The 120787-nt window shown below is 41.9% G+C and overlaps 2 protein-coding genes and 1 long non-coding RNA gene across 6 annotated transcripts; 1 reads left to right on the plus strand and 2 right to left on the minus strand.

The window, feature by feature from the left end:
• Positions 1-1983: 1983 nt before the first annotated feature.
• On the plus strand, positions 1984-116607 carry LOC105466915 (dihydropyrimidinase like 3). Of its 4 annotated transcripts, XM_071098251.1 has the most exons (15): positions 52308-52325; positions 52851-52950; positions 81438-81526; positions 87704-87888; positions 90445-90609; positions 92972-93033; positions 93932-94012; positions 97850-97918; positions 100916-101036; positions 104749-104905; positions 105632-105773; positions 107208-107378; positions 109603-109782; positions 111700-111862; positions 113289-116607. In XM_071098251.1, the coding sequence occupies exons 2-15, from the start codon at positions 52912-52914 to the stop codon at positions 113375-113377; spliced, it is 1713 nt and encodes a 570-aa protein (XP_070954352.1). In that variant the 5' UTR covers positions 52308-52325; positions 52851-52911; the 3' UTR covers positions 113378-116607. The 4 variants fall into 4 exon arrangements, with proteins under 4 accessions (XP_011714412.1, XP_070954353.1, XP_070954352.1 ...); XM_011716110.2 differs by lacking the exons at positions 52308-52325; positions 52851-52950 and adding an exon at positions 1984-2597; XM_071098252.1 differs by lacking the exon at positions 52851-52950 and having other exon boundaries at positions 52229-52325.
• On the minus strand, positions 61395-66687 carry LOC105466914 (uncharacterized). The gene is made up of 3 exons (XR_978514.3): positions 66576-66687; positions 62571-62608; positions 61395-61489 (listed from the first exon to the last, which is right to left on the minus strand). It is a non-coding gene; the product is annotated as an uncharacterized lncRNA (long non-coding RNA).
• Positions 107657-108030, minus strand: LOC112424089 (large ribosomal subunit protein eL42-like). Its single transcript, XM_024788231.2, has one exon. The coding sequence runs from the start codon at positions 107990-107992 to the stop codon at positions 107672-107674; it is 321 nt and encodes a 106-aa protein (XP_024643999.2). The 5' UTR covers positions 107993-108030; the 3' UTR covers positions 107657-107671.
• Positions 116608-120787: the final 4180 nt, after the last annotated feature.

Consider the following 120787-nt stretch of genomic DNA (forward strand, 5'->3'; position numbering starts at 1 on the left):
CTGCTCACTGCAACCTCTACCTCCTGGGTTCAAGCAATTCTCCTGCCTCAGTCTCCTCCCAAGTAGGTGGGACTACAGGTGGGTGCCACCATGCCCGGCTATTTTTTACATTTTTAGTAGAGATTGGGTTTCACCATGTTGGCCAGGCTGATCTTGAACTCCTGACCTGAGGTGATCCACCTGTCTCGGCCTCCCAAAGTGTTGGGATTACAGGTGTGAGCCACCGCACCTGCCCAGGGGATAGGTTTAACTTGCGTCAAGATATCTGTCTTTGATCTAAGTTCAGGCCAATTTCCATTCCCCAAATTTTTGTGGCCGTCACAGACCTAAGACTGACATTCCAGTTTCCAGAGCCTTTGTTCTACTCCAAAATCAGAGTTCAGAGGTTCAATTCATCAAATTCTATGCAGATGCCTTCAAAGACTATGCCTATGTGCACAAAGAAGCCTGCCATATGCTTATAAGCATTAAATGCGTTAATATATGTGAAACAATCATAATAATGACTGGCACATAGCAATAAGTCCATAAATGTTCCTTGGTGTTGCTGTTGTTATTGTTATCCTCCATTTATTCAAAAAGAATGTATCAAGTGCCTGTAGATGTTCTGGGCACAAGATATACAAAGGTGAGCTGAACAGACCAGATCTCTGCCTTCATGGAGCTTAGCGTGTGTGTGTCTGTGCTTGGGAGGGGGAGTGTTTGGTTCACAAAATAAACAAAGTTCAGTATGTTGAGCAGAACAGTGAACGACTGTGCTACCTAGATGGGGGGTAAGAGACTACATTCTTGGTGAGGACAGGCCCATCTCCCTTGTTCGACACTGTCGCTCCAGTATCTTGTGAAAGCCATAATGGGTATCTGATTTATGTTGGTTGACTAAATAAACAAATAGGTGACTTTCTGAGAGGGAGCCCAGTTAAATCTGGCACCACAGGTTTTGGGTTTAGGTAGTGTGTGCAGACATGATGTAAGGCATGTAGTTTGTGGATTCTGTTTATGTGGCAAAATCTGCATCAGAGTATACCTGGGTGGATGTGGGGAAGAGAATGAGGTTATGAAAGCATAGACGTACGTAAGTAAAGTCTGCATATATGTGAGGTAACATGAAAAGTGAAGTGTTTGGTTGTGTGATTTTGAAGTAAATCTGGGCTTGGGTGTGAATCTAAGTGTCGGTTCTGACTGAGGTAAACCTGGACTTGTGTTAGTATGTGAGATTAAAATCTGGGGTTTGTTGTATGAGGGACAGGGCATTAATGAAGAGTGCTTTGCAAGGCAAAATCTAAGAGTGTGTGTGTGTGTGTGTGTGTGTGCGCGCGCGCGATCTGAAATGTAATTGTGTGTGAGGCAAATTAGGGGTGGTAAAAAGCAAATTCTAGAATATTATATAGAAACCAGGAAAGGGCTTACGTGAGTCAAAGGGCTTTTGTGACTCTCAATGAAGTAAGACGACTTCTCTTTCAGTGTGTGTGTGTTGTGTTGTGTGTGTAAGCCAATTCAGGACTTTATGTGAGAGTGTGGGTTTGCAAGGCAGATTCTAGAACTGGGTGTAATTGTGAGGGTCATCCTAAAGATCAGGATGAGGCAAGTCCGGGGTTCTGGGTAGGATTGTGAGTTTGTAGTAAATTTGAGTTTGTATGTGTTATTGTAAATCAGGACTTGGCTTTGAGATGAATCCACCTGGGTCAGCTGGGTTTTTGTGCATGAGGGACGTCAGAAAGCTTTGTATTTGTGAGGCAAACTAGGGAGTTAGTGTGGGTGAAGCAGTCAAGTGCTTGAGTGTGAACATTTCTAAGACGTCTGAATTGCATGAAAGTGTGTGAAGCAAGGCTGTTGCGCGAGCGGGCAGTGTGCGCCTGTGTGTGCGTGTGCGCGCGCGCCAAGTTTGGTTTGTGATTGTGATGGGCACCGACGCTGCGTCAGCCCGGGAGGCCACGTTAGGGTTGGGGGTGCGTGAGGAGGTGCGGCCGGGCGAGAGGTCCAGCGAGCGAGCCAAGCGCGCCGCTACTCCGGGCCCCTGCGCCGCGCGCTAGCTGGCTGTGTGGCTCTCTGGCTCGCTAGGGACAGGCAGGAATCGGAGCAGCACTGCCGCCTCTGGCGCGAAGGCTCAGGCGCCTCCTCCCGCCCCAGTCACTGTGGCTCGGCGCACGCTGCCGGCGGCTGCCCTTTCCGCCTCTGGGGAAGAAAAACCCGCGGGCCGTTTTCGCGCTTGAACCATGGCCTCGGGCCGGAGAGGCTGGGACAGCTCCCATGAAGACGATCTGCCCGTGTACCTGGCCAGGCCGGGCACCACGGACCAGGTCCCGCGGCAGAAATACGGCGGCATGTTCTGCAACGTGGAGGGCGCCTTCGAGAGCAAGACGCTGGATTTCGATGCCCTCAGCGTGGGGCAGCGGGGCGCGAAGACTCCTCGGAGCGGCCAGGGCAGCGACCGAGGCTCAGGGAGCCGGCCCGGGACCGAGGGGGACACCCCGCGCAGGGGCCAAGGCCGGGAAGAGAGCAGGGAGCCCGCGCCCGCGTCCCCCGCGCCCTCCGGGGTGGAGATTCGGAGCGCCACCGGCAAAGAGGTGTTGCAGAACCTCGGCCCCAAGGACAAGGTAAGGGGGCCCCGTCACTTCCCTGCTTGCCTTCGTTCCTTTCTCCAGCCCTGGCCGCCATGGCCCGGGCACAACTTTCTCCAGCTCACTTTGCACGGGGTTGGGGGACCAGGAGGAGGAAAGGGGCATCCTCCACTGAGCTCTGCGCGACTTCCTAGCCCAGACCCTGGATTCGCGCGTGTCGCCACTTGCAGCATCTTCGTGCAAGCGCGGAAAGAATGCCCAGGTTCCCCTGCCTGGAGCCGCGTCCTTTACCCCTGCCTCCTCGCCGCTCTCCTGGGCCATCCGTTCTGGGTGGGTGTGTCAGCCCGGGAAGGCTTAGTGATTTCCAGCTCTTCTCTCTGTATGAGTAGCCAACAGCACAATTGTCTAGCCCCTCTCTGGCCCTAGATTAAATCTCAACCCAGGTCACCAGGGCAGAGGGCAAAGTGATGCTGGGAATATGGGGGTCATCTCCATAGTGCCCGGATGAAAGTACAGGAGGGGCGGTCTCCCCTCTGAGTCTTCAAACATCAGCTGTCCCTGAAACTTTTGGGTGTGGAGCCTCTAGACTAAACACGCGAATCTCTCTCTATGCCTCGCTTCTGTCTTAGCACGCATTTCACATCTGTGTTTGTCAAGAGTGTATTTGTGTACACAGCTTGGCACAAGACCGGGTATCAAGGGGTCCAGCTGCCTCTGCAAGAATAGCATTATATTTTAGAAAATAGACGAGAGTATTAAGAGTGCACATTAAACTAGCATGAGATGCAAATTCCCTGCTGCTCTTAAATGTGCCAAAGCCAATTTCTTCTGTATGTGTATTTTTGAGAAACTTATGTCACACTGAACTGACTGAAGGGATGGCATTGAAATCTAGCTTGCCCTGATTTATGTGTCTATTTCATAGAGAATCAGAGATGTAGTTCAGAAATTGCAGGGCCTGGCAGGGCTGGAGCCTTCAGAGTTCAAACTGAAGCTTTCAGCTGGGGAATAATAGTAATCAGATGCCCTCACCCTTGTCTAGGTAATGGCCGCAAAATCCATCCGCATGTATTATTCTGCACTAATATGGTTAGGAATAATAACCTGAAATGGAAATGTCTGCCTCAGAGCAATTACAGTTAATGCTTATCTAGGTTTTAGTTGTTTTTCCATTAAAATGCAATAAGCTAGTGAAAGAACAGCATCTCTCTCCACTGTTTGATTTTTGAAAGTTTAGACAAACCAACCAACCAGCCTTTAACTACTAAGACCAGCAGGGAAAGTAAGTGCTGAAGTTAGTGCTGTTCGAGGATACCACTTGGAAAACAATGTCGGTTTCCTCTGGAATCATTCATTTAGTTTGTGATTTTCACATCATCCTTTTAGTGTGTGTTTCCCCTAAGCCTTTGCTTAGGGGAACAACGCTTTAGGGAAAACTTGTGATATTTTGCAAATGTTTTGGTTGGTACTTAAACTGAAGAAGAGCCCTATAGAAAGGTTATTCCTTTCTTCATGTCTGAGTTGATCCGTATTGAAATGTTCCCTTCCTGACTGGAAGGGGCGGGAGTAGTGATGGAAAAGGTCGGTAACAATTGGTGTGAGTCAGTGCTATTCCCTTTGCTGAAACACCCCTGATGTAAGCCAGATAATATGCTGGGTTTGCAAGATTTAAGAATGGTAACTAGAGAAAGGGAAAATATTCCTCCTTTAAACCTAGCAATTCTCCCATTTTCCTCCCTTTTGCAAACCCTATACTTTTGGCTACTAATTGAGAAATAATAATACAACCTAGGCATCGGCAGCATTTCTAGTGCTACATAGTTATTTGTAAGTTTGGGTTTGCCATCTGCTTCATCCAGGCCATGTTATTATCTCTAATTTGGTTGAATCACACTGTTAGAAGAGACCACAGAGGTTATCAAGTTCTGAACTTGTTGTTTATTCCCTTGAGGGTAGAGATTGTGTATTTGAATTTATCTGTGTGGCTACAATGCTTGGCACATTGGAGGTGCTCAATAAATGTTTGATACACTAAACTTCCTTAATTAAACCATCTGTTTTGCCACATAGCTGGCAAAATGATCATCTGGCCTCTGCTTAAATACAACCATTGTCAGGGAGCTCACTACCTCATGAAGCAACTTTTTGGACAACTTCACTTAAAAAAAAAATTAAGCCCAAATCTGCCTACCTGTAGTTTCTACAAATTATTCTTAGTTCTGACCTCTGGAAATGTAAAGGTAAATATGTTTCCTTATTCTGAGACATTTTAATGATTTTTAGGTATGTGCACTCTTGTATCTGTCAGAAAAGGCTGGGTGATGCCACAGTAACAACCCCCAACTCTCAGCAGCTTAATAAAAAACATAACAGCATATTTCTTGCTCCTGTTTGTCCAGTGTGAGTCAACAGGAAAGCTCCATTCATTATTGTGCCTAACTTGATGGAGGCTCCATCTCTACATGTCTGTGAATAGTATGTGGCAAATTGTATACACACTTAATTCCTTGCTGAAGTAATGAACATGATGTATGCTCACATTTCATTGGCCCAAAACCATGTCTATACTCAGCTTGAAAGGAATTGGTGGAATACAATCTTGCCATGATCCTGTAAGACCAGAAAGTTTTGGCAAATAGCTCTAATATCTCTCCCAGATCTGGAGATGAACTAATGGAGTGAAACCTGTCCCATCCTTTACTAGTTATATGACTGTAAGCATGTATCTTAGCCTCTGGGTACTTCAGTTTTCTCCTGTACAAAATAAGGATAATGGTGACTACTTTGCACATAAGTATTCAGTACATATTAGTTATTACTATTACTCTTCAATTTTTACTGCCCGTTACATATATGAGGGCAATTATCTCCTTCTCCCTAAATTTCTTTCTTACCCTTATTATTCCTAGCTTCTTCAGTTTTCTCTTGTATGAGCATTTTGCCATTCTGATTTCCTTTTCAAGTTATATTATATTACATATTTTGTAAATATTTTTCTCAAAATACAGTGCCCAGAACTGAATACGTTGCTTCAGATGGGATATGGTCATGGCGAAGTGCATTATGCTACTTAATTTTTTGGACTTTTATGGAACATATGCATCTGTGACTTACTATTGTCTCCATGACAAACACCCTGTCATTCAAGCTTTCAGAAACTTTTTTCCATGTAAGCTGCTGTTAGGCCAGGATGTTCCCCTTCTATGCTGGTACAATTTAATTTAAAACAAACCACCCCCCAAAAAAATCTTAACTGTAGAATTTAATTTTTCTTCCTTCTATAATATTTATCACTATCTTAGCTTATTTTTCTATTATATCATAATAATCTTAAACCTTAATTCTATAATACAGCACTTCTACTGCCAGCTTTGTACCATTTGTTGATTTGCCAGTAAGTACCACCTTTTGAACACTTTATGTGTGCCTATCCTAAATAGTGCTCAAAAGGTCGTTTCCTCACACAAAATGATGATACAGATAAGGAAATTGAAACACAGAGACTAATTGTTTAGTCCCAAATCACATAAATAATAAGTGGGGGGAGCCAGAATTCACAATCTGATTTTTCTGATTCCGGAGTCTGTGTATTCACAATCTGATTTTTCTGATTCCGGAGTCTGTGTATTCACAATCTGATTTTTCTGATTCCGGAGTCTGTGTTCTTTCCAGGTGGGGAGGCTGCTTCTTTATGTTAGTATGACCAGCCTGACCATTGTGTCAGCTCTTGACATGTCAATATTATTCAGAGCAAGGACAGATGTTCCTGCCACACTTCTAGAACCCTTCTTCAATTTTCCCACCAGCCCATTACACAGGATACTTTTTGAGACCAGTGGTTCAACGTTGGAGACCAGTTGCTGCAAAATCCTTATTCTTTCAAGTTGATTGCAGAGCTATCAAAAGATATTTTTAATGTCTTGGTAAAATCAAAATATGCTTTGTATCTAGCATACCTAATTGTTAACTTCTATCTTAATAAAATGAGTTTATTTAACAAATTATAATGAGGTTAAATAACAAAAGTGTTTAGCAGAATAAATATATAAAAATGTAGGCCAGGAGCAGTGGCTCATGCCTGTAATCTCAGCACTTTGAGAAACCGAGATGGGCAGATCAGTTGAGGTCAGGAGTTTGAGACCAGCCTAGCCAACATGGTGAAACCCCCGTCTCTACTAAAAATACAGGAATTAGCTGGGTGTGGTAGTGGGCACCTGTAATCCCAGCTACTCAGGAGGCTGAGGCAGGAGAATCGCTTGAACCAGGAGGCAGAGGTTGTAGTCACCCAACATCATGCGACTGCACTCTAGCCTGGGCGACACAGTGAGAGTCTGTCTCAAAAAAAAAAAAAGAGAAAAAAGAAAAAAAAAAGTCTCTGAGCGCAAAATTCCAGGTTTGAGATACCATAGATGCTAATATAGTGGTTCTAAACTTATCTATAAACACCTTCTTAAATTGTGTATTTAGAGTTTTCTCATAATAGGCATTTGTGTTACTAAAATCCTCAGCATTCATGTTACTAAAATCCTCTGTGGTTGGCTTACACAACTTTTCATTTATAATTTTTGATACTAAGTGCATAGAAAAGCAATTCTAAGTGAAAAGTATGTATTTTTCATCATTTCTCAAGATGCTTTTCCATGCACACAGAATTTTCCTAGCAGTAAAAAAGTTACTAAGAGGAAGACAATTATGATATGGTCTGCCAAAAGCAAATTATATCATAAGGACTTTGTCATCCAGCAAAAACAGAGTAATGACATTATGATTACAGGGGTTTTTATTGATAACTTTCTATCAGGAGTCTTGGGTCATTTCTAGTTTCCTGCTTCCCATGTGGGCCTCTTTTGTGCAAGATGTTTCCTTCATGAAGTTGGCAGGGGCTCTGGGTGCAGAGGGAACAATCTAGAAACAAATGAGATGTGGCTGTTACCTTTTTACCATTTGTCATTTGTCTTGTTTTTCCTGGGCTAAAAGTTTTCAAAATGACTCAGAGAGATTGATGTTCTCCTCCTTACCCTGCACAATGGGAGACAACTGGAAATAGAATTCTAGGCTTATATAAAGGCCTTGCTAGCTATCAGAATCCAAACTCTGGCATGTAAATGAATTTTATAAGGCTTCTCTGACAAACGAAAGTTTGTACCAAAGCTAGGAAAAAAGGCCTCCCGCTTACCTGGCTTTCAGACCACACTTGAACGTGGGGAGTAGGTTTCCTTCCCCAAACTTGGAAGTGTTTGTGACCTTGCAGAACTTTGGTTTAGTTTGACAGTAGGCATTTGAGGAACATAAAAAAGAATGCCTTCTCAGTAATGCTGCGATTGGCAGAGTTCCCTCAAAGTAATGGTCCCTGGAGACAGGGTTTTGCTGACAGCTCTTGTAAGTAATGTTTAAGACAGCCAGAACACTGTCTCTGATGACTTCAGTCAGTGACTCTTACAGCTGATTCTCCTGGTGATTTATTTCCACTGGGCGTTATCCCGACAAGTAATGTTTCTACGAGACAGGGAGTAAAGCTTACAAGGAAGAGGAAGTCTGTCTGAGGAGGATGCAATCTGTGACTGCAAATGGAGGCAGAAGGTTCGTTTAGGTGTGTGAGCACTTTTAAAATTAAGCTTCTAGGAGAATGTAACATTAAAATATGTTTGTGACAAAGAATAATACTGTATTCAAAAAACAGTTCTACTCCATCAAAGAACATATTAGGCAAAAACAAATAAACAGAAAGTCAAAGTGGATAAAGTATTAGCAGTCTCAGTTTCCAGACCTAACCTTTAACCTGCTGTACAACTTGGGCAAGTTACCTCCCTTCCTTTCGAGCTATAGTTTCCTTCTTTCTAAAACAAAGGGGCTAGAACAAATGGTCCCTATAGTAATGGTCTTCTTGTAAACTTTCTTAATTGTGCATCTTTAAACAAAAATTTTTTGAGCGTGCTCCATATTCCTTGTGTGTGTGTGTATATATGTATACACATATGTACATATACATAAATTACATATGGAAATATCACACTAATATCTTTTGACTGGTTGGGCATTGTGGCTCATGCCTGTAATCCCAGCACTTTGGGAGCCAAGGCAGAAGGATTGCTTCAGCCCAGGAGTTTGAGACCAGACTGGGCAACATAGCGACACTCGGTCTCTAAAAATAATTTAAAAATTAACTAGGCATGGTGGTGCATGACTGTGGTCCCAGCTACCCAGGAGGCTGAGGTAAGAGGTTTGCTTGAGCCTGAAAAGTCGAGACTGCAGCCAGCCGTGACTGGAAGAGGTGACAGTGAGACCCTGTCTTTAAAAAGAAAACATCTTATGATCATCATAAAATGTAAATAAAAAATCTAAACTAAAAAAGAAGAGATACAAAAAACCCAAATATAAATTATGGTTGTTTTCCTTTATCCCAGTGGCTTGTCTTGTCCAACCAATTGGGTGAGTGCTTGGGAGTCTATGATCTCTAGCCTCATAGATAATAGTCAGTGGTTCTAACAACTTAGTCATTAATGAGTCCATTGTCAAGAGTTCTTCAGTGATAGATGCCCTTTTATTGAACAATTTTTGGGAGACAGTTCAAAACTGTTGAAGGCTTGTGATGAGGTTACAGACCAAGTGCTGGTTAGTGCTCAGCATTCTTTACAAATATGCATGTGGAGGTGGACCGATAGCTTGTGGCTAGCAAGGGAGTCCCCATGTCTCCCTTTACCTGCTGATTTTTGTCTTTACTCATCTTTGCAAAAAGCATTATTAAGCTCCAGCTATGTAGGTGCACAATGAAAAATAAATGTTGGAAAAATGAAGATATACCAAAGAGATCAGCAGTAAGAAAACCTAAACATCATTTTCTCATGATCTTCTGGAGAAAACTGCCATTAACCTAGGAGTGTATTTTCTTCCCATCTGTGTGTGTATATGTATATGTGTATGTGTGTGTGTGCGTATCTGTGACATGCATTTTTTTTTTCCAAAAGTGAGGACATGCAGTATTTCTGTGTTTAATTTTTTTTATCATTTAGTATGGTCTGAAGGTTTGTGTACCCCCAAATTCGTAGGTTGAAATCCTAAGCCCCAAGGTGATGATACTGATTTGGTCATGAGCATGGAGCCCTCATGAATGGGGTTGGTGCCCTTATGAAAGTGGCCCTAGAGAGCTGCTTTGCTCCTTGCACCAGGTGAAAGCGGGCCTCCACCAGACACTGAATCTGCCTTATCTTGGGCTTCCCAGTGTCCAGAATTGTAAGAAATACATTTATTATTTATAAGCCACACAGTTTATGGTATTTTGTTATAGCAGCCTGAGCAGACAGATATCACCTTTTTAAAAAAACAAATAAGTTTGAATTTTTAGAGCAGTTTTGGATTCACAGTGAAGTTAAGAGAGTACTTCCCATATACCCCTGTCTCCATAAACACACAAGCTCCTTCACTGGCAACATTCCCCACAAGAGTGGAAGATTTTTACAACTGATGAACCTACATCGACACCTCATTGGCCAGATGCGGTGGCTCACGCCTGAATCCCAGCACTTTGGGAAACTAAGGCGGGTAGGTCACCTGAGGCCAGGAGTTCGAGACCAGGCTGTCCAACATGGCAAAACCTCGTCTCTACTAAAAATACAAATATTAGCTAAGTGTGATGGCGGGTTCCTGTAATTCCAGTTACTCAGGAGGTGAGAGAATCGCTTGAACCTGGGAGGCGGAGGTTGCAGTGAGTCCAGATCTCAACATTATACTCTAGCCTGGGCAACAGAGCAAGACTCTGCTGGGGAAAAAAAAAAAAAAAGAGAGAGACACATCATTATCACCACAAATCCATAGTTTACATTAGGTGTTGCACATTTTATGGGTTTGGACAAACATACAATGACAGGTATCTACCATTGTAATATCTGATAGGAATTAGTTTTACTGCCCTAAAAATCCTCTGTGCTGTCTCTATTCATCATTCTCTTCTGCCCCCAACTCCTGGCAACCACTGATCTTTTTACTGCCTCCATAGTTTTGTCTTTTCCAGAGTGTCGTATAGTGGGAATCATACAGGTTGGCTTCTTTCGCTTAGTAATATGCACATACATTTTCCCCACATCCTCACATGGTTTGATAGCTCATTTCTTTTTCTTGCTGAGTATTTGGATGCACAGCAGTTTATTTATTCACTGACCTGCTGAAGGATATCGTGGTTGCTTCCAGGTTTTGTTGGTTATGAATAAAGCTGCTATAAACATTCATGTGCACATACGTTTTGTGTGAACATAAGTCTTCAATTCATTTAGGTAAATACCAAGGAGCACTGTTGCTAGATCACATGGTGAGAGTACATTTAGTTTTCTAAGAAACTATGGAGCTTCACTCTTGTCACCCAGGCTGGAGTGCAGTGGGGCCATCTTGGCTAACTGCAACCTCCGCCTCCTGGGTTCAAGCAATTCTCCTTTCTCAGCCTCCCGAGTAGCTGGGATTACAGGCACCTGCCACCAAGCTTGGCTACTTTTTGTATTTTTACTAGAGATGGGGTTTCACCATGTCGGCCAGGCTGGTCTTGAACTCCTGAGCTCAAGTGATCCACCCGCCTCGACCTCCCATAGTGTTGGGATTACAGGCATGAGCCACTGCACCCGGCCAATTATGTTGTTTAATATCCACGTATTTGGGGATTTTCCAGCATTCTCTCTGTTATTTATTTCTAGTTTAATTCCATTGTGGTCCAAGAGCAGCTTGCATGATTTTATTCTTTTAAATATGTTAAGATGTATTTTATAGCCCGGTATGTCACTTCTCTTGTTGAACAGTTTATCTGTGCCTCGGAAAAATGTGTAATCTACTTTTGTTGGATGAAGTAGTCTATAGATGTCCATTTTATCCACTTGATTGATAGTATTGTTTAGCCCAACTATGTCTTCATTAATCTTATTAATTTTCTGCCTGCTGGATCTGTCCATTTTCCTTCCTTTCTTTTTCCCTCCCTCCCTCCTTTCTTTCTTTCTTTTTCTTTCTTTCTCTCTTTCTCTCCCTCTCTCCCTCTCTCCCTCTCTCCTTCTCTCTTTCTCTCTCTCTCTCTCTTTCTCTCTGTCTTTCTCTCTTTCTTTCTTTCTCTTTCTTTCTTTCAGCTTGACAGGGTCTTGCTCTGTCACCCAGGCTGGAGTACGGTAGCATGATCATGGCTTGCAGCTGTGACTTCCTAGGCCCAGGTGATCATCCCTCCCAACACAGCCTCCTGAGTAGCTGGGACCACAGGTGTGCACCACCACATCTAGCTAATTTTTAAATTTTTTTGTAGAGATGCTGTCTCCCTATGTTTCCCAGGCTGGTCTCAAACTCTCAAACTCAAGTGATTCTCCTGCCTCCACCTCCCAAATTGCTGGAATTACATACATGAGCCACCATGTCCTGCCCATGATCTGTCCATTTCTGATAGAAAAGCATTCAAGTTTCCAACTATCATAATGGATTCATCTCTTCCCCCTTGAAGTTCTTTTAGGTGTTTGCCTCATGTATTTTGATCCTCTGTTGTTTGACACATACCCTTGAGGGTTTTTATGCCTTCTCGGAGAATTGATTACCCCTTTACCATTATGTAATGTCCCTCTTTATTTCTGATAACTTTGCTTGCTCTGAGGTCTATTCTGGATGAAATTAATACAGTTATTTGCACTTTCTTTTGATTAGTGTTAGCATGGTATTTCTTTCTCCATCCCTTTTCTTTTAATCTCTCTGTGTCTTTATATTTGAAGTGGGGTTTTTGTAGTTAACATAAAGTTGAGACTTGTTTCTTGATCCATTCTGACAATCTCTGTCTTTTAACTGGTATATTTGGATCATTGATATGCAAGGTGATTATTGTTATAAATGGATTATATATGGATATCTACCATATTTGTTAATGTATTCTATTTGTTGTCTTTGTTCTTGGTTCCTATTTTTGTCTTCTATAATTTTTTTGTTTTTTGTGGTTTTAACTGAGAATTTTATATGATTCAATTTTCTCTTCTTTCTTAGCATATCAATTATACTTCTTTTTTTCAACTTTTTAAATGGTTAACCTACAGCTTGCAACATATATTTACAAATAATCCAAGTCTACTTTCAAATACTGCTGTATTATTTTATGAGTAGTGCAAGTACTTTATAATGATAAAATATTCCTAATTATTTTCTCCCATCTCTTGTATCATCACTTTCTTTTATTTCAACTATACAGAAGCAGATATAGGTACATAAGCATATATAGTAGAATATATTATTGCTATTATTATTTTGAATAAACTGTTATCTGTTAGATACATTAAGAATAGGAAAAACAAAGTTTTTATATTACCTTTACTTATTTATTCTCCGGTGGTCTTCTTTTCTTTATGTAGATTCAAGTTTCTGACCTATATCATTTTCCTTCTCTCTGAAGAACTTCTTTTGATGATTCTTGCAAGGCCACTTTACTGGGAACAAATTCCCTCAATTTCTGTTTGTGTAAGAATGTCTTTATATCTTCTTCACTTTTGAAGGATGATCTCACAAAATTCTAGGTTGACATTTTTTATTTCTCTCAATATTTAAAATATTTGTATCCACTCTTTTCTGGTTTCTGAGGACAAGTTGGATGAAATTTTCATGTTTGCTTTGCTATAGGGAAGGTATTTCTCCCCTGTGGCTCCTTTTAGATTTTTAAAAAATGTTTGATTTTCTGAAATTTGAGTATATGTCTAGGTGTAAGGTTTTTGTTTTTGTTTTTGTTTTAACATTTATCTTGCTTGCTATTCTCTGAGTTTCCTGGATCTGTGGTTTAGTGCCTGATGTTAATTTGGGGAAAATTGTTAGTCATTATTGCTTCAAATATTGCTTTTGTTCCTTTCTCTCTGTCTTTTCCTTTTGGTATTTTCATTATTCATTTTACACCTTTGGTAATTGTCCCACAGTTCTTGGATATTCTGTTTTGGTCTTTTTTTAGTCTTTTTTTTTCTCCCTGTATTTCAGTTTTGGAAGTTTTTATTGTCATATCCTCAAACTTGGACATTCTTTTCTCAGCTCTGTCTAATCTACTAAATGAGCCTACCAAAAGCATTCTTCATTAATGTTGCAGTGTTTTTTTTTTTTTTTATCTCTAGCATTAGAATTTCTGTCTTCTTACCTTATTTATCTGTTCTTCCATGTTGTCTACTTTTTCTACTAAAGCCCTTAGCATCTTAATCATAGTGTATCTAAATGCCTTCTTTTGATCATTCCAACCTTGCTGCCATAGCTGACTCTTGTTTTGATGCTTGTTTTAGTCTCTTTACCCTGGGTTTTCTGCCTTTTAGTATACCCTTCAATTTTTTGTTGAGAGGTGGGTCCATGTACTGAGTAAAAGGAACTCTAGTAAACAGGCCATTAGTAATGTAGTGGCAAGATGTAGGGGAAGAGAAAGGGTTTTACAGTCCTATGATTAGTTCTAAGTTTTTTGGTGTGCCTGTGCCCCTGGACTGTGAACATTTCAAGTGCTTCTCAGTATTGCGCTGGCACCTTATATGAGAAAGGACAGGGGGAGGGTGCTGGAGTTGCATATTTTCCTTCACCTGCTGAAGGCTGAGCTCGCCAGAGTTGGGTATTATTTTGTTCTCCAAGTAGGTTAGGCTCTGACAAAAGTCCAGCAGCTTAGGCTCTAATAAAGTAGTTTCTCCGGAGAGTATATCTTGTTCCTATGAACAGCATGCTTTAATGTATTTCAAAGTGGTTCCTCTCTCCTCTCCCTGACAGAAGCAGGAGAGAATTTTTCTCCAGTATTGACTATGAGGTCCTGGCAGAGTTCTTGAAGGTAAAATTCACATGCTTCCGCCACACCGCCCTGCTGCCGCCATGACTGCATCTGAATTTTTTAACTCTCTGAGTTATCCGTATCTAGCATCCAGCAATTAACCAATTGCAGTTCAAGTTTTCCTATCCCAGGCTATTTCCTATGGAAGTTTCTGCTTATGGGTCTCTGTGTAGGTATATGTGATTCTCTGTATCTGTCTGTCTGTCTACCCAGTTTTGGGGGAAATGGTTTGTTCTGTGACCTCACTTCTCTGCCAGGTCTAAGAAGAACTGTTGATTTTTTTGTTTGTTTAGCATTTTAGTTGTTAGGATGGATGATGACTTCTAAGCTTCTTAACATGCTAAACCTGAAACCTTAAACTACTTCGTAGATTTCAATCATCCTGGCATCTTCACAGAGCATCAGAGATGTTCTAAAGCATAACTAACAATGGCTCTCTGTTACTCTATTTTGATGTGTCATATATTTAATTACAAATTTCCTTTAATAGGACACATATGTTTGTATTTTCAGTTGTGGTTTTATATGTACTTTCTCTTCTTTTGTTGTTATAAGCAAGAAGGTGGTAAACCTTCTTCTAGATAATCTTTGTGCACATTCATTTCATTATCAATGGAAAATTCCTGTAAAAGGCTGCATGTGATCATTTTTGTGCTGCAGGAATACTGAGCATGGGATAGATGCTTTGTACTTGAAACTTTAGGGGCAGGACTCTGGGGTGTGCAAAATCAGGGGAGCCTTTCACGTAAATTCTCTAAGAAAGAGGAGTGCAACCTGGGATGGAGGCAGTTGAGGCATCAGAAGTAACATTACTTGGGCCACATTATTCAGTAGATGAGGTGCAGGGGCCATAAGAGCCATATAAGTGGGATATTGTAAAAGACATGGGAAAAGGAAGAATTTTATTTTACTTTATTTTTTCATATTAGAACATTTTTTATTTTCTTAAATTTTATTTTAAATTCAAGAGGTACATGTGCAGTCCTACTATGTTGTGCAGTGATATTATGTGTAAAGGTAAGGTTTGCCCATTACCCAAATAGTGAAAATTGTACCCATCGGTAATTTTTCAGCCCTCACTCCCCTCTCACCCTTTCCACTTTTGGAGTCTCCAGTGTCTTTTTTTTTTTTGAGACGGAGTCTTGCTGTGCCCCAGGCTGGAGTGCAGTGGCGCGCGATCTCGGCTCACTGCAAGCTCCGCCCCGCCGGTTTCACGCCATTCTCCTGCCTCAGCCTCCCAAGTAGCTGGGACTACAGGCGCCCGCCACCTCACCCGGCTAATTTTCTTGTATTTTTAGTAGAGACGGGGTTTCACCGGGTTAGCCAGGATGGTCTCGATCTCCTGACCTCGTGATCCGCCCATCTCGGCCTCCCAAAGTGCTGGGATTACAGGCTTGAGCCACCGCGCCCGGCCGTGTCTATTATTTAAGAGAAAGAATTTTAAATCTTAGTTGGAGAGAAAAAAAAAAAAAAAACATAAAAGGAAAGAACGCTGAATTTGTAAAACGAGAGCTAACAAACAGGACAGAATTGTTCTATACCTAATAGCTCCCTCAATAATCTCTTGGAATTTTACATTTCCCTGAGTTTGAGGCACAAATGTGAGGTTCAAGGGGTGTGCTCTCATGAAATATTACATTTATGGAGTACTTATTTTTTCGAGAAAATAATGTCTCTTATCCTCATGACAACTCTACAAAATAGGCATTAATATCCACATAATCCAGAAAAGAAACAGAGTCGTGGAAAGATTACTCGGTTTCCTATAATCATACAACTAGAAATGGACAAAGTCAGGATTAAGCCCAAGGACTCTCTGATTGCTTTCCATATGCCACTGTGCTGTTCTCTTCTGGTATGGTGGCAGCTAAGCATCAGTGCTGAATGGGATCCCACACCTAGAGCTGGCTTGGATACTAAGAGGAGTCCAAAATAAAATGTCTAACAGAGGAAATTTCTGAACACTGAGAACATGCGGCTCACAGAATCAAAATAGGAAAGCAGAATCCGGTCAAGTCCAAAAGGTGAGCACAGTATCTAAAGCAGAAAACATCAGAAGCCAGGAGGCCCTAGAAAGAAACCAGGAGATAGAGCATGGGAAGGAAGAAGTGGAGAGGGACTCTGACAGTTACCATGATGTGCCCCAAGTGCCTAATGATATATTTTTTTCCTTTTTTTCCTTTTCTTTATTTTTTTAGATGAAGTCTCAGTCTTGTTGCCCAGGCTGGAGTACAGTGGTGCGTTCTCAGCTCACTGCAACTTCCGCCTCCTAGGTTCAAGTGATTCTCCTGCCTCAGCCTCCCCAGTAGCTGGGATTACAGGTGCCCACCACCACGCTTGGCTAATTCTTGTATTTTTAGTAGAGACAGGGTTTTGCCATGTTGGCCAGACTGGTCTCGAACTCCTGACCTCAGGTGATCCACCCACCTTGGCCTTCCAAAGGGGTGGGATTACAGGAATGAGCCACCACTCCTGGCCAATATATTTTTTTCTTTTGAGAAGGGCCTCACTCTGTCACCCAGGCTGGAGTACAGTGGCACAATCATGACTTGCAGTTTCAACTTCCTGGGCTCAAGTGATCCTCTCACTTCCGCCTCCCAAATAACCAGGACCACAGGCACATACCACCATGCAGGCTAATTTTTAAAATTTTTGTAGAGATGGGGTTTCCCTATGTTGCCCAGGCTGGTAATGATAATTTTTAATTGACTGCTGTGGCTTGCTGGTGGGCCAGCCTGATTTTAAGGCACTTGCCAAAATCAGGGTAGATAATATTCAAAGGATGGCGGCGGAGATAGGACTCACATCCAGGTCCACATGACCCTGTAGCCCACTCATTGCTCTTTTAGAGGGTCTCCTTTGAGGGCAGAATTACTTGACAGCAATGCGTGCTGTCAGCATGCTGTGCGAGTTCCTCTTCACTTCTTCCTTCCCTTGATCTACCTCCTGGTTTCTTTCTAGGGCCTCCTAGGTTCTGATCTTTTCTGCTTTAGCTACTGTGTTCACCTTCTGGACTAAAGAGGAAAGATGTAATGCTTATGTTGGGTTTGAAGTGGGCTAGGGAGGGGCCTTTTTCCCTTTGGATAATATTCCCTCATCCTGCCACTTAGACAGAAATAAATAAAACCAATGAAATGGAAAGTTGTATGATAAATGGATATTAAGTGAGAAGGGAAAAAACAGTTAATGAATAATGATTTTTCACAAAATTGATAGGGAGACAAGACTATATCCAGAGACACAATTTTATCCTATATACCACCCAGGGAGTGTCAGGAAGCCAGACCGTCGTAGTGCACTAAGGGAACTTTTTAGTGAGATTCCAGGGTGGGATGTGAGGAGTTCAAAATGGGCATGAGGGATTTGAAATGAAGGCAGTGTATCTGGCAATGCATGTTGTCAGCTAAGAGTTTTCAAATGAAGGATGAGATAGCTCTCAATGATCTGGAATAGGAGTCTGTAAACTTTTTCTGTATAGAACGAGATAGGAAATATTTTAGGTTTGTACACAATAAGGTACCTGTTCAAATTATTCAACTCCGTAGTGTAAAAGCAGCCATAGACAACATGTGAATGAATGGTTGTGGCTGTGTGCCAGTAAAACTTTATTTAAAAACAAACAAACAAAAAACAGGTAATGGGTTGAATTTGACCCATGGACAATAGTTTGTCAACTCCTGGTCTTGAATAAAAGAAAAGTGGCACAGGTGTATGTGTGTTTGTATGTGTGCAAGAGTGAGTAGCAAAGTCATAGCAACTTTTCAATATGAAAAGATTCCAAAATTTGAGGTAAATATGATAACTAAGCAAGACAATCTGAAAGGCTCAGAAACACTTGTTCCCCTTTCAGGATGCCTGAAATTGGAGGAGGAAATTAAAATGAAACACATATCTGACATTGAAGGGAGAACAATGCAAAATATTTAGAGAAGGCAAATTTATGAAATGGAGGCAAGGCTTGTTAAAAACAAAGACAGGAGAAAGGGGGAGGTTGAAGAGGATAACCTGGAAATGACAGTGGGAAAGAAACAAATACAGGAAATCCGAGTGATTAGGAAGAAGGAGGTCAAGCTTAAAATAAAGCTTTACTGGAGTGCTAGAAAAAAGGAACGGGGGCAAGGTAGCAAACAGCCTGAAGCTGCGAAAAGAGAGGTAATGGTGGAAAAGAAGGCCTCTGGGAAGTTAATAGCATGTGGCATTGTTAAGCAAAGAGGGAGAATGCTAAGCTCACTTACCCTTAAAACATGTCAACAGATTCAATAGAGTTTGGGGGTTGAGATAATGACTAGCCCAATAAAAATGTGATCAAGAATATGCAGTGAAAGGATATAATTGGAAGAATGAATTGATTACCTCTTGGAAGATGTGTGCTCACCATTCAGGAAATCTGACTTAGAGGTCAGTAATTCAGCCAGGGCTAGGTCCACTTGAAGTATTCAGTGAGAGTCAGTGGCTCTCCATTCACTCTTTCACTCGTGTATTCTTTATCCATTTACCATTTACGGACCCAACAGATGTTTACTCAGTGTCCACCATGAGTCTCTTCAGGGTTAATAGCAGTCAGAAATCTATCAGGTACTTGAAGGGATCATGTTGAAGAAGTGATGGCAGCTACAGAAATGAGTGCTCAGAAGGGCACTGGCTGGCCCCTTTCAGGCCAGAGGAGGGAGAAGGCAGGGAATCGATATTCATGAAAAGATTTCTTCATCGCAAGGCATTCATCCAACTAGACTATAGATAGAAACTCTGAGCTAGAAGCAATTTCAAGATTATTTTGTCCTACCCTTTTTACTTTACAAATAGGAAAACTGAGGACTTGAGAGGTGATAAGGATGAAAAATAAAAATTATTGAGCACTTACTATATGCCAGACATTGTTTTTTAAAAATTGTAGTAAAATATTCATAGCATAAACTTACCTTTTTAACCATTTTAAGTACAATTCAGAAGTATAAAGTACCTTTACAATATTTTACTATCATCACAACAATGTAGTTAAAGAACTTTCTCATCACGCTATAACCTCCAACCTTTGGCATTTACTAATCTGCTTTCTCTCTCTATGTGTTTACCTATTCTGGCTATTTTATATAAATGAAATTATACTATATGTAGCCTTGTGTGTTTGTCTTCTTTCACTTAGCATAGTTTTCAAGGTTCATCCATGTTGTGGCGTGTGTCAGTACTTCTTTCCTTTTTATGGCTGCATAATATTCCATTGTATGTATATATCAGATTGTGTTTATCTTCTCATCAGCTGATAGACCTTGGGTTGTTTCCATTTTTGGTTATTGTGAATAGTGCAGTGCCAGGCACTTTTTAAAGCACTTTACATTAATTAGTTCTGTTCACAAAAATCCTTGGAGGAAGGTACTATAATTACACCATTTTTACAGATGAGAAAGGAAAAATTAGATCTTTTGCCCAAGTTACAGTTAATAGAAGGGGATTGGGGAGGTGGAGCTGAGACTCAAATTTCTTATTTCCCAGATCAGTGTTGTTTCCACCCGACCCTCCTGCTCGGCTCTGTAAGGGCAGGGCCTGCTGCTTACTCCTCACCACAAACACTTGTGCTCAGCATATTTGATGCAAATTAGTTGAATTAAATTTCTCTGATGAATAATACATAGGAAACAAAGGCAGAGACTCGAGATTATTTATAAGAAGTCACTCTATGCGTTTTAATAGTAAAAAATACATAAAATGACTGAAATATTTAGTAATGGAATATTGTAAATAAATAATGTCATATTCATATGATGGAAAGTACTCTAGAACCATTAAAAATGATACTATGGGAGAGTATTGCTGTGAGGAAGTGCTCCTGGTTTATTTAGTCGCTTGGCCCTTTGAAGGAAGGCATGATTAGCTCTTTGGCTTAAAAATCTGAGGTTTGGAGAGATTAAGTAAACTGCATCAACTCAGACAACTCACAAAGCAAGAATTTTGTCTAAATCTCCAAACTCGCTCTCTCAGCCACAATCAAAAAATTAAATGGAAATTTTACAAAATCTTAGCAGTGGTAAGAGGAATAAATAACGTGTGACTTGTGTTTTCTTCTGTTCCTTCAGTTCCATTTTCTATGATGCTGTGGGTTGCTTTTGCAATGAATAAAAGCAGTACAATTTCTCTTACAAAAAAGAGATCCTGCCTAAATCAACCTCAAAACATAGTTGAAAAGAGAGACTAAACCTCTCATGGGCTGTAGGAAAATATACAAATATAAAAAGTATGGCCCACAGCAAAAGTAAGGAACGATGCTGGTGAGAAACTCTAAATCGAGGTGTTTTGTGGTTACTTCTTTACCATCTCAACCTTTAGAAACTATTAATGGATGCTGACCACTCCTTGTCTCTAAATAAGCATTTCTGTTTCTCAATTCCTTGCTGAGTTCTTCTGTTGATGTTAGGGAGCAGTTAACAAACCACACCAAATCATATGCAGTTGTAGCCTGGTCTTGTGTGACATGGTGGAGATTTGAAGCATTTGGTTATCTGAGTTATATGCCTCGATTTTTTAACCCCTATCCAAAATTCTACTTTGCTCTGATGTCTGAATATTACCAGTGAACACTTGCTTAGGGGCTAATTCTCTCTACACTGTATAGCTTGCACAAAGAATTTAAGAAATAACCTTTCTTTATATTGCTAATACAAGAACAATATTGGTTTGTTATTGTTTGTTACTGTTGATAGGAAAAACTCCATGAAAACCAGTCATTGTCTCTAAGGACGTAGGTTGTTGATATTTAATTCCAAATTTCCCGTTTCAAGTCCTGTCTCCTCATTCAGTTAGCAGTGATGTGGCTCCACAATAGCTGTAATATTGTCATAATTTCCATAGAAACCATCTGTAAAGCTGCAAACACAGGATTACACCCTCCCTGCAGGCTGAGGCAGGAAGGCCAGATGGGCTATGAAGGGGAAAAGCCCTCAGTGAGACATAAATCATTTGGTGAAAGGGAGGAGGATGGGGGAGGAAACCACTTTAGGAGAAAAATTGTGTTTGGTGCAATCATTGCAACAGGATGAAATTCCCAAATGAAGTGGCCAGCAGCACGGGCTCCCTTCCAAGGCCAGTGTCTGGAACTGGTTACTTGCCGGGAACCTGGTGCTAATGAGGCCGGAGACAAAGATTTCTTCGTATGTGGGCTGCTGATTTCACAGTTCATTAGCCACAGACAGACAGACAAAGATCCTGGTCATCTCTTGTGCGTTCAAAGACAGAGATGGAAAGTAACGTGTAATGCTCACTCCTCAGTGCCAGGCTGGACTTTTCACACATGTAGCTCATTGGGCCTTCACGGTATCCCTGGGGGCAAGATATTATCCCCATTTTACAGATGAGATAATTGAGTTATTCTCATTTTACAGATGAGATAACTGAGCTATTCTAACTCCCGCTTGTTCAGATCTCATCTTCATCTTAAGTTTTCTGAGACCTTTCTCCGGGTGAGGTCCACCTATATGCTTCAGAATGCACCTCTATTTAATACTCATTATTCTGTATAATAAATGCTTGTTAACCTCTTTCCCACTCACTTGGGATTCCTTTGAAAGCAATGTCCTTACCGCTAGCACAAGGTTGACTCATAGTAAATGCTCAATACCTATTTTTGAATAAATAAATGAGAAAGTCTGAGTAACTCATTCAAAATCTATCTTTTCCACAGTTGTACAGCTGGGAGTTAGAACAGTGCCTGGCATATATAGAACCTTTATAAACATTGGAATGAAATAGTGAATGATTGGACATCAATCAGCTGATTACACAGTTTATCAGGAAGTCACAGCAAGCTTTTCTGATTTCAAACACAGTGTTACATTAGCCGGAGTCATCATGTCTGGCCAGGCAATTCAAAGCACCTGGCTTCCTGTTAGTGTCTTGTTACTGTTTGTTTTTAAAAGTACCTCTTATTATATAACAGCTCTTACTAAAAAGCATTCTCTGAAAGCTCAGGAAGTGAGGGTGAGACTTGGATCTGTTACTTACTATGTAGAGTTGATCAAATCCCTTTACCTTTCGGGGCCTTAATTTCTCCATTGTTGAAATAATTATAGTTGAGTTAAATGTGAGGTTTTCTAGGAGCAACTCCATATGGTTTTGCCTTGTGTCCCCACCCAGATCTCATCTTGAATTGTAATCCCAACGTGTCAAGGGAGAGACCTGGTGAGAGGTGATTGGATCATGGGAGCAGTTTCCCCATGCTGCTCTCACGATAGTGAGTTCTCACGAGATCTGATGGTTTTATAAGAGTTTGACAGTTCCTCCTTCTCACATTCTCTTTTTCTTGCCTCCTTGTGAAGAAGGTAATTGCTTCCTCTTCAACTTCTACCACAATTGTAAGTTTCCTTTGGCTTCCCCAGCCATGCGGAACTGTGAGTCAATTAAACCTTTTCCTTTATAAATTACCCAGTCTAAGGCAGTATCTTTATAGCAATGTGAAAACAGACTAATACAACCCCCTTCCTTTAAAAAAAAAATCAGAAGTAATCTTATGCGTAAGCTAAATACAAGTGAAACTGCTTGGATAGAGCCTTTCTCAACCTTCCTTTTATGTGCCCAGCCTCCATCCCTTGGTGGCCTCTGAGGAAGCTCAGTGGGAACAAAGATCTCTGGTGAACACAGTTTGGAAATCATTAGAATAGATCATAAGTAGGACCATTCTGGCTCTAAAGTTCAAGAGTTCTAGAAATTTTGGCACTGAACTCCACACATTATGTGGCCAATCTGAGCTGATGGTATGTGCCACTTATCCTTACAAATATACATCTAGATGGAGAAGAATGACCACGGGATTTGGTGTCATAATTTATGATTATTGAACACTCAGATCCACCACTTCCCCAAAGGGTATTACCCCTGAGTAAGTCATTTTACTTCCCTGAGCCAATTTCCTCATATCTGTAAATTGTGAAAAGGGTTCTTTCATGATTAGGTTTAATGAGATCCAAACTGATAGCTATTGTTTATCGTGTAGTCCTTGGTAAATTACATTGGGAGAGGCAGTGAACCATGGGTTTTGGGTATCCTTGCATGTTGTTGCTGGTTATAACAAAAATATGAGGCCCTGACTGCTCTTTATCTGGATCATTTCTCATGGTTATGTTTTTAGTGAGCAATCTTGAGTGATGAGGTAATGCTTCCCCTAGACCAAGAGTAGTTTTGCTTCCTCTTACTATAAAAGTGGCAAATTCTCCTACATCAGTATTATTCTCCTGTAACACAACCCACTGTGTGTGCGGGTATCTGGCATCTATGTTGAACCATGTCTTAGTCCATTTTGCGCTGCTATAACAGAATACCTGAGACTGGGTAATTTATAATGAACATAAATTTATTTAGCTCATGGTTCTGGAGCCTGGAATGTCTAAGAGCATGGTGCTGGCATCTAGCAAGGCCCTTTGTGCCGTGTCATACCGTGGCAGAAGGCAGATGAAGGCAGAAGGGCAAGAGAGGCAAAAATGAGCAAGAGTTCAAACTCACAGCCTCAAGCTCTTTTATAATTGCCATTAATCCATGCATAAGGGTGGAGCCCGCATGACCTAAACATCTCCCATGAGGCCCCACCTTCAGGCACTGTTGCATTAGGGATTACGTTTGCAATATATACTTTCTGGTGAACATATTCAAACCACAGCAAGGCTTTCGCATCATCCCTGTGAGACTTGGGAGGTATGGGCAACCAAAGAAAGCCAACATAAAACTCTGGCTAATGCTTTTTCATGAGTAATAAAGTCATTTGTCTCTGACCCAGGAACCTCCTGTCTTCTGCCAGCATCCATGAAATAGTAACAGGCCAATTTGTTAAATTGTAAGTAATATAAAACTTCAGACCCTACATAGTTCTTGATATATTATGTATAATATATTATATTGTAGTGTATTATATCATATGATTTTAAATTATTATAGCAGCTCTATGAAGTAGGTAAATTCTAGTAACCGTATTTCATAGATAACAAAACTTAGTTTCAACAAGGTTCAGTAACTTGTCAACTGTCACACAGCTGTTATGTGGCAGAACTGAGATTAAACCAAGGACTATCTAATCCCAAAAGTTACACCCTTAACTACATTTCCTCTCTGAATTTTATGAAATAATGAGTATGAAATTTTTTCTAAACTTTAAAGTGTTATATACATAAGTTTTATTTTTAATAAAAATATATTTATGGGTGGGCGTGGTGGCTCACACATGTAATTCTAGCACTTTGGGAGGCCAAGGTGGGTGGATCACCTGAGGCCGGGAATTCGAGACCAACCTGACCAACATGGCGAAACCCTGTCTCCACTAAAAATACAAAATGAGCTGGGCATGGTGGCACATGCCTGTAGTCCCAGCTACTCAGGAGGCTGAGGCAGGAGAATCACTTGAACCCGGGAGGCGGAGGTTGCAGTGAACCAAGATTGTGCCATTGCACTCCAGTGTGGCTAACAAGAGAGAGACTCCGTCTCAAAATAATAATAATTATTTATATATATATATATGTATATATATTCATGATGTGTGCACTAAGAAATTGGTTCAACAAATGTGTATTGATTGTGGTCCTAGCTCCCCACAGCAGATAAAGCTGCCCATTTAAACTTCTGTGGAAAACTTGGGTTTACTAATGGTTTTGCTGCTTACCAGCTGTGCAACATTGGACAAGATAATTAACATATCCATATCAGTCTAGATTCAGCCACCATAGCAGAGACTCTAGTAGGTGCTTCAGACAGAGGGGATTTAATACAGAGAGTCAATTATACACATGTTGGAAGTTGAAAGAGCAAAAAGAAACATAGAGGTTAATCCAGAGAAAATAACTAGAGGAAGTGGCAACCACCCAAGACTGACTGAACAAGGAGGGGTGGTGCCCTACAGGTTCATTGCCCAGATTTTGGAGAAGGGATCTCTACCTGACTGCTCCTAAGAGGGTGTGGCAAAACTGGGAGTGACAGTGCCAAAAGAAGCTGGACGCTGGAGATGACTGCCACTACCGGAGTGATGCTGGCAGGAACAGGGAAACGGGAAAAAGATTCTGATTTCCTTTCTTTGGCCTTCTATTCTCTATGTGCTGCCTTCTGTTTGCAGAACTTAATAGGAAGCTAGCTGGTTAAGAATTCTGGGTCATGTAGTTTGCCAAGTATAAAGTGTATATATATAAAGTATAAAGAGTATAAAGTGATGAAGGTTGGGCTTAGAGCTGACAAACAGGAGGCAAATAACAGGAATAATTGCTGTGCCTTAGTCTCATCACTGTACAATGGGGATAATACCTATCTCATTAGATTCTTTTGGAGGATTAAATGAAACACCACTCAGTTGCTTGCTGATTGCAAGTGCCCAATAAATGCAAGCCTTTTTATTATTCTTATTATGCTAAGCCCGATTTCTGTGTAGTCTGCTGCCTGTGCCTGTTTTCCAGTGGGACTTGGGTGTTATGCTTGCTTCAGGGATTATCAGGCCATCTGGGAAGCTGGCCTTACTGAGCCCCATGTGGAGAACAGGCTTCAAGTCTCAGCATTGGCCCTTGTGAGTCAAGATGGGAACTTTCTCCCCAGAGATATTTAATTAGCTGGTTGTCAGAATGGTGTTGATAGATAAAATGCCTGTCTCAGATTGGGTCTGTGGTTGCTCTGATGTGGGATTGTCCGTTTATTTCATTTGTCATCCTGCTTCCTCTTTTTCCCAAAATAAAGCCCCTATTGTGTTTTACCTCCTTTTTAAATTCTCTCTTCAGACAAGATAAAATGTCCTTCACTAAGTTAACAAGATTTGTGCTCCTAAATAGTTGTCCTGTGATCCAGGGATTTATGTTGCAACATCTCTTAGAATATACAGCTAAAGGGGCTGAGACCTGAATTTCAGCAGCATAGCCTGGCAATTAAGGATTTTGATTGTGGTGTAGACACAACCAGGGTTTAAATCCCCACTCAGTGTTTTATTAGCTCTATGACCTAGGGCAAATAACATCTCTGAGCCTCACTTTCCTCATTTCAGTAATTGTATGTATATCATATGTTGGAAAAGTAAGATAATCCCTGTAATACTCTAAATCCAGAATGCTTCACAGTTTGCAAACCCTCAATAAGTAGTAGCTACTATTACTGCCTGTCTACATGTTTTTACCTTTAATGAACTCATGATGTATTCAGAGTAGAATTTATTAATTTATACATTCCACAAAAATATATTGCTCACCTATTAGATGCCAGACACTGTGCAAATACTTGGTGAAGAAAAATGAGCAAAAGGCAAATCTTATCTGGTGGAAATGGAATAAAGTTTTTGTCTTCAGGATGCTGACAGTTTGGGGAGAAACTGTCGCGAGGCTGAACGAGGCCGGCTGCATTCCCTGATACACTTACAGTACAGTGTGATAGGCAGTACAGTAGGGCTCTCAGAGAAACAAAGGGCCCCACGGTCCCAGAGACAGATAGAGAACCAACCCTGAGGGATAAGAAAGGTTCCCTCAATGTACGTTTGAGATAGCCTGGCAAAATATATGTGTATGATATGGTAGTGGAAATGCATGCTGGTGTGTATGGGGGCCAGAGGATTTCCACGCAGAGAATCTATAAAGGAGAAAGCATGGCATGCTCAGGAACCCGAAACACTGTAGACAGTGGCATAAGTTGAGCAAAAGTCAAAGGCAGAGAGGACAGTCAAAGCCAAATTACATGGGGTCATACAGAGTGCATGTAGGGCCACAAATCTTAACAGGCATCTTGGATTCTCTTGGCTGCTTTCTTCTTTCCAAAGATACCATCTTCTTCTTACACCATACTTCTTAGATGTTATGATGTTTGTCTAACCAATAATCAGTTGTCTTCTTTCTTACTAAGGCAACCCTGATTTTTTGTTGACAGAGGCAATGTGCCCAGCTTAAAAAACTACGTGTTGCAGCCTCCCTTACAGATGTAGTTATGCAGAGCTGAATGCAAGTCCTAGCTAATATTAATGTGCATAAGCTGGAGACAGAGTAAAAATTAAAATGTCAGAGTGTGTATTAAGAAGACCTATGAACTCCCTCTAACAGACCAATGAAAACAAGGGGAATGTGTGAAGTTCTGTGAGACTGAGAGATATCTTATGCAATGCAGAACTTAGGATAAATATTTTACTGAAAAACATTTTTATGAGAGCAATAATGAAAAGGAGAGCTCAAAATATGGGATACAAGAGACATGGATTCTGGTCCTGGCTTTAAAAAGTAAAATTGTGATTCTGGACAAGCTTCAAGGAAGGCAATCTTCCTTTTCTCTCTGCTTGCCTTCAACATCTTTTCTTTATCTTCACAGTTTTGCAATTTTACTAAAGATTTAGGTGTTTTTATTTTTCCTTCTCTGCACTCAATGTACTTTCTGAATCTCAGGATTCACATCTTTCAACAATTCCGGAAATATCACAGCCATAAATTATCTCTGTGAGTATTGCCTCTCTTCATTTTCTTTCCTTTCCTGTCTGGAGCTCCTCTTAACTTTTTTGTGGATCATCTTTCTAATGCCCTGGTCTCTTAATGTCTTTGTTGTGCTTTCCACTTCTTTTCATTCAGCCAGGGTTATCTGGTCATAGTTCTATTCCAGCTTACAAATTCTCCCTTTGTATGTAAATACTCTGCTGTTAAACCACTCATTGAATGTTTTATTTCACTGGCTATTTTTTTCTCACTTCCAGACAATGTATTCCCTACCCTGTTTTAAATCTGCATTTTCTGTTTTGATCATGTCTTGTTCTTTTCCTGTGCTTAAATATTACTTGAATTGGGAATTCTGTCATTAAACATACTGATTTTATTTTATCTATGTAATTGTTTTATTTCATGAAGTTTTGAGGGAACTGGGTGTACTTATTGTGTCTTAAATCTTGCTCAGAGTAGATTTTTAAAATGTGTCTTGTAATTTTTAATTGTGAATGCATGTGAGGTGGTGCTTTTTCTGAAAGAATCTAATGAACCTGATTCTAAAGCATCTAACGGGTGTCTCTTTCTAATGCTTTTGTTTTTTGCCAGATACCCCAGTGGTATCCTTGCAATGACCGTCGTTAATGTTAATATTTCACTTTAGGAATGAATTCCTAAAATAAAATAAAATAAATGCCTAAAAGAAAATCCAAAGTTACACGAGGGTCTTCTATTGTTACAAATTCTGAGGAGACTCCTCCCACAATACTCCATCAAGAATGTTGGCCAAGAAAAATAAGCTCCATGTCATCACTCTACATACATGAGAAGATTTCACTAGTTTGCATTTTTCACTGAGAGACCAACATTTACATGGAAGTCTCTGTCCAAATTCCTCGCCCTTTGATATGGACCAAAGGGGTTCATCTCTTTTCCTCTTTGAAGCATTAAAACTCCAACTCATGTTTACCAAGATGAGTAAATCCCCATAAGAAAGCCAAAGTGTCAGCTCTCTTGCTTATTTTTGTCTTAATTTCCCTTGTTTTTACTCCTGAATATGCATGTGCATATTTTGCATTGGAAGGACTAAATGATCTAATCTACCATATTTCTCTACTCATCATCATGAATATCAATTATTTTAGAGTCATAAAAATTACCCTCTGATTAGACCCTGGATAACTGAAATTTTATGTTAATTCAAACAAAATTAGTTTATTTCTTCTTTTAACTAGATGATCATGGAACTAATTAGTATTGGCGCTTGATTTTTTGTTTTAAAATTATAAGTTAATTCACATTTTTAAATTTAATTTGGAATTTCATAATTGGGTTTGTGACCATTTGTATCTGTATCAATTCCAGCTCTAGCTCTACCACTTACTTGCTATATGAGTTTGATCAAGTTACATAATTGTTGTGCCTCAGTTTTCTCATTTGTGAAAATGGCCATAATGATAGTATCAACCTCAGCAGGTTATTATGAGAATTAAATATGTTTGTACAAGTAAAATATTTAGAAAACTTCCTGGGCACCTAGCAATTAATAATTTTACTTCCTATCATTATTACTATTGTTACCTGCAGAAACAGAATCATAATAATACATTCATTTTTGAGGATATGTTAATTGATGCTACTTTGTGATCATGCTCCCAATCCAAATAAATTAACTTTAGGTGTTTTTCAGGACAATTGTCCGCTCAAAAACCTTTACAAATATTTTCAAGAGTTTGAGTCATCTTCTTCATTATAACATGTTAAGACAACCCTTTAAATGAGATTACTTCTACAGTTTATAATTACTTTGATCTTTGCACTTTCCTAGGGCATCTTTTATTTATTCCGTAATTTAGTTTATATTTATACATTAACTTTGAGGTTCTGCTTTCATCTGTTCTTTCAAGGTATTCTTTCTATTCCTTTGAATAATTTTCCATTTTGAGCAATTTGTTTTAGGATTTTAATCTTTGTATCAGATCTTTTGCTATGATGAAGTTGTTTCAATTCTAAGAACCGTCTCAAAAACCATATAGATGCCAGCATTCAGTTCTGGGTATATTCTTCAAAACTTGGCTTAGCTCTGCTTTTGAAGTGCTATTATTTTAATGTTTTATTTTGAAATGATTATAGACTCACAAGAAATAACAAAAGTAGTTCAGAGATCCCTTGAACACTTCACTCACCTTTTGCCAATAGTCACATCTCACATAACAGCAGTACAATATTAAAACCAGGAAACTAACATCTGTACAATACTGTTAGGTAGGTGGCAAGGCCTTATTCAGATATCACCAATTTTTGAAGGATATTTGGGGTGTTTCCAGGTTTTAGCTATTATGAATAGACCTGCTATGAACATTCCCCTAGAGGTTTTTGTGGGAATGTAAGTTTTCATTTCTCTGGAATAAATGCCCAGGAGTGCAACTGGTAGGTTGCATGGTTAGTGCACGTTTAGTCTTTTGGGAAACTGCCAAACTATTTTCTTGAGTGGTTGTACCATGTTTCATTCCAACCAGTAATATGTGAGAAAAGTGCCATTTTTCATACATACCCTCCTTTAAGAAAACCTAATCTATGAAAATCCAGATTTCAAAAAATAAAGGATACTTTAAGTGATGAAAATGTTCTACACTTAGATTGTGGTGATAGTTACACAGCTTTAAATATACCTAAAAAAATCACTGAATTGGATACTTTAAATTGGTGAATTGTATGGTATTGTTATATCTCAACAAAGGTATTTAAAAAAAGGCTATTATATGAGATGATCTAATTATATTACAAAAAATCTCATTTCTTCACCAAATTTCTAATTTATTAAGGACCTACCATGTGGCAGGCATTATGTACAGTGCTTTATATGCATTACCCTATGTAATCTCCATATAATCATTACCTCCAATTCGTAATAAACACTGTTGTAAAAGAGGATAGTATAGAGTGGCTAACAAGGGTGAAGTTCTGGCACAAGACTGCTTGAGCTCAAATCCTGACCCATTCACTAATTAGCTTGTCATTTAACCATTGTCAACTTTCAAATCCTTTTCTGTAAATGGGAGTGGTAAAAGTACTTCCCTTTGTGAGGAATAAATGAAAAAATGCAGATAAAAGCACTTAGGATGCTGCCTGCATAGTATCATTATCATTATTATTAAATTCATGAAAAGACATTTTCCTGTTAGTTCATAATTGCTTGATAATAGTGTTATGAGAAAGTGAACCGTGTGTATTAATAAAAGATGACAGATTTTGTCATTATGTGTATGGGAGGACAAAGGAAGCAGATGACATTTACTGATCCCCTATGATGCACCAGACACTGTACTTACTAGCCACCATTGTTTACATGAAATCTGAACAACATTGTGTGATGAGAGTATTATTTATCCCCATTTTATAGAAAAGGAAACAAACTTAAAAAGATTAAGACAGTATTTCCATTTCACAAAGCAAGTATTTTATGTAGCCAGGATAGAAAACCAGGTGTTTCTGTGTCCAGAATTCATAATTCTTTTTCACCTATGAAAATAATTGATAAAAATGAGACTTTGCTTCAAACACTGCATTTACATTACAGTATTAAGATACTTGCAGCTTTTCTTTCCTCTTTATTCAGGAACTAAAATTTAGCATTTCTAAGGTTGTCACATTTAAAATATATTTATTAAAGAAAATTGGAAGTCCATGTAGTAATTCAGAAAGATCCCCAAGTTTAATTCCACCTAAATTTCCAACTGCTTAGAGGTTGAATCACCATTTAACTGCAAAGGGCAAACCCATTGGTGGAAAAGTCCATTGCCAGAAAAGCTCAGCAAGAAGTGAAGAAATCCATTCTAGAGTTTAGAACAAGACAAGGCATCCTGTGCTGAGCTCAATCAGAAACAAAACAAAACAGAACAGAACCCCCAAACGAATTCCAAACTAAGGAGAAGAAAAGAAAATTGTTTGTGATAACATGTCATTCACCATTTCTCAAGTTTATTCACCTGTGGATTAGTCTTTATATTCTTTGTCTTTCTTCTTCAAGCTCCCTTCTCTTTAGAAACTGCTAAGTGTTGTGATGGAAGCAAAGATGGGACTTTAATGTCAGCTTATTGAGAAAACCAACAAAGTTTTTTTTCCTTTGTAGTGAGCCTCAAAGATTACGCATCTCATTCTTCAGGTTTATTACTGAGGAACTTGGCTGTAGGTCTCCACTGGAAAGAAACACAAGGATATGGAATTCTGCTTGGAAAACTCAGGTCTTCCTGTTTTCTGGATAAATACAGAGACAGTATCACAATAAGCACTCTCACATTGATGTGAAAAAAAAAATCTTTGGATAGAAACCTACTCATTTATTCTCAGGGCTTTAAGTGCCCTGCTTCATGTTTTGGCATGTTGTAACTGACTTTATTTTATTTACTTTATTAAAAGCAAGAGAAACAAAGTCTGGTTCCCATATGACTTAAAAAAGGAAACAAAAGAAAAAGTCTTTGGTTGAGTTAGGAGGTTCTCTGAACCATGAAAATGACCTCAATTTTGGCTGAAAAATTCGACAAGAATGAAAAATGGCATGGTACAAGCTCCAGGAAGATGTTGCAGAGACGAGCTTCAGATGCATTTCATTTTGCGTTGTTATTAATGGCTTGGAAAGAGGCCACAAACCTATTATGGTAATTATATCTGCAGATGAGGGTAAATAGGATGGTGTTATAGACACCAGTAAGCAAGAGACATAGTACAGAGCAACCTAGAGAGATTAGAAATATGGACAGGAAATGAACAAATGAGATCAGCCTGGAAAAGTGAAAACATGCATCTGGAGAAATACATAATTTGAAAAACAGAGAGGTACTTAAAGGCAGGATCATACTTGGAAAGCAGCAATGGTAAACAGGCCTTTGAGTAGGCCTGCATAAATTTGTAACATGATGGAAAAATAATACTCAGACCTGGTGTTCATATAGCCTTTCAAAATGAAGAGAGGTTAAGTGAATTGCTTAGGGTCAAACAATTTGTTAATAAAATAGACATGGCTAAAACTTGGGTGCCTTGACTTTTTATTCTTTTTCTTCTTTCACTATAACACCTCATCATTATGTCTTGGATCTCAGAATAGTAATTATTTCTGGTTCAACATTTAGCCATCTCTTTCTGATGTTATGCACAACTTTATTTCATTTGAGACTGAGCATAGCATTACTGAAACTTTGAACAGGGCATAACCTCTGCCCCAAGCCTATTTTCTAGGATGAAGTGAGGCAGTGTGTAATGGATGGTGGATCTCTGGATTAGAAGTCGGAGCCCTATATTAATAGTATCACTAACTGTGGTGTTGGCCGTGGGCAAGCCATCTCTAGTCTCATGTGCTTCAGCTGTAGGATGGAGGAGGTTGATTGCTATGGTCTCACAGAATTGCTCTCTTTGAAGAGCTAAAAGAAGAATGAAGCTAGTATAAACAGACAACCCGAGACAGAAACCTTGAAGCCTGAGAGGAGTGGGAGAAGAAAGAGAGAGGGAGAGATGTAAACGCCTGGACTAAAAACATGTATTGGCATATGGCAGGCAAGCATATTTAGGCTTTTGAGGATAACTTTTGCAAAATTTATCTCAATCTATTCTCTCATGCTCTTGTTATAGAGTTTCTATCCTAAAGTTGACACTGTCAGATGTACGACTTTCTATGTACCCTTATCTGCTTTTGTAAGAACGAATGCACTAGATGTCTTTTTGGATTCTGCCAACATCATAATGGCTCCTTTTTCTCTAAGAAGTGCCTTTATGTCCAAATGAGTGGATACCTTGCACCATGTTTAGGTTATGTGATTCCTCCATCCCTTCATGAGTGATTAGATTGTAATCACTGACCCAAGCAGAACCAATCGGATTCTTTCCAATTGGAAATTGGGACCAAGAGATATTTATTTTATTCTCTTACTGAGATTAGAATGAAGAAGCATGGAGTGGACAAATGTGGAGAGAAAACTAATGTAAATAGAGGATTAGAGAGAATCACAGGATAGCCTCAGAGAGTCAAAGACTATAACTGACATCTTGATTCTAGCCTAGCTGGAGGCTTACATCTGAATCATTGTTCTTTTTTTCTTAATAGTTTTACTGAGATTATTTTTCACTTTTTAATAAGTTGTTTTTACTAATACAGTGGTCAATCTAGATGATATCCTGTTAATATGCCAGTGAGTCTATCCACAACTTTCCTCCACCCCATTAGTACTTTAGGATTCTGCCTTCAACAATGTTTGCATTTGGTTTGAGTTTCTTTATGTATGCGTGTATGCATGCATGCTTGTATGTAGTATATATGTACATTTACATGTATTTATTCAAGGCAGTCGCTCAGCGTGTATCCCATGAGTGTCTTTGTCTATATTCCACGTGTATCCCATAAGTATCTTTGTCTATATTCCAGGCACTATGTTGGGCTCTGGGGGTACAGTGATGAGTAAACAGAGCCCTATCCTCAAGGAGTCCAAGGGAGGCGGTCAGCAAAACAGATCATTATAACATACTTTATAGGTATGTTAAAGGGGCTCTGAGAAGCCCCAGGGGAAACTGCATAGATGTCAGAAAAAGCTTCCTGGAAGAGAAAATGCCTGAGCTGAGTGTTAAAGGATTGTTTGGAGTTTCCCAAGTCAAAAGGATTACAGTCATTTCAGGCAGAGGGTATGATTTGGGCAAGTGCTTGAGGTAGGAAACAGCAGGATGTGAGAAAGGAACGCCTAGTTCCTAGGGTTACTGGAACATAAAATGCAAGTTAGGAGTGAAGAGAGATGAAGCCACAGAGATGAGCAGAGGTCAAGCGTGGAGCGTGTCAAACATCGTATTAAGAATCTTGGGTTTAACCTGAGAGTACTGAGGAATGATTGGACATACACTTACAGGTAAGTGGGAAAGGGACAATTTAAGATGAGACCTGAAAGACAAGGAGATAAACTGGTTGAGGTTGGTCCAGACAGGGAGCAGACAGTGGAAAAGGACCAAGCACTGAGACCCAGGTTTCCAGTGAAGATGACCAGATAAAGGGAAGTGTAACCAGCTGAGCTACAGAGCACTGGAAAAGGTAAAGAGAAGTTTCTGGAATCTATTTTAGACTTGTTTAGTGTTCTAGGTGCCCTAGAAAGTAGATTATAATACCAAGTTAGTATGCAGAAGGCTTATTAGGGAGTGCTCTGGAGGTCAACACCAGGGAAGGGAAGAAGGAAGGAGGTGGAGGCAGAATTGGGTAGAGGGAGAAGTCCGCCTCAATGGACACCTCAGCAGACCCTGAAGGGAGTTGTGAAGAGAGGATGAACCTTCAGTTTGCTCCTGAGTTGGGATAAGAGAGTCAGGCCTTTACAACTCCTCATCGGTATCATTGCATGTGGGTCACCCCTCAAGGCAGTGATGTCTCAGACAAAATAAATGTCTTTAGCTGAAGCAGTGTCCAAAGGTGGCTGACAACTGAGAACCTTCTGCCAGTAGCTCTTGCAGAAGCTGGAGTCATAAGCCCTTTTTTCCTGAAGGATCAAGATGGTGCACCACAGGGGCCACTGTATTGTAACTGACGTGCTTGTGGATCACCTAGGTGGAAACATCCGGTATGCAGTTTGATGTATGATATTGAGTCTAAGAGGAGAGGGCTGGCTAGAGCTAAGGATTGAGAAGCAATATTATACCAGTGAGAATGGGTGACCTCTTTGGGGTCATGCACCCTTTGAGAATCTGAAGAAAACTAGAGATTCTTCTTCCCAGAAAAAGGTGCAAAGAATATATATAGCCATGGAATTTTTGGAGGTTCACCCTTTGGCTCTCTTTTGATTGGCTTCACTCAATACCATTCTGTGCCTTGGGCAACATCATGCAATATTTTAATTAATCTGATTAATTAGTCCAGTTCATTGGACCTTTCCCAGAATATCAGGACCTCTCCAACATTTTACCTCATCTTCATGCTATCTAACTTAACCATATTATCCATATTTTATAGAGGAGAAAAGAGTTCAGAGGAACTTGTGTGGAGCACCACAGCTACTACAGCCGAGATAGAATTTAAACACTGGCTTGTGTGACTAGCAGAGTTGGATTCCATTTCTGAGCTCCATGATATATCTTCTCACCTGGGCCCTATCAGGGCAACAAGTGACCTCTTGCCAAGTAGGGAGGAAAGCAAGGGGACCTAAAGAGCAGTCAAGGAGGTGTATTGATACCGCCCTACAGCTGCCATCAGTGGTGCAGAGTATTACTGGAGAAGGAGAAAATTACTGACATCAGGCAAACAGTTCCAGAGCCAGGAACTAGCCAAGGCTACCAATGTGTGGTGTTCGCTTGAGGGTGCCCCAGTGGTCATAAGAATTTTGGCAGAGGAATCTGCCATTCTGTCCCTGTTGGTGGGTGATTGGCTGCCTCGGATATTCTTCGGTTTTACTGGTGTTGCTGTGGAAAATAGTGTACATTGTATTCTCAACTTAATTGGTTAGTTTTTTTCTATTTTACTTGAAAGAAATGTAATATCATTATTGCTGTCCATTGGCTCTTATCATCTTTTTATCCTAGTTAAAGAAAACTCCCTCAACTTGCAAGGTCATAATAAAACAATCATTATTAAGTTAATGAGTCAAATCAACTTTCTATGGCAAACATAGTTTCTACCTTTACAGAGTAGGTTCTTTTACAACAAACTTTCTGATAATCTGATTTCTTGTGATCGTCTTTTATAGTCACAGAAAGTTAAGTGGGGAGACCTTGGACCTATTAAAATAGGCTTTCAATATTACAAGAAGTTGTCTGCAGGTTTTTAGTCAGGGGACATAAAGAGAAGCTTAATTTTGTGGTGACAAAATAAAGAATAACTCTAGATTTAACTTAAATTCTGTAGAAAATGTATAAATGTCCATTGAACTTTCCTCTTTTCTAAACAAAGGCAAATTGTAAATCCAGTGCATTGTAGTTGTGAAATCGTGTGTAATAGTGGTTTCTTAAAGCTAACTCTACAGTGATTTCCAGGACTCCTGCTTGAAAAAAGAAAGTAGTGCCTGCTTTTAACTTTAATTTTAATTAAGGCTGAGTCAAAGATATGTGGGTGTTAAAAATAATTTTCCATAGTGGCATTAGCTTTAAAACCCTCATTACAATAGAGCCGTTGTTCTATTAACTAGCACCTTTTTATGCATTATATACGATCACTGCTATGGTCCAAATGTTGGTGTCGGAAATTTATATGTTGGAACCTAATTTTTTTTGAAACCTAAAATCCAGCATGACATTTTTAAGAGGTGGGCTTTCTGGGAAGTGATCAATAAGGCTCTTCCCTCACGAATGCAATTAGTGCCCTTATCAAAGAAGTTCAAGTGAGCTGCCTTGCCTATTCAGCCAGGTGAGGATCTAGAAGGCACCATCCATGAGGAATAGGCCCCTCACTAGACACGGAACCTGCTGATGCCTTAATCTCAGACCTTTCAGCCTCCCGAACTGTAGGAAATAAATTTCTGTTGTTTACACATTACCCAGTCTAAGGTATTTTGTTATAGCAGCAGGAATGGACTAAGACAATCCCCATGAAGGGTATAAACTAATTAAGTGTCAATAACACAAAATGATTCATCTCTTTTGCTAGCAATACTATGTCTGGAATTGGTGGGTTCTTGGTCTCACTGACTTCAAGAATGAAGCCACAGACCCTGGCAGTGAGTGTTACAGTTCTTAAAGATGGTGTGTCTGGAGTTTGTTCCTTCAGACGTTCAGATGTGTCTGGAACTTCTTCCTTCTGGTAGGTTCGTGGTTTTGCTGTCAGAAGTAAAGCTGCAGACCTTCACGATGAGTGTGACAGCGCTTAAAGGCAGCGTGGACCCAAAGAGTGAGCAGCAGCAAGATTTACTGTAAAGAGTGAAAGAATAAAGCTTCCACACTGGAAGGCCACTGGAGTGCGTTGCCACTGTTGGCGCAGGCAGTCTGCTTTTATTCCCTTATCTGACCCCACCCACATCCTGCTGATTGGTCCATTTTACAGAGAGTTGATTGCTCTGTTTTACAGAGAGCTGATTGGTCCATTTTGACAGAGTGCTGATTGGTGCGTTTACAATCCTTGAGCTAGACACAGAGTGCTAGACAGAAAAGTTCTCCAAGTCCCCACTAGGTTAGCTAGATACAGAGTTAGCTAGATACAGAGTACCAATCGGTGTATTTACAAACCTTGAGCTAGACACAGAGTACTGATTGGTGTATTTACAAACCCTGAACTAGACACAGTGCTGATTGGTGTATTTATGATCCTCTAGCTAGACATAAAAGTTCTGCAAGTCCCCATCTGGCTCAGGAGCCCAGCTGGTTTCACCTAGTGGATCCTGCAATGGGGCTGCAGGCGGAGCTGCCTGCCAGTCCCGATGGGACCAGGCACAACTGAGCAGCGGGCGGCGTCCCTGGTGGAGGCTCAGGCCAGGCAGGAGCCCACCACAGGGGGCGGAGCTCAGACATGGCGGGCTGCAGATCCCAAGCCCTGACCCGCAGGGAGACAGCTAAGGCCCGTGGAGAATTTGTGCGGCACTGCAGGGCCGGCACTGCTGGGGACCCAGCACAACCTCCTCAGCTGCTGACCCAGGTGCTAAGCCCCTCACTGCTCTGGGCCTGTGGCACCCGCTGGCTGGCCACTCCCAGTGTGGGGCCCGCCGAGCCGTGCCCACACCTGCCGGAACTCACACTGGCCCACGAGCGCCGCATGCAGCCCGGGTTCCCACCCACGCCTCTCCCTCCACACTTCCCCAAAAGTAGAGGGAGGAGGCTCCGGCCTTAGCCAGCCCAGAGAGGGGCTCCCACGGTGCCGTGGTGGGCTGAAGGGCTCCTCAAGCGCCACCAGAGTGGACACCGAGGCTGAGGAGGCACTGAGAGTGAGGGCTGCTAGCACATTGTCACCTCTCAATACCCTGGGGATTTTGGAGGTCCGTGTAAATTGTTTGTGGTTACGAGGTACTGAAAACAAGACTTGGTTACTTGTTAAAATATGCATTAATTATGTATACCTTTTTGGAAGGTGTTCTGTATATGTACTCTATTAATAAGTCCAGTCCAGAACGTCCTTATCTAATTTGGTATATGATTACAGCAGGGAGGCAAGATTAGTATTTGACTAGGGGTCACGTTGGGCAGAGTTCCTTCATTTTCCATCAACTTCCTGCTATAGGGACATCAAAATCTATTCTTTTAATTAGCCTATACTATAATGATATACACCAGCAACTCCTTTTAAATGAATCAACCCATCTTTCTGTTTCACAAGACCTGTTTCCCTTTTTTGTGTCAGCATATCCACTCAGCTATTCTACCAACTACTTTCATAGGTGAGGCAAGTAAGGCTAAGGTTTTTCAGGTTGTTAATTCCAAAGTCAAATAATTTGAAACAAATTTGGAAAATCTAACAGCTTTCTCTATTTCAGTTTTTTGCCTCTTATGTTTATGTCTCCAGTGAAAAATTAGTGCCTGGCCCTTTACCTAAGTACTCTGCTTGAGGCCAGGTGAGCATTTAATATTGGACCCTCTGAGCTCAGAAATCTAGGGTCTCATTTGGGATCAGTGTGTACAGGTGGCCGAGTCAACAAAAAGTACTCATTGGTTGACACTCCAGTTGCTTAGAGGTGCCTGTTTCTCATCCCAGGACTCCTTCGGTAAGTTGCTCAGTGCAATCTGTGTCTAGACCCTCAGGCATATGTCTCTGCCATCCCTGCTTTCCCCCCAAAAACAGGGAGCCAGAACTAATGAGGCCAATGGCCCTGGCGCATTTGCTATAGCTGAGTACAGGAAACAGGAGGGAAAAACACAGACAACACAGCCAAATTTCCTTCCTGTAGATGGAGGGGAAGCCTGCAAAATACAAAGTGGGATTACAGCCTCGCACTTAGGGGTTGGCTTGCTGTTCTGAGCCCCCATCCAGGAGTGAGTTTCACATCCTTCAGGGAGTAAACTGTTGTGCTATTCAGGAAAGGATCTGAACTCAATCACATGTGCTTCCATTCACCCAAGGGTGAAATTGACTGCACTTAGCTGAAGATTCAGCAGCTCCCGCACATGTTCTCAGACAGGCTTTTAACAGAGAGAGTGCAGTAGTTCCGGGATTCAGTCTTGTGGTTTAGGGCTCAGTGCAGGTGGAGTGAGGGTGGGCTGGAAAGGAGGTAGTTCCCTGGAAATAACTGCCATCTTAATTCTGAGCAGATATCAAAGACTCCTTCAGAATACAACAACCTTCACATTTGAGATACAGACTCCCTATTCTCCAATTCCTAAATAACTCAACAGTCTCCAAATTTCTGATGTCAGAAATTCAGATTACCATAAACCAGGCAGGGGCATAAATAAATGGCAGCAAACTCCACGTAAAGGAAGAGGAAGCAATAGACATTATGGCTAATTGGAGAATACATATTCTGTCAACAGGCAGCCAATATTTTACTGTAGTTAATGGGCACTGATGTGTGTCTGTGAGCCTAGAATTGCCAGGTCTCTTAATTTTCAAAGAAATATAAATGTGAGTGTGAAATCTATAACATTTAAAACACTGGCTAGATAAAATATGTCTGTCCATGTACATATTTATTTAATATCAGTCTCACTGTTGCTGGCTGAATATCCTGGGAAGCAGGTTCTGAGAAGAGGAATAGGATGAAGAAAGTTTATTTGGGCGTGTTCCTGGATCAACAGTGTAGAAGGGAAGAGAAAAAGAAGGATCAGGAAGAGGGACGCGTTAAGCCGTGTTGCGGTCTTAACAAAGGCTTCAGCAGGCATGAAACTGGGATAACCCTTTAGAATTGTTCCCCTTTTTTGACTAGGAGGCCAGGCCTCTGTGTGCTCACATTAACCAACTATCGGGTCATATACCCGGGGTTGGTGGTATACTTTAGATGGGGGCAATTTTCAGAAAAGGCTGACAGCTGAGGGTTGAGAGCACCCGGGGTAATAAATCCCTTAGTCTTAAAGAGGGACCGGGGGCCGCAAGTGGTGGCTCACCCCTGTAATCCCAGCACTTTGCGAGGCCAAGGCGGGTAGATCACCTGAGGTCAGGAGCTTGAGACCATCCTGGCCAACATGGTGAAACCCAGTCTCTACTAAAAATACAAAAATTAGCCAGGCGTGGTGGCAGGCATCTGTATTCCCAGCTACTTGGGAGGCTGAGGCAGGAGAATCGCTTGTAACCAGGAGATGGAGGTTGCAGTGAGCCAAGATTGTGCCATTGCACTCCAGCCTGGGCAACAGTGCGAGGCGCCGTCAAAAAAAAAAAAAAAAAAGAGGGATCTGGGTAGAACACCAAGTGTCTACTACAGATCACTCTTCACACAACTCAGATTCACTTCCTGATTGTTGTTGTTTTGTTGTTTATTTATTTCTTTTGAGAGACAGGATCTCACTCTCGTGTCCAGGCTGGAGTGCAGTAGTGTGATCGCAGCTCACTGCAGCCTTGACCTCCTGGGCTCAAGTAACCCTCCTATTTTAGCCTCCCAAGTAGCTGGAATTACAGGCATGTGCCACCACATTCAGCTAATTTTTAAAACTTTCTGTAGCGAAAGGGTCTTGCTATGTTGGCTAGGCTGGTCCTGAACTCCTGGGCTCAAGCAATTCTCTCCCCTTGCCCTCCCAAAGAGCTAGGATTACAAATATAATCCACCACAGCTGGCCTCAGATTTACTTCTTTGTATAGGTTCAGGGAGCAAAAACTTCTCTTGGGAGGTTTCAGGGCCTCTTTTTCCACAGGTGGTCTTAATTTTCTTTTACTGACCATTCTAGATGCTCCTCACTCTTAGCTAGTACATTCACTGGTCCAGATGGTTTGCCTGGTGTTGGGACATGGAAGGGGCAGAGCCCCTGGTCACCATGCCTTTCTCAGGCTCAAGTACCTTATGGCTGATGTACCTGTCTATACCATTAACAAGCTGGGCAAGGTAGTACCTATAAGAACCCACGTGGCTCACAAAGGTGCTATACATACTCTTCCTTTCTTCTATTTTGTAACAGCAGCCTTACCTTCTCTTGATAATCAGGGTCCTACAAGGATGCTGACTCTCCTTGCTTGTTTACAGACTCTGGGCCCATGAGCCCAAAGTACACAGGTAGCAGCTGCAACTTAGAGTTCAGTAGGATTCTTGCTATGCCCCCTGGTGGAAACATTTCTCCTTTGGTGAAAGGGCACCAAATAACCCAGAACTGCAGAGGTGGAAAGCATATATTTCCCAGTTGGGTCCCTGGGAGTGAAGGTAAAAGGGATCACTCCTGCTTCTTCCCCTTGGTTCTTACATTCATGTATTCTTCCTTTTGTGACACAGCACCATATAAAGGGCATTGATGTAAAATGTCCAGTGCACCCTGGAGGATGGTGCCCTATCCTTGCACAGACTCTTCTCTGAACTGGCACTTCAGTTGTCCCTTCAGTAGGCCATTCCTTCATACTCAGGATGGTAGCTTCTGGTTAAAATGGTATTTGATATAACTGTGGATCCTGTGGTCATGTGGCCTTTCTCGTATCTCATTTGTTATTGAATGGGCCCGTTGGTCTGATGTGATGTTTTGCGGGATCCCATGCCAGTTAATCAGACATTCCTTAAGCCTAAAATAGTGGTGTTGACTGAGGCCCTAGCAGCAGCAAAGGCAAATCCATGCCTAGAATGTGTTCATTTCTGTAAAAATGAATCCCTGTGCCTTTTAGTATGAAAGGGGCCCCATATATTCAACTTGTCTCCAAGGGGCTGCATGTATCTTTACAGGATGGTGCCAGATTAGGAAGTGGGGTTGCCATCTCTTGCTGGCATGACAGACATTTGACAGCACCAGTAGCTGAATCAGCATTGGTTGGTTCCCTGCATTGCCTCTAGCCCTGTCACTGTGCCTACTGTAATCATGTGCCCATTGTGCCACACTGGGGCTGCTGATGGCAGAGGCTGGCCGATGTCAACTAACAGGGTCACTTTATGTACCTCACGATTTAGTGCCTCTTCTGTGATGGATGCCCTCTGAGGGCATTAACAATGCAATACATGTATCTTCACTCTTCATGCCTATTCCCGTAGGTCCACCCATCTGCCTCTACCCACGACCTTCTTTTCCTTGATCTTTTAATCTTTCCCCTTCCAGGCCCCAGTCAATGCTGCCTAGGAGTCTATATATAATCTTAAGCAATATTTTTTTTCTTTTCATATAAAGTAGATGGCTAGGCACACTGTCTGAAGCCATAGGAAAGTATCTCCTCATTGTTGTCTTTCGGCACCACTCCTGAATGGGGGCTGTCATGTGGCCATGGTCTATATTCAGCTTGCTGTACTCACCAAGATGGCCTACCTGTAAACCAGGCTCAGATTTTTTTCTCCTCTATCAGCTGATCATAAGGGCCACGGGTGTGTGCTAACAGAAAGGTACTGGAGCAAAAAGTAATGGATGACATGGGAGACTAGACCACCTGCTCAGGTAGCCTACCTATGCCCTCAGCATTTCTCATGGCCAATCCTGGACACATCACTTCCATCTGCAATGAATTGCTGCTAGGCCCACCTGCTCTTATAACATGTTGAACCTGACAGAACCTCATGCTGGGTATTTGTGGCTGCATGGTCACTTGACCCTGGTAAAGGCTTCTATCTTTACCAGGGTCCAGAGGACCTATTTTTCAGATAGTGTGTAATTTTTCTGGTTCCAGAGTCCTAGGAGTCTAGATATGATTCTCCTATTGGCACCTCCACATGGCATCTCTTCCCACGAATACCTCCAATACCACAGGAGTCATTGAATCATAGGGCCAAAGTGGTTGGGCTATTTACACTGCAGCCAGATCCGTTACAGAACAATTTCCTACTCCAGGTGCCACTCAAAACTGACAGCCTTCTGTGTATGTGGGCTGTAACACATTTTGGAATATGGAATATGTTGTCTCTAAAACCTGAAGAGACCTACTAGGCTTTGTGCTTCCTTCATTGCAGGAGGAGTTCCCTAATGCAATAATTTGTCCTTTACTCTGAAAGAAGTTGTGGCATGCCCAATCTGAGATAGCAGGCCCCTGAATCTTTGTAGATTTATCTTTATCTTCCATTCTCTAGATAGAGTTCATGTGCGTTACCAAAGCCTTCAATGAACTTGTCATTTCTTGCTCATCTAGTGAATTTTCATGATGTTATCAATAAAGTATACTACTGGGATCTTCTTTAAGATGTCCAGACAATCTAGATCTTTCAGATTATATTATGGTGGAGGAAAGGATAATTAACATAGCCTTAAGTCAAGATTGTTCATGTGTACTGCTTTTCTGTTCCAAGTTTGCAATCTGCTTTTGATCTTCTTTTCTGATGAAACAGCACTCATTTGCAATGTCAGTGGTTATGTACAATGTACTTGAAGCCATTTGCTCTAGAAAAATACACCAGCTTAGGTCTAGGCTCTTGATTGAGTCATGCTCTGGTATTTGTCAGGCTTTTGTGGCATCCAGACTAGTGAATTAAATGGTGATATGATGGAGACTAGCAGCCCTGCTTCCTTCGGGTCTTTAACTGTGCTGCTAACCTCTGTCATTCCCTTAGGATAAAACAAAGTTTTTGATTTACTCTCATATCTTTGGTGGGGTGGGGGTTCAGTTTTGGAGCTTTCTGCTTGGTCTTCCCTACTTGATGGCTCTTACCCCAGAGACTAAGAAACCAAAGTGGAAGTTGTGCTAATATTGTCTATTCCAATTAATCAGTGGTGGTCTGTGAAAATGACCGCTAGGTGGATCAGTGAACCCAAAAGGCCAAACATAAGCCAAACGTAGACCAAGAGTCCACTCAGTACCTGGCCTTTACATGTCTCTACTCTAACAGAGGAACTATGTTGATACTTCGGCTCTGGGTATCAGTGTCAATTGGGAACCTGTATCTGCCAGTCTCCCTTCCCACTTTACAGCGGCATTAGTAGGTGGCCATAGTGAAGCAGCATCATTATCTGGGGTGATACCTGAGATTCGTTGTCTCACGGCCACGGAAAACTAAGACATGGACACACCAAGAGTAAGGTTGAGAGTGGAAGTTTAACAGGCAAAAGAAAGAGAATAGCTTTCTCTGCTGCAGAGAGAGGGGTCGCAAATGGGTTTTCTGGGTCTATGGTGAAATGAAGGGGTTTTATAGGTGAGCCTGCGGAGGCAGTGTCTGATTTACATAGGGCACAAAAGATTGGTTGGACCAGGTGTTCCATTTGCATAAGGCATGAAAACCTGGTTAGGACTAGGTATGCCATTGCAGAGGGCACGGGAAACTGGCCTCCCCGACCCTAACCATTTTTTATGCGGATGGTTCTCTGCCTTGCTAGCGCCATGTGCCATGTTGCTTATTCCTTTACACATGGTAACAAAAGGGAAAATGGTGCCTCCATGTTGACTATGCCCAGCCCCCAGGTAGCCCTTTTCCATTGGCACAGCTCCCAGCATTCACCCGTGCAAGCTTCCAGGCTGCTTATCTATGTTTGCAACTTGATTTTCCAGACTGCTTTTGGTCGAAAAAAATAATTTCTTGGGCAACTTTTTGTTGGAAGGGAAGCCTTGATGAGGACTCTTTTACTCTACCTGCCTAAGTAATTTCTTTCTTTCTCCTGTATCAATAGGACCTCTTGTAAGAGGACTAGGCATCTAAATTATGATTCTCCTATTGGTACTTGTGTGGGAGTCAAGATTACCTTAAACTTTAGGCATGGCGTTGCAGCCTCCTTCCTGCTGATGAACTGGCTTTTCCTTCAATTAATGGATTGCAAGCCTGAAAACTAGCTCAGATCCAGAATTTGGGCAAGGGATTATTACTTTTTAGTGAAGTGATTCCCCTCAGTCTCCTGATCATTTGTCTTTATTTTGATTACTATCTATATTAGTTTCCTATTTTTGCTGTAACAAATTACCACATACTTAGAGGTTTAGGACAGTACAGAGTTATTTTCTTACTGTTCTGGAAGTCAAAAATTTAAGTTGTGTCTATGGGGCTAAATTCAAAGTGTTAGCAGGGCTGCCTACATTCCTTGGCTCATGACTGCATCTAATACCCTGGGTTGTCTAAACACAGACAGATACTGGTGTCTAGACACAGTGACTCTTGCTTTCTTTAACACAACTCCCTCTCTTTCTGAGTCTCCTGCCTCCCTCCTCCCTTTATCAGGACGCTTGTGATTACACTGGGACTGCCTGGATAATCTAGGATAATCTCCCCATGTCAAGATCTTTAACTTAATCACAAAATCCCTTTGTCATGTAAGGTGACATCTTCATAGTTCTGGGATTAAGACATGGACCTTTTGGGGGAATGGTACACATTAGACTTTCTTCTTTCCCAAACCCATGCACATATATAGTTGAAAAACCTGGGATTCCTTGCTGAAAGGTAATTCACAGCAGCAACTTTGGAGAAAAAACTATTTTCTAAAATTTCTGAAGTTCAGATAAGTTCATCAGACCATAGTATCTCTCCCCATGATGCCTAAGGCAGAGCTGCCAAGATTTTTTTCCCCCCAATATGAATGTAACTTCACTTGTGTGTCTAACATGCAGGGCCAGAGATGAAGATCAGTATACAATAGCTTATCCTTTTCTCGCAACCTCATCTTTTTTGTTTTTTTTTTTTTGAAACAGAGTCTCACTGTGTCACCCACGATCTCGGCTCACTGCAAGCTCTGTCTCCTGGGTTCATGCCATTCTCCTGCCTCAGCTTCCCAAGTAGCTGGGACCACAGGCGCCCACCGCCATGCCTGGCTAATTTTTTGTGTTTCTAGGAGAGACTGGGTTTCACCGTGTTAGCCAGGATGGTCTTGATCTCCTGACCTCGTGATCCACCCGCCTTGGCCTCCCAACGTCCTGGGATTACAGGCGTGAGCCACCACGCCCGGCCTCTCGCAACCTTGTCTTGTAACTCTACCCTGTGGCTTTGATATGAGTGGACATCAGAGCTGATGGAGCAGGTCAGAATCCTTTAAACTCAATGACTACTGAAGAAAAGAATGAGAAATTCTATCTAGGGAGACGTAGGATTGCATACCTTTGCTTAAGCTAGTGTAAGCTTGATTTTAGAATCAGCCAATGGGAATACTTTTCTGTGGCTGTAATTTTTTTTTTTTTTTTGGCTTATGTGTATCCAAGGTTAGTTTGTTTACCAGTTTATTTCTGTATTCAATATGTAGACATCTAATAATAGCAGGTGAATCACCTCTTTGGTTTTCATTCTGTAACACTGGAATTACATGACTGAGATTTCCTTTGTTTAGATTGTAGGTAAAATTAATGGACCCAAATGCTTAACTGGCAGCTCTAAGATTAAATGTTTATTTATGTAATATAAGAATAGCCTATATATTTTACATAGGCTTAGTATATACATTTTCCCCTTCAAAACTCTTCTATATTTATTTTAGAACTTTTTTTTTTTGAATTTTTCAAATCAGGACCAAGGGGGAAATGTTTTCTCATATTAAGATAGCAACACATAAATGTATTTTTAGAAATTAAAAAATATTTTTAATGGTCAAAACTATGTAAATGTCTAGGTCCTTATTTTAAATGTTTTGGAGATTAAAGGACAGAATATTCTGGACTTTCTCCCCTGCCTGCTCAGTCAATCTCCCCCTTTTCCAATTGATTCTACTCTACTCCAAGCACTGTAAAAGAGCTGGGGGTACAAAGATAAATAAGACATAGTTCCTGGTATAAACAAGTTTAGCTCAAAAAAATATATACATTAAAAATAGTAGTGGGGTAGCTGCCATTTAATTAACTTGACTTACTTTGTGCAAAGAGCTTTATGAGAATAATCTTACTTAGTCTTCAGTGTGTTCACTGTCCTTTATTCCCCTGTACGCTATGTTCTCCCTGCTCTCTTAAGCAGCTTAGATCCCTTGCTTCATCCTCAATTCCTTTGAGTTTTTCTCTCCCTTCTTAGCACTCATCTAAAAGAGCCCACATTCAATTCCACACCCTACCTGCTCCTTGCCTGCACATATGCTACTGTAAGTGGCTGGGGGAACATCCACAACCAGGCTTACTGGTCTCTCTTTAAATTTATGGCCACCATTTGAAGGGAATCCTTACAGCTGCTATTACAGGAAAGGGGTCTCAATCCAGACCCTAAGAGGTCTGGAGAGGGTTCTTGGATCTCATACAAGAAGGAATTCAGGGTGAGTCCATAGAGTAATGAAAGCAAATGTATTAAGAAAGCAAAGGAACAAAAGAATGGCTACTCCATAGACAGAGCAGCCCTGAGGGCTGCTGGTTGCCTGTTTCCATGATTCTTTCGTGATGATATGCTAAACAAGGGGTGGATTATTCATGCCTCCCCTTTTTAGACCATATAGGGTAACTTCCAACGTTGCCATGGCATTTGTAAACTGTCATGGTGCTGGTGGGAGTGTAGCAGTGAGGACGACCATAGGTCACTCTCGTCGCCATCTTGGTTTTGGTGGGATTTAGCAAGCATCTTTACTGCAACCTGTTCTGTCAGGAAGGTCTTTATGACCTGTATCTTGTGCCGGCCTTCTGTCTCATCCTGTGACTTAGAATGCCTTAACCATCTGGGAATGCAGCCCAGTAGGTCTCAGGTCTCGGCCTCATTTTACACAGCTCCTTTTCAAGATGGAGTTGCTCTGGTTAACACGCCTCTGACACTGCCAGATAATCATACCATATTTTCCTAGTTCTTTTACTGTCCTGGAAAATGATTTTCATATGAACTCCTCCTCCCTCTCCCAATACCTTCTTTCCTAGATGGTCTTAGCTGATGGCAGAAAAAGTAGATGGAGTCAGAAGACAAATTCTGTGAAGTCCTTCCAGGAAATATACCCAGCTACTGGACTCTGTGAGAAGATATTCTCCTCTTCAGTGACTGTGGAAGAACCAGTCTTGTTTCTAGCTAAGGGCAAGACCTCCACTCAAACAATAAATGTCACCTGAGTTGCCTATTCTAGAATTTTCATAGAGTCATTGACCTACTTCTCTCCTGCCTCATAAAGTTTCCTCTCCTGACTGAATCAGCCTCATTGGCATAAAACTAATCAGTGCCCACGTACCAATTCTACTCTATTGAGCCTTTCTTTGGCCCATATGTTGCCTTGAAATTTTTGGACTGTATCATATTAGCAAAGTGATTCTTCGCCATCTTAATTCATCTGCTCTGAAATCCAGAATCAGGAAACTCTAAAAATGCATAGAGAAGCAAAAATAGACACTGTAAAATCTACATTCTAACTGCATGCCCTTTAGTTCCAGAAAAGTTCTTCTTCACCTATTCAGTCTTTCTCCAGATGCAATTTTTAAAAATTCTTACATTCACTCACCTAATAATTATTGAGCAATTTCTATGGACAGGGCTCTATTTCAGGCACTCAGTGAATAAACAGACACATCCCAATGGCCTCGAATAGCTTACATTCTGGTGATGGGGAGAGTACCCAATAATAAAATTAATATGTCGTGGTAAAAAGTATTATGAAGATAAAGCAGGAAAGGGGGCTAGCAAGTGACAGGTGGTGTAATAAGGATATGTGTTATTATATGATAATAAGAATATAAAGTAAACTCCATGATATTTGGGACTTACTATTCACCTCTGTTGCACTAACACCTAGAAAAATAATGGCACATAGTAAGCACAAGATAAGTATTGTGTGAATATTTTGAGAATTAATGAATGAATGAATGACGGTGAAGAAGAGAACCCAGTTAGGAGGTTATAATAATTCAGGTGATAGCTAATGGTGGCTAAACACAGGAAGAAACTTTGCAAATCATAAGAGGAGACCATAGTGTGGATACATTTAAAAGATAGAACCGGCTGGGTGTGGTGGTTCATGCCTGTAATCCCAGCACTTTGGGAGGCTGAGGCTAGCAGATCACCTGAGGTCAGGAGTTCGAGACCAGCATGGCCAACATGGCGAAACCCTTGTCTCTACTAAAAGTAAAAAAATTAGCTGGGCATGGTTGTGGGCACCTGTAATCCCAGCTACTCAGGAGGTTGAGGCAGGAGAATTGCTTGAACCTGGGAGGCAGAGGTTGCAGTGAGCCGAGATCACCCCATTGCACTCCAGCCTGGGCGACAAGAGCGAGACTCTGTCTCAAAAAAAAAAAAAAAAAAAAAAAAAAGTAGAATCAATAGCATTTGCCGAAAGATTTTATATGGAGAGTAGGGGCGTGACTGAAGGAGAGAAATCAAGGATGGTGCCAAACCTTTGGCCTGAGCAACTGGAATGGAGTACGCATTGATTTAGGTGTGGAAATCTGGGGTGTGGCAGGTGTGGTAGCCAAAGTTAAGTTTCTTTGGGACTGTAAATCAAGTCTCTATTTCTATGTCTTCACCTCCCTCTTTCACAGTTTCCTGAGATACCTAAAGCCAAGCACTGCTTTGTATCCAAGGAAAACCATTCAGAGTCATTCTACTGTGGAAAACATCCATACTGGTTCCATTCTTCTCTCTCTTGGCCAGACACAGAGGCATCCTGTGTTGATGGCTGCCTTTCTTATAGCCAAGGAAGGCTTTTTCCTTCAAATTCATCTTAGAGGCTTTATTTTGGTTCAAGAAAGTGAAAGATAATTGAAGGGGATGAAACAAGGAAAATAGTGTTTGTTGTACATTTCTGATGATGGCAACAGCTTGAATCAATTTGCTGTGTTCCTGTGTCTGGCTGGTCACAGCAGTCAGATCCAGAAGAACATACTGCAATTGCCATTCAACATGGCCTCTTGCATGCAAACCTGACCTCAAAAAAACTTAACCAAGTCTTGTTATTTGAAACACACACACACACACACACACGCACACACACACACACACAATCAAGTGATCAAAAATAAGGTATAAATGTAGTTAGTAAAGAGTGTTCTGGATTATAATGATGGTAACAGAGGAGATAACTCAGATGTAAGAAAGGCAAAGAAACTTGTAAAATTTAAAAAAAAGCAGGAGTGGTTTTTTTTGTTTGTTTGTTTGTTTTAAGGATTGTAAATGTCCCCTACATATTTTTGCTTTTCTTGAGAAAAATGTGCATGATCCTTTCCAGTAAGTTTGGGACAGTAAAATCTATGGGAAAGATGCAGAGAGAGAGCTCTGCTGGTTTCCATAGTATGTAGTTAATTCTCCTTTTACTCTGTTCTAAATATAATCCTGCTCATTTGCATGCCAATCCCCAGAATGCTTTGTAATTTCACAACTCTTGGCTAGTGGTCTCAGCACTTATGCTTTAAGAACAAAACAAAATGTTTAGGGCGTGCCTTTGGCCCAGTCTTTTTTTTTTCCCCCTTGTGTTTTGCAAGAGTATAGGGAGGTGTTCTTTGCTTGGCATTCATCCTCCTTTCCAGAGTATCACAGAAATAAAGTGGAGACTGCTGTGGACTTTTCTTGTGAAGACTGCATTCAGTCCAATTAACCATAAATAACCAGAAGCTTGGATTAACTCACTTGAGAGAGAATGTTTAAGGGGGGTTTTGTGTGTCCTTGGATTATGTGACCAGTCTGGTTCGTTTCGGGTTTATGGAAAGCCCAAGCTGGAGTATTCTGTGTCCTCTTTCTGTGGATGCCTTGTGTAGTTTCTTTATTGCAAGCACGCCTTCACTTTAATGACAAGATGTCTAGAATTGTCATCAGTCGGCTGCCTTATGGAAACGTGAATTCAAGATCCTCAACACAGCTTTAGTCATGCTTAGTGACATACAGGATTTCTATTTAATAGGACATTAAGATTGACAATTGGGGAGTGGTGGAAACTTGTCTTAAAAGGGTTTTATAATTTTTTTTTTTTTTTTTTGCATAGCAAGTCTTGTTTTTGTTCCTTAAATTTTATGTTTGGAGTTATTTTTCTTGGAGTTAAGGAGCTCCCTCACCCCCAGCCACCACTCAGACCCCACCCACAGTGGCCTCTCCAAATATGTCTCCCTTTGACCGTTTGATTTTAGCAGGTAGCTAAAGGACAATATATTCCATCGCCGAAGGGCCATGGTTTTGCTTGTAATAACATATAAAAAACCTTAGCTAAAGGACAACATATTCCATCGCCGAAGGGCCATGGTTTTGCTTGTAACATATAAAAAACCTTCGTCTATCAGCCCTGTCTAAAGTAAACTCTGGATTGTGAGTAGTGCACGTGGTTCATTACTGACGGGGAGCAATAGAGTTCTACTCCAAATCCATGGCTGCACACAAGGAACGTGTCTGGGCTTCTGCCTTCCCACTCCACAGGTGTTTTCTACTTTTTACTCACAGAGCAGCATTCATGTTCTTTCTTTGATTCTGAGACTCAGGCAGTGGAGTTTCTTTAACAAGATGCTACTTGGATATTTTTTAAATATAGGGAATGGTTGAGTCCACTGCTACCGTGCCTCTTGCAGCCTCTGAGAGCGAGTCACGGCTTTCCATTTTCTAATGTGTGTGTGTGTTCCGGGCCTGGGGAACCCAGCAGGCCCGCCAGGTTGCAGAGTCGGACCAGTCCCCGGCGTCTGAAGGGGCTGCGCCGCTGTTTACCACCCGGGGAACAGCAGAGGCGGCGCCCAGCCCTCCTCTCGAACAAAGGCGCGGTCGCCGCATTCGACCCGCGCGATGGCGGAGGAGAGCGAGTGCCGGGAGGGAAGCCAGGAACCGTCTCCATTCTGAAACCAGGGCAGGGAAGGTGGGAGATCCGACAAGGGGCTGGCTGGGGGCGGCGGTGCCCGGGGCTCGGCTCCGCGGCCGGGAGGGCGTAGCTGATGCTCCCACCCCCGGGCCTCAGCCTCCGCTCCCGAAAAGCCCCTCGCGCCCCCTGGTGGCTGTGGAGCAGCCTGGCTCCGCCGCACTCGCAAATCAGGGGAAAAAAAAAGGAAGAAAAAGAAAAAGTGGGTGAGGCAGATGCAAAGAGGAAAATCAATAGGGATAAGAGAGAAGAGGGAGGAGTCGCAGATCAGCCATTCTTGTCTTACGGGGTCCCAGCTGGCACAGCAAAAGAAAAAAAAAAAAAACACAAAACCCGGGCGTGAACGCGGGTGGAGGAGGGTGTGCGTGGGGGGGGCGGGGGTGAAAGGGGGACCGGGGAGATTTACTATTGTCTCTGGCAGCCGCCGCGGGAGCCCGGGAGGGGGGCGGAGGCGGGCGGAGGCGGCGGCGCGGCCAGCGCACCATTCACTCCACCTGATCTCGGGGCGCTGTGCGCTGAGGATAGGCGCGGGCGAGCCGGAGCAGAAGGAGGGAGGGAGCCAGCCGCTGCAGCCACTGCCGCCACCATGTCCTACCAAGGCAAGAAGAACATCCCGCGGATCACGGTGAGTCCGGGCGGCCGCCGCTCCCTCCCTCCTCGCTCGCTCCCCTTGCCGGCTGCTCTGCGGGCGGGGTCGGCTCGGATCCCGCCGGCTTCACTGGCCCGGTCCCCGGGGAGGGACGGAGACCCGGGGTCCGGGTGGTGGAGCGCGGCGGTCAGTCCAGCCGGCGCCACACAGACTGAGCGACCCTGGGGTTGGGGAAAACAAAACAAAGAGGAAACCCAAACAGTGGCGCGGAGAAGTTTGGATTATTTATTCTCCCTTCCCATCGCAGGCAGGAGCGCGGGGCTCGCGGCTCTCCCAGGACCCCTGCTCCGCCTGGGGTGTCGGTTTGTGCCACCCCAGGTTGAGGTGTGCTTTTTGTCTAAGGATCCTTTCGGCCGGACTGGGTTTGGAGAGATGACACCTTTCCCCAGGGGTACTTCGTAGCCCGACCGCGCCCCTCTCCCAGCTCCAGCCCCACGGCTCTGACCCCTGCGCCGCGAGGGTGGCAGGGTGTCTGGACCACCTGTCCTCGCCGTGTCCCCTTCATGCCTGCGTTCACTCCGATTCATATTTCAATGTATCATTTATGGGACTGGACAGCTAACGTGGCTGCAGTGGGAATGATCAACTTTGTGTGTGTGTGTGTGTGTGTGTGTGTGTGTGTGTGCGCCTTCGATGCACTTTACATTTTTCCTTTCTTTTCTCCCTCACATCAAAGAAAAGGCCGAGTTTTTAGAGCAGATTTTAGTTTGCTGTCGCGGGCGCACGCTGTGTGCATGCAGTGTTCAACCCATTGTGTGCAAGACCGAGACGCCGCGACCGGCGGGTGTCAAATGCGCTAGGGTGCGCCTAGGGCGGGGTGGAGACGGGACGTGCCATTATCAGGTACAGAAACCGCGTCTTCACCGGCGTCCAGCAAGGCTGGGATTCCGTGGTGATGCGCTGCAACGATGCCCCCAAATAGTAGGCACATATGGCAGGCTGGGATGGGCATTTACAAAAATAGAATAAATAAAAACTAACGTTTTTTAGTTTAGCACAGAGCAGTGCGGTTGTGCTTTGTCTATAGTGAATTAGATGGGGTGTGTGTGTGTGTGTGTGTGTGTGTGTTAGTGGGGGAATGGGTGGCTACTCCATCTTTGCAAGCTGAACAAAGGAAGTGATCAGCTGGCCCCTGGAAGGCTCTGCTGCCGCCCTAGGGCAGAGCTTTACCTGCCACAGTAGTTGATTTGCAGGGTCCGCCAGGTTTTGTTGCGGGCACGAGTCTGTTTGCACTTGTTCCCTTAGGCTTGGAACATCCTGTGCGTTTGCTATTGAGATGCAGAATCTTCCCCTCTGCAGGCAGGAAGAAGCCTCCGTTGCCCCTAGTACATTTTATTGTCAAATCGTTTAATTATTTATTTATTTTTTTTGCCTCACCATACCTTTTTCATGCAACTGAGCTTCACTTCACACAAATGCACCCCACCCCTACCAGCTTCCCAGCTGGTGTTAGGGAAGAAACACTCCCCAGGGAGAAGAGTTGAGGCCCGCAGGGATCCTTTTGCCTGGTAGAGGCTTTGGGTTTTAACGGATCCTTACCACTACCTGATGGCATTCACTTTCCATTATTGAAGAGATACCATGGATCTTTTACAATGCACAGTATTACCTAGTGCCGACTGTCTTGTCTTTCCAAAGAACTGTGGAAGTTATCATCTAAAAAAAGAAAGAAAGAAAGAAGGAAAGAAAGAAAAAAGACAGAAAGAAAAAACTGATTGGGACAAAAGCTCAATTTTTACTTATTTCCCCAACTCAGGAGATTGAACCACAGCTCTCATGCTGTTCTATGCTGGAGGTATGCCACATGTTTCTGCCACTTGCTTTAACATCCAGTGTATATTTGCTAGTTTTCCTGTTAGGGATGGGCAGAGAACCTTTTTTTTTTTTTCCCCTAGACTGCAGTGGTTCTTCTTCTGGACTCAGCCTGTGACATGACATTGAGAGCCACACCCATTCTTCTAGGTATCATTTAAGCCACCTTTAAGGAAAGATAAAGAAATTCAGCCTTGATAACTTGCCTTAGGAGCTCCAGTAAATGTGGTTGCGCCCTAATCCCAGGGTCAGATTTGCAGTGGATTCCCTTTTGTTTCTGTTTGAATGATCATCCCTGGGGTACATCCTTCATTTTCAGTGCGGCTTCCATCCTTTCTCTCTGTGTGTGGGGCGTGGTGCTGCATAGCAGCCTCTGCCTTGAAGCTGGGGCTGTATCTCCAGCAGCTGTAATAGGAGTAGACAGTGGTTGTGAATTTCTTCAAACCAGACTGCCTTGAATTCATTGTTAAAACCAAGGGGATGAAAAGGAAGGGCATGGCAGGAGGCGGATGTTGGTCTTTGGGGATAAGGAATCCATTTGTAAATTTTCTCATGCTTCGTGTTTGCATTTCCGTGAACAAGGACTCTATTTTAGAATAAAATATTTATGTATGTTTGTGTGTCTATAGAAGATTATAGTTGTCTATATACTATGAAGGTTGAGGTACCTTTTCTAGATATAGTTATAAATATAACAATGTAGACATACATATTCATGTGCAGAAAATATGATTAAAGATCTAAGTATAACGTATACTCCCTACCATCAATTCTAGTATATTTGAGAAATGGTAATGTTATGGAGTTTGAATTGAATTTTCTATGCCCTCTCTATTCCTTTCTGTGAAGGCAGCCCCACCCAGTAGCTGAGGTGTCACTGCAATCTGAGGACTGGCGGGGGCAGTCTTTCTTGGCCTGGTACCCTTTGCCTTCCTAGGAACTACTTTCTACCAGTGTTTTGGGTCCAGAATAGGATTGGTTGTTTTTATTTTGTTTTGTTTTCTCCTCCTTCTACCTATTTTTATTGCCTTCCTGAGATTAAGGCATTCTTACTATCCTTGTTTTATTGGTTTCCTGTGGGAGGGCTGGATATGAGGGGGAGATTTCTGTGTCCCTGTTGGAGTTGGCTGGGAGTAGCTACCTTTCTCCCGAGTAGCTCCCGGGACTTCAGATCTTCATTGTCCCTTCTCAGGTCAGCTATGTGGATTATCTGTTCTACCTCAACACAAGCCTTGCTTCTAATGATCAGAGACTGGCAGTTTTGGGGATTCGACAGATCACAGCAAGGGACCTTATATCTTCACTGTCTCGCGATGGACCTGGTATACGGATACATAATGATTAGGCTTGGAACATCCTGTGCATTTGCTATTGAGATGCAGAATCTTCCCCTCTGCAGGCAGGAAGAAGCCTCTGTTGCCTCTAGTACATTTTATTGTCAAATCATTTATTTGACACTTAAATGGATGAATTGATTAAAAATTATTCCTAATAATAGCCCACACATGTTGAGTGTTTATTTTGTGTCAGGTATTATGTTTTTTTATGCCTTGCATGCCTTGTTTCGTTGAATCCTGGACTCAATCAATACTGTCTGAGAGGGACTATAGTTACCCCTATTTTATAAGTTAAGCAAAATCTTAGAAAATAAAAAAATAATTTGCTCATGGTCAGAGATTTAGTAAGGGTTAGAGGCCGGACTTAAACCTACACACCCGACTGAAATAAAAATGCATGTCCTTCACCATCACACTCTTTTTGGTGTCTCTGCCTCTGCCTCTACCATCACTGTTACTCAGCATTGGTAGGGCAAATGGTTTCCAGACCATCTCCACTGCTGGGAGGCATATTTTTCTTGTCACTGTCCACAAATCCCATAACACGGTCTTTCTTACCTTTTATATTAAGTACATATAAGAACACATTTTTGAAATAGTAGTCACCATCAATTCTACAGGTAGAAACTTTTGATAAGTTACAGTTATTGTTTTCCTCTGACATACGTTACAACTTGAAGCTGACCACAGGACTGGGCCAGGCCCTAATACTTAGGCACTTAGGTTCCAGTATTTTATATGTATTTTCGTATTAGAACCTCCACAGATAATCATTTCCCAGTTAAGGAAGGAAACTGAAATATGGTTAGGTGAAGTCAGTTATTTAGAGTTGCCTGGTGAGAATATTGGGGCAAAGCTGGCAATCAAACCTAGGCCTTGTCTGGCTTCAAAGCTGAGGCTGCTGTGGTGCAGCAGCTGCCTCCTGGAGGCATGTGCAGCTGAGATGTTGAAAGTTGTGGAAACAGCTCCAGAATTCCCTCTAGGAGACAAATGACAGAGAACTGGTCTTTTGCAACTCTACTTGGATTTCTGTAAACATTGTCTTGCAGATAATGCATTTCTGTTGCATTGAAAGTTTGGTTGTGTGTGTGATATTTGGGAATTGCTGGAAGACAAATCCCCAGTTAGGAATACAACTTGCAAAGTTCAGTCTAAGGTATGTAGTCAGAGCTCTGTGATCTCCCTTGAAAGGGGTAATTGTGAATGTCATAGGTGCCACTGGAATTTATTTTCTTTTTTGGAGAAGTGAAGAGACCTTATGAACTGGAGTAACACCCAGATCTCTGCAGCAGTTAAGCTGGGAGCCTAGAACTAGAGGAAGGGACATATGCAATCCCACCTTTGGATCTACGCATTCCTCTTGCTTCAATGGTTGTCATTTAAGAATGAGAGGAAAATATTAGGAGATGGAGAACTAGAGTTGAGGAAACCAAAAGAAGAGGAGTCACGGAAAACCAGCTCTCTCCGTGTAAGGCATCTTGAAAGGGAAATTCCAGGGTAAAAGACAGAAGAAAAATAGCGAATGCTTAGGAATGGAAAGCATCTTAGATATCTGATCATGGAAGTCTTAGCCCAGGCCCTGCCTAAAGTGTTCATTTGTTACTTTAAATTTTGAGCAGGTATGTGCTGATTCTTAGCCAGGTTATTCCTTTTCCTCAAATACTAGGAGAAGGCCTCAGGTATACAAAGAGCCTCGAACATTACTAGCTGTGACCAGGCCAGCTGGGCCCTGGGAGGAATTCTGAAGAAATAGATTTCCTGAGAGAATTCAAGTCTATGTGGCAAGACCCTCAGTTTATAAATAAAAAGCGTTTCTGCTTATTGCACTGAACTACTAAGAGGCTCAAACAGTGGCCATGAAAGTGGTCTGTGAACTCTGGATGTGTTCAAGAGAGCAGACGCTGATTTATATTTATAAAAATCTCAACTACTTTGGAATGTGGAAATTAATAAAAGAAGATTTGACAATGGTCTGGTTAGAAAGAGACTACTTAGGAAATGATTTTTTTAAAATAAGAGTTTTCGAAAACAAAAATAAACAGTGTTATATAAAAACTTTTTTTGTTGTTGTTTAGTTACGTTACAGTGTTCCTAAGAATTTTATGCTCGTCATCTCTGACAGTCCGATACAGGCCATTAGGCTGCCTTTGAACTTTTGATACAGAGACTCTCCCTTACCCTGAATAGAGGGAATTTTCCTAAATTAGTTGAACTCTGTGTCATTTTTTAGTGCTGATCAGCTTCTAGCCTAGAGTGACACAGGTTATGAAGATCCTTTCGGCTGTTTCTTCATCACTCGTGTTTTAGTGGCTTGTCTGCTCTTTTTTCTTCAGTTGGGGGAAAAAAAAACCTAAATTTGAAAAGAACAACAACCAAAAGAAGAAAAAAAAAACCTTCTGTCCTAATTGGTCCTCTGTTCTTTACCTATTGACGTATTTTATAGGGCCATTTGTTTTTGCTTATTACATTTGAAAAACTGCAAAATGTTTACAATAGTAGGAATGGGTCTCTGGGGTGTAAATGTTTTCATCCTTTGATGAAATCAGTGCATCTAATCAGAACAAGACAGGAGATTTGAATATGTCATTACCTCTTGTGATGGATGGTTTTTTTGTTTGTTTGTTTGTTGTTTTTTGAGACACAGGTTTGCTCTTGTTGCCCAGGCTGGAGTGCAGTGGCTCGATCTCAGCTCACGGCAACCTCCGCCTCCCAGGTTCAAGCAATTCTCCTGCCTCAGCCTCCTGAGTAGCTGGGATTGGATCACCATGCCTAGCTAATTTTGTATTTTTAGTAGAGATGGGCTTTCTCCATGTTGGTCAGGCTGATCTTGTCTCCATGTTGGTCAGGCTGGTCTCGAACTCCCGACCTCAGGTGATCCACCCTCCTCGGCCTCCCAAAGTGCTGGGATTACAGGCGTGAGCCACCGCGCCCGGCCCGTGATGGATGTTAATCGGAGAGGTGAACTGTTCCCTGGTTTCTCCCTCCTCAAATCAATGCTCAACTTTGCCTTTTCTCCCACTTTCTCTAGGCAAATGAGAAACAAATAAGAAAGACCTTGGAAAACCCAGAGAAATAGACTCCTGTATTTTCAGACTCCTTTTGCTATGAAGTCCCTCTTTCATCAACATATGCTTATTTCAATATATGAAACACAGGTATCCTCCCACCCCTCAAAAAAGGCCAAAGCTAGTTTGGTGGAATAGAATGAGCCTCTCAACTTGGCCTCTTCTTTTGGTTCCAGTCCCTACGTGAAGCCCAGTATAAAAACTACTTTTCTTGAGGAACTTTCTTCTGTTAATTAGATTGTAGGGAACTCAGTGGTAAGAAATATGGGACTAAGCATGGTGGAGTTATTATTGTTAACTGTCTTAGTGAAAGCTACATGGATTATCTCATTTAACTCACAGCAACTCTTATAGCTACAGTTATTAACCATCATTTTGCGTTCTGGAGGGAGGCTCAGAGAAACTAAGTAATTTGGCTAAAGTCACACAGCTGAAAAAGTAAGATCCTGGGATTGATCCCTGCAGAGGTAAATTAGTTTCATAGGCAAGAAAGCAGTAGTTCCATAGGCACAGGTGACTACCTCCTCCCGCCATTATCTCCAGCTGTCCACACCTGTTAGCTCCTAAATGTGGGTTCACAGAGTGGAAGAAGGATTGGAGATGGTCTGGCCAACCCTATCACATCACTATTGGAACAACAAGTGAGTTGTGTGTCCTCTTGACAGTGGTTCATGCGTTGCTTCTGCCAGCTGTCTGAGTGAGCTTCTGGCTTTTGCCCAGGAGCATGTATGAGTACAGGGTGGAAAAGCAGATGCTATTTTTCTGCCTTGCTTCAGAGCAGAGCTGGGTCTAAGGCCCTTTCTCACTCTCTATCCCTGTCTTCTTCCCAGACATAGCCAGGCTGTCTGTTTCCTTTCAGTCACGCGGAGAAACATTTGCAGGACACACCCAGCACTTTAAGCTAGATGGGGAAGCTCCACAGTAGAATGGTCCAGGAACCTATTTGGAACATCTGGAATTCAAGGACAACATTTCTCATGGCCTAATTACTACTTCTTTTCTCTGGAAGTGCTGGACAATGAGATTTTAAGGGTAAAATGAGATTTTATTTTTTAAGAGAAGAGTTCCTTGGACTAGTGGAGCAAAGGAACCCTCTTGTTCTTGGATGCGGAATAAGGAAGCGAACGCTGGAGGGAATATCAGCACACTGTGGTTCAGGCCTGCCTTTGCCTTTAATTTACTTGTCACTTTGGGCAAACCCTTATTATCCTTCTCAGATTCTGTATCAGTAAAATGAGGGCATTGAACCAGATGCTCCTTGAGGTCCCTGCCAGTGCAAATGACCCTGTGAGCCAGCCCCTCCTCACTTTGTTCCAAATTCACAGAGAGGAGTTCTAAGCCCTTCCTGTGAGGGAATATAGAGTAGGGAGAAAGTGGATGAGAGCAGCCATTGTTGGCTGAAACTCAGAGGGACCAGCCAACATCTGTATTGTATATAAGGGGCTTTGGTTGCTTTTTACACTTAAAGTCCCAGCCTTTTTCTCATTCAGGGAGTATACTTAATTAATAGATTTTGTGCAGAGGAGAGATGGACTAATAATGACTGATAGATCTTCTGCCTGGCAGAGCGTTAGTATTAATTCAGATGAGCATTATTAAAGTGGTATCATGATTCATTTGCTGTCACATACAGTCTTTCTTTAGGATAAGGCTACTATTGATAAGGGCATGAAAGCGATAAGTGCCCAAAATCTAGACTGGCCAAACAAACAAGAAAACAAATCGAAAACAACTCGGCGTCTGTATCTGCTCACCAAGCTCTTTTTTCAGCTGCTCTTGCTAATATTTTAAATATGATGACTGCCATCCAATGGAAATAATCTACCCTCAAAGGCCCAATCATGCCATGTACATGCCATGAGGATAGGGATGGTTTTTGTTTTGTTACCACTGAATCTCCAGCACTTAATCTTTGGTTGTCACATATTAGGCCCTCTGTATTTGCTGAATGACTGGGTGTATTTAACACTTACCTGCAGGAATGATTTCAAGAGAGAAGATCACCTGAAAGTATACCAATTTGTTCTTGTACATAATCTTCCGTTTGACAATTTTCTAGAATATTAACTTCTAAATAAGGCCACACTCTAAGGCATAGGATCACTGGGCCAAGAGAAACATGATAGCTCTTTAGCAGAACAAGCAAGTCATTGTAATCCAGGGCCTGACCTGGGCACATGTGCCAGAAAGTCCATCCATCACTTCGACTTCTTTCTTGTCTGGCCTCCAATCCTCTCTTCCAGATTCTGCATCTGGGCTCATTCTGAGCTTGTTTCAGGAGCCTACCTGGATACTTGTTGCCTGCAACAAAGACACCATTTCTCTTACTGCAAATGATTTAAAAGAATTAATACAGACCTTTATGTCCTCTTTCATGTAGAGGAAACTGTCACCATGACTCTTCGAACCAGGATACAATATAGATCTTAATTGAGGTCTCTTTGTGCCTTTGCACATAAACTATAAAGTCATTAGAGTTATTAGCAGCAACTAGATAGACCAATCTGCATTTGTAAAGCAAACTTGGTATTTTAGAAGCACTGGTTAAGGAGCAGCTCATAGTTCTTTTTGTTTCCCTGTTAGGGCTGGACATTTACATGGAATGGTTTTGTTTCTGTGTGTTCTTTCAAAAGATTTTTAGTCTCTTACCCCACTGCACCTGTCAGCTTTCTCTGAGCTACGTTTGGAGCTATTCTTATTACTAGTTTTTATTCTAAATGTAATTCTTTAGTTTGAGGGGTAGGGCCAGTTAACACAGATTTTACTAAGCTTATCTCTGGGTACAAATCAGAGAGTTCATGATTTCAATAGGTTTATGTGTAATGGTAATCAATAAAGCCTTTTAAAGGGAGTACAAAATGGGAGAATCAAAGTATATTCATGGAACCAAAAACCTTTGATTAGAAAGTGTTTGAAGAACTCTGTGTTATAAGAGTGTCATATATAATATAATCAGGTATGATAAAAGCATTTTGCTATTTTTTATTGCATAAAAGATATTTATTGACCGTACATTCTGGGAAAAGTTAGTTTAATAATAAGAATAATTCACATTTATTGTACCCTTGTAAAGTGCTTTTTATTCATCATCTCACTTAATTCTCAAAACAACTTAATTAGGTAGATAGATTTTTAACCAGGTCTTTCTTTCCATTTTATTGATGAGGAAATTTAGAGAGATTAAGTAATTTGCCTAATATCACACAAGGCTTAAATGATGGAACCAAAGTTCAAACTTAAGTTTATGTGACTTAGAGCCCCCATTCTTAACCCCACAGTATGGTGCTACCTTAAGTTAACCCCACAGTATGGTGCTACCTTAAGTTATCCCTCTCCCACCTCTGGAGTCACAAGACATTGATTCCAACTGGAGTTCACTTACTTCAAGTCCAGGGGTAAGTCCTTCTCTGCGCCTGTTTCCTGTAAGGTATAAGTGATGTAGGTTATGGGGGACATGGAGAACAGTTGGTGCCCCCTCCTCTGCAAAGGGGATGGACTCCTTAGCACTGCTTGGCATCAGGAAGCCTTCCAGCCTTCCTGTTAAGAGCAGTTTTGTTTCTGGCAGGTCCAAAGCTACTCCACACTGTTGTACTTACACAAACAACTTGCCAGGGAGATTCCCACCACTTTCAGCATCTTTACATTGAATTAGCGAAACTACCAATTAGGGATTCTTCCTAACGTGAATTTAAATGCCACCTTCTCATTTCATACTCCACACTGCATGCCCCATTCTCTTAAATCTTAGGTAAGATTCTTTTGAGGTTTAACTTACTATGACTCTGTAAAATTCGTACTTTCAGAGTCTCCATGGAGATTACTTTTTTCTTTATCTCTCCTTTAAAAAAACGGTATACATGTGCAGAACATGCAGGTTTGTTACATAGGTATATATGTGCCATGGTGGTTGGCTGCACCTATTGACCCATCCTCTAACTTCCCTCCATCACTCCCCAACCTCCCAACAGGCCCTGGTGTGCGTTGTTCCCCTCTCTGTGTCCATGTGTTCTCAGTGTTCACCTCTCACTTATAAGTGAGAACATGTGATATTTGGTTTTCTGTTGCTGTGTTTGTTTGCTGAGAATGATGCCTTCTAGCTTCATCCATGTCCCTGCAAAGGACATGATCTCATTCCTTTTTATGGCTGCATGGTATTCCATGGTGTATATGTACCACATTTTCTTTATCCAGTCTATCATTGGTGGTCGTTTGGGTTGGTTCTATGTCTTTGCTATTGTAAATAGTGCTGCAATAAACATACATGTGCATGTGTCTTTATAGTAGGATGATTTATATTTCTTTGGGTATTTACCCAGTAATGGGATTGTTGGGTCAAGATTTTTTTTTTAAGTCTAATGCCCCATCTTATGGATAATAAAACCAAGACCAAGTGGTACCCACCTAATATGCATTTTTGCTACTATCTGTTTTACTGTGGGGCACAAGGATTTTAAAATTAACTAAGGCTTTTTTTTTTATTACAAAATAAGGATGTTGGTTGTAGAAAAATTTACCAAAAGCACAAACAGTAAGGACAATAAAAATAAGCTACAATGAAATTACTCAGAGAGAACCACTGTAAACTTTCAGTATACCCATCTAGATTTTTTCTTTTGACTATATGTGCCATTTATTAAAATGATTCCACATATTGTTTATGCTGTTTTATGCCTTACTTTTCATTGCACAATATATTACATCTTTCCATGTTTTAAATATCCTTCCATAACTTTATTTTTAATAGCTATATATTATTACATTCCTTGGAAAATCTAGTTAAATGAATCTCATTTTGTTTGCATTGTTTTGATATTCTCCAAGATCTTTGCATTAACAACAAAAATGAAATGACAGATTTATTGTTGGTTGTTTTTTAGTTGAAGCCAAACTAAAAGCTACGCCAGAATGAGAGATTGAGTAACCTGCCTGAAGTCACTCAGCTCATGAGTATCAGACTACAGATTGAAATCCCAGTGTCTTTACTCTTAGCCTTATATTCTTGTCACCACTCATTCCTTCATTAGTTATGCCATTTTACATGGAAAACTCTACTTTCTCTCATTTCCTCCAGCTCTTGAATTAGCACATTTGTTTTCTCACCATCACCTTTGCCTTCCTCCCTGTCTTGCTGAGGCTGTTGACATTTGTAGAGGTACACTGTGTCTTGGGACCTGAAGCTACACAGCTGGAGAGGAAACATGGCCAGTTCTTCCCCACTCCTTACTGGCTCAACCTATAAGCTTGGAAGCTGGTTTTAATTTTACATTTTCTGTGTGTATGTGTGTTTGTTTTTAAAACTTTTTTCCACTTAATTCTTTCAAGGAGACCGTTATTTGAAATCATGCACTTTTTCCCTCAAAGTGAATTGGTGCCTCAAATCTTGATGAGATTACTTTGTTTGGGGATATTGATAAATTCATAGTGGGGTTCTTGGTTTATCCAATTAAATTGGTTTAAATTATGGCCTTATAGAGAGAAAGGACCTTCGACAACTTAGAAGGTTTTAAGGCAGTTGAATATAATCTTCTGCTTCTAGGGACTTCATCCTGGGTTTATTCCACCAAGAAGGTATGTTTTGTTTGTTTCCTTTTCATTTCACTTACTTCATTGCACGCTGTATCTCAGAACGCTTTTTTGCTATGAGAAATCATGGGAAAAACTTAGCTTTGCTTGGCTAGGGGCAGGAAGAGAAAAGGAACCTGTTATTCCAAGCTCTTCATTTGAATGATTGAGAAAATGTGGATCAAAAAGGGAAAATAGTTTGCCAAGGTCATATAGTAAAGTAGGTTTAAAAAATTATGAGGCATAGGACTCATTTTTCCTTGCTCTAGCTTAGTGCTTTTCTCTTAACTTTTGTTGAGGAAGGCAGAGAGTGAGGGGGAGAGTGAATTATGTCCCCTACCCAGTAATTGAAGTCTTAACCCTCAGTACCTTAGAACGTGACTGTATTGGAGGCAGGGTCTTCGGAGAGGTAATTAAGTTAAACGAGGTCATTAGGATGGGCCCTAATCCACTCTGACTGGGGAGTTTTATAAGAAGAACAGATTAGGACACAGACACAGACACACACAGAGGGAAGACTATGTGAGGACACAAGGATTAGAGGAGTTTGATCTGCATACTAAGGAGAGAGGACTCAGAAGAAACCAGGCCTGCTGACACCCTGGTCTCAGACTTCTAGCATTCATAACTTTGGGAAAATAGTTTCTGTTGTTAAAACCCTCAGCCTGTAGTACTTTGTTATGGCAGCCCTAGCAGAGTCATAAAGGGAGAAAGTGAAGAATGAAGAATGAAATTAAAACTTGAGAAATTCTCAGAGAGCAGAAAAGGGAGCCTCAAATAAAATTTATAAGAAATTATGGCAGGCCAGAGCCCATGCTAACTGATTTTCAATCATAATTGTGTATATGGCATTTCATTCAATTATATTACCATGCCCGTGTCATAGTTATTATTAACCCACTTTACAAATGAGGAAATTGGAGCTCAGAAAGTTAATTTGTCTCAAGTTCCATCATTATTAACTAACTGGCAGAACTAAGTCCAAATTCACCTTCTTGTCAGCCTTGAAAACCCTCACTTACTGTACTGTTCTATCTCCTGTTAAGAAGGTTAATGTAAGCTGCTTAGGAAACGTTACTTATCAAGTTATTTAATGTTAGGAGAAATAAAAAAAAAAATGTACTCCAAAGTCTGTGACCTGGAATCCACTTAATTGATTAGACAGGAAATATTTGGCCCTTGATTTTAGGATAAAAAGAGAGATTGGGGAATTTAAAAAGATAGTGTAATTAGATTTCAGTACAGTCTTCCCCGTGGCTTACACTTTGACATGTCTAAATGAACAGCTACATATAATGAAGAATTAAAGTTCATAGTGATATGCCGTGGGCCGTGAAGAAATCTGATCCATCAGACAGAATCAACAACTGTCACTATGTTGCATTTGCTAAAGAGGGAAACCAGATCCATAAATCTATAACAGGAGCAGACTTGGAAGCTGTCTATGTTGGAGTTTTACAAAGACATATTTTCAGTGATTAGATAGATAAATAGGCAATCAATCCAAAAAAATAATCAAAATAACCTGAGCTGCTGGTTAACCCAGATGTTATGGTATGGGAACTATGAAGTGCTTTAAATATTGAATGTAGATGTCTCTGTTGAAGCTGCCTCCTCCCTGTTTTAAAGTTGTGAAGTCTATCAATCCTGAAATATATAGGTTAAATTTACTTGGATATTTAGAAAGAAGACACAGTCAAGGTAAGAGGTGGACAGGCATTGTTTTCAACAGATGCTGGGATCATGTCCCAGCTAACTGTATATTAGCTGTGCATATTTGTTGGTTCTACCTTTAGAGTAGAATATTAAGCCAACCACTTCTCACCATTTTTCATCACTGTCATCGCCCTCATTCAAGCCTCTGTCATCTTACTCCAAGAACTGTCTGACTTTTCTCTGTGGTTCCACTTTGCCTACTCCGAAATTCATTCTCTATTCGTGATAACCAGGTGGTCCTTTAAAAAGGTAAATCAAACCAAGTCACTCCCCTGCTCAAATATCTCCCATTACACTTCAACTAAAACCCAGACCATGGCTCTTGAGGTCCCATGTGGGGTGGCAATGCCTACTTCTCTGGTCCCCAGTCCTGCCACTGACTGTCAGTGACTCAGCATCAGCCATCCTCCCATTATGACACATTCATGTCCAGCTCAAAACTTCTGTACTTGCTGTTTTGTTTTTTTTTCCTCCCTGGGACTCAGATTATTCACATCTATTCAGGAGACAGCTCCTTAGACATGCCTTCTTTGAAAATGTAATCAAATATCCCGGACTGTCTTCCCAGCCTCCACCATCCCCTTATCCTTTTTCTAAATTTCACTTATCACTGTTGAAATTATTCTACTTATTTAGTAACTTACTTATTCTTTGCACTTTCAGCCCCTGCAGTGCCTTATTTTATTTTGTTCACTATTGTATCACTAGTACTGTGAACAGGAGGCGTTTACAAATATTAGATGAAGGAATGAATGAATTAATTTAGACAAATGTTTCTCTCCCTGGGTTAAGTGGTTTGGAGAGAACAGGTGTCAAGGAAACAGGGTTATCAAAAGGCTGTTAGTCTATCTGCTCCATGATCCTAGGGACTCTGTGTCATACGCCACTGTATCACCAAAACCTAGCTCAGTCTACCCCTGAATGAATGGAATGATAAATGAAAGGTGAAGACTTGGGGCAACAGGGGAAGAGTGATAACACATAGGTGAAAACTGGCTGCGTCTGAGATGACTGGCAAAGATGATAACTTGTTTGCTATTTTTTGGACAAAATTTAATACATGTTACAACATACATCTTGCTTTGATAGACATAAAACATGTAACTGTATACTTCAGTCTGAAACATTTCTGAGCAGAGACACATCGTAAAAGAGTAGACTATTCCAAAAGAAGATTATTCGCCTGTTGTTAGATTCATAGAATGTTAAAGAGTGATCACTGGGAAGAGAAGTGGGCAACTTTATGCCTTTGCAGGTAAGGGATGAAGTCTTGGAGGTTTTAAGCACAGAGAATGTATTCCCATAATGTTAACATGGTCTTTGCCAATAGTAAGCAGTCTCGAATACATTCCAGGAGTTGCCTATCATGAGTAAAGCCTTAGATCTTTATTGAAGGCGAAGAAACCTTTTGTTCTAGGATTAACTACCCACTTGTCTCTGATTTTTGAGTTCTGATAATTTTTAAGTGGTGTCTCATTTGTATTTAGTTCAAGTGTTTGTTTCATTCAAGGTCTGCCTGACCTCTTGAAGGCCTTGTTCTCAGAGCATCTGCAGTTTTATCTATCAGAACAACTTGAAGAAGTTCAGGGCCAAAGAGTAAAAAATAGCCTCTACTTTAATAACCACCTCTCTATCCAATGAAAGCAGAACTGCGGTGTATAGGTTTTTAGACAGACAGATGGAAGCCTGTAACCAAGAAAATCAGTCATGACCATTGTCTGCTTTGTCAAGAAGGAACCAGAAAAAAAGGGCGAACTCGTCCCTTTCTTTCCTTACCTATATTCTTGTATAGGAAGTGTGTTTGGGTTGTTGTAGACAGGTAGTTAAGATATATGGTATGAATCAAACCAAACTAAAAAGAAATGAAAAGTCAAGTTACTTTTCAGGGATAAAGGAGAGGGGAGGTAGGCACCAGGTGGAAGGCTTTGACCTGAGAAGATTTAGGGAGATTTTAGCTTCTAAAGGAACTCACATTTATTGAGTACCTACTACGCACCAAAATCTGGGCTTAATGCTTACAGCATTCCTTTGAAAAAGATATTATTTTTCTCGTTTTACAGTCAGGACTCCAAAGCCCTTCCCTTTCCCACCATTCCTTCAGGCTAACTGGCACTGATTGATCGCTTGGGTTCTTGGGCTGCTTTAACGATGAGGACTCTCTTTGCACTCCTGTGTGACAGACCTAATCTTTGAGGTCTGGACTGCAAGGCAGAGCAAACTGGAAGACATCTGTGGTCTTTGAGACAATTTCTTCCTTCCACACTCTCCACGGGGCCCTTTTCATGGCCGCCTGGTGTGACGAGCACCGCAGCAAAGTGTTCTGTTAGACTTGCCCACCACGGACAGTTTTAGGAAGTTGCATAAGCCAGTGGTTGTGTGCTTATGACCACAATCCCCAAGAAGCTCCCACCAGCTTTAAAAGTACAATGTCAGACTTGAAGAAGAATCCCTGTGGCCTCCACAAATAGATGGGGAGCTATTGCCTGTCATTTGAAGGTGCTTCTCACACATTCCAAGGCCTGAGCCCACATTCCTCCTCTGGGAATTGCATTTTGGCAGGCTTTCAGATTTAGTGAAAAGGTTTCTTGTTTCTGAGAAGCAATAGGGTGGGAATTCACTGGACGTCTCTGTCATTGTAAAGGCCCTGTCAAAGCCAGCTGTCAGTCAGAAAAGATGAAAGGAGAGAGCTGCTTCTTAAAGAGGGAGCTGGGTACCATTAACAGCACAGCCGCTTGGAAAGGCGAAGGGGATCACAGAACTTTGACCAGAGTCCGTGGCTCCCGACTCCCATTCTAGGGATCTTTCCACCCTTCTTTTCTGCCTTTCAGTTGGCACAGCCGTTTTCAGTGTGGCATTAACTCAAGCCCGTCCACTAACACGTGACCATTCTCTTAAATCCCAGGCCACCATTTCAGTGACCTGCTACATGGCTCTATGGTTGACCAGTACCTCAAAATTATTCTTAGTCTTACACTTCTATTTTGTTAGTCCTTTTTCTGTTTCCTGTGTCTATTAATGGGCCCTCCCTAGCCATGCTGCTTTGAAATTCAGTCTGGTTTGGCACGTCTGCATCTGCGTCACTTTCCCTTCCTCTTCAGTTACTTAGTTGATTGACACTTTCTTCTGCAATGTGCCATTGCATTTTCTAATCCATATTCTTCCTGTCACACTGGACCACAGCAATTACCACATTCTTTTACCTTTTTATAATTTTCTTTATTAAGTTCCTTTTAAAAGTTTCAAAGTACATTACACATACGCAACTAGAGAAATAATGTAAATAAATAGAGGTGAGAGAAGAAAAAGTTTAAAAGGACCCCTACAACCTCTCTCTGCATCCTTTCTTTCTACAATATCCAATGTTAATAATATGATGTGCATCCTTCCAGAACTTTCTTCCAGATCAGCTCACACAAAAATACAATAAACATATTTACATACAGCATTTTTTGTTTGCTTTGACAAGAACTGGATCATATTTTGCATATTGCTCTACAACTTACTTATTTTAGATATTTCTTCAGTTCATGATGTAGATTTAGAGAAGGCCATAATAATCGTAATCCATATTTGTGGTGATATCATAGTTTATTAAATCATATCCCATTGTTGGCTATTCAGGGCCTGGGCTGGGTATTCCCTGCTTGCATCCCCAGATGCCCTCTCCACCTTTGTCTGCCCTGCTCCATACTCCATGTGTGGTGTGCATTAGGTGGTTTCTTTGCCCTTGGGCTTCTGGTTGCCTTTAGCTCTTAGGGCACCAAAAACAGATTAGAGGAAGAGTGAACACTGAAGTCAGGGTATTTTCCCCTGATTCCTTCCTGTCACTAGGTCATTGTGGGGCAGCTGCATGTCTCTGCTGAAGGTTACAGCTCCTGCCAGGCAGCCCCCTCCATACAGCTACAGTCTCCACCTCCAGTAACTACTCCCTCCCCTTTCCCTCTTCTGGCCCTGGAAATGGCTTGCTGCTGCTGGTAGGCCCTGGATGCTGCATATCCATTTATTTGCCCTAAACACTGCCCACACTTTGTTACGTAATTTCTTTGTTAAAGGCTTCTTAATAACTTCTTAATAATTTTATCTGTTTCCTGCTGGCACCCTGAGAGCTAAAGATCTTTTCTTTTTTTTTTTTTTTTCCCCCCTGCCACTTGCTGTTTCTAAGTTTTTCCTTCCTTTATCTCCAGCATGGGCCTCTGTCAGCTTGATTTTTTGACCCTAAGATTGACTATTTTACTTATTTTTTTGAAGATCCTTCTAGGGCTCCTACATAGTAAAGGTGAAACTTCCTAGTTGGCAGCCTTTTGCATCCCTTATTCCAGTATGTTAAGCATTGGAGGAAGGAGGATGCCTAACTTCACAATTTCTTATGGAAATGCATTTCTTGCATCAGTACCATTTGTTCTCCCAGTGATTGTGTGATGTTGGACCATGAGCTAATGTCCGTAAGCTTCCACGTCTTCATCAGTGCAATGGGGATGATAGCCGCATATAATTCATAGCACTCGAAGATTAATTAATTGAACAAGATGTACTTAAAGCTTCTACCTGTTTTCAGCAAATAAGAAGTTTTCAGTAAATAAGAGTTACGGATTATTGTAACACACTGTGATCATAATTGCCATTGGCCATACCCATGTGTACAAATCAGCTATTTACCCTAGATTCACTCAGGCAAGTCCTCTGTGTATCCTTTAATCTCTGCCAGACAAAAGATTTTTCTGCCTGCCTCTCCCCCACCGTCTCTTCCTTCCCTGCACCTTTCTTAATTAATAGACTTTGTGTTTTAGAGAAATTTTAGGTTTACAGAAAAATTGTGTACAAAGTACAAAGAACTTCCATAGACTCTTTCTCACTCCCTCCTCACCCCCAAGCTTCCTCTCTTATTAACACCTTACATTGGTGTGGTATGCTTGTTACAATAGATGAACCAGTATTGATACATTGAAGAAAGTCCAGTTTACATGAGAACTCGCTCATTGTTGAGTAGTTCTATGGGTCTTAACAAATGCAAAATGTCATGTGTCCATCATTACAGTATCATCTAGGACAGTTTCACTGCCCTGAGCCACTTCAGTGCTCCACTTACTCACCAGTTCATCCCTTCCCTATTGCCCTACCCCGCACCCCAACTGGTAACCACTGATCATTTTACTGTCTTTCTATAGTTTTACCCTTTGTCTTTCTAGGTCACATTACTGTTTGCGATCCTGGCTTACTTTTCTTACTGTTTTATCTTTACTTCTCTCTTCACCTTCTCTATTCAACTTCATGGCTAGTAGTTACACAAGCAAATGTTTCAGGAATGAATTATTAAACTCGTTTACCCTTAGAATAAAGACTTAGGTTGAATTTTAGGCACTTCTTCCTGATGGAATAGGCATTTGACTTTTGCACAGGCCCAGGGGCTCATGGGACAAGAGATCCTGTTTGATTGAAGCTGGATGTCACTTCTATAGTCTGCATATATAAGAGAGCTTCCACCCATGGCACATGTATTTAAGGCCTAAAAAGGAACAATGCAAAGCAAAACAAACAAGTAATGAAACACAAAACTATCATATAAATCCAGACCAAAGAGGGGCATGAATTAGCTCTCTAAAGCACTGACTTGGCTTTAATCCATACTGGACTTTATACTCTGGTCCTGAGCAACAGATTTCTCAAGCAGTTTATATAAAATGGTAATAGCTGCCTTATATTTGTACTGCAATTTGGATTTGATTTTAACAGTACATCGATATTGTAGCACAGTAGTAGGAACAGTAGTAATATGTGTAATGCCTACCACTTAGGAGTCTTTTTTTTTTTTTTTTTTTTGAGAAGGAGTTTTGCTCTGTCACCAGGCTGGAGTGCAGTGGTGCAATCTCAGCTCACTGCAACCTCTGACTCCCTGGTTCAAGCGATTCTCCTGCCTCAGACTCCTGAGTAGCTGGGATTATAGGGACACCACCACACCCAGTTAATTTTTGTATTTTTAGAGGAGACGGAGTTTCACCATGTTGACCAGGATGCTATCAATCTCCTGACCTCGTGATCTGCCTGCCTCGGCCACCCAAAGTGCTGGGATTACAGGCATGAGTAATCCCAGTGACCTGCGCCCAGCCAGAAGTCTTTTTTGAGTACCTAACCCTGCATCATGTCTTTAACTCTCACAGTAGCCCTGTGAGGTAGGCATTATTATCTATACTTTACAGATATATAAATGGGCCTTTTTAGAAAGATTTACCTTCACTCAGCTGAAGAAGCTGAGGCACAAAGAAGGATCAAGTTAGTTGCCTAAAATCACAGAATAACTTAATGGCAGAGATGCTAATGCAGCCCTTCCCTCAGTTGCTACCTGCAGTTCTGGGTAGCTTCAAAAACTGCTATTAGTGCTGGTTTTCTTCCCAGGCAGGAACCTTTCTATTTTTTCCAACCAAAAGCCCATTTAAAGATTTGCCACATGTCTTCACTTACCCAGATCTGGTATCTTATTTTCTGATAAGGCGTCTTTTTTCCTACACCTGACCTTACTCCACCCTGCCTCTTTCCCCATCCCCCCAAGCTTTGGACCCAAAGCATGGTCCCCAGTAATCTCATCCTTCTGCTGTACTGCCTGATGTGGATGGTCCCCGTCACTCTACTTTGGGTCTTGTTCTTGCTTCTGAGAGGCCCATGTGGACACATGTGGGCCTATACTTCAATAGCAGAGATGGTTCCAGCTGTTTCATGAGATCGTTTTAGGGGGTTCTGGAAGAAGGCATTAAATAACATGGAATCATGTAATGACACATTTTGTCCCCTCTCTAGTTCTTTTTCAAATCTTCTGAGTAGATCAAGGAAAAAGTCTCTGTTTACTACTAGTTTTTTATTAACATCTCCCTGATCCGTGATAATCTTCCTGTTTAACAAAATAACGAGATCATCCTTCAGAACCCTCTCGAAGGCAGCAGAATGTAGACAAAATTTAGTGATGTTTTTATTGTATTCATTCCTAGGTTCACTGTTTATTTTTGGCAAGTAATACTAGCCTAGAATTTATGAGACTAAGATAGTGTTTTCTTTTAAAATACATTTATATAAGGATAATATTAAGCAAATAACAGCACAGTTTATAGCGGGCTGTGTCAGATATCATGCAGGTAGTGCACAGATGACTGAGGTCTGAGCTACACAGACCCAGCTGACCTTTCTCATTGAGAATGGAAATGCTCTAGGGCTCCTCTTGTCCGATGCTGTCCCTCCCCTCCCCATTCTCTTGCTCCTGGCTTGTTATCTATTTGTACTTATCTGTGTCTGGAACGCTGTTGAAGATTAAGAGACCATATTATCAGGGGGCTAGGATTAGGGTGCCCCCCACAGTCCATTCCCCCATCCGCTCTGACCCAGGGCAGGCCACATCACTTGTCAGGCCCTTTGATAATGACATCTTTAAAATGGTTAACGTGAAGTTCTGGGGAGGGAAGAATGCGCATAGCTGGCTTTGATTCTCCAGTTCAGACAACAGAGCAGCCACTCTGCCCTGGTTAATGCTGCCCTGGGCTACTGCTGACTTCACATTGCTGTTTTTCCTACCTTGTATCTGTCCCTCTAGGGCTAAACCAAAGAGAATAAAGAAAGTGAAGACAGTGCTTTCCATGTGTTATGTATTCTGCTTTGCGGGTTGCATTTTGAAGGGAGTGCCCCAAGTTGACCTACTGGAAGTACACCTCCGTGGTCACTAAGTACGTTTAGATGCTAAGGAAAAGAAGGAATGTTTGAGACTCTCATCTGTAGCAGTTCAGAGGTTTGGAATAGCCAGCCCTGGTAAACTATGCCCAGTTTCAATAGACTCAGCCAAGAAACTGCATTGCTCCTCAAGATGTCTATCTTCTCCCAGGCCTTTCTCTTTGTCTCAATGGCATGCTTGTCATCAAGGGTCCTAGAAACACACCCATATACTGGAGGGAGTGTGGGTGGGAGGCAGCTCTAAGACCTTACTGCCCACTCTACAGTCCTGCTGGAAGAGAGTAGATTGTTATCTCCTCACAAGGGCTTATTTCCAGAGGAAAAATGACCTGGAGGGGCCATGGGAACTTGCCCTGTGGGGTTGGGTTTAAAAGGGGAAGTCTTGGCTGACCTTGGCTGCTGGTGGCAGGAGCTGAGAACAGTTGCTGAGGCTTGGCTGGGGACTGGCGTCTCTGGAATTCCCTTTATGGCAAGGTCTGTTATATTTTGATTAACAAAGTGTTAGTTCAGTCCTTCTTGAGTATTTGTGAGAGAGGAGTTTTACAATGGCTGGTTATAATTGTCAGAAATAATGATGATGATAGCTCACATGTATTGAGCATTTATAGTGTGCCAAGCAGAGTTCAACCCTTTATATATAGTATACTCCATAATCCCTGTCTGCACCCTCAGAAAAAGGTATCATTGTCCCCATTGTTCACTGATGAGGTAACTGAAGCCCACCCAGAGAGGTGAAGTCATTTATCCAAACACGGGCAGTGTTGGTGCTAGAAGTCAAGCTCATGTCTGCATGTCTCACCCAAGGCAACCTATTTAATAGCAGAGCCAGGATAAGAACTCGAGTCTCCTGAGAGCCTATTTAGTACCTTTTCCTAAATATCACCTTAAGTCAACTGGACTATCTTAGAATGTCAGGTTTTTTCTCTCTTCTTGAAGTGATGCTGCTTTGGGGAAGAAAAACAAGATTTCATCCATGCAGTCTATCCGTCCTGATGTTTTCTTAAGAGTGAAAGTGTTTTAGGAAATCAAATCTAATTGCCCAAATGGGAATTTATTTTAAATAACCACCTGCACGTTCATCTGGATTTTAAAAGGATCTTGAATCCACACTGAGAAGGCCAGAGTCTGCATTTTGTTAATGCAGGTAACAAAATATTTGATTTTGGGAGTCTCATTCTTCATTTTAAATCCTCTTTATAGGATTATAGTTTTTACTCTGAGCTGCTGGAATGTCTGCAGAGTGTGGAACAGATGTGTCTTAAGCACTGTTCTCAGGCTGATTTTATTGACTGGGAAGAAGTCCATGGAGGGCTTTGGTTTCTCCAGGAGGCGTGTTCTCATCACCTCAGATAGACCAAGGTGGTAATTTATGTTCTCTAAGTTGAAGACTAGGGCAGGAAAACTAAAATGGAGCCCAACATCTCTAGTAGGCTTTTACCTGAAGATTCTGTCTTTTCATTGCCTATTTTACTTTGCATCTGTCATTCTTAATAACATTCCTTATAGCATTTATTACATCTTCCATTTCTCTCTCCCCACCCTTTCCTCTCTTTCTTCTCTTCTTCCCCCTCCTTTCCTTCCTTTCTTTTTTCTTTTTCCTTTTTTTTTGTTTGAGACTGACTCTCTGTCACCCAGGCTGGAGTGCAATGGTGCGATCTCGGCTCACTGCAATCTCTGCCTCCCAGGTTCAAGTGATTCTCCTGCCTCAGCCTCCCAAGTAGCTGGGATTACAGATGACTGCCATGATGCTTGGCTAATTTTTTTTTTTTTTTTGCATTTTTAGTAGAGACAGGGTTTCACCATGTTGACTAGGCTGCTCTCGAACTCCTGACCTCAGGTGACCCACCCACCTCAGCCTCCCAAAGTGCTGGGATTACAGGCATGAGCCACCGCACCTGGCCCCCATCCTTTCTTTTTTCTTCCCTCCTTTCCTTCCTCCCTTCCTCCTTACCTTTTTCCCTCCCTCTCTTTTGCTTTCTCTCTCTCTTTTTACTTCCTTTATTCATTTCTTTGTTCCTCTCTCTTTCATTCTTCTTCTCCCACACTCAATTTTTTATGGTTAGTTTTCCTAATCAGTATCATACCCTAGTGAAGGAAAAGATGTTACACTTATATCACACTTTAAAGTCCTGTGCCAAGCTGGATTGCAAAGTAGATCCCTTTGTAAACTACGTTAACACATTCAGGCCATAAGGGGCAGGTGTATTGCACTGATTTTATAAGCAGTGGCTTAAAAGTTACTGGATTCCTAAAGCTACCTGCCTCAGAGAACTGGTCAGCAGTTTGGACACTGGAACAAATTCAGTATCAGAGAAGAGAGCTCTGTCAGAAAGAGCTGCTTGCTATAAGGTTGAAAGACACTTGGTACAGTGGCCTAGGAGAAATCAGTGAAGTGCCAGGAGATGGGAGACATGGATTTACTTCAAATTGGAACTAATCTACTCTGTCACTTGGAGAAGGTCACTCACCTCTCTGTGTATATCTCCCCATTTGGAAAATAAAAATAGTCTGTCACCAGCGTACTTCATAAGACTTAAAAACATTCAAAGTATTATAAATAATATTAATGGAATAAATATATTTATTAGCTTTTTACTTGTGTGCTAGATAATACACACAAACACACACACACACACACACACACACACACACACACACACACACACACACACACACACACTGGCAGCCACCCTGTGAGGCGAGCTAAGTAGTATTATCCACTCTGGGCTGATGAAAAAAAACGATGCTCTGAGATGTTAAGTCCCAACTCAAGATCACACACCTAGTTAAGTGGTCTGATTCTCACAGCAGTGGGAAAACTCAGCTGGACCCAAACTTGCCAGCTGGTGTGCCTGGAACCCCGCTGGGCTGCAAGACAGTGACACACTCAGCTCTTGGTAGCTGTGCAGGGCCTAAGACAGGTCAGTGGCTGGTTGCTTCAGGCTCTGAGTAGGTTCATTTTGGGTTCTGGATACCCTTCAGGTTACCATAGCATGCCCTAGAGATACCATCATTCTCTCTCTCTCTCTCTCTATATATATATATATATATTTACATTAGAAAGATTGCTAATTTGTAGACAAGACCATTTGACCTCCTTAGGCATCAGCTCATGGACGCTTGGCAGTATTGGCTGCCAGGAACAGAAGGTGAAGAGGCCCACTGAGCCATATTCATCACTGAGGGCAACTTTTATTTTATTTTATTTTATTTTATTTTATTTTATTTTATTTTAAGTTCTGGGATACATGTACGAGATGTGCAGGTTTGTTACATAGGTAAACATGTGCCATGGTGGTTTGCTGCATCTGTCCATCCATCACCTAGGTATTAAACCCAGCATGCATTAGCTGTTTATCCTGATGATCTCACTCCTCCTCGCACCACAACCACCATGACAGGCCCCAGTGTGTGTTGTTTTCCTCCCTGTGTCCATGTGTTCTCATTGTTCAGCTCCCACTTATGAGTGAGAACATGTAGGGTTTGATTTGCTATTCCTGTGTTAGTTTGCTAAGGATTATGGCTTCTAGCTCCATCCATGTCCCTGCAAAGCAGAGAACAACTTTTAATCAGAGATGTTGGGTTTGTTCATCTTGTTGGCTTTTGATCCTAGCATGTGTTAATCTATCAGGCTTATCCATGAATTCATAGACAAACACTTTTTTGTGTCCAGTGAGGTTTGATTTTATGTGACCTGGGGGTGGTCAGTGGTTGTGTCATACCCCACACTCACATTCCGCAGTGCCAAGCCCAAGAATTGCCTTTCAGAATCCTCTTTGTTGATGACTGATTTGCCTAGGCTGCCTTTTGTAGTGGATCCCCCTTCCATGCAAAGAGTTAAAATTGGGGAGGGTAGCAGGGCAAGCTGAGGACCCCTAGAGGAGCATTTATTTGAGCTCTTTAAGTTCAGATTTTGATATTTTTGCTCCGCATGGTGAAAACAAATAATAATAACATTAATATTTGTAGCCCATGAAGCAAAGTCTTCTTAATCTCTTCTCTGAAACCTACACCAGGCCTATCATTCATCTTTGGGCTCTGTTTAGATTGCTGATTATTGAGCCAGAAAGATTTTATTTAATTACTATTTGAAAAGTTTCCAATGATACCATCTCAATGGTGTTAATTCCACTTGGATCAGTGCTTACTATCCCCCTGATGTACATAGGGCTGGAGATAGCATTTGCTGCTTTGCTGACATTTCATGCTTGTTGAAGGGAGTGATGATCACACCAGTGGCTCAGGGCTGGGAGTCCTTAGGCTGGTCATATTTCATAACTAGTCTCAGTTCAGACAGAAACTGGCCCCTTTCCAAAAACCAGTTTAGTTCAGCTCTTTGCTAGGAAGATAAAGAAAATTAGGAAAGCGTTGAATTATGAGAGGGAGGGTACTCTTACAGTTACCAAGATTGTTATTATTATGAAGTTCCTTTTGAAGATGCTCTGTCACCTTCCTGGACACACATAGAACTGTGGGGTGGGGTTGGGGGTAGGGAGGTGGGCAGTGGTTCCTTGTGCTAGTCTGTGACTTGGTACTGGGCTGGCTGATGGCTGCATAAGGAGCTTATAAAATGCAGATTTGGTGATGTAGAGCACAGCCTGGGAATATGTATTTTTCTAATGTACACACTAGTTTGGAAGCACAGACCTAGGACTGCCTCATGTAATTTTGCAGTACTATTAAGATAGTATATCACGAAGCCATCATTTATTTTCTCAAAATTTAATTTTTGGCCACTTCCCACAATATTCTGACCCAGACGCCTTTCCATCATGTGGATATAATACAACCTCCTGTGTCCCACCCTTCACCTATTCATTCAACCAGTATGGAATAGCTGTCTAGGATGAGCTCCAGGAACTAAGGTAAAATACCAAAAGATACATTGTTCCAGGACTAAAGGAGTCTTTGGTTTAGTCAAGAGATACTTGAATAATAAATAAATCAGCTACAGTAGAACATTGTTATTTTTCCAACTAAACTGCAGTGGGAGCAGGTGAAATTTGCTGGAAGGTCAGGTCACACATCATGGAGGAAAAGCCCTTTGGAGCCTTGACAAAGGAGATGACTGCTAGATGCCAGGTGATTATATGAGAAGGCAGAGAGAACATTTTTGTAAATGCCCAGTGGACAGAGAGCCTGATAATGTGACAAGAACTGCATGTTTTGTCATTTTAAAATACAGGCCATACATAATAGAAATGAGGGTGGATATATTGACAGACCAGATCATGAGGAGCTTGTTTATCATGTGTGGTGGACGTTTGTGTTTGACCTCCTAGGCATGTCTTCCTTGCCACACATGTAGTTTGTTTTGAAACACCTCACTGATCTGTATCTTTAAAAAAATAATTCCCCTCACAATATGACACGATGAAATTTCTTCTTATGCAATACCTTAGAAGAGCAGGAGAAGCTAAGTGGTAGTTTTCTATATCCCAGATGGGGCCTACCTTCAAATCTCATTTTCTGGCCCTTTCATTTCTGAAGCCAAAAGTCAACCTGGTTTTGGGGCTCCATCCTCCATAAAATTTATATCCTCTTTGAAAGCTGGTGTTCTCAATCAGGGGCTATAGAATCAGCATCAAGGGAATGATGACCATGGTTGGCCCTGCATATGACGTCTCCCTGCCCCTGACCACTTGATCAATGACTCTTAATCCCCATAGTCAAATAGCCATGGAGAACATTTGCCCTGAGCAATGCATTCTAAGGCTGACTTCTCAACACAGATCTTCACTCCTCTTACAATCCTGACATATGTCTCAGTGTATTTTCATTCTAACTCACTCTTACCAAACCCAGCATGAATAGCCTGCCTACCTCCCCAATCTGATTTAATGCTACTTTCTTCCTTGAACCCTAAACTCCTCCCACATTGAGCTTTTTCAGGTTTTCAGAGCAACAAAACTTAGTCCTACCTCTGGGCTTGTGCACATGCTATTCCTTCTACCTACAGAAGTTCTTCACCCCCATCCCCATCTACATTGCTCTTCCCTGAAAAGACGTTTTCCAGCCTCTTAAGCCCACTCCCCTTTATTTTGTGATGCTTAATATAATTTTAGATTGCTTGATTTTTTTTTTTTTTGAGTTTATTTCTCTATTACCAGACTTTCCCTTTAAGCTCCATAAAAGCAATGACCTGGGAATGGATGGGTGGATGGATGGATGGATGGATGGATGGATGGATGGATGGATGGATGGAGTTGAAATCTCTTTGTGAAGTTGAATTCTTCACAAAGTCCAGCCTCTCATTCTTTATTCATGCTATAGCTACACTCAGCCAGACTCCTGGGAGTTGTCTTCTCCTCCATGAACCCAACAAAGCTGCATCCATCCCTCATACTCCAGTCTAAGCTCCATTCATTTGATGAAACCTGTGATCTGTCGAGTTGACACTGATTTGTCCCTCTCCTGACTTATATGTAAAGTATATGTTTACTTCGTTAATAACTTGCATTGTTTCCAGTTGGGTGACTCAAATTTCATCTAAGTTATAATTTTTTTTATTTTTATTATACTTTAAGTTCTAGGGTAAGTTATAATTTTTAAAAAGGCTTTATTTGTCTCATAATTGAAACAATAAAGAAATGCACTCAGAAAATGTGAGAAATATTGAGTATAATGAAGTAAATATAAATCCTGCACAATTTCTCCACTGAGAGTTAAATACTATAGATACTTTGCCTTTTTCCCTTCTAGTGGTTTTCTTATACATTTTGCAATATTGTGTATACTTGTGCATACATTTGTAAGTGTGCTGAATTTTAGACCTAACCATGATCTGAGCATGCCCTCGTGTCATTACAAATACTTTTAAAAGCCTCTTTCCTTGTATGCCTAGCCATATGTTCTATTTTTGAGAATCACCATTGAGTGTCAACAGAGTACCAGAGAGTGCACTAGGCACTGAGGCATAGGTTATCCCACTTTAAATATTTAGTGCCTACTGAATCAGAAAATATAATAATATAAAGAATGTCTCACTTACTTGAGTAGATATGTTTCCAGGTGGTTATAATATTAATAGATTGCAGAAGCAAGAGGTGAAACTCTAGAATAATTTGAGTTAAGGACAACCAAGAAAGACTGGCTCCCCAACAAATACACCTACACTAAATGTTGAGTGCATTGAGCACACATATGTCTTTGGTAAATGTGTTTCTACTAGACATCTAGAACAATGAATTGGGAAAACCTTGGCAGACCACTCTTCTCTGAAATCATACCTGTGATAATGACTCATGTTTTCCTTCTTTTCTAGAGTGACCGTCTCCTTATCAAGGGAGGCAGAATCGTCAATGATGATCAGTCCTTTTATGCTGATATTTACATGGAAGATGGCTTAATAAAGTATGTATATGGAATTCTTCTCTTTATTGTTTTGCACTTCCTCTCTTCATTAATGGCTCATAAAGAAGCTTGGATTACATGAATGTAGTGAAAAAAATCTTAATTTAATCAACAGAATGAAACGATACTGAGGGCAACTTTGTGCAGAAAGTATTGATGTGCATTCTATGGGTCATGGAAAAGTGCAAGATGTGGCCATCATCCTTAAGGATACTGGAAGATGTGCACAAATTACAGCACCCTAAAAATATAAGGCTTTGTGCAATAGGTATCAAACGAGTTGAAGTCAGGATAAGTGATTTAGAAGTACAAAGAAGAAGAAATTCATTTAGAAGTAACGCTTTGGGGTAGAGAGAGTATTTAATCTGAACCTTGACATAAGGATAGAACTTAGGTGGGCAGAGCACAGACAGGACATATATTTCATGCAAGATTTGCAAATAAATTCATTAGGCATGTATAATTACATTCCAAAATGTATACTATTGGATGCCTGTAAGTGGCACAGCCAGGTAAGTTTTATGTGTAGATTCCCTACATAGTAAACTTTAAAAGAAGATTTGATTTACATAGTGTTTCATCACAGAAAACAAAGTACACTACCCTGCTAAGGTGTTGCATAAGACTGGGTGTATCAAACCCATTCTATTAGTCCCCTATGGTCTCTTTTAGTTTTATTTTTATATGACTTAACTTCATTGACTAGTTAAAGATTTTGGTTATAAGAGATCTCTTGCTTATCTTTGAAAAGTTGGCTTAGATATAGTTTTCTGCAGACAAATGTTTTTTACGAGCCCCAAAGTCTAGGCTAGCTTTCCCTTCTGTGTGCTTTCAAAACAGTTGCGCTCGGCTGGGCATGGCGGCTATCATTAAGTGCCTGTAATCCCAGCACTTTAGGAGGCCGAGGCGTGCAGATCACTTGAGCTCAGGAGTATGAGACCAGCCTGGGCAACATGGTGAACCCCTGTCTCTACTAAAAATACAAAAATTAGCCAGGTATGGTGGTGTATGCCTGCAATGCCAGATACTCAGGAACCTGAGGCAAGAGAATCACTTGAACCCAGGAGGTAGAGGTTGCAGTGAGCCAAGATTGTGCCACTGCACTCCAGCACTCCACCCTGGGTGACAGAGTTAGGCTCTGTCTCAAAAAAAAAAAATAATAACCAAACAAACAAAACCAGCTTGTGCTTTCATCAATCATGGCAATTCTGACACTGTTAGTCTCCTTTGAGGGTAAGGAGACTTACTTGCTCTCGTATCTTACTTGCGTATCTTGTTTATTCTATATCCCCAATACTTAACCCAGGACTTAGCACATAAAAATTTGGTAAGAGCTACTTTTTGAGTGTGTAGTATGTGCCAGGCACAATGTTAAACGTTTTGCATGCTTTCTGTCAATCAGCCAGCAGCCCTCCGAAGTAAGTACTATACTATTATTATCCTCTTTCCTGAGATGAGGAGAAAGCAGCACACAGAGAGTAAATAACTTGATAAAGGTCAATGTATTAGTCAAATACATTGAATGAATGAGCGAGTGAATGAATGAATGAATGAATGAATGAACAAATGCAAGAACGAAAAATACTTGTTCATAGTTACTTTGCCAATTTACATTATTACTTTTTCATACTGGAAGTAAGAAAAATGGAAACAATGGGCCACACTTGATTTTATGTTTTTCTATTAACTAAAAAATTATTATGTATAGTTGGCTCTATTCAGAGGTAGCAAGCTCTCTCATTTGGAGAGAATGAGAAAAATTTGTTATCAAATGCTTCCTCATTTCAGAGTTCATCATAAGCAGCACTAATTGTTCACAGAACTTTATTATTATTATTATACTTTAAGTTCTGGGATACACTTGCAGAACGTGCAGGTTTGTTACATAGGTATACATGTGCCATGGCGGTTTGCTGCACCCATCAGCCTGTCATCTACATTAGGTATTTCTCCTAATGCTATCCCTCCCCTTTCCCCCATCCCTGACAGGCCCTGATGTTTGATGTTCTCCTCCCTGTGCCCATATTTTCTCATTGTTCAAGTCCCACTTACAAGTGAGAACACGTGGTGTTTGGTTTCCTGTTCCTGTGTTAGTTTACTAAGAATGATGGTTTCCAGCTGCATCCATGTCCCTGCAAAGGACATGAATTCACTCTTTTTTATGGCTGCGTACTATTTCATGATGTATATGTGCCATGTTTTCTTTATCCAGTCTCTCATCGATGTGCACTTGGGTTGGTTCTAAGTCTTTGCTATTGTGAATAGTGCTGCAATAAACAATACGTGTGCATGTGTCTTCATAGTAGAATGATTTATATTTCTCTGGGTATATACCCAGTAATGGGATTGCTGGGTCAAATGCTATTTCTGGTTCTAGATCCTTGAGGAATTGCCACACTGTCTTCCACAATGGTGGAACTAGTTTACACTCTCAACACTGTAAAAGCGTTCCTATTTCTCCACATCCTCTCCAGCATCTGTTGTTTCCTGACTTCTTAATGATCGCCATTCTAACTGGCGTGAGATGGTATCTCATTGTGGTTTTGATTTGCATTTCTCTAGTGACCAGTGATGATGACTTTTTTTTTCATATGTTTGTTGGCCACATAAATGTCTTCTTTTAACAAGACTCTGTTCATATCCTTTGCCCACTTTTTGATGGGGTTGTTTGTTTTTTTCTTGTAAATTTGTTTAAGTTCCTTGTAGATTCTGGATATTACCCCCTTGTCAGGTGGATAGATTGCAAAAATTTTCTCCCATGCCTGTTCACTCTGACGATAGTTTCTTTTGCTGTGCAGAAGCTCTTTAGTTTAATGAGATCCTATTTGTCAATTTTGGCTTTTGTTGCCATTGCTTTTTGTGTTTTAGTCAAGAAGTCTTTGCCCATGCCTATGTCCTGAGTGGTATTGCCTAGGTTTTCTTCTAGGGTTTTTACGGTTTTAGGTCTTACATTTAAGTCTTTAATCCATCTTGAGTTAATTTTATATAAGGTGTAAGGAAGGGGTCCAGTTCCTGTTTTCTGCATATGGCTAGCCAGTTTTCCCAACACCATTTATTAAATAGGGAATCCTTTCCCCATTGCTTATTTTTGTCAGGTTTGTCAAGGATCAAATGGTTTTAGATGTGTGGTGTTATTTCTGTGGCCTCTGTTCTGTTCCATTGGTCTATGTATCTGTTTTGCTACCAGTACTATGCTGTTTTGGTTACTGTAAAATTATAGTTTGAAGTCAGGTAGTATGATGCCTCCAGCTTTGTTCTTTTTCCTTAGGATTGTCTTGGCCATACAAGCTCTTTTTTAGTTCCATATGAAATTTAAAGTAGTTTTTTCTAATTCTGTGAAGAAAATCAATGGTAGCTTGATGGGAATAGCATTGAATTTATAAATTACTTGGGGCAATATGGCCATTTTCACTGTATCGATTCTTCCTATCCGTGAGCATGGAATTTTTTTCCATTTGTTTGTGTCTTCCATTTCCTTGAGTAGTGGATTATAGTTCTCCTTGAAGAGGTTCTTCACATCCCTTGTAAGTTGTATTCCTAGGTATTTTACTCTCTCTGTAGTAATTGTGAATGGGAGTTTGCTCATGATTTCGCTCTCTATTTGTCCGTTACTGGTGTATAGGAATGCTTGTGATTTTTGCACATTGATTTTTATCCTGAGACTTTGCTGAAGTTGCTTATCAGCTTAAGGAGTTTTTGGGCTGAGATGGTGGGGTTTTCTAAATATACAATTATATCATCTGCAAACAGAGACAATTTGACGTCCTCTCTTCCTATTTGAATACCCCTTATTTCTTTCTCCTGTCTGATTTCCCCGGCCAGAACTTCCAATACTATGTTGAATAGGAGTGGTGCTACGGCCATACTATCCTGAATGTGCCTGATCTCATCTGATCTCAGAACTTTTCACAATTGAGCCTTAAATACAGGTTTAGAATCCATCTTCACACAGTGCTTCAGGGATCTACAACCAGGGTTGAAGGTGTAAGACAAATCCTTTTTGCCATCTCTATTAGAAAGACTGAAAGGCCACTTGTCAAGAATGTTGTAGAAGGAATTTAACCATCAGATGCGTGTGTTGGTGGTGGAGAGAAGGTTGAGTTAAATGATCATAATTCAATCCTGAAATTTTGTATGTGTGCAACAACATTCTTAACTCACAGAGCATAAGAACAGAAATGACCTCTTCTAACTATCACATAGTTATTTGTCTGTCTGTGAATACTTGTGGAATATTTGTTATGTGCCAGGCAATTTTTTGAGATATTGAACTCATGCTGTGTCACATGGTGTGGTACTCATTATCAAGGCCCAAATCATCATGCTGTCTTCCCTCTGGGACCTTTTAGTCTTTTAGGGGAACTGAGATATCTGTATATATGCAAAGGACCTAGCATTACCAAGGAGTGGCATATCAAGTATTATATTCATAGAACAGGTGAGATGCAGAGAAGGGAGTGGACTGGTTATTAATTATAATAGTTGACATTTACTGAATTCTTAGGTACTTAACAGTGTTTATGGGCTTAACACATATTCACGTTTAATGTGCAGCACAACCCTATGGAGGAGGCGTCTTTATTACATTTTACAGAGGAAAGAATTGAGGCATGGTAAGGTAATTTGGCCAAGGTTATACAGCTAGTAGCTAGCAGAGCCAGGATTGTGAATCCAGATAGCCCACATCCAGCCTCACTCATTATTAGACTTGGATTTTGCTAGAAACTTGATGAAGGAAGGCAGATGGAAGCTGAGCCTTGAAGGATTAATGCGGCCTTCATTGCTGGAGCAGTGAAGAAGGGGGAAGCCATTTCCATTTCAGGCTTGCTTTTAAACTAGTTGTCAAAATGGATGAAAACACACACACAAACCAGGCAATTCTTCATGCCTTTGGTTCTCAATTTTCCTTAAAGGGGAACCTGTGAAAAAGAAAAATAAGAATGCAATTGGCCAGTATCTGAACTAGAATGGACTAATGATCAGAGGCTGCATTTCACCAGTATATTTTGAATTATGGTGGCTGTGGAATGGCCCAGTGGTGATGTGGTAAAGTTGAACTCTTAGAGATGTCAGGAATACTTTATTTTAGTTGCAGAACTTGGAGTTTGGCAGGCTAGTGGTAGACTTCTCACTGCCCCAAGAGAGTGTCTTTCTTGGCTGCCTGTGGACAAAAGGGGAAAATGTTGATGCCATGAACAGTGAGGTACAGATATCCCAAGGTAGGAGATTTTTCATGGTCATGTAGAGGCTTCTGAATCATAGGTCTCCCTGGTATCCATAGTGGACATGTTTAACCAGCTATTTAAATCGAAGATGTGATACCACATATGAGCCAAGCAATACTGGCTGATCTATGAGCAGCATTGTGTGGGGACTAGTTGTAATTGTCACTTTCCTTGGAGGCTTGCCTTTGAGATATTCATTGGCTTACTTCTGCCTGAGTCTACCCCCTATTCCTCCCTAAGATGCTCTGAAGCTTCCTGGGTGAAGCTGTGTCTAGTGGAGGTTTTCATAATCACTAAGCTCGGCTAAAAGCTTCTACTGGGACACTGACCATGTCACAAAGGCAGCTGGTGCTGGAGGCATCTGCATCTTTGACTTCCTCCTGGTGAATCTGCCATCAGCTGTGATTGGCTGATAAATGATCAGAAAAGGGTAGAATTGGGAGTGAAGACTTAGGTGGGAAATAACCCAGACAGAATCTTTCATTAGGAGCAAAGATGACCCCACTTAAAAGATAGCAGAGATCCCATACCTGTTCTTTAAATGATTCACTGTTATCTTCTTCAGTCTCTTCTAACAGTGCACTGTTTTATACTCTTTAGATCCTTCTCCAAATGTTATTTCTCACCTTAACTTGAACAAAATGAAAAGAATAATAAAAATATTTGTATTAAAAATTATTATACACACTATATTCTAGACACTGTCAAACTCCTGGGGTTATAGTACTAAACCAAGACACTTGGTCCCACCGAACAGCATATCAGCTCATTCTGTGACTATAAACATTGTTTTCTGTATATATCTATCTTTGTTTATAGATTGCTAAGCTTGTGAGTCACTTGCAAAGATTAATTTGATAAATACAAGTAACACTGTTTAAAATCCTTATACCATTATATTTGTCTTGGAAATTGCACTTTTAAGTGACCAGGTGTTTGATTGTTTCACCAGACAAATTGGAGACAATCTGATTGTTCCTGGAGGAGTGAAGACCATCGAAGCCAATGGGAAGATGGTGATCCCTGGAGGCATCGATGTCCATACTCACTTCCAGATGCCATATAAGGGAATGACGACAGTAGATGACTTCTTCCAAGGGACAAAGGCAGCCTTAGCAGGTGGCACCACCATGATCAGTAAGTCTTCGTATTTTACACACTCCTGTTTCTCAGAGCTGTGTGTTTAATGAACGTGTTACCTCCAGAACTCTCTTACTATCACTTGTATACTTGCCCCAGTTCAGTTTATAGATGTTCTGCCTGAGAAAAGCAGATTCAGCTGAGGAAATGGGCAGCTCCCTGTAACTACAGAGAGGAGATTCATGAGGCTCTTGGTCATGGCAACAGCTGCCCTCTTGTCTACCTTAGCAGCGCGTGCTGGCTCCTGCAATGAGGGTAGAATCAGGAAATAGCATCTCCGGGCTAGTAAGAGGTGAAAGTAGACTTAAAAAGTTGTGGATAGAAGATGAAATGTAATTTCAAAACTGCCCACTTGGGTCTGAGAAAGGAGGGCAGAGCAGCATGAATGGAGCTAAGGAGTATCATGGAGAGAGGGATTATGGAGAATTACATTTCTTGGAAATTTTGTGAACTTCAGTGGGTGAAGCTGTGTCTGGTGGAGGTTTTCAAAATCACTGAGCTTGGTTTAAAGCTTCTCTTGGGATGCTGGTCATGTCATAAAAGCAACTGGTGCTGGAGGCATCTGCATCTTTGACTTCCAGTCGCATTTAGTGCTATCTGGTCTGTGCTCTATTTTGACCAATTCATATCTTTAAAATTTGACAAGCTGTGGGAGTGGTTTCTCATGTTTTTAATTTTTGTTTTGTTTTGTTTTGTTTTTCTATTGCAATTCCAAAAAAAAATCTAGGGAGTTGCATGCCATTGGATTACTGAACCAATAGCATTCCAGGGCAGTCCTTCCTGTCCCAAAGGAATCCTGATGAATTGGGTCCCATCCCAGTGCTGGCCCCAAACTTGGTCAGGCAGAGAGCACTGTTTATTTTAACACCATATACATCCCCTGAGAGTGCAGGACAGCCTGAGCAGTAGAATTATCCACTGTCTTTTACTTCCTTTTGACAGGACAATGAGCAGGGTTCAGCTTTGGCTAGTTGGGTGTGGAAGCCCAGAAAAATTGCACCAAAGCCATAAAAGGTGCAATTCAGGGTTCAGTTCTCCAGCTGAAGGGTGGAAGCCTGCTGACTTCTCAGCAGCTGCCTGCAAACGAAAGCCCTGGGGTTGCCCCAGACATTAGTGATGTAGCTCCATGCATTTGCTTTCCGATAAGTGCACTCAGGCTGCTTTTGATAGAAGACTACGGGAATGAGTGATCTTGGCTTGGCTTTCTGCCATCTGGGCAAGGAGTTGGACCTGTTTGGCATCCTTGAGATTTGTATTATGCTTGGCCATCTGCATTAGGGAAGTCAGATTCCCAGTGATGAGAGTGAACCGCAAAAGTAATTGTGTCCTTCATAAATAAATTAGGAAACCTAGAGATGCAAAAAGAAAATAAACCTCATAATCCCACATCGCTGTTAGAGTTTGGCTGTATATCGTACACATTTTTAAAATCCTTTTTGGCAAAACTAGGATCACAGTATATGTACTATATTTTAACCTTTCATTTTTGCTAAATAATATGTCATGGATATCTTTGCATTCATTTCTATTCTACCCCAACATTTAAAGTGGATTCCTACTCATCCATTTTATAAAGGATTTATGTATTTAACCTAACTTCTCTATTGTTAACAATTTCAATTGTTTCCAATTTTTCACTTAGATAAATAAGTAGTAAACATCCGTGGAACCAAAATTTTGTATACAGCCTCATTTATTTCCCTAGGAATAATTCATAGGTGTAGGAATAAATATTGGGTTAAGGTTTGAAAAATGTCCAGGTTTTTTATGTATATTTCAAAATTGCTCTGTGGAAAGTTGTCCTTAGCTGTACTTTGTCCTTACTTGTACTTTGCCTCAGCCGTTCAGGGGAATATGAAAGTGTAACTTTTGCCTTTTCTTCATCAATTATAGATGCCATTGTTTAAAAAAAAAATGTATCCATGGTTGCAGAGTAGATTTGGGCCTCAAAGAAACCAGATTCTAGACAAGAAGTTTCCATGGAAATAAGATCTGCGGGCCCAGTATCAGGTTTATGTAACTGACACCAGCTTTGTCCTATAGCAGAGAGCCTCAATGTCTTGTGCCCTGACTTAGCTTTAAACCTCGCGTTCGCCCTTGGAAGAGAGTCTGACTTTTTTTCACTAGCAGTGACCCCCCCACAGTACTAGTAAGAATGACACATAGTAGGCCCTCATTGATGGCTAACATTTATCAAGCACTTACCATGAGCCAGGCGTTAGGTGAAGGACGTTACGTGCATTTTTCCCATTTAATCTTATAAATTCAGAAGAAAGGCACTAGTAACACCCTGTCTCCCACCCCACTTGGCACCAACTGAAAGGAAAGAAAACTGAGGTTTAGGAAAGCTAGTAATTTGTTCCAAATCACATAGCTTTGTGACATTTAAGTGATCAGCATTCTTGAAACTACCAGGGAGCCCCTTCAAAAGTTAATTCCATGCTCAGGAAATAGAGATTCTGCAGTCACAGCTAAGCAAGCAGGAGCAGGCCTGGGCAGAGGGGAGTAAAGGCTGTGTCTCAGAGTGACTCATCTGGGGTCTCTGTCATTCAGTTGACCATGTGGTGCCTGAGCCTGAGTCCAGCCTGACTGAGGCCTATGAGAAATGGAGAGAGTGGGCTGATGGGAAGAGCTGCTGTGACTATGCCCTGCATGTGGACATAACCCACTGGAATGACAGCGTCAAGCAGGAAGTGCAGAACCTCATCAAGGACAAAGGTGAGCCCAAACATGCTGTCCTCCCTCCTCTCTTAGCTTCTTCTTGCCGGTCCTTCCAACACTATCTACTCGCTCAGTCACTGTCTTTTACTTGGAGCCTGGAACCTTGAGCATGAGCACTGGATGTAGGGATAGTACAATGTTCCAGGCACTTTATTTACTTCTTACAGGATCCCCATGAGATAGTGATTCTTCTCCCCACTTTGCAGACGGAGAAACTGAGGCTTAGAATAAGCAGCCCAAGATCATAGCATTAGTTAGCAGTAGATGTATTCAAATTCTATGCTCTTCACCTCCATGCAATATTGCCCATTCTGCAGAGGAAGAAACTGAGGTTGGGAGAGGTTAACTGATCTTACATAAGGTTTTATGGCTAGTATGACCTATGAGATTAGGGATTTTTAACCTGTATCATTTTTACTGTAGAGATCAAACCCTTACTATCATATAACAATGGCATCCTTAGAAAAGGCTAAGGCATTTCCAGGAGCAAGGATGTGCTGGTACTCTGGCTGGGAGCTTAGGGTGTGAAAACATGTTCATGCATATGTATATGTGTTTCTGTGTGTGCGCCAGGGTGTGTTCTCTCAGTGAGTACATGATTTAGGTTCTGCTGTCTTCTTAGATTCCTCTATTCTCTGCTTCTTTTTGATCATCAGATATTGCAAACCCCTCCCCGCCACATACAGGCACACATAGGCACCATGTGCTCAGCATTGTAAGGCGGCCTGGGAGTCTTAGAGAAGTGTAAGTAATGGCCTCTGCTGAACACGCAAGGCAAAAGAAAACAGGCTCATGAAGAACAACAGAATAAATGTCATGGCGTGCAAGAACCGTTACCAAAGGAGTAGTCTAGACACAAATGCTAGGAGTCCAGTGGAAGAGTGCGCCCTGGGATGGCAGGGAAAGGATGACCCATCAGAGGATGATATTCTCTTTCCATCCCCCTCCTTACCCCACAAGCCCTGCAAAATTGTTGGTGACACAGAATGTGAGATTAACTCCTTCTTTCTATATTTGCGTTTACATCGGGCATCTCAACTGGGGTAGAAAATTGAATCACTTTAACACTCACTTCTTTATCAAAGAGCCTGCATCTTCCATGGATAATGTAGAGGCTTTTGGGAAGGGTAGTGTTTGGGAAGACTGCCCTGAGTTGAACCACTCTGAGTAGGGAAGTTCTCAAATTACAACCCACTTTTGGCCCAGAACGTTGTGGGCTGAGAGGGCCCTAATGGTTAGAGACCAAAATTATCCCCCTTTCCTCAAAATGATTCTCAGTTCCCCAGTCCCACCTATTTCTGTAAATCACTGTATTAGTAGTTTATTTGGGGTGAGATCTAAATAGATCTTTACACATAAACCTTACCATTTAATTTTTTTTTTTTTTTTTTTTTTTGAGACGGAGTCTGGCTCTGTCACCCAGGCTGGAGTGCAGTGGCACGATCTCCGCTCACTGCAAGCTCCACCTCCCGGGTTCACGCCATTCTCCTGCCTCAGCCTCCCGAATAGCTGGGACTACAGGCACCTGCCACCGCGCCCGGCTAATTTTTTGTATTTTTAGTAGAGACGGGGCTTCACCATGTTAGCCAGGATGGTCTCGAGCTCTTGACCTTGTGATCCACCTGGCTCGGCCTCCCAAAGTGCTGGGATTACGGGCATGAACCACCACGCCCAGCCACAACTTAAGATATTTAAGCACAAGGTAAAACCTGCCCATTAGTTCCCTAAGGGTAGGGTCTGTATCTTAGTTCTCCTTTCTGATCCAACACCCTGCACAGTAAAATGAACTGATCCCAGGAGATCCATTAATTGGAAACCAAATATGTGCCAAGCCTGGTGCTAAGAGCTCTTTATGTATTCTCTCCTTTAATATTCACAACCACTTTATGAAGTAGGGTATTGTTATTTTTCCATTTAACAGGTGAGAAAACCAAGGTCCAGAGAGGTTAAGTATCCCAAGGTCACCGAACTAGTATGTGGTGGATTTCAATGGTGCAGCTCCCAGGGTATGAACACAACTGGTGTGCTAGAGTGATTCTTAATGCCACCTACTACTGCCTTGAGCAATACCAAAGTTTATTGACCTTCTGGGATAGGGGATGCTGGACAGGGGAGGTTAGAAAGAGGCACAGAAGAAGAGACCATTGTGCTATGACATCTGCTAGGAATTGTTGATTTTATGGGGCAGGGGTGGGCAGGGCAGAATGCTTTTGAAGAATACAAATATCTGCTTTATGTTGGACAGGAGCCCGGGTAATGCAGCTGGGTCTCATGGTCAATGGAAGTGGGAGCAAAGGACGGAGGACAGTCATGATAACGTTGTCTTTCTCTTGTTTTTCCTCTCGTCCCTCTTTTGCAGGGGTTAACTCCTTCATGGTTTATATGGCTTATAAGGATTTGTATCAAGTATCTAACACAGAGGTAACAACCCATTTGCTATGTGGTTTGGGGTATCTGGATGGGTTTCCTATTGTTGCTGATGACCTTGGCCCTTGTAACATGAATCACTGTGGTCACTGTGGGAGACCACTGGGCCAGAATGCTTCTTGAAGCCTTTGCAGTCCACATTACATTTTAAATAAGGTAACGGGCAGGGTTCATGGCAAGACAGACAGGGAGCTAGAGTTTCCACTGGCAGCAGCTTTCTTAAACGGAAGAGAAGGAACATGCCTAAATTTCCATCTACCAAACAAGCTCCAAATCCCTCATAAGCCCAGTGAAAGCGTGAGGCTCTTCACCTGCAGGACCAGGAGGGCTGATTGGAATAATCCTATTGCCTTGCCTCTGACTCTCCCACTAAGAAATTCATGACATGCGTTTGCTTTAGATAGAGGCTAAGTTTTCAGAGGAAATACAAGAAATGAATTCCCATGCCTCCTGCTTAGAGGTGAAGGTATGTCTACCTTCACAGGTTAAGAGATAAGGGTTTCAGTTTTTTGTGTTTGTTTCTGGCCGGGCTGTAGAGGTTTTCTGGAGCATTTGTTGAGAAGAATTCTGAGGCTGTCTCTCAGCTCAGTGGGAAAACAATTCCATTAAAATTGTGTGCTAGAGGCAGAGGAGAGGAGTTGGTAGTACTTTGTTATGTATTTGCTCTACCTGTCTAGGGAACATGGTAGGTTCTTTATATAGTCACAGTTTCCTAGGATTTCTTTGGACTAGCCCTCCTCTTTGGTCATGCCTATATAATCTATATTTCTGCCCTAGTGACTTATTTCCTCTGCTTTATCCCATTTGTTTTAGCATGGGCTCTGGTAATTGGCCCTTCTGTGGGGTTGCTAAAAGTGCCTGCAAGAGTGACAAAGACTCGTTTCTATTTCAGCTCTATGAGATCTTCACCTGCCTGGGAGAGCTGGGGGCCATTGCTCAAGTTCATGCTGAGAATGGGGATATCATTGCCCAGGTAACACCGTGCAGCTCCCTGGAGCATGCTTTGGGTCTGCATCCCATTTGTTTCTTCATTTCTTCCGTGCTGCTTCAGCTCTCAATATGTGCACGACACCATCATAAGTACCTTGCTAAAGACAGAACCTGCTCCAAAGTACCTCAGAATCTAGGTGGAGGAAATAAAAGAGAGGGGAATGTAGACAAGTAATGAAACTAGAAGATGCGTTAAAACAGAAAGAGGGCTGGCCATTCTTGGATAATCAGAAAAGGCATCCTGGAAGAGGAGGAGGATTTCAAATTGGACCATTTAGTGGGAGAGCATTTGCTGATTCTCTTCTGAAAATGTCTCAAAGCTACAAGACATTCTCTGTCATAAAGAAAGACTGTAAGGCAGCATTTCTCAGGAGCCAGAGATTGGATCCAAGTCTGTGGAACTCACAGCCTTAGATAATAGAGAATTTAGGTCTCACGAGGAGCAAATTTAGGTCTCGTGAGGAGCAAACATCTCACTGGATTCCTATAAATCATATTGAGAAACTTGAGGAACGAGTGATGAAAGTGAGGGCCCCAACGCCCAAATTGATCATTTGTAAGGAAGCAGGAAGCAGTTCTCTCTCCATCTCCTGGGCTGCTTAATGGAATAGATGGACAGATGTGTCTTAGGAAGGGTTTTGTTTATCTCAGAAAACATCTCAAGATTGGCCTTTGCTAGGAGGAGACAGCCAGAAAAAAAAAAGAGTGAGCTTTCTTCATCCATTTGATAATGTTGGCAACAAGAAACCATTATTCATTCCCTCAAAGAGTATTTCCTGAGCACTTTGGGCCAGGCAGTAGCTATTGACGTGAGCCAAAACAGATGCATTCCGTAGCTCACTAATACTTGGGCTGTGCTTTTATTTTAGAAGTTGTCCAGAACTTGGTAACTGTGGTCGGCAGGGATGTGGGAACAATGTCTAGGCCTCCCCTCATCTCGGACCATTAGTTTCCTGATAGCAGGTGCCATTTGGTGAGCACTGACTACTGTGTGCCAGGAACTGGTAAATTTTCTGGTATATTCTCATTTGATTTTCTCCCAATCCTTTAAAGATGCTATCTTCCTCCCTGTTTTATACATGAGACCATCCAGGCTCAGAAGGATTAGATCACTGGCCCAAGAATTAGAGCAAATAACTAGGAAAACCAAATCTTTGCCCCTAAGAGGATGTGCCTCAGTGGGTATCTTTACCCAGAGATGGCATATCTGGGATCCCTTGCGTCTCAAGCCCAGCTGCAGGCTTGTGGGGAGGCAGCACCCCAGCCATGCAGGGCTCCATCTGTTGTGATTTCAGACTCTCCATGTTGTCTCGCTGGTGGGGGAGGTGAGGTAAGTGTACAGTTTCCTCTCACTGAGACCAAGGAGGCTAATTAGTCAGGACCCTGATAGCACTTTCGCCCACATCCACCACACACCCAGAGATAATGAAATCATTTTCTGTAGAGAGTCCAAATGTCTTGGTCCTGTGGGAGGCAACCCAGTGGTATTAGAACTGTACTCCTCCCTTTATCCAAGTCTTCAGAGCAGCAGCCAGAGGTCCCAGCCCTTCTCTCAGCTGCCCTGGAAACCAAACTCTCTGGCACTTAATTCCAGCCCCTGTGGAGGCAGATGGACTTCAACCCAAAGTCTCTGTTGTCAGTTTCTTTCCTCTTGTGAATCCTTAGCATGGAACTTTCTCTAGTTTCCCCTCCCACTACTATTTCCCTACCTTGGGAAGATCCGTCGGGAAAAGAGTAGGAGCATTTTTCCATTTGGATTAGTTTCTTGTGTGTGTTTATTAAATTCAGCTTGAGCTGAAAGATCTTTATCACATTGTTTAAATGAAGGCAGCTGCTATACTCAGAATTTCTTGCTGCACTTATTCAAAAGTGAATATCTGAGAGAGAAATCTTTGCCTTTGGATACAAACAAGGATGATTTTCAAGAATTTCAAGTTGGCAAAACAGTCTGAGAGGACAGCATCTTTAGCCATTCATTTAACAAATATTCGCTGAGCGCCTACTATGCGCCAAGCCTTGGAGAGGGAAGATGAAAAAGACAGGGTTCCTTTCCTTATGGACTAAGCTACAGTTGTGTCGTGACCCAAACTGTGATGTAACTGTAGCTGTGATGAATGCCACAACAAGCTTACTGCTATCCCCATGTAAGGTAACACCGATGGGGCTTTACTGCCATTCTTAATCTCCCACCTATAGGGACATCATGGCTTCAGAATAGGACTTCCTAGCCTGAACAGTGCATTAGAATCACTAAATTTTTCTAATTCCAGGTATTCGGGAATTAGGAAAAGTCAGTAGCAGAGTTCAGGCAAGTGTATTTTGAAAATAATCCCCTGGTGATTTAAATGTGCTTGGAAGCCGCCACTTGAGCTTAGCTTTGTCCTGTGCATTATCCTGGTGCACTCAAACAAGACAGAAGCATAAATGTCACCTAAGACAGAGATTCTTTAGTTGGAGACCTTAACCCTTGTGTGACTGGAGGCAATTTAGAGTAGAAACTCATTAGACTTTGGAAGAAATTTAATTCAGTTCAAGTTTCAATAAGTGAAAATGGTAAGAATGAAAAGTGGAAGTGCTTTTCTAGAAAAATAAGCCTCTAACCTTTCTTTGTATTCTGTAGAGCTAGAGATAGTGACCATTTCACTTCTCATGGTTGCTTATAGTATGTGCATTTTCCTTTCTACTCCTCTTTTAGAAATTTCTATTACTAAAAACAAAAAACAGAAGGTTCTTTTCCAGGTGGTAAGAATCCTTAACCTTTTTAAATGCCTCATAGTTTCAAAGTGAGACAAGGCTTGTTGCTTTGACCATCTTTCCTATGTGTCTTACACATTACCAGAGTACTCCCAGGTCACTAGGCCAGGCCTTCTGGTGCAGAGGTTCATAGGAACCAGTCTTAATAATTTCAGAGTGAATGCCAGTAACGCTGAAGGAGTGGTGGCTTGGGATTTCTGCCAGTTCCAGTCAGTCCATGCGTGTGTGTGCTCACTGTCCAGCTACCTGCTTCTTCCAGAAAGAGGCTAGAAGTCTGAGGAACGTAGCCATCAGCCACAAGGGACATGCACTTCTTCTGCCATGTCCACAACTTGGTTAAACAGAATTTCACCAAGACACTAACTCAGAAAATGCTGTTTGGAGGCACTATTTTGTTTGGTTAAATTTTGAATCCATTCATTTAAGCCATAGATTTAAAACATCAAAATTCCTGAGTGGTTTATTAAAACATGAATTACTAGGATTCAACCTCACATCTTCTGATGTGGTAGGCTAGGATGAGCGAGAAATCTGCATTTCTACAAAAACATTTCAGGCGATTCTGATGTAAGTGATGAGTGGCTCACACTTTGGGAAACATAGCACTAAACTGTAAGCCCTGTGAGGTCAGGGGCTGCATTGCTTTAGTGCAGGTACTTACCCAGAACCTAGCAGGAAGCAGATGCCCAGTACATTTTGTTGAGTGAAATGGTTTAAAGAGCGTGAGTGAATAAACAAATGAGATAAGCAAGTGTAGTTTCAGAGGCAGCTGAGACTGAGAGAGATGAAGAATAAGTGACCTGGTATGATTCTTGATGGGCAGAATAGACAAAAAATAGTCTTAACAGACAACTCTCTTTCTTTCAGTAAAAACAAATCACCCTTGAATGTTTTTTTCCTCCTTTTAGTTGAGTCTACCATCTATTGCAACTCCAAATATAGGATTAATACATCTGTTCAACATACACATATTTCTTCTTTAGATCTTTAGATCAGAACATACCAGTGTAATTTTTCCAAATCTCACTTGAGCTTATTGAATAACTATTTCCTTTTTTCATTTCAGGAGCAAACCCGCATGTTGGAAATGGGGATAACTGGCCCAGAAGGCCATGTACTGAGCAGGCCAGAGGAGGTAAGTTACAGGGGATGAAGGTGCACACACAATGCATGAATAAACATTGTTAAAAGGCGATGAGAATCTGAGTACCAGGTTGCAGTATTGGAACATTTCTTCCAAAGACCACTTCTGATTGACCCTAGCTCAAGAGCCCGTGAGAAAATTAGAAAAGAATGTAAGAGACGTGCTTATTTCTGACCCCTAATCTCTCTAAAGATATCACAAGTTGGAGTGTCCTTCAGAGCTATTCAGGAGTGTTAAATTTCTGATCCCTTTCTTAAGGAAATCTCAGTGTGAATCTCATAGACGTTTTCACTTACTCCCTTATTTCATTTTGAGTCCTGCAAAATATTGGCCATATAAATAAGAGGTTGAATGGACTTTTTTATATACATTATACTCATCAATTTGTATAATGTGATGATTATGTCCAGGTATGGAAGTTTCTCATATATAAAATGAATGATTATTTATGTCTGTGCTTAGCAGCCAAATAACAAAACAAAGGTGACTAGAGGCTGGTTCCATGTCTCCGAGATGTCAGCAGCTTCACCTGCTGGCATGGAGCACAGAGCTGGGAATTGGCTGCCCATGTACCTGAAAGCACATTGGCTTTGGAAGGGCAGCCTGGGTCTAGCACCTGGAGCAAAGTCAAGGCCCTCCATATCAGTGAAGCAAATCCTGTTTCTGTTCTGTCATTCCAAACCCTACAACAGGGAGAAGAAGGAATCATAACCAGAAATGACTGCATTCCCATATCCCATCTCTTTTAGAGTCTTATTTAAAAGATAAATAGAACACACATAGACAAAAATGTTTCTATGCTAAGGAGGCAATGAATTTTCACAAACCGGATACACTTGTGTAACTAGCACCCAAAGAAGGAAACAGATTATCAGCACCTCAGAAATTCCTTTGTGTCTAGTGATACTTTTATTGCCATTTAAATAATTTATAATTTTGTTATTAGGGTTCCAGTCACATACAGCATCCCTGAAGTCTGTCTCCTTAATAACACCTGGTGTAGGTCACTTCTATGGAATGCATACATCTAGTATGTGCTGATAGCTTACGTTATCTCAGTTCTCGCTACTGCTGCCCTGTGTGGTTGCCATTGATGCACAAGTAAAGAAGCTGAAGCTCAGAGAGGTTAAGCCCCTGGCTGATCACACTTGAAGGACTGGAAAATGGTTTACTCATCATGAAGAGACCAGAGTGATCAGCATTGTTTCTGAAGCTTTTCTTAAATGCTGGTCACTGTGGAGATGTGCTGGCAAGATGGATTTCCAGCAGCAGCCAGGGGATTTCAGAGCAAAGTCTATTTTTGTTCCTTGGTTTGTTTTTTCAACCTCCCCTTAGCCCTACCACCCCACCCTCCTCCTTATTCCTGTCTCCTTTTTAGTAAAAAAGCCTCTCGGCCGCAAATCTCTACAGCCGTGGAAGGCCTTTTGGTGAAGTTGGAGGGTGATGTAACCTTCCAAAGATAGTCATGTTGTCAAAGTGCTGAGAAACCTGTAGTGTTTGGGAGGAATAAGATCAAAGGGACCGGGACAGAGGTCCTGGGGGAGCTGAAGTGGTCAGCATGGGTGTGAAGGGGGAGGAGTGAGCATAGGAGGAGCCAGACCCTCTTCAATTCAAGCACACCCAGACACCATCTCAAGTGATGCTGTTCAGAGAGCTGGGACCTCAGGCACAGAGACAGCTGCTCCAGAATACAAAATTCTGGGTGCTTCAGGAAGGTGTCCACATTTGCCTATGGCCAGGGGCCTGCAAGGTCCCATCCACATGGAATAAAGTGCAGCTTGGGGGAGGCCAGCTCAGCCAGCCAAGTTCTTAGAGTCTGTCTGCTGAGCTACACCCACTATGGGCAGTGACTGGTTTGCATTATACAACCATTGGGCATCTGCAAGCTATTTTTGGTATTTTTTTTTTTAAGTTTTGGGCTCCACAGGCTAACCAGAATGTCATATCCATAAAAAAAAGGAACTGTTGCCAATTGAATGGAAAAATGTCAAAGTCTTTGCTGTGTGCTGAATTGGACTAACTCCCACCAATTGAGAGCAGACCACTTGAGAGTAACACAGACCCTCAACTGGTTAGAAAATATTATCAATAATAATGTCAGTACCAAACCCTCAAGAGGCACTTACCTTGTTCTCCCATTAGGAATGGGCTAACTGCTTTACAAGGATTAGCTCATTTAATTCTCATCACAGCCCAACATGTCAAACCCTATTATCCTCAATTCACAGACAAGGAAACTAAGGCTTTGGGAGGTTGTGTAATGTACCTGAGGTCACCTTGCTTATAAGTGCCAGAACCAGGACTCAGAACCGGGCCATCTGAAAGAGTCTCAGCTCTCAGATCTTGCTTTGTTAGTAAAGTATGGGAAAACTTCTTATTTCTTACTTAATAAATGCCACTGGGTTGGTTAGCTTATTTGAAAACATGAATTCTACATTAGGATAAGATGGGAGAGATCAATAATAAAAGAAGTCTTTGTGTTGAGAAACCTGGGAACTATTTTTGTAAGAAATGCCTCCTAGAATTAACCCTTTGCTGACCACTTACTGCTGCAGGAAAGGATTTGAGGAGCCAGGATGCCTAACTGTCTTGGCTGTTATTTTAGACATAATGGTTTGCTGTTGTGTCTTCCCAGAGATTCTGTCCTGAGAAGATTGAGGAGCAAAGGCTTTCATTCAGATGTCACCTTTGTGATAACCACAGAGGCTAAGGAAAAAGTACTTACCCTCTGCCGGGCATTGCTCTCAGATGACAATGCTGTGCTATACTGTTTTACTAGTGAGGGACAGAGGCACTGGGAAGCTGAGTAAAGTGACACAGTTAGGAAGTGGTAGATCTGAGATGTGGATATAGGCTCTCTAGTTCCAGATCCTGCCAAAATTATCCATAACCTCTGTGCAGCACTGCATCCTCACAGTTCGTGGAGGTGGGAGCCACCAGTTTGAGAGGTTCCTGTTTCTATTGACTCCTGGAGACTTTTTCTTGCAGCTGGAAGCTGAGGCTGTGTTCCGTGCCATCACCATTGCCAGCCAAACCAATTGCCCTCTCTACGTCACAAAGGTCATGAGCAAGAGTGCAGCTGACCTCATCTCACAAGCCAGGAAAAAAGGTGATTTGTGTTTCCAAGATCTCGGAGCCCCTGATGGCACTGCGTGGTTCCTTCCCTCTCTGGTTGTCCTGTGTAATATAAATGGTGCCTACTTTGCTCATTGCCTTGCTCCCTAGGAAACCCCTCTCCACATCTGGTGTGGATGGGAGGATCCTGGGATTTCTCCCACTTGGCATGTAAGTAAACTGAGGCTCAGGAAGGTTAGGTGAGTTGTCCAAGATGGCACAGCTTGAATCAGTTTTTCTGAGACTTTGTACATCTTCCTTCTCCCCTTGACCTTTGATTTTCAGTTCACCTTGTCTGAGTTTTATAAATGGACATATCAGTCAGGATTAAATTGGGTGCAAAATTCAAAGATCCTGCTCAAACTGGCTTAAACAAGCACAGGTAAATAACCGATTATAGGTGTTTCAGGTATGGCTAGATCGAGGGGCCTCAACAATGGTATTAGGGGTTTGTCACGTGCACTCCTTTCTTGGCTGTCTTTCCTCTGGTTTATGTTCAGTATGAACAGTCACAGAATAGATGCTGAGAGGCACCTGTTGTCCTCAATTTTTGGTGGAGAGCATGATGGGAAAGTAAAATACACCTTTTCTAGCAGGTCAAGCAAAAGTCCCCAGGAGCACTGTGACTGGCCTGGCTTAGGTCATGTGTTCATCCCTGGACCAGTAAACACCCCGGGGATGGTATCTGGCCAGGATTGAGGCCACAGTGCAGATGCAGGTCACACATCCTGAGCCACTGAGACTAGCACAGGTTATTTTAGAGAAGGGGTTGAGTGGATCTCCAAAGCATGTGGGCCATCACAGCCTTCACGACCCTGGCTCTGTCCCTGTTGCCTGTTGACTTCTGCTTCTTTGCTCCACTGGTGTTAACTTGGGATTCCCCTGCTTGTCTTGTGCTTAGCTAAAGTTTTCAGAGCTTTCTTTTCTGTTTCGGTTCTCATCCTCAGTGTCAGACTCGTGGGGTCCGTTGTGAGGCTGAGTAAGTGACGAGTGCAGGTGAGAAGCTTCAGATGTGCAGCTCTGTGTTGCGTTGTGAGAGGATTTACCAGGCCCGGTGATGCGGTTGCTACCACTGCGTGCCAGTGGCCATTCTGGTAGTGGAGAGGCCCAAGATGCGTGATTCATCTACAAAACTGGCCTGTGAAACTCCACGTGTGAGTGACTGTGGTAGCTAAAAATAGTCTCAGCTGCCGCTGATGGCTGAGTGTTCAGCTGCCTGGCCTTCTGGCACAGGGTGACCCTGTTTTTCTTGCGAGAGGGGAGGCTTTCACATTGTCTAGACACCCTTCCTAGTTGACAGATTCTGGGGCACCTCCTTCCTTCCTCTGTTCTCCGTAGGCCTGCTGTTTTCTCCTTAGCTTTTAGAAGTCTCAACTGACATGGCGTGGTTGCTCCACTGGCTATGAGTCACTGAGCGAGAACCAGGAAAGCTGCCCAGTGCTCCTCACTCATTCTTGGAGAAAAGCAAAAAAAGAAAAAGAAGACACGTGTAGGAACTCCCTTCTGCCCTCACCCAGTGCCACACACACACCCCTGCCAACCGTGACCCCCCACCACCCTCATGCCCTCTGCTGAGGCTGCATTCTGACCGGGACCATTCTCCAGGTGACCTGGGGGCCGCTCAGGATAGGGTGTTTTAGTTATATGCTGGTCTCATTTCAAACTTCATGGAGAAAAATCCTAACCCTGAGCCTTTTGGCTCATAATTCTTTGGCGAGCAGAACTAGTACAGCTGTGTCTCCAGGGTGGAATGGGGGTGTTAGTTCAGGGATGAAAAACTGGCTGCTGAGATTGAAGTCAGTAAACATCTCATGGACCATCATTCTCAGGGAAACACTCAAGAGCATTCTGAGGAGGACAAAGTGTAGCAGGGTTTGCACTTCCCTCCTGAGCAGGATATGGTTGAAGTCTCAGTGTGTTTAGTCATCAATCATCAGGGCTCTTTAACTGTATGGCTGCTCAGAATTAATATTAGAAAGCTACAATTTAATGAGGAACAACTATGTGCCCTGTACTGAGATAAACAGTTTAATTTTTTTTTATTATGTAGAATTCTCAAAGAACTCTGAGAAATAGGCATTTCTCAGAAATGCCCTTTTTCAGATGAAATTGCAGCACAACTTGTCCAGAATCTACCAGATGGGAGAACTGGTATTCAAACTAGTTGTAATTACTGTCTTAGCTTCTTTTACTCTTCCATGCTAAACATAGTCCAGAGGGAGATTTCTTCCACTTTTAAAATTCTGTTTCTTTCAATAGTAGTTGAGTGCTTGCTGTGACTTTCATTTCTTCATATCTTTATGGTCCTGTATCCTTTAGTGTGTAAGTATTTTTGGAGAGCCCTTGAATTCTCATCACATGGATTTTTTTTACTCTTACCCCGAAAAGCAGGGCTGTCCTATGTGAATCATTGCCATCGCTTCCTTCTTTTGCCCATGGCAGACATTACTAATTAATCATGAGTCTTTTCTACTGAGACCAGAAACATTATTAGAATTCTTCCCTTCATGGAATTCTAGGCAACCATTACCAATTGAACAGAGCTGAAACAAGGCAAAACCTATTTGTAATCCTGGCCATAGAGTGCAAACTTATGGAGAATTTCACTGTGGAAGATGGAGGACCAAAGTTAAAGAAGTGCAGGGCTGTATAGGGTAGCTTTGGCCCCAGATTTTGGCATAGAGAAACTTGGTACCAACCACCTAGCTATGAGCTAGCATTTGCTTTCTATATATTTCTATATGTATATATTTTTATATATTTATTTTAAAGTTTTATATATTTTAAATTTAATTTTTATTTTAAATTTTTATATATTTATTTTATATATTTCTATATTCTATATTTTCTATGCTTTCTATATTCCTTCTTCTTAAAGAAGCTGAACAGCTTAGATCAGTGTATATTCCAATAGCCTTTATCCCCTCTCCATGGTTTGGGTAGTTAAGCCCCTAATTTTTGAGGCAGAATCCAAGAAGCTAGTCTCATGTTTGATGTGCCCTAGGTTATTGGGTGACTTTTAGCAAGTCATCATGTTAGGAGTAACAAACATGATAAAAAAAAAAAAAATCATGAGAGTCTCTAATCCACAGGAATGGATTTTACTTTATGGAACCAAAGCATATCATTATAATGGGAGGATCTAGCAATTTCCAGTGGTGGGGGCACATTTGGGACTTTGGGCCCCTACTGTGGGAAGGAGTAACAGCTAAAGAAAGCGATATTTACCAAGCATCCTCTAGGTGCCAGATGCTTCACATATGCCTTTCATTTTCACAAGCCTAAGAAGTAGCCATCATCTTGTTTCATCAATTTCAGAATATATCTATTTCAGCCTTGGTATACATGTAACCCATTACTAGAGCAAGAACTGGAGCATTTTAGTGTCTCTGAAATGAGGATGAATCTTAAAATCAATATGTATATTTTATTTTATTTTTCCTCAAATTTTAATTTGCCTCAAAATTTGAGAATTAACACTGCATCTAACAACCAATTGCTTCTTTTAATCTAGGGAATACAAACTTGGTCACATTTAGCAGATGGGAAAGCAGGGGCTTAGAAAAGGTGGGAACATGGACTTGAACCCAGGTCTGTCTGACTGTGAGACACAGTCCTGGGTAGGCTTAGGAGTTAAATTAAATAGGCTGGGCCCAGTGCAGCACATACTTTATGCTAACCCCTTGTCTATTTCCTGTCCCTGCTAGGAAACGTGGTGTTTGGCGAGCCCATCACTGCCAGCCTTGGCATAGATGGAACTCATTACTGGAGCAAGAACTGGGCCAAGGCGGCTGCATTTGTAACATCCCCACCCCTGAGCCCTGACCCAACTACTCCGGACTACATCAACTCCTTGCTGGCCAGGTTGGTGCAGGAATGCCCAGCAGCAGGCGTTTTGTAAAAGCATCTCTTGGGCCAGCTGGGTTGAGGACTGGAGCAGTCCCATCTATCAACTATACCAGAGTCTGCAGTGTGAACAATGTATTGGGAATTATTTTGCAGTCTTGAGAGTAGAAAAGAGGCTCTTCCCCATCCTATTTTAAACATTAATAGAATCATAATATTAATAATGGTAATAGCAGTTAAAACCTATTATGTGCCAAGCTCTATGGTAAGACTACACTCAACAGTTTCATTTATTTCTCCTAACAACTTTATGAGTGAGGCACTCTTATCATTTACATATCAAGTAACTAAAGGTCAGAGAAGCTAAATCATTGGCCTAAGTTCAAATAGCTGGTCATGATGACAATCAAAATTATAGGGAGACTCCTTTGTTGCTGCCCTCTGCAGACATGTAGGATCGTGACATTGCTCATTTGAGTCCATTTTATTTTGCTACAAAAGAGATTATCTGACCCCACCCCCTCACTTTCTAGATGGGGTAACTGAGCCCAGGGAGGGGAAGAAACTCATCCAAGCTCGTATTTCTAGTAAGAGGTAGAGGAGAGATTCCAAACCCAAGTAGTCAGATTCCAAACCCCAGTAGTCAGAGTCCAAACCCTCACAGTAGACACAAGATTCTAAGCTCCCAGTGTGTGTGCCTCCAGCCATCTCTCCTGTTCACGTGGAGCTTTTCTCCTTTGCCAGTGGGGATCTGCAACTATCTGGGAGTGCCCACTGCACCTTCAGCACTGCCCAGAAAGCAATTGGAAAGGACAACTTCACAGCCATTCCTGAGGGCACCAATGGTGTGGAGGAGCGGATGTCTGTCATCTGGGACAAGGCTGTGGTAAGGCATGGAGGTCATGGGAGGGTGGCCAGGGCCGAAACATCCATGGGCCAGATCAGAACCTCCTGTCACCAGTTGGGCTGGTTACACTGCAAGTGCAGATGGGATCTCGTACCTGCTGAGATGTCTCTGGAACCATGTGGCTCAGGCATTGTGGAAAATTTCCTTCTAGTATGATGAATCCTAAGGTCTCGCATTGTGAAGGAGGCTTCCTCATCTAGACTGTTAGGACTAGGAACCAGACATGCAACTCCTTCATCTGAGTGAACAATAGCCTGTACTTAAAATAATAGTGAGTTAATTCTTTTTGTTTGGATAGTTTTATGAAAGAACTGGATATAATCCTTTGAAATGATAAGCAATGAGTCTGTGTCTAGACCAAAGTCATCTTGCTTATCAAGGATGCCCTGTACTGAGGGCATATGGTCATTCAGGCGATACAAGTGATTATCTCTAAATGTCTTCTGGCAAGTGGCCTGTTTCATTTTCCTTGTTCATATCACAAGGACTGACAAAAGAAAGAACCATTCAAATTAAGACTGTCTTAAAGATTTTAGTAAAATAAATAATTATCTCATTATTAAGTTGATTACTCCTCTATGTTTCATTTTAAAAATCCTAAAAACATTCTTATCAGGGTTATGTATACTAATGCCTCATTAATCTACACAGTGTAATTTCACTGAGTTTTCTTTTTCCTCTTTGCTCCCAGGAAGCTCAAAGCTAGGTTTTAAACTCAATTCTTTCTGTAAAGAGGCTTTTTGGTTTGAAAAGAGGGAAAATATAAATATTGTTGTCTGTTCTCTCACATAGTGTTTCTTTTTTCATATACTGCAGAGTAATACGTATATATTTATCCTGGCACTATTTGGAATAGTTCCAAGATAATGTATATTTTTAAATTACCAACATGACACATGCTCAGTAAAGAATATTTGTAAACTACAGACAAGCACACACTGGAAAGAAAACAAAAATATCTCGATTCCACAACCCAGAGAACCCATTGTTATCATTTGGGTGAGGTTCTTTCATATTTATTCTATGCACACGACATATACAAACACAAATACATATCTAAAGGATGGGATTATAATCACATTTGTTTTTACTGTGAACCCTCTATAATTCTTTTTGAAATTAGAAGAAGTAAATTAGTAAGTAAATGTAAGAACATACAGAGAAACGTGCTTACTTCAGGAGCAGTAACTTCAATCTTTAACCATGTGTTTGACCATTTTGCCTGGGTAGTCATGACAGCCCAACTAATTCGAGCTTGCTGAGTGAGGTTCTGTAGCTCACCACCTTTTCAGGTGGCTCCTCTTTGTATTTCTGTGCCTTTGTTGGTCATCTTTCTCTGAGTTCAGAAGCCCTCAATTGATATGTATGTAGCTATAGCTATAGATATAGAAGTAATTTCTTATATTTCAATAGGCCACAGGGAAAATGGATGAAAACCAGTTCGTGGCTGTGACAAGCACAAACGCTGCCAAGATCTTCAACCTGTATCCCCGCAAGGGAAGAATATCTGTGGGTTCTGACAGCGACCTAGTCATCTGGGATCCAGATGCTGTGAAGATAATCTCTGCCAAGAACCACCAGTCTGTAAGGCTTGCTCTGGTGGGAGTGGAGTAGAATGGAGAATGCGTGCAAAGAACTTGGTCAGGAGAAATGTGTTTATGTGGTGTGCCAGGGTAGTTAGACTAGGACGGGTTGCAATAACAATCCATCCCCTAAATCTCAGTGACTCAAAACCTCAACTGTGTTTCTCCTGTGTGGGGAAAAGAGAGATCAGACTGTTACTGTGTCTATATAAAAAGAAGTAGACATAAGAGACTCCATTTTTTTTTTTGAACATAAACTCAAGATTTTATTGTCTTCATAATAAAAGATAACACTTAGAACTGGATCACTTGGTCCTTTCTTTTCTTATCTCCTCCCAGTTCAAAATGCTTGCATCTTTTAATAGCCAGCATTCTCTTAGATTTGCAGTTGGGCTCAACACACTCAAGCCTTAGCACAATCTTCTTTGTAGTTTTAGCCTTTTTCCGGACAGTCGGCTTAGTTTGCCCACCATAGCCACTCTGCTTCCTGTCATAACGCCGCTTTCCCTGGGCATACAGAGAATCCTTGCCCTTCTTGTACTGTGTCACTTTGTGGGGTTGGTGCTTGCCACACTTCTTACAGAAAGTCCAACAGGTTTTAGGGACTTTAACCATGCTTGCGAGAGTGATATCGGCACGGGAAGAAAGTGATCCAGTTCTAAGTGTCATCTTTTATTATGAAGACAATAAAGTCTTGAGTTTATGTTAAAAAAAAAAAAAAAAAACCAACAACAAAATAGAGTCTCTTATGTCTACTTCTTTCTTTTTTTTTTTTTTTTTTTTGAGACGGAGTCTCGCTATGTCGCCCAGGGTGGAGTGCAGTAGCCGGATCTCAGCTCACTGCAAGCTCCGCCTCCCGGGTTTTTACGCCATTCTCCTGCCTCAGCCTCCCGAGTAGCTGGGACTACAGGCGCCCACCACCTCGCCCGGCTAGTTTTTTGTATTTTTTAGTAGAGACGGGGTTTCACCGTGTTAGCCAGGATGGTCTCGAACTCCTGACCTCGTGATCCGCCCGTCTCGGCCTCCCAAAGTGCTGGGATTACAGGCTTGAGCCACCGCGCCCGGCGTGTCTACTTCTTTCTATATAGACACAGTAGCAGTCTGATCTCTCTTTCTATTCCCCCCACTCCTGCTTTCCAAAGCAGGGAGGTCACCAGATGGTCTCTGCCCATCCCAGTCACTCAGGGACAGAGACTGATAGAGGCTCCCTCTCTACATATGTTTTCATGATTGCTGAGACAGGGGAGCATGACCTAGTGAATGGTCTACTGGCTCTGAAAGTTTCCCCTAGACGTGGTGTACCTTACTGCCTCTTACATGGCACTGGTCTTAGCCAGTCCTGTGGCCATACCTAACTTCCGCAAGTCAGGACATGCAATGATCCTTTGTGCCTGGAAAGAGAAAGAATGGGAAATAACTGGTAAACAGCACTGATGACTTCCTTATGATGAGTTTCATACGGAGGATGATAATTAAAGTGCGGTATCTAACAGAAACAGGCTCGACACACTTATTAAAAATAGTTAATTTTTTTTAAGCACTTATGTTTCAGGCACTGTGTTTTCAATTCATTGGGTTTCCATACTTGTCTTCTACAGGTAGGGACTATTATTATCCTCCGTTTTATAGATTAAAAATTGGAGGTACAGAAAAATTAAATAATTTGTGCAGCAAGCAAATAGTGAAGGTAGCATTGAAACCCAGACAAGCTGACTCTAAACTGATGTTCTTAATTACCTGGCAATACAGTAATGCGTTTTGCTGGTTGAGTAAATGAAGGAGGTAGGGAGAAATCCCATTTTTGGTGGTAATGGCCTTTGCTTAAATATTGTGTCATCTCATGTTATTTAATTTGGAGCTAGAGGGACCTAAAGGCCACATAGCCTCTCTGCGCACCCACTCAGTACAAGACAGTGATGTACAGCATCCTGGATAGTTATCCAGCTTCTCTTTGAACACTACCCATGACAAAAGTTGACTTCCACTTGAGGACCTTAATAAAGATTGGACACTTCTTTTTACTAGGAAGTTTAGTCTTTTCTTAGCAAATCTGTCTCCAGTGCCTTCTACCCACTGGAAGCTTGCAGATGCATGGTGAGCTTTTCCCGGCTTGCCTGGTGAATCAGCAGCAAATGACACTGAAGGTCTCGAGCAGAGAAGGTACGTTCCTCTTTCTCCTCTTTCGACACCCTTACTGTGGCTTTGCTCCTCACCCCTGTCTCTAGGCTGCAGAGTACAACATCTTTGAAGGGATGGAGCTGCGTGGGGCTCCTCTGGTGGTCATCTGCCAGGGCAAGATCATGCTGGAAGATGGCAACCTGCACGTGACCCAGGGGGCAGGCCGCTTCATCCCCTGCAGCCCGTTCTCCGACTATGTCTACAAGCGCATTAAAGCACGGAGGAAGGTAAAAAGCAGGGGAGCTCCAAGGTGGTGCAGGGGCTTTGTGTCCATTCACACTCAGAGATAGTAACCATGAACACAGGGCACTGTGCTCTCTAGACTCTCACAGAGAAATTCAGTGACAGTCTTATCCCCACACAGACTTAATGTACTAGTAAAGAGGGTGTTGAAAACTTTTGGCCAAAGAGAGCTTTTTTTCCCAAATGACTTTTCCCACATTTTTATAGTACTTTATTGAAAATAATTTAAATTTCAATAATTCAAAATAAGGCTGGCGTATTTTTTTTTAAAAAATAAATTACTCTTAAAATCTGAAGGTAAGAACCAAGAATCCACACCCACACATCCCTGTCTCATTCTGTCCAGTGTTGCTCCACAGGGGCAAACACTTATAACATTTTAGTTACTGTATTTTCATTAAAATTTTATTTCTCTGATTTTATATATAAACACATGCAGAGATATATGTGTATATGTATAGGTCTATAGATATATACACGTGTGCAAATGTGTGCCTATGTATAAATGGAGGTGCAGAGAAATATATATACACTATATGTATTATATTTATATCTACTTAATATATAAATATAGAATAATATATAAGTAAACATTTATACAGTTTATATTGTATTGTGTATTGTATTTATTGTAACAATACAATAAATATAAATAAATATAATTAAAAATATAAAAGTGCATATAAATAAATATATTCACATATTTATATTTATTGTATTTATTGTATGGTACTTTTTTATACACACACTATATATATACATATATATGTATATATATGTGTGTGTGTATATATATATGTGTATTAACCCTAGCCTAGGATTGTGGAATTTGAGCTCCACACTCCAGTTTGGACCTAATAGAGAAGAAGGAGACTTCCCCAGTATTGACCCTTTATTTCTATGAGTGTGATTTAGATTCTAAACCAGAGAAGTGTTGATGATGTAGAGTTCTTGGTTTTGGGGAGTACAGATACAGTCATCACATCACCAGAATCATTAGCATCTGCACATTCGATGGGCTTGACTTCTGTGCCAGCACTTGAGTCACTAACAGGGAAGGAGGCTCTGACAAGACTCTTGTGATGATCCATCCTGCATGGTCAGGCTCGTCTGGCAGCGCGTCCTCATTGCCTCCCCTCTGGCCAAAGTTAAGAAATGGGCGGAGGTTGTGTGCCGCTGCCTTGGGTGTTCTTACAGTATTTGTCTAATAGACTGTAAGCCCCTTTGCGGGAGGCACCGTGTTTCCCATGACCAAAGGCCCTAGTGCCTGGCACAAGGCCTAGCAGAGCATGTGCTGGGTGGAAGTTGCTGGCTGGCTCCACAGTCCCAGGGCAAGTTCACAGCCACAGCCAGAGGTCAGTGGGTCAGACCACAGACACTCACTTCAAGGCCTGCCCACCCTGGTGTGTGCTGAAGAGTGTGAGGGTGGAGCTCCCATGTGATCCATCCCGGCCAGGACCTGTGACCTCATGTCGTGACCTACCCTTCCGATCCCTCTGCTCCAGCTGTACTGCTGTTCTTCTGTTTCATAATCATTCCCACTTCAGCTCTCTGTCCTTGCTCTTCTCTCTGCTGGCTTCACTGTCATCCACACCACTCCCCGTATCCCCCCAGCCTCCTCCCTCGGGCAACCGCAACCCCATAACAAGGTCCTTTGATCCTTCAGATCGAAGCTCATCTATTTAGAAGGGCCTTCACTGACCACCTCCATTGTCACTCTATCATCACATCCTCCTTTATTTATTTTATACTACTTCTCCTTTCCTCAAATTATCTTTATTTTTACTAATTCCTGGCTCCTATTACACACACTGTATTCACCAATTATGCTGCCTAGAACAGGTCCTAAAATGCTGAATGACAGAATGAATGAATGGTGACATGCTGTTCTCTGGCTGCAGATGGCAGACTTGCATGCCGTCCCGAGGGGCATGTACGATGGGCCTGTGTTTGACCTGACCACCACCCCCAAAGGTGGCACCCCCGCAGGCTCTGCTCGGGGCTCTCCTACTCGGCCGAACCCACCTGTGAGGAATCTTCATCAGTCGGGATTTAGCCTGTCCGGTGAGTGGGACAGACTCATCAAAAAATAAAGAGAGCAGGGAAGGGGAAGATCAATGTTCTGAGGCCAGAGGGTGTTTCTGAGAATTCAACTCGAAGGCATTTTCCAGCCCAGTGCTGGTGTCAACTTTAGGGAGAGGGTTACTGGGGCAAGCAGGAAGGTTGCCTGGGTCAACAAGGGGTCCTGGTAAGAAAGTAAGACAAGGCAGTCAGGCTGAAGACCAGGTTTAAGTGGTGACTCATTCTGCCTAGAAATCAGCCCTGGTTGGGGGCAGAGGTGGGAAGCTGATCCCCTCTAAGAATTGATAGTGATTTCTAGCATTAGCCTATGAGTGCTATGCAACATAGTATGTTTTCTTTATTTGTCCAGATTAAAAGATAGCTTAAATTATTTTTATGCTCAAATTGCAGTAGTGTCTTCTAACCTAGGATTTTTATTATGTTCTCCCATTCCTAGTAATTATAATAATGCTAACACTAGCTACCACTGATTGAACATCTACTATGTGTTAGCCATATGGTTAGTCTTACAATTCTTTAAGAACTCTCTGATATAATTAGAAAATAATCATTCAGTTGCTCCATAACCAGTAGTCTTAAAATGGAGAAAAATAAATGTAGATTTGCATTCCTATAATGAATAATTTAAATGTGAAGGAAGTAAGATAACAAGAAAAGAAAGACATTTAAAGGTAAAATCAGCATATGAGGAAAGGGTAAGGAATGAGAGAAGCAGAAACACGGGAGAAAGAGGTAAGGGAGACCTAGTGGAAGAAAGACAAAGGAAAAGAGTTTAAAGTTTGGAGGTAACTTTGCCAGAGGTCACATTCTGCTAGGCATAAGCAATTTTTTTCAAAGTTTTTGCCATTTTTTTCTTGTTGTTCTCTGGCTACCGTAATTCTTAAGCTTTTAGAGGCTCCTTTCTGAATAGATCCAATCACACATTGAAATTTCTTTTTTTGCTGTTGTCACGAACACCTGACCATCACCACTTTGCACTGTGAGATCTCGGGCAAGTGACCTAACCTTTCAGAACCTCAGTTATCTCCTCTGTAAAACAGATAAGGGTGCCTCTCTCAAACCATGGTGGTGAGAATTAAAGGAGACAATTGGTTAAACACCTAAAACATTGCCTGCCACAATGAGTGTCATGTCCTTATCATTGTTCTTCTTCCCAGTATTATTATCATGCTCTGGGTCAGATGAAATCTAGGTAAGAACTTGGCTTTTCTTACCAGAGGCTAGTTTCCAGGGCCATAAGAAAAGTCTAAAAGACCTGATAGACTGGAATGGAAGTTTCTTGGGAGGTGAGGCCAGCAAGGCACTTCCTATCTTGCACTCTTAAAATTAACCCAGTTTCTCTCTTGCCCACATCCCCCTACCCCCTACCCCGTTTTTTTCCCCCTTGGAAATTTATTTCCAACTGTAGGCACCCAAGTGGATGAGGGGGTTCGCTCAGCCAGCAAGCGCATCGTGGCGCCCCCAGGTGGCCGTTCTAATATCACTTCTCTGAGTTAAGCAAACCTTCCTCAGAGGGGCAGAAGCAAGAAGAGATTGTTTTGAAGCCAAAATGGTACACCGATGTTTAAGAAGGAAAGCGAATCCAAACGGTTGTGATCTAAAGAATCAATAAGCCTCAAGCCTTATGTTTCTCCAATGTTACGCTCGCTTGCCTAGCTTTACGAATATTGCTTTGTTTTCTGTTTATGCATAGCCTTGATTTGTTTGACTCCCCTCCCCCCATTTACATGCATGCAATCAGACAGGCCACTAAGGTAAAAGAGTCTGCTCTATCATAGTGTTGAGAGCGTGTGTAGTGCTGCATCTTATGACAAGGGGACAGACAAGCTGGGACGTCAGGGAAATGAACAAAAGGGACGCAGATTATTTGGGGTGAGTGGGTGGTGGGAGCCCAGAACAAGGTGGAGGGTGCAGAGGGGCTGGGGTAGGTCATGTAGGAGGGAGGTGGGTGGGTCAGGTGAGCGGAAGGGGTGTTGTATATTGTGTTGATGACATACGTTATTTCCATGGAAGATAGCCACTGTGGCAGCTGTCACATCCCCACAGCCCCCAGGGTCTGCCGAGAAGGCAGGCAATCTTTGGGTTCTGTTCTTTGTCACGTCCCCTACGAGTAAATTTTGTTTCTTTGAACATTCATTAAAACACCAAAACACAACCATTTCTTCCACCTGCTTGATTGTGCCAGTGTTTGCTTAGGACTCTTTCTCAGTGTTGCTTTCAAATCCTTCTCTTTCCTGGGTTGGGAAGGCCAGGCAGGGACAGAGCAAACAACACTTCTCTTCCTCTTGCCCTCCCTGCCTCTTTGGTGCTCTTAAAAGCCAGCAGCTGAGAACATAGCACAGGCCCACATGGTGAGTGCGCCCACAGCTTAAAGACGCCTCCTTCTAAACACGGCGAGATCACCTCTCACTCTTCTGTCTTTGCAAACCGAGAAGAGTGGCACTCTTCTGGCATCCCAAGTTAGGATTTTAGCTCAGGTGAGGGAGAATGAAGGGCCTCTCTTACAAGCAGTTTGTGTTTGGTTCTCTTGATCTGAGATCCTGGCACATCCATGATAAATAGAATTTGTTTTGAAGGTTGGTTTTATTAGGTGTTCCCTAGTTTTTACCGTCAGGGGTCATGTCAGCTTAAGGGAAGTCAAGCGGGAATTTGGGAAAGCCAAAGTCAGTCTTGAGCAGAGCAAGCACATTTTGTGGCCCTGGTTCCACCTTTCCGTTCCAAACCATCTGTTTCCCCTTCCATTAGCAGCAACTCTGGGGGAACTTTGTGTCTCAGTCCTAGAATCTCCCCCAAGTGAGTGGAAGTGACATGATGCAGCCTTCCCCATGGGGCACCTAAAAGAAATTAGTGTGGGTGCTTGGATCTACCTTGTCTGTCAGAGTTGAATATCTCTTTCCCTATCATGCTGCTTCTGAAAATTCAGTTTTGGAGCAAGTCCTGTGAGCAAGGTAAGAATCTATAGAACCAAGATGCTCATTTTCAGAAGAAATATATTTAACCTAGGATCAGACTTCTATGCTCTGGGGAATCCAGGTGGTCGCACCTGTAACCCTGTGTACTAAGTACTTTGAAGAGAAGAGCAGGCCTCAGACACCTTTTAAGTGCTTAGGAGAGACCATTATCTCTGACTGCAGGTTTGAATAAGTTGAAGACCAGAGAAAAGTACACACTGGGCTACAAAGGAATTTGGAGATAGCCAAGGAACAGGATTTCCCCTAGCAAGCTACCTTCTATTCAAATCATGAAAAAAAGATTATTTCCCCTTAGAATAGGGAGTCTTGCTATTTTAAAGTTCACGTGGTGCTTTTCTTTTAAGGGAGATGTAGTAAAAGGGAAAATGTAGCTCTTAATTTACAATTCAAAGATGTGGGGGTCTCTCAGAGAACTCAGAATAGCAGTTTTATGTGCAGAGAGAGTTTGCCAGGTCTGAAGCATATACCTCATTGACTAGGCTGTACTTTGGGATAGGTTGCAGTACCAGCCACAGCCACCAGATAGAGGAAAAGACACACATAAACTCACTTCTGAGCATTCACTTCTGCACTATCTGCTCTGCTGTTACTCAGCCCCTGAGTCCGACTCATCCCTGCACGACCTCTCTGTGCCATGAAGATAAGTCTTCCATGGCCAAATTGGTCATACGCACTGCTCTTGGGACTTCCGGAGTGAACCATTCCAGCAGAACCTTTGATTCTGCGCAAGCTTTCCTTGCTGTGGGAACAACCCCCAATGCCCTCGGGAGGAACAACATGAGCTCAGGAAGCCTCTCTTTCTTCTCTTACCATTGCTAACTCTCCAAGCATAGAAATCCCTGGGAATTACGAGAATAACTCCCACTATTTTAAAATTTATATTCAGATTTGTTTCATTTCATAAGACACATCAAACAGCCCTATAAAAAAGGTTTAGGAAAAGAAAACTATGGTGAGTCCTGGTCCTCTTTGAATTCACTGGCACCTCATGCAAGTGTAGGAAGGCACGCTGGATCTTCTATCCCATTCCAAAGCTGTCCTTTGCCATCTCATTCCTTGGCCTGCCCCCAACCCTGAGGATGCCCCCGCCATCCCCCCAGCCTCCTCATGTTGCCTCTGAACCCAGATGGCAATCCATCCTGGTTCTCTCTGAGGGCCACGGGCTTGGGCAGTGGAGAGGGTGTTTGTGAAATTGTTGAATCAGTTACCTGTTGTAGAGATATTTCTTTTACTTCTAAGTTTTCTAGAAGTGGCAGGATTGTAGTCATCCTGAAAATGGGTTTCCTTCAAAATCCCTCAGCCTTGTTCTTCACAACTATCTGTACTGAGAATGTCATGTTTCCACAAAGGGCTGACACCTGAGCCGTGATTTTCACTCATCCCTGAGAAGCCCTTTCCAGTAGGGTGGGCAATTCCCAACTTCCTTGCCACAAGCTTCCCAGGCTTTCTCCCCTGGAAAACTCCAGCTTGAGTCCCAGATACACTCATGGGCTGCACTGGGCAGCCAGCATTCATTGTAAGTTCCCTCTTTGAAAACTGGTGTGTGGGTGTTCAGTTCTGTGTCTGGTGGGTATGGACAGACAGTAATCTCCCGTGATCTGTGCTAGCTGTGAAGCAGCTCTGGAACGTGAAGAGCTGTTTGGTTTGAACCGTGAACAAAACTGTGTTTTGAGTTTAGCTGAGATTAAAGAAAAAAAATTCATCAAGTGACTGTTAATGTAAACCTGGTTATTAAAATAACTATGAAATTACCAACATTGTTCTCCAGGCTTCTTCTTTGTGTGATGTGCATTTTCACCTATAATATTAAAATTGCACAGTAGAACCGAAAGGGTTAGTAAGAGGGGCAGGCAGATCTGGTGATAACAGAGTTATCTGGAGAAAACTTGGGGGCTTCTATTTTTGAAACTGAGTTGTTAGTTTTGGCCACCCAGCTTGATGGCCATTTTGAAACTTTGGAGAATGAGTTAATTTTTTTTCTGTGGATCATCAAATTAGTATTATACGCCATTTGGGATAAATCTAGCTGAGTCCAGAACAGAGCCCTAAAGCTTTTTGTTTTGGGGTTTTGTTTTCTTGGTCTTTCCCCTAATGCCTTGCTATTTGATTGTTTTGCAAGCATTTTCTGCTTCTTTTTAATAGCCTAGACTTGAAGAAAAACTCAAACTACGCCCAAACCAAAGTATATTTTTTAGCAAACGGATCCCAAGAAGTCAAATCAGTGTACGGAAGCATTATTTACTATATGTACTCTTAGAGCTTTCAGGTGCATATCGGCAACTTGAAGACTCTGAGAAATCCTGTGATAAAGAATCTTTCAAAACTTTGCCCAATTCAGGGTTCTCGAGCTTTTGACTACTGAACCCATACCATCTTCTAGCACCCCACCAAACCTATTTTACTACACCCTTTTGAGGGAAACACTGCTGAATCCAGTTCTAATTTGTTGTGCAGATCATATTTTCATTGCAAAAGTTAAACTAGTTTACTGGGGGGAAATTGGAAAGCGGAATTTTAAAGTCTAGTGCAACTGTAAAGTTCAGTCAGGCAGACTCAAGTGTAGTTGGGTCTAAGTGCTAGACCCTGACATCAGAGCATTGGTTCTTCCCACTTCGGCCCTGTGTGCCTTCAGTAAATGCTTCCTTCTTAGGAAAGCTCTTTTTTCTTTTCTTTTCTTTTTTTTTTTTTTTATTTGAGACAAGTGTCTGTTGCCCAGGCTGGAGTGCTGGAGTGCAGTGGCGCCATCTCAGCTCACTACAACCTCCACTTCCTGGGTTCAAGCGATTCTCCTGCCTCAGCCTAACTGGGACTATAGGCGCGAGCCACCACAACTCGGCTAATTTTTTTTTTCTTTTCAGTAGAGACAGGGTTTCACCATGTTGGCCAGGCTGGTCTTGACTCCTGACCTCAAGTAATCCACCTGCCTCGGCCTCTGAAAGTGCTGGGATTACAGGCATGAGCCACCACGCCTGACCAGGAAAGCTCTTTAAATGTGGGACAGAGTTGGTTGTCAGCATCTCCAGATTTTCATTTCACCTGCTTAGTAACCTCAAGAGAGGGAGAGAGTCCCTCAGTAGTTCCAGCTAAAAAGGCCGATTCAGTCTGGCTTGGGGCATGTCTCACCATTGACCTAGTCACTGTGGCCAGAAGAGCACATGGGACTAATTGACCATACTGGATAACATAACTAGCCCCTGAGCCACCTGAACCACATGGACTCCCAATAACTCCACAAAGAAAATCAATTTGTGTTAACTGAAGAGGGGTGGATGCAAGGAAGGCAAAAAGAGCCGTGGCCGTGGCACCATTCGCAAGCTTGCAGGGCATGAATGTTTTGCCTGGTGATGTGGAGGTTGGGACAGGTGGGGAGGAGATGGGATACCAGGGGATGACCATTTCTGATTAATTGCTTTTATATATGATGAACCCCTGTTGGTTTGATAGAACAATACCCTTGATATAGGAGCATAGAGTGATTATACCTTTTAACACAGAAGCTCAGAATCCCAATCAAAAGCTACTCTAAGTGCATAGAGAATTATTTTACAGTTGAAGTTCAGGTTTTGATGTTTAATAAGCTTTGGTTGATAGCCCCATTTTATGGCTCTAACTCAGGATTGGTGAAGCACTTCTTCCTGCTCATGACCAAGGCAGCAGCTGAGCTCTGTTTAGGATTTGAGTGGGTTTAAAGGCAATAGTCAGCACTTAACAAACTCAGGATGCAGGACTCTGAAAGGCATGAAGTGGTTTTCTTCTTAAATGGTGAAGGATACACATTGACTTTCACATCTCTTCCTTCAGGGTGGAGCTATTCAGTGGCTGAGTCACGGTGACCAGGCGGGGAATGAGAATACTGAGTAGGAGACTAACAAGGGCCCTCTGGTTCCAAATGACTTTCTGGAATCAGCTCTTCTACCACCAACCCATCAACCCATTTTTATCTTTGGGATAAAAAGGCCAAAGTAACCTGCGAAAATGAGATCACATGCTTAAGGCTGGTACTCTTCAGAATCTGAGGAGTTCTAGATCCTGCCCTTTGCTCAGATGGCTGCTAGGCACACAGCAGGACAATTAACATGACCTGGACAATAGGGTACTTCGCATGCAGAACTTCGGAGGCCACAAAACTTACAACAGCCTACTATTTCAGGACAAGCCCAGGGAGCCAGCAGCTTGCTGGCTGCCCACCCACAGTGGGTCTGAGAGGTGGTGACAGTTCCCTTTGTTCTCTCCTAAGGCAGAGGTTGCTTTTAGCTGCAAGAGTTCAGAGCTGCCCATTAACTTTCTGTCCCAGGTTATGGACCTTAGAACTTCCGCCTGCTGCTTCGGTATATGGAATGGGGCCCGGATGTTGAGGTGTAGGAAGGTAGAGTGCTAAAGAAAGAGTGCATAGGCTGCCCATGGACTTAGGGGCATAGTGAAAGGCAGAGACTGGAATTCCGGGCTATGTTCCCTGAGATGTGACTACTAGAGAGGTCAGGATTTTTAGTTTTTATACATGTGGGTCAGGTAAGCTATACTGCATTCCATAGTTGCAGAACATCATCTCTGTTACAGAATATTATTCCTGGTAAGGGACATTCCTCACAATAGGAAATAGACATAAGAACGGGTTACTTCGGGCACCCCCAATGCTCTCTCTCGAGAAAACAATTTCACACATACACTCACACAGCTGACAAAGAAGGGTCAGTGGCTCATTGTTTACCGAAGACATTTTAATACACATAGGCACATTTATATTATATATGCTGCAGCTCAACAGAAGCGCTTGTTTCCCATTCGAGGGCTGCCAGATCAGCTGCCTGTTCACAACAGTACAGATAAGTGAAGTTAAGAATTTTAATATCAGTGTTTAATATCAGTCAGACACCCCGAATTTGTAATAAACAGGAATCACAGACAGATAGCCGTAAACAGGATTTTGTGTGGACAATACAAGGACAACTGGGTACTGAAACAAGCTTGCAATGCTTTTCGTGCCTTTTCGTTCAGCTTTTGAAGAGCTAAAGCCTCAGCATTACTGCATCAGCCACAAGCAGCAACACTGGTCCCTCCTAGCTACAGTAATACTTTTTCTTCCTACATAGTCCTCCATCCAGTCTACAAAAGCTACGATAATAGAACGTCTAGTGGTTTCTGATTAAAACTTTCCTATCAGAAGAAGCCTAGCCACTGATTAATTAGGTTACCGTAATTAATTTAGCAATGCTCTGTGCTGGTTGTTGTTCATTCCTGCCCTAGCAATGACCTCAGGCAAAACCAGTGCCACCATGGCAGTGGGTTAGCCATTAGCAGAGGACTTCCTGGAATTAGGGTTGTGGCATAAGTTGCCGGCTTGACTGCCCTACCCGTGTACTAGAGGTCACTGAGGGTGCACTGGAGGTGGGCTCTGTCACAGCTGGGATGCTCCTGGACATCAAAACCTGCTCAGACTTTTCAGATGCTCCATACTGGCAAGGGAAGCTGCTGGGAGAAAAATATTTAAGAGTACCAGGCCAAAGGATTTAATAGTCATCTTGTTTTCCAAAAATCACAGCTCTGAACCTCAGTTGTCACGACTCTGGAAGAGACATATTCCACCTAGTGGGATATTAACATTTAGCCCAAGTTATAGAATAAAACCAAAGGATCTGATGTCAACAACTAGCAATGACCATAAAGATTTAGACAAAGTTTAAATTTTGGAAGAGGCTTTTGTTCTCATGTGTAAAATGCACAGTGGTAGGAGGTGATTACAATCAGTTGTTCTGCACTGTCAGATACCATGGTTTTGCTTTTCAAACGTGAAATACACTGTGTGTCATTCACCTGGCTAGCACTAGAAATCCATCTTACTCTCTGAGCCTGTGCTCTCTCATCTGTGCATCCATGGCTCCTAAAAGCCCACAGAGGTGCTTCAGTCACAGAAGCAGCTCACTGGAAATAAAACTAG

The sequence above is a fragment of the Macaca nemestrina genome, chromosome 6 (genome assembly GCF_043159975.1).
Source record: "Macaca nemestrina isolate mMacNem1 chromosome 6, mMacNem.hap1, whole genome shotgun sequence".
Taxonomy (NCBI): domain Eukaryota; kingdom Metazoa; phylum Chordata; class Mammalia; order Primates; family Cercopithecidae; genus Macaca; species Macaca nemestrina.

Excerpts from the sequence above, each read along its gene's own strand:
- LOC105466915 (XM_011716110.2), top strand. The coding sequence starts at position 2,217 with ATGGCCTCGGGCCGGAGAGGCTGGGACAGCTCCCATGAAGACGATCTG. Across the intron at positions 97,919-100,915 it reads TACTGAGCAGGCCAGAGGAG|CTGGAAGCTGAGGCTGTGTT; the intron begins GTAAGTTACAGG and ends TTTTTCTTGCAG. Across the intron at positions 109,783-111,699 it reads GCATTAAAGCACGGAGGAAG|ATGGCAGACTTGCATGCCGT; the intron begins GTAAAAAGCAGG and ends CTCTGGCTGCAG.
- LOC112424089 (XM_024788231.2), bottom strand. The coding sequence starts at position 107,992 with ATGGTTAAAGTCCCTAAAACCTGTTGGACTTTCTGTAAGAAGTGTGGC.